Source organism: Cryphonectria parasitica, assembly GCF_011745365.1.
Source record: "Cryphonectria parasitica EP155 unplaced genomic scaffold M406scaffold_5, whole genome shotgun sequence".
In the NCBI taxonomy this organism is placed as follows: Eukaryota; Fungi; Ascomycota; class Sordariomycetes; order Diaporthales; family Cryphonectriaceae; genus Cryphonectria; species Cryphonectria parasitica.
The window spans coordinates 38,125-160,020 of NW_024468913.1; the positions used below are offsets into that span (position 1 = coordinate 38,125).

A 121,896-nucleotide genomic window follows, 5' to 3' on the forward strand; every position below is an offset into this window, starting at 1 on the left:
AATGAGCATTAGCGAGTTGTAAGCTTTGGAGCCTTTTATCTGCTACAGGGTGCTTGTTGATTCGATTGAGAGCAATCCAAGGATGAAGTTGAGGGAGATTGTATGCATAGGTTCAGAGAGAGCTTGAATCGGTTGGAGTAAATCTGCTAGCTTCTGGTTTTGCTTCTTCTGAGCGCTATACTTATAGCAGTAATTAATATATTATGAGATAAGCAGTTGCTTCTTTCTGAAGTGAAGACTATTCAACTTAGCTATCATGTAGTCTCTGCTAAAGTAATGCTTATTGTTATATGCATTGCATAGAAGTTTCTGCATCAGAGATTGTAGAATAATAAGGCGTTCTTTTCTATCATTATTGTAGTTATATAATAGTTGATTCTTCAGGCGGAATGAGTAGCTGAGCTTAGAAGCAGAGATAATATTCTTATTGTTTACTAAGATAGAAAGCTTCTTTCCAGCTGAACTGATCTTTATTAAGTCTGTAATAATATTCTTATAAACTGTATTCTTCTTGTATTCTTGCTAGAAGCGCTATTGCATATTCTCAGATATTTATGCTTTTAATAAGATAAGGAAGATTATGAGTAGATCATTAACTACTATATCGAGAATAGCTGGTTCATTGCTCCGTTGCACCTCTGCATTTTCTATTGCAGACAGCCTTAACAAAGCATCAGGAATATAATTGAGCTTTCCAGCTAGATAGTAAATGTTGAACTAATACTAGCTAAGATAGATAAAAGCATTAATAAGATATTAGTTAGCACAGTTTGTAAATAAGATATTAAGATGCGTTTAGATAATGATGCTATGCATGGCATTGTAATCTGTAAGAACAACTACAGGCTGTACTTGGTTTGATTGAATCAGCTTGTGCAAGCGTTTCGTTGCTCAGATTAGATATGCAACTTCTTGCTTAGAGAGACTGTAGTTCATTTCAGCTTTTATTAAGCAGCAGCTGAGAAATATTATTGGTTTAATAGCATATAAGAGGATTAGCTTGTTAGATTGCTAGATATAGTCTTCTGTCAGGGCTTGTATGCGCACAAAGGAAATAGGTGGCCCTTGCGACCCCTGGTGGCGGTCCAGGGCTGCTGCGAGGGCTTCGCTCCGAAGCAGCGCTCTCGTACGATGCCGCGTGGCCATCAAGCCATTGTCATCCCATCTAGTCCAGGCCAATTGTATACATAAGAGAAAGGGGAACAACAGATCCAGCAGCGAAAAAGAGGAGAAGGGAGATAGGTTCAGTAGTCCCTTTGAATGGAAGCATCAACAGAGCAGCTTGGGAGCAGCTCACACCCCTTCACCTCACTTGTATGCCCTTTTTACCCTAACAAGTCTGAACTTTCTACCCTTTCCCGGGAAGTGAGCCGTCGGAAGTGAGAATGGCTCCAGTTATACGAAGCAGCAGCGCTGCTCCAGAGCAACAACCACAACGAGCCAGCAACTCCGACCCCTTACAGATCCTAAGCCAACTCCCCTCTCAGATCCTCCTTCCAAGCTCGAATCCAGACTCAGCCTACGAGAACTCCTCGCTCGAGATACTAGCAGATATGGCTGGATTGCAATGCCAGAAATGCAAGCTCGATTATCAGTTGGAAGAAGAGGAGATACAGCAGCAGCTGAGGAGCAAGCGTGCTCGCTTAATACTACTCCAAAGCAGCAACACCAGCTCGGAGCCCCGGCCAGCTGGCCTCAGCCCTCTCAGCACCCCTCCTGTACCGATCTCTTCAGAAGCACTCTCGATAGCGCCTGCATAGCTATATTGCAGCTTGCCAGCTCTTATATACAAGAGGGGATCGTATATAGAATTGAAGATATTCCTATACAATCTGCAGTACTATTTCGATATCTGCTGCTTAATTAATGAAGCGAATAAGATGAAATATGCAGTGCGCTGCTTGAAAGACAATTCCAAGCAGGACTGGATCAACTATATTGCTCGCTAGAAGGAGGAATAACGTAAGCCTGTTCCTATCATCTTTAGAGAACTCGAATTCTTCCTAGAGAACCAATTAGCTGATCCCATCACTCGCACTGTTACTGCTGCAGCAACGCTTGCAAGCATCGCTCAAAGCAAGAGCGAATCAGTAATAAGCTTCGTACGCTAGTACCAGGAAGCAGAGCTTGAGTCTCCTCATCCTGATACCGAGCAACACTGCATAACAGCTGTTCTCACACACCTCAGACCAGAGATCCATATTGCTATCAGTATGCAGATAATGCTTCCAAGCAGCTGGAATGCTCTGATTAGCTTAGCACAACATATTGAATCCGCTTAAGAGATGATTACTAACTCTCAATCTGCTATCAAGATGCTTCTAAGCAGCAGCTCAGGAACTGCTACCCCTTCATATTGTGGCTGTTACAGCTGTAGCAAGCCAGGCCATATAACAAGGAACTGTATAGCTCCGCATAGTTCTCAAGCACTTCCCCTTACAAGCACTCAAGCTTCATCAATATGCCCTCAGATAGTTAACAACAACTTTGCTCGCTATTACAACTATCAGAAGACAAGCCATTTTGCTAACCTATGCCCGGAGCCTCGACGAAACATCTGTTACACCTGCAATAAGCTAGGCCACTATAGTTCCAGTTGCTCAGAGACAGAATATTGGATTTGCAGAAAGAAGAAGCATACAGCAAACAGCTGCAAGCAAGCCAACAAGATGGCAATAGCCACGCAACAGAGCTAAGGAGATGCCGAGCAGAAGCCTTGCCAGCTCACCATTCATGCAAGGCTATCGCTCGGAAACAAAAGGAAGCACACATATGGATTGATCAACTCAGGAGCAGAAGAGAACCTGATCAACTGCTGCTTAGCCAAAGCTCTAACGCAGAACCAACCTTTTGAAGCATGCCCCAAGCTCATCTCAATTAACCAGAAAGCTATCATTATATACAGCAGCTGCTCTATCGATATAAAGATCACAGATAGCCTAGAAACATCCAGGAAGCAGCGCCATTGCTTCATAGTAGCAGATATTAGCTAACCCAGCCTAATCCTGAGATTCCTGTAGCTTGAGATCATCAACCCGGTAATATAATAAGATATGAAGCAATGAAGATTTCCCCTTCAGCACTCCCAGATTCAGCTTTGCACTATGGCGAAAGAGCTTGAGAAAGCAAGAATTGCCTTTGCAGCATATTACTACCCAAGCCCACCAGACCTACCCCTCAAAGCTAAGCCAGAAGATGCAACGCCAGAGCTGCACCTGCTTCCTAAGTACTGCAACTTCGTTAATCTATGCATAAAGGAAGCATCAAAGTCGCTTGCACCCTATATTGATATCAACCATCGCATCGAGCTTGAAGAGGAAGCAAGACCGCCCTGAAAGCTCTTATACGCCCTCTCCGCAGCCGAACTAGAAATGCTCAGGAAATACTTGGAGGAAATGCTAACCAGGAAATGGATTCAACTCTCAACCAGCCCTGCTAGCGCATCTATACTATTCGTGCCAAAGAAAGAAGGCGAGCTGCGCCTCTGCATGAACTACAGAGCGCTGAATCGGATTACATACAAGAACTGCATCCTATTGCCTTTGATTGCTAAGATCCTCGATCAACTGAGCCATGCACAAATCTATACCAAGCTCAACCTTAAGAATGCATACCATCAGCTCCGAATCCGTAAAGGAAACAAGTGGAAGACCGCCTTTCATACGAAATACAGCTATTTCGAGTACTATATTCTGCCCTTTAGCCTCACCAACACCCCAGCCACATTTCAGGCATACATTAACAAGGCGCTAGCAAGCCTAGTAGATATAATCTGCATCATCTACCTGAATAATATCCTAATCTACAGTAATAATGCTAAGCAGTATACAAGCCACATTCAAGAGATCTTGAAGCAGCTACAGCAATGAGAGCTATATCTCAATCTGAGGAAATACAAGTTCAACATACAACAGATGGAATTCCTAAGCTTTGTAGTATTCCCAGAAGGAATCAGTATGAATAAGAAGCGCATTGCAGCTATTATGCAGTAGCTGCTTCTGCGCACTATCTGCAATATTCAGATATTTCTTGAATTTACTGAATTTTACTATCGATTTATACAGAACTACTCCAAGATTACTATATTATTAACCAATCTTTTGCAAAGCAGCAGCATAAGTATGATTGTATTCTTGAACTGCGCTTAAGTAGCTTTCAAAACTCTAATTATACTCTTTACAACAGCTCCATTGCTATACTACTATGATGCTGCATTACTAACGAGAGTTGAAACAAATGCTTCTGCTTTCGCTATAGAAGCTGTACTAGCTCAGCTATTTCAAAGCTGCTAACATCCAATTACCTTTTATTCAAAGAAGCTCTCTCCAACAGAAATATAGTATAGTATGAAGGATATCGAGCTATTAGCTATTATGAACACTATATCAAACTAGCAGCATTATTTATTATATCTGCTTAAGCCTATACTCATCCTTACAAACCATCTCAACTTGCAATACTAGGAGACTAAACAGAAGCTATCTGCTTGCTAGTTGCACTAGCTGAACAATCTCAGCATATATAATCTCATTATTCAGTACTATCCCAGCAAATCCAATCCAGCTAATGAGTTATCCAAGCAGCTAGATTATCAGAGAAGAGGAAGAGCTGAGCAGAAGCTGCAAAGCCCCAGCAATTTCATTATAATGAAGAATCTGAAAAATCAGAGAAAATCTTATATTAATTATATTCGAAGAGTAAGAGTGAAGCAAGCAGCAAACCTAAATATCTTCTGTTTTCAAGTATACACTCTTCGCTATTTGAGCAAGAGCGCAGAGTTTGAGCAGACAGCAGACCTGAGTATCTCCTGTTTTCGAGAGTATGCTCTTCGCTATTCAAGCAAGAGCGCAGAGTTGAAGCAGAATATCCGCTTAGCAATTAATATTGCTTAAGTATCGGATCGCAAACTAACTACCCTTCCATACCTAGCAGTGAAGCAAAGCGTAATAATAGCACTGGAGCAGCTTGCAAAGCTAATGAGAGCATATCTGCTACAACTGCAATAAGAAAACGTTTTTGTTTAAACAGAAGCTTAGCGCAAGAAGTAAATATGCAGCTCTATAGCTGGTATGGAGCTATAGCAAGTTATCAAGAGCTTGCTATGCTTCAGGAGATGTATATTTGTACCAAACCATTCATCAACTCGCAAGAAGCTTTTAAAAGCATATCATGATAATCCAACAGCTAGCTATCTCAGCATAGCTAAGTTCACTAAGATGATTTCTTGTTACTACTATTGGAATGTATTAGCTAAGAATATAAAGAAATATATTAACACATATGCAGTATGCTAGCGGATAAAAACGAGGAAACAACACCTATACAGCCTGCTCAGTCCCTTACTACCAGCAACTCGTTCATAAGCTGAGATATTAATGAACTTTATCATCAGTCTGCTCGGATCCATCAGTTTCTACAATAAGGCTTACAATGCTATTCTAGTAATTATCAACAGATACTCGAAATACACTCTATACATTCCAACAATAACACAGCTTATAAGCAGCAGCTTAGCAGATATTATATTATAATATATATATCAGTTCTACAGCATTCCTGAAAGCATTATATCAGACAGAGAAAGCTTCTTTATAAGCTACTTCTGAACTAACTTCTGCTTCCACCTGAGAACCAAGCAGCGCCTAAGCACTGCATTTCATCCCCAAATAGATAAACAAATCGAGCAGCAGAATCAGAATCTCGAATAATATCTCTGCACTTATTGCAGCCTTTCTCAAGCAGATTGAGCGCAGCACTTATCCCTTGCACAGATAACGTATAACAGTGCAAACTATAGCAGAACAGAATCATTACCTGCTATATTGCTCTATAGATTCCAACTAACAAAACCAACAGATATCAACACGCAGCGCCCAAGCTACATCCCTAAGATCTCAGAGCAGCTCGAAGATCTCACCAAAGCTTGTAAGAAAGCTCAGAAAAGCTTCAATCATGCAAGATAAGCATATATCAGATAGTATAACAAATGCTATACTGATAAAAGATTCTCCCTTAGCAATCCCATCCTCATCTCAGCTAAGCATTTATGCTAAAAAAGTATTAACAATAAACTAGCAAACAAATATCTTAGCCTCTTTCGAATGCTGGAGATTGTAGAAGCGCATAAACTAGCATATAAGCTTGAATTGCCAGCGAAATACAAGATCTATAATATCTTTCTAATTATAGCTCTAAAGAACTTCAATAAACAAAATGAAGAAGAGCTCGAGGCGCATCCTGATATCGATCTCAAGAAAGAAGCGCATTGAAAGATGAAAGCTATTCTAGCATACCGAGAGCTACTTAGAAACCGCTAATTCCTTATATATTGAAAGGAATATAGCAGCAATAAGGATTCATAAGAACTACAAGCATTTATTAATAACGAACCATTAATCAAAGAATACAAAGCATAGTTGAAGCAGTAACAATACAGCGCAGAAGCTGCTCAGTCTTTAATTGGAAAACTAAAAACTCTTATATAGTCCACCCACCCAGGGAGTTAGCAACGCTCCTGCATCGTGGCAATCAGTGCTAATTATTTCCTACGCTGTAAAAGCGCGCTCACCCACCCAGGGTTTTTAAAGAGATTACCCTTCCTCTTCAGAAGCTGCCTCAGAGAGCTTGCAAGCCGCCTCAGCCAGTACTTCCAAAGCGCTAACACTGCGCTGGAGCAGTAACATCAACTCCTCACTCAAAACGGGAGCAGGAAACGTACTAACTACCAGCGCAGAAGCAGCGCTTACAGAGCGCACCAGCTGGAGAATACCTTGCAAGTCCTCATCAGTCAGCTCCCGACCAAAGGCGCACGCACCATCCAGAGCTAAGCTCGCTTCGTATGAAAGCTATAGCAGCTTGTGAGCAGCGCGGAAAACAAGAGGGAGCAGGAGTAATACTACTTACAGAGTAGCAAGAATGATTGTTGCTAGCGCACTGAAAACAACAGATACCAAAACCTATAATAAGTCAGCATGAGGAACAGTAGAACAGCAATAAGGGAGCTTGCTCACCCGCCTGATCCTAGCACCGGATACCCAGCTCCTGAATGCGGCAGCGCACGCACCCCTAGCACCAGCCTGCTAGGGAGCGCACCGCACCCGGCTCTGCAGAAACCTTCTTTCTCTTAACAGCCTGACAATGTCAGTACGACGCTGTATACACGGTATATCTGGGTACTCACGGAGGCCGTGGGAGTGACGGGAGGAGGAACCCCCGGGGAGAGAGTCGCGAGGAACTCGGGCGGGAGCGAGAGAGAGGGCGAGGGCGAGAGCGAGGGAGAAGCTCTCTTGCGCTTCTTGCTGGCGGGGGCCTTGCAGCTACCACGCTAACCGCTGCAGCGGCCACGAGAAGGAGGGGACGAGGGAGCAGCAGGGGCGCCAGAGGGCAGAGAGTGGCAGAGAGGGGGCACCGCGTCAACAGCGCCGGAGGAGGCATTGCCAGCTTCCGAGGCCTCAGGGACGGTCTAACCCTCAGAGACCTCAGGAGCCAGCGCAGCCTCTCCAGACGTGTTGATAGCAGTAAAAGAAGATATCTGCAATGAATCAGCTTCCATACAATGCTTCAGAGGATAGGAATATACATACCGTGCTGTTGCTGCTGTTGTTGTTATTGTTACTGCTGCTGCTACTGTAATAGCTGAGGAAAGGGAAAACAGAAAGAGAGGGAGATTCAGGCGCAAGAGCGAAATAAGGAACAACAGTGCCCCACTAGCGCATGCACCCCAGGCAACCCTGTTGTCTGGCTCTAGAAGCTATTCCGAGATCGCAGTAGCATAGACAACCACGCCAAGCTGCGCAGTCTTTGTAACCACGCTGCATCTGCGCTGCGCTAGCGCTGGGGCAACCTTCACAACATCACATAACTTACCAGCGGAGAGAAACTTAGCTCTTTAGAGCGAGGCACCCCAACAACAAGGATCAACTGATGAGAGAACTATTGACAAGTATGAAGAGACCTGTGGATCCGTGCGAGAGCAGCTCGGGCGCATAGTTCCTGGGAACAGGAATCTGGAAGAGGGAGGATTCTGTTAGGGCTTGTATGCGCACAAAGAAAATAGGTAGCTCTTGCAACCCCTGGTAGCGGTCCAGAGCTGCTGCGAGAGCTTCGCTCCGAAGCAGCGCTCTCGTACGATGCCGCGTGGCCATCAGGCCATTGTCATCCCATCTAGTCCAGGCCAATTGTGTACATAAGGGAAAGGGGAACAACAGATCCAGCAGCGAAAAAGAGGAGGAGGGAGATAGGTTCAGTAGTCCCTTTGAATGGAAGCGTCAACAGAGCGGCTTGGGAGCAGCTCACACCCCTTCACCTCACTTGTGTGCCCTTTTTACCCTGACATCTTCTTTCAATTGAAAAACTATTATGCTAAATTCTTGTTGCAAGCATCTATCTACTTAAATAAACAGCTTCTGCAATAGTTTCATATAGTATAAGTGCATCTTTCTGCAGATAGTATTCTGTAGATCCTCGAAAGCTATCTTTTCAGCATCTGTTAGCTTATAGTATATGCGATGTATATAAGCTTGATGCTGCAACTTCTTCCCAGATATGATTTTTTCAAGCTTACAGCTTTTAGCTAGCAGCGCTGTCTTTTGCAGTTGAAGCGGTTCTATAAGCTGCATATAATACAGGATTATTGTTTGTAGGAAACTGATTGTACTAAGATAGGTTTCAAGATTCTTAAGATTTCTAGAGAAGATTATCTTCCGAAAGGCTTCAGTGCATTTCTTTGTAGTAAACAGGCTAAGTGCATTAATATAGAAGCTAAGAAGTTTGATTAAGAGAAAACTGATATAATTTTTTGTAAGAGAAATAGAGATTTCCTTTCTGTTAAAGATATTCAGAGCGATATTGAGATGCTTCAGATAGTCTTCAAACGAATCTGAGAAGATTACAATATTATCAATAAATGCCTTAATAAAGTGCCTGTGATTACGAAGTAGTCTGTTCATATATCTCTGAGCGTAAGCTAGCGAGTTGCAATAGCTTATTAGAGCTATTATTGATTGCTTAAGGCTATGATATATAACTATAGTCTAATGATTACAATACTTAGAATAAATAGAGAACTGGTAAAAGAAAGCTATAGCATTGATAATTGTGATGTACTGCTTACTGTATATAGCTTTAATTATATCTAACTGAAGAGGAAGGGGGTAATTATCAGGTACTGCTTACTTGTTGAAAGCTTTGAGATCTGCAATGATGCAGCTCTTTTCCTTTCCGTATACTGTTCGCTAGACTATGAAGATTAGCAATGCAAATGAATAAACATTGTTAGCGAACTCGAAGCAGCTAGCTTTGTATATTTCTTTGTATATCTGGTTGATGAACTTCTCGTTCTTGCGGGAAACAGGATAGCAGGAATGATTCAGTTTTGCATATTGCTATTCTTCTATTAAGGAGATCTTTATTATCTGATTCTCAAGCATATTAAGAGAGCTTTTGTTTTCTCATATAGCAGAATACTTTTCGATAATCCTCTTGAATTGTCGAGCTTTGACCGGATTCTGTGAATAGATGCAAATGCTATTATCAAGGATTATTGCTAAAGCTTCGTTTAGAGCTTTAATGCTTAGAGATCTCTTGATAATGATTGAAGGTTTCCGTATATTGAAGTTGTGATTATTGAATAGTAGTATCTCAATATTCATTAAGAGGTTGATGCTATAAGCTATTTCTATATTGCTGAGGGAGTAATAAACAGCGTTGCTGTAAGATGTAAAGAATAAGCTATTCCTTAGCAGGAAATTACTAATAGAATGTATCTCTGTTTCTGCGCTCTTAGCTGTTGCAATAATCTCTAGTATGAGATTGAATTCTTCATTTACTGCTATCTGATTAACAGGAATCTTTAATGAAGATGTGAATTGTATGCTGTATGCATCTATTGTATAAATGTTAGCTAGCTAGTAGATCGATGCTAATCCTTCCAAGATAGCTGCTACTGCTAGAGCTTTTACAGTGCTCTTGAAGATAACTTTGAATCATCTTATATTCTTACACTCGTGAATAGTTCCTATGCAGATGCTTTTGAGGATCTTGATAGCTTCTTTTGTAGCGTTGTGCAGGGTTACTATAGGAGATGAAGAAGCATTGATCTGCATATTCAGCGCAGTGCTGTAAATCGATGTGAAAGAGAATGAGCAGCTTTTAAGCAGTTTAGCATATCTTATAGCTACTTGAGCAGTCTTGCTAGAGCTGATAATATAAGCGTGAGCTATTCTTATCTTTCGCACTGTAGGTAAGAGGGCCTGATGCTGAATCTCGAAAGGCATCTGGAAGTTGCTTTGTTCTGAATATATAATAGCTTAATTCTTGTAATTGATAATAGCTTTGCAAGCTTTAAGCTATCCGTTGTTAATAAGAGCTTCAGCAGGTAGGTTATCTACAATCCATGCTTCAGCATGCTAATATAGCAGTTCAGAAGAGCTGTTGGCATGCCTGCTACAGGCGTAGAAGTCTCATTCAGCGTATTTGAATAGCATGATTGTGCTCTTTCCCACATCCCTGATCTTTTGAAGCTTGTAAACTGAGATCTCAGCAGCAGGGAACTGATTAAGGAACTGTTAGTCTACTAAGTTGTAACTAGTGCTAGTATCTTTATAGAAGATTATATCAGATTTGGTGGGAGTAGCTTGTATAGTGATTTTCATGTGAGTATAACTGCTGATAAGCTTATTTAGCTGCTTTTTGAGCGTAGCTTCTGTAAGAATGTTTTTATTATAGTATTGAACTGGTGATATGCTTGTTTCAAGCGAAGTAGTTCCAAAAGATATAATATGCTTCAGATATTTCTTAATCTCTTTAAAGATATTTGTTTTCTGATTTCGATTCTGGCAAGCGCTTATATACTGGAATATCTAGCTTCGAGAATCAAACTCTTTATTATAGAAGATATATATGCAATTAACTGAGTAATTGACTTTGCATAAGTTGTAGATGCAGCTTACAGAGCTAAGCGATTGAGAGTAGTATGATAAGGTTAGCAAGAATAATCGTTTAGAATTATCGATTCAGTATATCTATCTATTGCTAAATGAAGATAAATTATTACTGTTATTCTCAAAGAGCATATTTTCATTCTTATTCTTAGTAATATTGTAAGCTTTCTTTTTGTTGGAAATCGCTAAGCAACTCCAGTTGCATTTCTTGTAATTCTTAGACTTGCTATCCTTTCTGGATTAATCATAATTACAGTTGCAGTTGCAATCTCGAGGCTTGTTGCAATTGGAATCCCAGTTTTGATATAAATTGCAATCTCAAGGCTTGTATCTTGAGGAACGAGTTACGCTCTTATTACAATAGCTTAACTGATCTTTGTTGCAGCAGTTATAATTACAATCTCTTCTGCAATTATAATCGCAGTTATCTTAATAATCTCGGTTGTTGCAGCAGTTGCTGCTAATGTAAGAGTTGTACTTGCAAGCTAAGGAATAGTCTCAATAACTATTCTTTTCTCTGTAGTATTTAGAGTAGCATTAATTAGCAATATTGATTAAAATGCTCTTAATCTGCTCAATCTTCTTTATATACTTGTTCAGAATATTGTAGCAATAAGAAGAAGCAAGATAGTGCTGAATGCATTTATTCATCTTGCTTCAGATGTTATTCAAGACGCTTTTCTAGTTGAGATTCTCGCAGTTGAGAATGCTTATACTGTGTATGTATCGAAGATTTTTCTGAATAAACTTTTGCAGAGCAAACTTGTTCTCAGCAATGTTTCTCAAGATTAGATAGCTTTTGCAGAATTTTTGTATAGTATGCATAGATTTCATAGCGAATTGCTGAGCTAGGAGATTAGTAATAATGCTATATTCTTCTTAACAAAGCTTAGCGCACTTAGTATTGATTAATTCATTAGTTTACTAGTAAATAGCAGCATCTTATAGTAAGATGCTGAATATGTGCAATATCTCGTTCTCAATATCAGCATTATTCGTGCTATCTTTGAGAAACTCAAGATAGTTTAGAAAGGATCAGATATTAGTAAAGATGAGATTTTTGCTGATTATAATCATGCTAATATCTTTGGGATTGTTGTATTTAGAGTTGAAGATTCCAAGTTCTTCTCTTTTTATTTTAGTAATATGCTGAATGCTTGATTAGTTAGAGAATGGAGTATTATTATGCTAGTTATGAGGATTGCTTGATCTAGGTTCTAGAGGCCTGTTAGAAGGATGATAGCTTCTGTTATTGCTTCCTTAGTTGTTGGAGTTGTTATTCGAATCATCAGAGTTATCTCCTCCAGCGCTATAGTGAATAGCTTGTTAGAAAGCTGCTGAACCTTGTAAAGAGCCAGGTACAGCGGGAAGTAGATTATTATTGCTAGCTTGAAAGCGAATATCTGAAGCAGTAGCTTCAGGGCTAAGCTTGAAGTAATGTATCAGCTGAGCTAGCATATTAGTTTATTTACTAACTTAAGTATCAAGAGCTTCTTGTTTAATAGCTATTGTAGCTTGCTGGATCTTAAGATGCGCTACAGCTTCCGAAGTCTTCCTGATTTTCAGATTTGCATGAATTGCAGCTATCTTAGCATTATCAGCCTGCATTTTGATATAATGAATATACTTCTTGAAGGCAGAGTTGTTTGAGAAGTTAGCTGGTTCTTTAGGATTCTTGTATTAGAGAGTGCTAGTCTTGCGTTGCGCAGCAGGGGATTCGAATAGTGCTGAGCTGTTGCTATAGTAGTTTCCTGCCTGGAATGGGTTGTTCTGACTGGCGGTTTCTTCTTCTCGAGAGGCTATTGCATCTTTACTTGTTGAGCATCTGTAAAGAAGTTTGGGATCTTTGCTTAGCTGTGTTGCTAGACTGGTAGCTAGATTGGCTGTAGTAGCACGATAGATAGGTGATTAAGTTGGATTTTTTGAGAAACTGCTCATAGTTAGCTCAGCTTGTCTGATTATCTTGCTAGGGTTAAAATCAATAATGAATTGCTGTTAATCAAGCTAATTAGCAATAAGCAATAGATGGATATAAAAGCTAGGGAATGGTTTAAGCTTCTCAGATGAGCGTGCTGTAATCAGAGTAACTTGTGGCATCTGCGCGAGGATGTCTATAGTGCTTGCGAGGATCAGAGTATGCTTGCTGATTTCAACTGCCAGAGCTTCCATCAGCAATGGAGTAAAAGGAAAAAACAGCTTAGCTGTGAATGCTTGTGAATGCCTGTAGGCGTGTTTTTGATGGTTTTTTGTGGTGTTTTTGATGAAAACGCCTGTTTGCAAGGTTTCAGGTGAGCGTAACGCATCAGGGAAGTCCGTAGCACAGTCTCAGGTAAGCGTGGTGCTAAGAGCTTGTTGTTTTGGTACTACAATCTTCATAATAGTGGGCTTTTGGTGTTTTTGGGTTGCCAAGGCCACTGATTTCCCAGGTGGGCGTATTAGCGCAGTAGCTTCGTGGGGTGAATCCTCAAGGAATTCCTCAATGCAGTGTATGATCGTAGCTACTACTTGTAGAAGGCACTCTAGGGGCTGTACAAATGGTAGAAGGGAAGATGATTCTTCAATTAATCTATCTCAAGGCACGCTTGCTAATTGCCTTCTATATAGAAGGCAATTAGCACTAGTTCCAACTGAGCTAGCGTACCTGGCAACTCACTGCCTTTCCATTGAATGGCTCAGGCCAGTGAGTCAGGGTGGCCACCCAGGCCTCATTCACCTAAGGCCCCTATGGCCACTGCCACAATTAAACAATATCTTCAATACTATATTAATCAGAAATAGAATAACTGAATTAATCTATTGCTTCTTATATAGTTCGCTTATAATAGCATAGATATAAGCATAACAAAGAAGTTACTATTCTTCATATTCTATAAATACAATCCAACAGCTTATTACAAAGTACTGCTAGAAGCAGATATAGAAGCTGTAAATAAAAGAATTAAGAAGATTAAGAAAGTTTAGAAAGAATTCTAATCAAAACTATAATTTGTTCAGAAATGAATAGCATAATATGCAAACTCCAAAAGAATTAAGAAACTAATTCTACAGAAGGGAGATAAGATCTATCTACTTCAGAAAAACATCAAAACAATCAAATCTAGCAACAAATTTAATTATAAAAAATTAGAACTATTCAAGATCTTGCAATAAATTTTCTTAGTTAATTACAAACTAGCATTATCTTATAGAATAAGAATATACTCAGTTTTCCATATCTTATTGCTAGAATCAGCAGTATAGGAAATATTAGAGAATGATATAGTAGAAGTAGAAAATAATGAATCAGAATATAAGATAGAGAAAATCCTTAAGTATAAAAGTACAAACAATACAAGAGAATATCTTATCAAATGGAAAGATTACTTAGCAAGCGAAAATTCATGGAAACTACAGAAAAATATCAAAAATACTCAGAAAAAAGTAGCTGAATATTGGAAAAAGAGAGAAACCAGCACCTAGGACAATCGCTCCGTCCCAGACCAAGACTCGGGATAAGCCTCTTAAGCATCAGAAGAACCTTCATCACCTTCAATACTATTCATATCGCTTAAAAAGAAATAATCCAACATACTATCAGAAGATCAGAAGAGCTCTTCTAAAACCAAAGCAGAAAACTTCTTAGGAAGAGAATCAATAGGAATACAAGCCTGCTGCTCTCTCGCTAGCTTCTCCGCTTCTATACAATCAAGCTCCTCAATCGTATCCAGACTACGATGGATAGCGCATGCTATTTTCTCAGCTTACAGCTTGCGCTGTTTCCGCAGCCAGCGCACCTTAGCTGTAGCACGCTCTAGCTCCTCCTCTGCATTATCAAGAGCAGCTTCAGCAGCGGAATGCTGAGCTACAATCTTTTCCATCTATGATAGCAACAATCTGTATATATCACAATTCCCACGCTTGTACTTAATGCATTCCGTATAGCATAACGAATCTTCCTCAGAAGCAAGGCAGCAAGCTTTGCAACTGCTGCAGAAGGAATACATCAGCATTTCAATATAACAAGAAAGAGCAATAAGCCAGAGAAAGGTAGACTGTTCTGTCTTTTTGTAGCAAGTTTTATCAATTCTGCTCATTGTTCGGATTAGGAAGATAAGATCATATACAGAAGATTTGCCAGAATACTTATAAAAGATTGTTGGGAACAATAACTAATAGAAGGAAGATAATGTTATAATTTATCTAATATGCACTTTACAAAACAGATTACGAGTAATAAGAATCAGATATCATGATTCAACATCAAACAACTAACAAGAATTATATAATCTAGGATTAGAATTATAGATTACAATTAATCAGAAAGGGATTGGAGCAGTTAATAATTAGTTCTCACAATTCAAGCAGTAAACTGTAATAATCAATCACCAACCCTTACAATCCATACTGAAGAATTGGATATATAAGAATACGTTCATTATCATTAGATAGATTCAGTATATAGCTCTTCAGTTGTTAATCTAAGTATTCAGTCTTCTATACTGAGTAGCTCCAAAAGCAGTGAATACTTGCATCGCTCATCAGAACTTGTACGGTTCCGTATTCAAGAACTTGATACTTTGATACCGCTCTTGTTAGCATAAATCTCTCGTATACTTAGGAATCTTCGGATTACTGCAGTGCTCATTACAACTGCAGTAATCCGAAGATTTCAAAGTATATAATGAGTTTTATATTAACAAGAGCAGTGCTAAGTATAAGCTTTGAATATGGAAATACAACTGAGTAACTGTGCAAGTATTCACTGTTTTTGGAGCTATTAGAGTAAGAGAGTAATCTGATACTTAGATTGATAATTAAAGAGCTATATACTGAATCTATCTAATGGTAATGAATGTGTTCTTATATATTCAGCTCTTTAGTATGAATATGTTGGATAGCAACATATCCAAGTTATCCTGCTAGCTCTGGATAGCATATATCCAAAGCTATCCTTTCTGATTGGTCATGCCTATAACCCTAACTCTGGGTTATGTAATCAATGCTTTATCAGAACGTTGGATTCTTAACACCTGGTCCTTGTTACTTGTGACCTGTTTCGTGACCTGCATGTTGGATGAGTTATAACACTTCTATATAGAAGGGCAATTGGCACTAGTTCCAACTGGGCTAGCATATCTAGCAACTTACTGCTTTTCTATTGAATAGCTCAGGCCAGTGAGTCAGGGTGGCCAGCCAGGCCTCATTCACTCGAGGCCTCTATAGCCTCTGCCACAGCTCGCTTGAAAGGCCTTTCGAGCCAGAATATCAAGTCTGGATGGAATGCTTCAGGCTTATAGCCTGTTAGACCTTCCAAGCCACTTCTCAGCCCTCTTCTCCTCGAGAACACCTCTCAGTTCATCCAGATTCAGGCAAATTCAAAGTCAACAGCATCAAAAGCAGCCCAGAATACCCTGAAAGCCTCCTCAGGCTAGGCAGTTATCTTTTCAATGCCTTGCGAAGCTCAAGATATATACTATTAACTACAGCAGAATCAGCACCAGCTTTCATCTTTGCTAGTACAACGTATACTTTTCAGGAAGATATGCAAAGCATTCAGTGAGAGGGATGTCGAACTAGCTAGAGCCCTGGAAAAGAATGAGGTATTGGAAAAGCAGGCTGAGGCCAGAAAGCTAACTAAAAGAAGGAAGGTAGATACAAGCCCAAATTCGAGGTTTGCAGATATTGAGGCTATACAGAAAGCTCAAAATGCAGTCAACAGGAATGACGATAGTCTAAATGAAGAGAGCGATGCCGAATTACCTACTAATGAGGAGAACTGTATCGTAGTAGCTGATTAGGAAGAGAAATGTATATAAATCAATGTATATATATATATGCGATGTAGCTGGCCAGGGGTGTCCACAAGGGGGGGGTGTTCACAAGGGGGTGCTTCGACTTATAGTCTCTGGAGAGCCCTAAAATACTGATGCGAAATTGTTGAGCATATGGCTGCTGAGCTTATCAGAATTCTTGATTGCAGGCTGACTTAGGCAACCTTGGAGTATAATAGTGCTCCTTGGTGATAAAGTGACTGGATGGTCTTTCTGATCTCAGCTGCAAAGGATTGGAACTTTGGTCTGGATGACCTTTATCCAGATGGATTGAGATAACTGCTGTAGCGTATCGCAGAATAGATATTCAATAGGCACAAGGATTTAGTTCTTGTACGATTTGCCTGATGACAGGGCCTATGGAACTGATCTGAGCGCTTGTCTTGCTGCATTCCCTCGACTTTGTTTCGGTTTATAAATATATTGCGAGCGGCACTACCCTCCTTTTCCAGCGATACACGAGCTGAATACAAGTAAATCCAATTTTTCCGACTATTTTCGTGCTACTATGCTGCTGCCTTTTCTCGTGATGTGAATGTAAGTTTCAATGCGCCTGGATTAGCAGTGAAGGAATCCGTCATGTCGGCCCATACGTGGCTGCCATCCTCGCCTGTAGCGTAACGAATATTGAAGCTCGAGAGAAGCATGCTCAGGCAGAGGCGCACCTCCAAGAGGCCCAAGTTCTTGCCAGGACAAGAATGACGGCCTGTTGTAATCTAAGTCAGTACAGAAAGGATGAAATGAAAATCTAGGACGAGGAATGGAACTACATAAGCGTACCGTTGTTAAAGGGATTGAAGGCGCGCTTGTCTTTGACCATCTCAGGCTTGGTTGTCCACCGCTCTGGCACAAACTCTGAGGCGCGCTCAAAAGCGTTTTCAACTGTTCCTGTTAGTGACGAATGACATAGTGGGAGAATTGGTCTTACGGCGACTGATGGTGTATCGCGGCGCTACTATTGTCGTGTACGGTGGGATGACGGTATCGCCAATGGTGATGGGCTCGTCTGTCGTCATCCTGATGCCGCCTGTTGGGACAACAGGGTATAGGCGCATGACCTCGTTCAGGATTGCATTCAGGTTGGTCAGTTCCGCCAGACCCTCGATATCATCCCACGCGCGCAGCGTGTCGATCTCTGCGCGCACTGTTTCCTGCATATTTATATCATCGGCGAGCTCTTTGAGTGTGAAAATCAGGGTCGTTGCGATGGTATGGCTGCTTCTGTTAGCTACTGGCTTGCGCCGCCCACCGGGGATTACTGACCTTCCAGCGATGATCATGGCGAATGCATCTCCGTAGAGGTTATTTATACTGACTGTATCGTCTGTTCTCCGCTCCGCCTCGATCATCCAGTAGCTAGCGTCCGTCTTTGCTGAGTCCCTCTCCAATCGATCCTCCATTATGCTCTTTGCAAGTTTAACAAGAGCAGCCCAGAGCAGCTGCGATTTAGGCAAGAAGGTAAAAGCAACATGAGCAAGCCACGGAGCTGGCGTTACTGTACCCAAAATCCCCAGACCATTGCGGAGCAGTTGGACAAGGCCAGACCATTCATGCTTATCCAGCATGCCAAACGGTTTATTAAAAGCCAGCTCACCCATGGTATCAGTCGTGAAGTATGACATCCATTCGGTAACGTTGAGTGGCTGGCCTTGACGCTCCTGAAAGGCCTCGCCCATCTTGTACAAAGCGCGCAGTACAATATTCTTCTCGTCATGGACAGCTGGGAGTCTCATCAGTCATGCTTTATCGAAATTGAAATCGTGAAGACTCACCCTTGACACTGAGCGCAGTGTTCCAAACTCTCCGTCTCGGTGCGTAGCCTGCCTTTTCGCGCACCGAATTGATTGCGACCATAGGATACAGCATGTCATACCACGGTGCCTTAATGCACGTGGTCCCCGTACCTCCAATGGCCTCGAATACCTGAGGATGGAAGACCGTCAACTCACCAGGACCTTATCTTGCGTTAGCAATCCGAGCTAGAGCCTTTCCTTTCGATCGACCACTTACCTGTGCGGACAAAGGGTCCATATTCGTGGTAGAGCTTGTCAAGCAGCAGATAGTTCTGCTGACTTGGCGCAACCCTGAAGACGTGCCACAGCTTCGAGATCCTCCACATGAGCGGGCCAGGGAAGGATCGTAGCGGATGAAAGGCCAGCCGGTAAACAGTCATGCTCGCGAAGAGGGCGCTGAGGAAGGATGCTGCCGCAAGGCTCGTCTCCTTCAGCGCATGTCCCTCGCCATATCGAGCACGCAGCGCCAGGCCGACGAAAAATAGCAGACAGCCAAGCTGCACATATTTTGGTGCTCGCAGGTGGTGCTCGTCCCGGATGAAGATCAGGTTGTGCGAGAGCAAGCCGGCCAGAGCGGAGGCGATAGCGAGCTCTGTGTAGGGTGCCATATTTGCTAATGCAGATGAAAATGGTGCAGATGCTGGAATAAGAAGAGACTCGACGCACTCAATGGCAAAGGGTGTGTGAACGATAAAATAAGGTGGAAGATCTGAACGACTTGGGATAAGGTGAAGACTACGCAGCGTCGAATGTGCGCTGGGAGAGGAACTACCGAGATACGAGTATCCGCAGGGTCGGTCAATTGATATACAAACGATGACATACGTAACAACCTTTTTTATGTATAAAAAGTAATTATCTTTATAAAGATGGTTAATTGAATAATATATTAAAAGATAGAAGACGTAACGAATATTGTAATAAAAATAAAATAACAAAAAATAGTCTAACACTTTAACGAGACCGTGAAGTTTTATATTTTTAATAATCATGTAAAAATTATAAAATTATTAAGCTATTATTATCTTATTTTTTTCTTTATTTTTATTTAACTATTATTAATATTAGTATTCCTATTATTTTACTTATTTTTAATGTTATTAATATTATTATTTATATATAAGATACATACTAATTCCATGCCTTCCCAGCCTCCTTTGCTCTTTCATCCAAAGGAGGGCAAATTTATTGCATTGCTAGTAGCAATCAAGGCGGCAGGGAGGGAGAGATGGGCGCAGTGCAATCACACCCAAGGCCCCACACACACGTCTCACATGCAGACTACAGATTGAACCTAACTTTTAATTGTCACCGCATCGCACTATACCGTTCACAACCCTTTCTAAGGATTCACTGCTCGAGGATCATCATCCTCCTCTGCCCACCACATTCGCCCCCAATGTCACCAATGTCTCCATGTCAGCGGCGGCCAAAAGGGGAACTAGGGCCATGCAGGTGTCATTCCCTTGTCGCCATCCTCTTCATCTTTCTTTTTCTCTCGAGAGGTTACCTCTGCGACACTCGCTTCTCCATTCTTGCTTACACACACTCTTTTGGAGGTCTTTAGCAGTTCCGAGACTTGGCTTGGACACAGTTGTTATCCATCATTCTTCACGTTCGACTGTCAAAACTTTTTTGGAAAGACGTAGATCATGGAGAACATCGATATATACACGACACCGGCTGGTTCAGCCCCTCCAGGGTATACAGCTGGCATTTCTGAGACGCCTTCGCAGCAGCCGGGGCTTGTGGCAGCCGCTGCAGTCTGCTTGACGCTGACCGCCATCTTCGTTGCCATCCGCATATTCACAAAGGCATTCGTGATTCGCGCTGTCAAAGTTGAGGACTGTAAGACTTTCGTCCCGCAGTGTCGTTGGGCCGTTGATGTGAGAGCTTGCTGACAGACTCTACTTTGTGTAGATGCTCTCCTGTTCGCTGAAGTCGGGCTTGCAGCCTTTGTCGGGGTCATCGTCACGAGCGGCGTCCACGGCCAAGGGCGCCATATTTGGAATGTTTCCATCGCAGGTGTCATGGCCGTTGCCAACTTCTCCAATATTTCAGAGATCCTGTACGGGCCGACGATGTTTGCAGCAAAGTTTTCCGTGCTCAAGCAGACGGAGCGCATCTTCTGTGGCACCAAGCATGACTCTGTCTATTGGTGGATTCAGGCTATGATCTGGGCCAATGGCTTGTTCGACTTGAGCATTTTTATCGCCTTTCTTTGCGCCTGCATACCCCGTGAGAAGCTATGGGATACGACGCTGCCCGGCACCTGTATCTCTACCAACGGCTCCATTATCGCTACGTCGATCATCAACATCGTCTCGGACTGGTCTGCGTTGATACTGCCGCTCATCGTCATCCGCCGTCTACAAATGGACATGCGCCGCAAGATTGGTGTCATAGCCATCTTCGCCGTCGGTCTGCTTGCTTGTGTCGCTAGTATCGTGCGTCTCGTGTACTCCATACAGCTCACGCAGACAGCGGACGAGACGTGGGCAATCGACCCGGTCGGCATCTGGGCGTAAGTCTTCACTTCCTCTGTTGTACGGATCTTGGTTTGCTAATGCGCCCTTTAGCTTTGTTGAATTTACCACCGTCATCCTTTCAGGCTGCTTTCCAATCCTGCCTAGGTTCATCCAGTTCATCCGCTATGGCCGCGCTGGGGCTCCGTTGCACAGCACCGCCAAACGCTCCTATACCTTGGAAAACTCGATGGCCTCGAAGAAGAGCCGGTCGGTGCCCCTGGATTCGCTTAGCAGTAGACACGACGACAATCTTCCACGCAAGTACATGGAGATCCGCGACCAGACGTCAGCCGTCTGAGAGGCGTGTGAGATTTGATTTGGCCCCCTCGCATACGAGGAGAAAGACTTTGTATTTATAAGCATTTGGAGAACACATCTCTATATCATCTCGACCACCAGTTTATGCAGAATAAAATGTGGTTTTTTCACTCAAGGGAAGCTACATCGACACGGCTGGGAATACGGCTGGAACGAGGGTTTTGGCCAGTCGGTTATTCTTCATTTTCCTTTTCACATGGAAGTGCAAACAGATAAATGACAAGAAAGCGGGTTCGTTGCTGAACTCTGTGTATAACAACACCATGAATATTGTAGCATTCGCCCAAATATTAGCATGGATTATTAATAGCTAATCATTACATCCGGGGGCATAAACAAAATACGAAAATGCTGCAGAAAAGATTCTTGGACCTGTTTCTTTGAGGAAGAACCTTTATAAATATACGTATATACCCAGGTACGTGTCAGCCTGTGGGATACACCTATTGTTACACCGTTCCGGCCGACTTCGCCACCTTTTTCCACATCGGTAAACGCCTCCGACCCGCTACACCCACACGGAACAGACATTGGCTCATGTTGTCGCTGGTGGCGCCGGTTTGGGCTGCTTCGCATGGCTAATAGCCATGCTCGATAACAAAGCAAAACCCGAGACGGCGGCGTAAAAGATCCACATGCGCTGGAAGCCAAAGTTGACCGCTGACAACACGCTAGCCGCTTGAGCCGCGCTCAATCCCCATGTCTGACCTGTGGTAATCTCCTCTGCCACGGAGACCGTGTCTCCCCCAGACAGGTGCGAGATCAGAGCGTCGGGGATACCTGCTGCACGCAACGCGCCACTCTGGGAACCCAGCGCATTTTGCAGTATACTCTGGCCAATCACGAGACTCACGGAATTGGCAAGCATGCGCACGAACTGAAAGGCCGATGTGCCTGCTGCCACGACTGCCGGCTCCAGGTGGGCTTGCAGAGCCAGCAGTGGAGCGTAAAAATTAAGGCCGATACCGACGGCGGCGATAATCTGGAAGCAGACGATGCGCCACCAGTCTTGCACGTCGGCAAAGGTAGTGAAGAGGGCGCAGCCTAGAGTCATTGCGGCCAGTCCGATGCGGATCACGCTCACATAATGCCCCGTGCGCTTGATGAAAGCTCCCGTTCCGACGCAGAAGACGCTGAAGGGGATCGCAAGGGGCAGGAACCAAATGCCGGACTGCAGCGAGGTTGCACCGAGGATGGCTTGAAAGTAGAGTGGGATGTAGAAGGCGGTGGCGATAAAGGCAAGGCTTTGACAAAAGCAGACCAGGAGGGCAGCGGCGTTGGAGCGCTGCGTGAAGATAGAAGGCGGTACCAGAGGCCTGGCAGAGACGCGCCATTGCACGAGGCCGAAGGCGATGAGGCATAAGGTCCCCAGGACGATGAGGGTGATGGGCAAGGCAGAGGACCATGGCGTCATAGTTCCACCGGATTGTAGGCCAACAAGAAAGAGCGTGGCACCAGCGCTGATCAGAGCGATGCCAGGCCAGTCGATGGTCCGAACACCCGCGACAAAGGGAACTTTCTTGTTCTTTGTCTGGAGGCAAAGAGCGATGGATAGGAACGCTGCTGCAATACATGGCACTGAAGATGATGAGCTTTGCATCGTCTAGTTGTTGATAGATGTATATTCTCACAATTGATCCAAAATATCCACCGCCACGATAGTCTCTGGTTCAGAGCACCAGCGATCAGCGGCGCAAAAGCTACAGCAGTAGCCCATACAGCCCCCAATAGCCCGAGATACTTGGCCCTGCGCTTGAAGTCATACAAATCTGCCACGCAGATGTTCGCAAGTACGAGCGAACCGCCAGTTCCGACACCGTGCAGCGTTCTTGCAACGACCAGCATAGGAGAGTTGATGGCAAGCGCAGTAACCAGGCTGGCTACAAAAGCAAGTGCGCTGGCTGCCAGCAACAGAGGCTTGCGGCCCCAGACGTCGCTGAAGCGGCCCCAGATGGGTACGGTGACACATTGTGCGAGTAGGTACGAGGAAGGGATCCAGGCGTAGAGGGAGTTGGATCCGTGAAAGTCGTGCGTGATGCTCGGCAGTGCTACTGTCATGGCGACAGTGTCCATTGCGCCGACAAAGACAACCATAGCCAGGGAGCAGAAGACCAGAAGCAGTCTGCCCTTGGAGAAATGCTCCGATGCTGGCAAGGGGGCTCGAGGCGGTTGAACGATTGGCGATGTCAGCGTTGGCTCCTCGATTTCTGCACTGCATATTTCTGTCTTGCTCGAGAGAGACATCTTGATTAAACTCGAGGTGCAGTCCAACAGTCAATAGGGTGTTTGATAAAAGAAGAATTGCTCGCCGTAGAGCGTTCTGTCAGGAAATGTCTAGGAAACGTCTCCTCAAAAAGTCACAGCTATGCCGCCATGTAGCGTAGTTGAGGAAAATTGCTATGCATATGCGAGGAGAAGGTTTAAAATCCCGTATTTTTTTTAATCTTTTTTAATTTGCTTATAAAATATAATAAACAAGTCATATTTAACCTTATATATCTTATAAATATATACATGTATCAGTATACGCTGAACTTCATTTATTGCATAATGGAATAAATGGAAAATCAAACTTTTAGCAATTTTCGAACATTATAATCCATAACGATGCATGTATTTTACTCACAATCGAAACTTACCCGCGGTCGCCACCAGGGCTTCGCTCGGATTCAAAGGCGGCCGTATTCATGAGCGATTACTTAGTTCCACTTGGCCCATTACAGGCACGAACGGAAATCCCGCATGCTACCTCAGTATCATCCTGCAGCTTACATCTAGCACCTCATGGATAGATGACTGCAGACCGGGCGGCGAGGCTTCCGACTTGGAAGGTCCTTTTCCCCAGCCCTTGCTTTGCTGACGTCGATCATATACAAAAAAAGCTTGCAGTGCCTATTGATGACAATACGCGCAACTCATACTTGAATCCTTCTGCAGCCAACGTGATTGCCCCCTCAGAAGTGCATAAAACAAGGGGCCTTTTTCCAGCCGTTGCTACGCTGACTTTGACCACATATAGAAAAGGGTTGCAGTGCATGTGGATGATAGCCCCGTGAGAAGAGGAGGAGCCAATAGTATGTGCAATCTCCCAATGTCAACCCGCAGCTAAGGACTTTCCCCTACTGCGGTCATCGTGGGATCATGGACAAGAGTAGATATATGGAGGAAATGCCGCGATAAAGCCGATTGCATGCCTGCCTTGAGGATGGCCGTACGGAATTGCTATAGTGCATGAGACACGGCACGCGATGACGATCGCCTCAGGATCTAGGCTACCACACTTCCTCTGACCTAAGCGGAAGTTCGGACACCAGCCCTTTAATTTCTCTGTGGGGGCGAGACCTAAAATAGCGTTATCTGATAACTCCGACGGTCGAGAGAACCATGTTTACAATATTTACTTCCAATGATCTCACAACAGCTCAAATGTGCAGAGTAACGACAGCGTTATAATCGGTACCATGTTATATATGGTTAGGTTGATAAGTAATGCAGAGATCGGCTCGCAATCAGGGGTAAAAAGTACATCGCTACCATCCACAAGTTCCAGACACGAAATGTAATCTTATCCGCCATTACCGACCTGCAGCTAAGGGTCCGTACGGCTACTGTTGCTCCGAGGACAACAGGTGCGGCGTATCCTAGCCATGCCAGCCCCCAAAAGGATGGACCGAGGATGCTGAATGCCGACACGAAAAGGGCAATAGTCCATCGGCTCGGCTCGTCTCCAACGGTCAGCGGCACGCTCTTCCTGCCGCGCAGCCGGTCCCCCTCTTGATCAGCCATGTCCTGACTATGCACAGATGTCAGCACCGCAGCGCCAATCATGGCAAACCACGAGATTGCTGTCAGAGACACCGGCAGTGCTCGTCCCAAGGCCACTTCCATCGCTCCCGATGCGTAACAAACGAAGCCGCATGCGTTGATGAAATTGCGTATGAGGAAATGCGTATCTGATCCCCCAAGATCGTTGTACCAGACGCCAAGGAAGACCAGGGCGATGCACTGTCGAAGGCCCCCAGTGCAGATGCTCGTTAGAACGGCCACGGGATAGAGGGCCAACATCCACTTCTTGGCCTGCTCGCTTTCGATCCGTCGTGATGGCAGCGGCCTCCAAGGTTTGTTCGCTGCATCTTCGAGCACGGCACTTGGCTGCCTCTGGTTGTCGATTGAGAAAGGGAGAAGGTTTATCCACGTCCACCATAACACGATGGGTGTGCGAAGAAGAATACGCAGGTCGCTCGGAGTGGCGAAGTGATCAAAATTGAAAACGTCTGCAGAAAGAGCATGCACGAGTCCAAACAGTGTCTTTGGCCCGACAATCGTCTTGAGATCGCTGAAGGTGAAGAGCCATATGGACAATAGGTCGAAGGAGCACTGCTTAATGGCGCCGTCGAGATTCTTCTTCAGAGAGTATTGGGATGAAGTTCGTGCTTCGCTTTGAATAGACATGGTAATGATAATGTACGTAATGGCTGTACTTCCAATTTGAATTGAAATCTCAAAACTTGTAGAATGTATGTCTGTGAGTCCGTGAGAGTCGAGGCCGCGGCAACGGTCCTTAAGCAACCGTTGCGAGGCTTGAGTGCCTTATCATAGCATCAAGGTCCATTACAGTGCATTTCATGATCCCTGCGTTGGCCTCCGACTCTGAGTAATGAGAATTGTCATGCCAGAATGTCTACCGAAGCTCTGAGCGCTCCTTGAGCGTAGGATCAAGGAAGACACGTCGAGGCCGGGGGTTCTGCGCGAAGGAGCTGCACTACAGCGGTAAGGAACAAGTATCTCCTGCACTGCAACAAAGGGGCCATGAACGGAAGGAGGGGGTCAATCTCTTATTGGACCAGAATTTGAGCGCATTTGCACAAAAGGCCTGCGCTAGAGCGTATGAAAGTACAACTGCGCGTGGGGGTTGAAGAACAGGGGAAAAGCCTGCTTTAGAGCTAAATTCAGAGGGGGAAAAAATCCAATCATGTCCCTAAGAAAAGCAGAGCCAACATTGGTAAAGTTATATGAATATGTTATTTAACATCTTTTCTCAAACAAAAAAAAAAGGGAAAAACGTACTACCTTTATGTAAATAAATTATATTAGCTATAAATTTGAAAATATTATTAAAAAGATTAGTTTATAATTTTTAATAAATCTCATACTATACTCATTATATATGTGTTATTATTAAAAAGAACATAGTAAATTCGACGTTTAAATAATATAATTAGTTTAGAAAAATATAATTATTTATATGTACTTTATTATCACTTTAATCACACCATAATCTTTTTTGCAATAAGTAAAGGTCTAACCTTTGCTTAAAAGAGTACCCGTTGGTCTTAGTCAGAATTGCTTACCACCCTCCTGACTAAGACGCATGGGCACTGTCTTTAAATCGTGAGAGGGGAGACGTGCGGGATTCTCCTCTTAGTGTGCAAACGCCGTTTCGTGACCTACGGCTCCTTGCAGAGTAAATCGGTCCTGTCTGCTTCTCGGTTATTAAAGCGACCGGCTTTCTTCTTTTTACTCTGCGAGTGAGATAAGTTGCGCTGTCTTGAGATTCAAAACAGCCTCATGATGACTCGAGAATATCCGCCATACGCATTCGGCAACCGCCTTTTGGTTGAGACTGCACTCGATCTGGCAGACTCTGATCCGGGTCGAATCTACGCTGCTATACCCAAGACCAATAATCTCGCAGCCGACGGATTCCGAGATGTCACTTTTCAGGACGTGAAGCGCATGACCATGTGGCTGGCAGGCTGGATTGAAGAAGCCTGGGGCAAATCATCAGATCATGGAACGATTGCCTATCTGGGAGTGCCCGATCTACGCCCTCCTCTTGTCTTCTTCGCTGCGGCGATGAGCGGCTACAAGGCGAGTTGTTCTCGTGCACGATATTTGTAAGAACTAGACTAACATGATGTAGTATTTCCCTCCGTCACCTAGAAACCCAGCAGCAACAAACGCAAGCTTATTCGAGCAAACAAAATGCTCAAAGATCATCTATGGGGCAGAAGTCAAGCCCCTGGTTGACCAACTATGTCAGTTAACAGGAGCATTTGCGCTTCAGATGCCATCATTGGATGAATTGCTCGCCACAGAGCCACGAGAGTACACATACTCGAGGAAGAATTTCGAGGACGCCAAGAATGACCCGATTCTCGTCCTGCACTCTTCTGGCTCGACGGGACTGCCAAAGCCAATCGTCATGACAAATGGTACCTTTGCAGCCCTTGATAACGAGAAGACGCTGCCGGGTGTAGAAGGACGGACGAAGCGAGACTACTCCATCTGGGACTTTGAGGGAGGGGGCAAGTTCTTCACGCCAATGCCCTTTTTCCATCTATCGGGGTTCTTGACGCTCGTCATCAACCCAGTCTTCACGGAAGCATCGACCCCAGTCATCGGCCTTCCGGGTGCGCCACCCGATAGTGCCCTGCTCAAGGAGGTCTTGAAGCAGCAGAAGATCAGGGCGATGTACATCCATCCTTCTATGGCTGAGCAACTGCTGGCAGAGCCTGATGGTATCGAATACTTCAGAGGCATCGACTTTGTCTGTTACACTGGGAGCCCGTTCTCCCCAAGCGCTGGCCAACAGCTTGTCCAAGTGACCGACCTCGTCCCTCTCTACGGCTCGACAGAGGCTTTTCAAACTCCACAGCTAGTGCCAGATAAGGAAGACTGGGCGTACATGGAGTGGAACCCACACTTCAAGCACGAGATGCAACTTGCCGAGGATGGGCTGTACGAAATGGTCCTGTTCGCCGACGCGTCCACGGAGAAGCGCTCAGCCCTCAACCACAACTGCCCTGGCGTGTCAGAATGGCGCACCCGCGACCTCTTCCAGGCGCACCCGTCCAAACCGAACCTTTGGCAATACTACGGCCGACGTGACGACGTTATCGTCTTGTGGGACTCGCACAAGTTCAACCCGATACAGTCAGAATTGATTATCGGAGCTTGCAAATCGCTCAGTGGCGTTCTGATCATCGGCAAGGGCCGGCGGCAGCTTGCGTTGATTCTGGAGGCGAGAGCAGACTACGGTGGCGATGACCAAGCGCTCATTGACGAAGTGTGGCCTCTTGTGGAGCAAGTCAATGCCAAGAATCCGCAAAACAACCAAATCGATCGGTCCAAGATACTCGTCATTCCTCCGGCGACATTCGTCCGTGCTGGCAAAGGCACGGTGATCAGAAAGCTTTCGGAACAGAAGCTGCAAACGCAGATCGACGAGCTGTACGCACAGGGCAGGAAGGCATAATCCAGCCGATGTTCAACCCTCTCCCTCCCATCACCCCCCTTTGGAGCAGATCATGTGACACGTAGACTTGAGTCCGGAATGGTCAGTCACAAAGGTAACAGCATGGTTGCCTAAGGTCTGTCCCAGAAAAGAATCCGTCGGGCTATAAAGTATTATCCATGGCTTTTCTTCCTCTTCTTTGGAGATCGGCTATGTTTGCACCTTGTCATGGGCAAAGAGACTAACAAAGCCCAGAGAAACGTCTTTATCATTTCATCTCGTTCTTTCGTTCCTAGTATGTATAGAAACATTACTATGAAAAACTTGAATTGCCACCGACACCGTTTTCAGTCGTGTTATGTCAGATTTCCAATGTACTGATGTCAGATGCACCGTCGTACTCAAGCCAAAGCTCAATAAACGTTGCATTTCCCGCAAACAAGGAGAATCGTCAATCCCTTTTTGTAATTACCTCAAGGTTTCAAGCTTTAAATAAGTTAAATACGTGGGCGCTTACCAACGCACAATAACATCAAAGATATCGTCGTGCTATTTCTTTCTTTTTCTTTCTCCTTTTTTCTTCCTTTTCTTTTCATTTTGTTCTTTTGTGCACGGTTGATCCAGAAAGGACGCATCCCGCACACACATGTGACCTCGCCCGCGCAGCAAGTAACACGTTGATCCCCTGGCTTAGTTTATGACACGTAAAGCCAAAGGAGAAGACAACCAAGAGTCGAGCTCCTCTAATATAGTATTAGGGCGTGGAAGAAAGGTGCCTACCGACTTTTGTACACTCTGATCAGAGTGGTATTTGGCCTTTCTTGATAGGTTAGCAAGGCAAAAAAAAGTGATAGGGTTGCTGCTTAGGATTTAAAGGTTGAAATTGAATGTTTATTATTATGCCTTCTTATTGTCCTTTATTATTTTCGAAAAGAAGCGATCAACCATTTATACTTACAATGATACCTCTCTTCTAATCTGTCGATAGCATAACTTAAGCTCAAATTTGCTGTAGTTGATGTAATTTTTATAATCTTATTTGCTTTTTAGTGAAGAATGGTGTTTTCGTCAGTGTCTCTCCGCGCTAGGTCGGGCCGGAACTATAAAAGGACGCGCAGGGTGTCCTCGAACCCGCGAGACAGCGCCAGACCGACAACCGTCACCCCTTTCTCGTCAGCATAGTCGAGGCGCGGGCGGACAGAGGCCACGCAGTTGGCTTATACAGAGGCCCACAGAGCACCAACCACGGCTGAGCGGCTCTCCTCCTGTTTTCTGCTGCTGCTTAGCATCATGCGCAGACATTCAACCTGCCCAGTCTCTGCCGCCATCGAGAGCGGTGTGGTATTGGCCTCGTGCCTCACGGTCGGGTCCACGCCCGCGTCGAGGAGGATGCGAACGACCTTAGGCTGGTCATACTCGGCATGCAGCAGAGTCCACATTCTCTCCCCAGGGTCCGACACAGTCAGGTTGGCCCCATCGTCCTCCAGCATCTTCGCGATAGCAGGTGTGCCCCAGTAAGCGCTGTAGAGGAGCGGCGTCAGCCCTCCCAAGCCCCTCCCATCCCCTTCAACGTCAAGTTCGATAAGGGTCTTGGCGATCCAAAGCATGTGCTCCGAAGTCTAGATGGCCGCCAGGTGCAGCGCTCTTCGGCGGCGGTGCCCGTTGCCGTCCTCGGTCGCGTCCATGTCGGTGCCGCTAGCAAGCAGGAGCCAGGTGATCTCTTCAGGATGTTTCCCTGTAAGATAGAGGCTAAGTATAAGCGGTGTCGTATCTCCCGTGACCAGGAAGTGCACATCGACCTTGCGCGGCTCTTGCTCGTCGGCCGACTGTAGCAGCAGGCGGACTATGTCCGGCCGCCCGATCCTGGCCGCCTCGTAAAAAGCGTTAGTGGTGGTTCCGCGGCCCTGGCTCTCATTTATGTCGTCTCTACACTCCAAGAGGACCTTGAGTGCCCTGATGTTCCCCTTAACCGCTGCGATCGCCATGGCCGGCGGCGTGTCTGGATCTATGTACTCAGTGAAGTTCGGTGAGTGCCGGACGAGCACGCTAGCATCCACGGGGTGACGCCACTCGCAACACAGCTAGAGCGCTGTGTATCTGGAGGCTTCCCTGCTGCCCATGTCGTATCCGCCCGACAGGACAAGCTCGGCCGTGTCTCGGTCAGCCCACAAGGCCAACATCTCAGGAAGGGTACTGCTCATAATGTCGACGTCTCTAGCCGTGCTTAGCCCGCTCAGCAGCAGCCACTTGATGACACTCGTTGCCTTCTTTTGTACTACCAGCTCGAAAATCCCGAGGGATCCTGGGAAGTGCTCTTTGGGTTTCATGGTGGCGTGTAGGTCTGCACCCAGGTTGAGGAGGATGCCGACCAGCTCCTCATTACCAAGCCAGCATGCCTTGAGAAGCGACTTCGAGCGCCAGCTAGGCGTCGGGCCCGGACTAGGAGTTCCCCTTGGCATTAATTCCATGATCTCCTGTACCACCTCGGCGTTTCCTGACGACAATGCGGCGGCCACCAGCCTCTCTAGCGTAGGATCATGAACGCTGAATCCTTTCCCTGGCTTGAGCATCTGAACCGTGCTGAGGTGGCCTTGTCTAGCCGCCTTGATCAGACCCCACAAATAGTCTTCTTCATCATCGTTCTCCTCCTTGAGAGTCTCCACCAGATCGTCCAGGCCAAGATGTGCCATGATGGGCAGGGGTAGGTGGCAGATGGGTCAGGCCGTGTAAGGGGGTCCGCGAGGAAGACATAAGCACTGGCCCAGTCCGAAAAGGCCTTCTGGTCTCTCAACAGCCCTAAGACGAAATCTCTTCACAGCCTCGTTTATTGTTGGATTCCTAACGTCTTAATACTCCCGTAGTGGAAAGGCTGGTACTGGATTGCATAAGGAAGCCCATGTTCTGCAGGCGAGATGGATGGGCTAGCACTTTTCGACTGAGACATGTTGTAGGCCATGCATGTCGTAAGGACTTTCATCTGCCTCCTGCTGCAGGAATTATGCTTCCACCAGTCATGGGCCTCGGGTCCGTCGACTCAGGACTGCAACCAATCCCAGACGTCGCTGTGGCCAAAGACTACTTGATTGTGCTGCTGGACACGTGGAAGACCCCCAAAACACGAGAGGATGCCGTTTTTGTTCTCGACCTCTCCGTCGCCCGGAATGAGTCCTGCTATCACACACATCTCATCCGCCCGTATAACGCGTACAGATGACCGGGACGCACGACAAAAGCGGTCGAGCCCACTCCCGCCACTCCTTGGGTATAGCACGCAGCACAAGCGGGAACACGCAGTCTCCTTCACCCGTGGTGCTAAGACGCGAGAGGTGTTCCTCGAACCAGTGTGCCGGAAAATGTCTGCTTGTAGAAAGCCATTGTTCCTTGATGTGCCGCTGATCATCATCCTGCCCGTACGCGTTCAGCACATCCCTGACCACTTCCGCAACAGCTTGGTTGCTGGCGAGCCGTGAATTCTCATGCAGCAGCTTGGACAGCTGGAACCGAATGTCCTCATTATCCGTTGCGCTCACGAGAAAGTCGCTGTTAAGACGCTCCTCTTTGTAGACATCGCTGGGTTGTATCGTAGCAAGCTCCAAGCTAAGTTGTTCATCCGAGTCCGCTGTCGTTGTGATGATGGTCTTACTGCGGCTTTCTCTCAAGGCGAAGAGAATGCGCAGGAATGAGAGCAGCTTGCGTTTCCAGCCGTCGCACTCATCGAGGCTCGCAGTGATGTAGATGTCGTCTGTATGATGCTGGAAATGTCTCCAGTACATCAGCAGATGCTCATCGGTCCACGCCTGGAGCGCCAGCATGTAGCTCGCGATCCGACTGATTTGATCAGACCGTCTGCCCAAACCTTGGTAGGCTAACTGAGAGATACAGGTCCGAAGCGTGGCTCGCAGACTGTTAAAGCGTAAATCGTGGCTATCAAACAGGAAGTAGAAAACCTTCTTACTGCCCTTCTTGTGGGAGTTGACGTATTGCTACACAAACTCGGTCTCGCGATGGGTTTCGATCTTCCAGATCAGGTGCCGTACTCGATCGGCGACAGCAGTAAGGCAATCATCCAGTCGTAAAACGGTGTCTGAACCACGCTTGCCGATAGTGAGGGGATCAAAAGGCGATACATGGGAGAACAGTGCGTTCAGAATTCCAACCTGTGCTTCAGCAAATTTGCCGTCTGCATGCTTGAGCATTAGTGATTCTTTCAATGTCCACTGTTTACTTGATTCGTTTCTATTTCATTTCCGTCGGGCCAAACTTCACTTACAAAGCCAGTCTTCGGTAATGTCGCGACCATGTCCTGACTCAATTCAGAGTGCGACTTGTCGATCCATTCAGCATGCCCGAATTCATTGTGTCGGTTGAAGCGCTATCATTTTCCCCAGGACCTATGAAAGTAAGACAGAGGGGAGTGGTTAAAATCTACTGATCTTCAATTGCTATCCCTCAAATAGACCTTCTTTAGTCATATTACATGTGAAGACGCACATTATCGATGATGGAGCCTTAAGAGACATTAGTTCATGCACTGTGCGTGTAGAATCATATTGGTCTCGACGAAAACCACATGCACCTCATTGATACTTTCAGAAAGACTGTGAAGCAGAGGAAGCAGCTGGTTCGGATTCAAGTTGCCGTTGTCAGCCTGTAAGAGGTACTTGAGTACTTGTTGCTGCAGGGGATCAAATTCAAGCGGTTTATGACCGGGCAGGTAATTCAGAGAAGTCTATTGGGTAGCTATTGTCAGTGATCTCATTCCGAACATGATGAATAACTACTCTGATCTCTACCATAACTCTTGTGGCTGAGATGATACTGTCATATTTGGAGGAATCCTCGGGAGCAAGCACGAGGCTCTGCATGAGAGATTGAGCATTTGTTTAGCATCCCAAATAGCAGAGATCCTTCTGTAGCAGGTCGTACCATCGACTTACTGCTTTCAGAAACAAGCCTCCAAGGCCATGTGAGATGAACACAATGGATCGTTTGACCTAAGTTATTGATTGGAAATATCAAAGTCAGCTTCAATGCGACATAGGGCCGCAGTTTTGTCCATCTTCACTATACGTTGGTTTTGGAGGAACAGGAAAACGATGTAGACCTTGAGTTACACAGACATTCAAGCATTCATGGCGTATATGGCTCATTTTTCTTGTTTTTTCTCTGTTATCCTTCATGGGCGGCGTCGGTTCCACGATCATCACCACATCTCTACCAACCATCACTTATGACCTAGGCGGGAGCAGCGACTATGTATGGATTACGAACTCATACCTATTTATTTGAACCATTCCGCAGCCTTTATACGGTCAGATTGCAAACATATTCGGCCGACGCAACCCTATGATCATGGCGATCGCTCACCCTTGGGAATGGCCTTGCTGAAGGTGCTCAAAGTCCGGAATGTTGATCGCGGGCCGAGTATACGTATTGTCAGATATCATCATCTGCGATATAATCCCGCCTTGATACCGTGAGCCCTATTTGAACGCCTTCCTATCGACTGCTGCTGTTGACGCCACGATAGGTTCTATTATTGGCGACGCTCTAGCTCAGATAAATTGGCGCCGGGTTTTTATGAGTCATCTATTACCATCTGGGCCGGCAAGCTTGTTTTGAGTGATGCTGACCTTCTCCTGCTTTAGTGGATCAACCTCCCCATCTCGGGATTGGGCTTCATAGCTTTGCTTTTGGGTTTGAATGTCAAATACAAACGCAGCCCTACGTGGCTCTACGTTACATGCACGATAGCTCTCGACAAGGTGATTGAATCGGGCAGCTGAAATCTCGGGCATTTCTGCGATAAGAAACAAGACAACACCAAGCACTGGGTGCGGCGTATAATTTGTGAGGCTAGAGTAAACAAATACTCTATCTGTTGTCCTTTGACGCATCCATCCTGCTCTCCTCCTCTCTTCGTTCCATCATTACAGCCGTGGCAGCATGAGAAAGGAGCGATGCAGCAGAGGAGGCACCGGATGTAGACGGAAATGACTGAAACCAAGCCGATGATAGATCAGATATAACAGCCCGTTGGAGTTCGATATATGATTTGCATAAACTGGTGGTTTCTGGATGGTTTGCTTGAGAAGGTTGTCCTCTGCTCCTGAGGAGGAGCTGTGCGAATGCGAATGTCTGTGAGAGAAAAGGATCCTTATGGGAGGAGCATAAGATAATGCAAGGACATATTAACGGGGCTGGAAAGAAATTACGTTAGTCTTTGTACATATCTATTATCGTAGGAAGATCTCATTGAAATATAACTTGTATTAAACGCTCATTATCCGATACTTATCGTTAGCAGCATTGCTCGCTTCTTCCTTATAGTCATCATCATCTGAATTCTCGTCTTCATTCATATAATTGATCTCGTCCTCATCTATATCGTGGAAAGATATAATTCAGAGCAATGGACAGAGAGGAGAGGGACACACTGGTTTCGGATACTAAGTTGCCATCGCAAGTTGTTCTGGAAAGTAAATAAGGAAAAGGAAAGGAAACAAAGCTGAGCAATTAGGGTCACACACTCTCTCTTGCAGCCAACCCTCCCTCTCAAGACACACATCATAGGACCAAAAGCTAACATGTCTGTAAAATTAAGGATGTTTACTTTACTGATACATGTTTGCAAAGTAGCACCACTAAGAAAAAGTAAAAGAAACGAGGACTCGAAGATAAAGCTACCAGATTCAGAAAATAGGGGGGAGGGTATAGTGGGGGAAAGAGGGCAACGCAACTGAATAGTGGACTGACACTGCCGTGATTCGAATTTCGGCTGTTCTACTCACTTGGTGAGCCAAATACGAATTTCAGCAACTTTACCACTAACGCATGATATGTATTACATGCCATCATATAACCATTTCATGCCCGCGACGGCTCGTTCTCAGCAGAGCTGATGGATAGATCAGAGGCTGTCATTGAGATCGTCCGCAGCAAAGGATGTGAACAGCACTTTGATCGCCAGGTGCCGTGTGGAGACGAGGCGATATGCTCTGTTAATCTACACATGTAAATATAGTTTATGCAAATCTTGAAAAGCTAAATTGTTCGCAATTGAAGTGCTAATCAAGCCAAATTCTCCAGTATGATGTACATAAAGCTCACTCTCATTTGGGGTGCATCGACATGCCGATTCGGTTCCTGGCTACTTCATAGAGATTGATGCCAGTACTTAGCCTGTAGATATCGACAGGCAGAGTGTAAATATGACCCGGCTTGCAGCCAGAGGAGGTAAGCCATCACACACCTCACGACCGTTGGCGCCCTTTGAGCTGTCCCTGAGACCTGCTGATACTTGCGCTCAGACCGCCGAGCAGGCGTTCCGTCCAGGCCCTGAAGGCTCATGTGACATTCTCTAGAGCAGCAGGTCTGGGAGATGTTGACCGGCCGCGATATACCATTGAGCAGAACCGAGAATGGAACCAGCCCTGCTGGGCCACTTGCGGGTCAGCGTCAGCTCCTGGACGGCGAGCGCCGACATCCCTTCAGATGTGGACAAGGAAATCAGGGTAATGTTAACTCCCTGTAGACCGATGGAGCAGCTATTGGCCTGCCCGATGAGGGGAAGTGTTTCAGCTCAGACCGGATCAATCGTAATATATACCGTTATCTGAATTTGTAAAACAAGCCCAGAGATAACCTACGTTTCTCGCATACAGATAAATAAGTCTGCAAGAACTGCAGTCCCTCTGAGCATGTGAACTAGCTAGAATTTTCAATAGTTCATATCACGTTGACCCAGATACTTGCAGAGGGTGTGATGGACATGCATGGTGCCAAAATATGTCCTGCTATGTTCCACCACAATCGCTGCCCAACAGCGGCCAGGCCGCCCGCAGATAGGACATTCAGAGTGGTAAGCAGGTATGCTGGCTATGTGATGGGGCAAATGTTTCTCCAAACGCCACCAACTATAAAGTCCGCAAGTTGCCCTCACCCAGACGCCCTTTGGGGTGTTCTCCATCATCAACCCTACACACATCCCCAAAGTACCTACATTCGCAAGCGTATCCACAATCCCAGCATTGTAACCTTCAAGATGCCTGCCGCTGCCGACGGAACAACGGTCCTTCCTCAGCTGGAGCCCCGGCTCCAGCCTAGGATTGTACGCGTCGCCGCGGCTCAGTTCGAGCCCGTGCCTTTTGATCTCGAGGCCAACATCGCCAAGGCCTGCAAGTACATTACCGAGGCGGGGCATAAGGGAGCCAAACTCATCGCATTCGCGGAATGTGCGATTCCAGGTTATCCCTACTGGATCTGGTGAGAACATCCCCAGCAACAATGTCGTTCGAGACGCATGACTGCATGAGACGAATATTGACCCCGCGCCCTTCCATCCAGCTAACAATGAGTCTAGGACCCGCTCCATCGACATGGAGATGGCAGAGAAGTACATGAATAATTGTCTCAAGGTCGACTCACCCCAGTTCCAGCTGCTCTGTGCCGCTGCCAAAGAGGCCAAGGTCTCCGTCCACCTGGGCTTCTCCGAGCACTACAACCGGACCTTGTACATCGCCTCGGCCATGATCGGCGCCGACGGCGAGATCAAGATGACGCGGAGGAAGATCAAGCCAACGCACATGGAGCGGACCATCTTCGGGGACGGGAGCGGCGCGTCGCTGATGAATGTCGTCGACATTCGCGGCATTGGCAAGGTCGGCGGCCTCAACTGCTGGGAGCACACTCAGCCCTTGCTCCGTTACCATACTTACAGCCAGGGAGAGGAGATTCATGTCGCCGCATGGCCCGCGATGCTCAGCTGGGAAAGTGGCAAGAGTCCCTATCACACTGCAGCTGAGGGTAAGGAAGCCTTAGAGCAAGTGCCGCTTGACAAGTCATAAGCTGAAAAGCATTTGTGATGGCAGGGGCCAAGGTCCTCACTCAGATCCACAGCGTTGAAGGCAGCTGCTTTTCCCTCTACGTCAACAGCATCCTGCCACAGAGCACCATCGACCTTCAGAATTGCAAGGAGGGAGCTCTCTTCAACAAACCCGGCGGAGGCTTGACGCAGATCTTCGCACCCGACGGATCGCCACTTGAGACCTACGTGCAGACGCTGAAGGAGGACGAGGAGGGTCTTGTCATTGCTGATCTTGACTTGAGGGAAATCGACAGAGCGAAGCATTACCTCGACACCCACGGACATTACAGCCGACCCGACCTCCTATGGCTCGGCGTCGACAAACGTGAGAAGAAGCACGTCCGGTACGAATAATAATCCTACTTGGCAATAAGAACATGATAGGATCATGATCTGTGGTCTTTCTTCGCGGAGCAGGGGCAACGACCGTGGGTACTTCTTTCCCTTTTAAATCAGACTCATTATGTAACAACTGGCAAGACCCTGAACTAGAACTCCTCGTGTCTTTTTGTAGATCTATCGCCTTTCTTGCATCTGGACTTTTCATATGAGATCGAACTCGGAGCATCTGAGAGGAAGCTGGCTCTGTGACTGGCAGCTCAGATGATCTGGGAAGAGAACCCTCCCAGCATCGCCGCAACCACTTTACAGTAATTGTCGAGAAATCCATGCGTGTGGCTTCCTCTTCTGCTTTGGAGTAGATAGTAAGCAGACAGGGAACACAGCCTCTACACAGCCGTTGAAGCTTGTAGACAGTGCTAGGTGGCTGTACCCTCGCAACTCATGATGAAGTTAGTATGTGTAGTCAAGAGGTTAATCTGGAAGAGATTACAAGTTGAAAAAGGTGGAAAGCCCACGAAATTAAATTTCGAAGATATATAATAAGACAACTACCAAAGCAAATGCACCACCCCCTCTTCCAACTTGCGGGGACTTTAGTAGTCCAGGAAAGTGAGTCCCTGACATGGTTTGGTAACATGAATATGACCATCTATATCCTGCAATGGCTGAGCGACATTCCTTGTGTAAGGCCTTATCCTAAACGTGGCTTGATTCGAGGGACTTGATGATATTTGCTTTACAGTAGCGTGATATTCAATATTACCCATCCCAGTAAGTACTTGCGAGGTCACAAAGTGGTTTTGCATAAAGGCCAACCTGCCTTGCGATCTTCGAGCGGCACTGCATATCAACAGGCTCACGGTACTCCTTACGTCGGAAGGGGAAGAACAAAGAAGAAAAAGAAAGACAGAGAGAGAGAGACAAACAAGTCGAGCAACGCTTGCGTGGTCAGCCACTCCTATCATCAAGCCACTTGCTCTATAGTTATTCTACTACTTCTCAGTCATGGCTGCAACAAGTTGTCAGGATACTGTGTCCCAACTCCTTGTACATTTCCAACATCTCTCATCGATCCCATTCGACCTTTCAGCTCTAAATTTGAACGAGCCCACAACGGAAACAGGGTGCGACCTTTATGTTGGCTGGTATTTCAGAACTTCGCAACAATGGTTGGCATTATAGCCAAAATTAAAGGCTTGCTTATCTGATTTCTTGCAGATCAGGTGTTTGTGCCTGAGATACATTTTATTCGACCCTGCAAGGGAAGCCTACGAAAATGCCCTCGATATCCTCAAGACGATCCTTGCCTCCAAGGAGCAACAACTTGTCTAGCTGTGGAACCAGCACTCAATGCAAGATGTCCAAAAAGCCGTCGCAGAAGTGTTGGAGGAGTACATATCTTATGCGACAGCTAAAAGGCGTCACCACTCCCAGCTGACTGTAAACGGCTGTGGCCGATATAGCTGCGTAGACTGTCGGACTCACACAAATCTAGGTTCGGAGCCTCTAAACGTTAACAATGGCTTTCAAATTGTTCTACAAGAGTCGTGTACTACGGAGCCGTGTTCGATATGTTCGTCCAACACCACCTGGAGTATGTCTTGCTAGCCTGGGGAGCAATGAAATTTGTTTTCATCTCCATCTTGAATCACCATGAGCTGTTCGCGAGACATGGAAGGCGGTCTCCGACGTGGCAGATGTGCTGCCACGAACCGAGCTCCACTCGATTTTATATCCCACGACTTGCATGTAAGAAGCAGTACCACTGCTGTACGTGAAACTTGTCGAGTTCATAGTGAAGGCCATTAAGTTTTGTAGCAAGGGGAAGGCAAGACATGTCCTTGCAGCCATTGCTCATCCATTCATCATGAAGTTCAGGAGCATCATTGACGAGATAACAATTTGGTTGAGACGAGTGGATGAACTCACGAGTGCTGCATCCAAGGCTGCGATCCGACATCTCAATGTGAAGGTGCATGGGATGAACAAGACCTTGCTCCAATTGATCCAGATGGTTACCGGTAAGCCTATTTGCATGTTAATTCTACCTGTATAAGGGGCTGACGGCGGTCGACTAACGCATAAGCAGTACAGCAACAGACATGAAGGCCAATGCGACTGTGTTCAGGGTACCCTTTGGTTAAATACGTATCCACAAGTGGATTGGAAGAAGAAAATTGATCCTGATTAAGAGTCTGGCCAGGATATGGTTTACATATAGATAATCACACTGCCTTCAAGCTTAGTGGACAAGAACTGCAATATGCTATAAGTCGAGGGTGGGTTTGTTTAACGAATTATCTGGTTGGATATATGTTGGTCTAACTTACATGCATACATCACACCTCATCCTTCAAAAGGATCTAAATACTATAACCCATTTATACTATCCAAGAAATTGTTAGTTATGAAACGAGTTAAGTGGAATAATAGACACAAGAAGCTAGATATCTGGCTGAGCCCTCTATTCTATATAACTCATTTCATGACCTGCATATTCAATACATTATAATACATAGGCAGAAGAAGTGGGATTCAAGCCTATTGGTTTCCATGCTTACTCGTGCTTTGACTCCTAAGCTGGCTTGTCAAGACAATAAAAACTCCTCACCTTTGCCGCTGCTGAAGTATCCAAGAGCCACCCAAGATCCATTTTGCAACATGAAAATGTCAATGCATGAGAGTATTAGTGTTTTTAAAAGAGCTATAATCGAGCCACTGAGACATCAAAACTCCATTACAATCCATTTACTCTGCTTGCACAACAATCTCATATGCAATAATTAGCTTTGAAGCAATTAACTGATTCCATGCATAAATGGTGAATCACTGGTCCTGAGCAGTACACAGCTTCGCCAGTAAGTTAGCTGCTAGTACTCTAATTAATTTCTTCCATCTAGTTATCTATCTCTTTTCCTGTTCCATCTCCCTTTCCTACACTTGTTATCAGTCCCTTTTCTATTACTTCCTAGTCTTAATAGCACATCACCCCATATGTATTTCGACCAGCAAAGCTATGGTTTTCATGTGTTGTTGCAACATGATAACACCACTTTGTAAAACTCTATTCATTTATGCGATGAAGCCAGACCTGCTGCTCGTCGCGGGCGCTGTAGGTGCTCGCACCCAGTATAGCCTGCATCTGTTCGATCCCAACAAAGAGAATATCGCGCGCGATGAACCAGCGGATACCCTCGGAGCATGGTGGGCTGGTCAGGCTTCCCTGGTAAGTCCAGTACTCGTTAAACCAGCTGACACTATCGAGAGCGAGTGAGAGGTCAAGAGTAGCCTCCTGGACGGTGTCAGTCTCATTGAAACCGATCATAGCCGGCAGCTGAGCGAAGAAAGCGTTGTCCACGTTGCCTGGGTCGATGCGGAAGGCAAGAACAGCTTTCTCATGGCCCGAGGCATTGACGTGCACGAAGTGCATCTCGGCTTTGGAGCGCATGCCCCCCACCGTATGGTCGGCCGGCGCGTGCAAATGCCACCCCGTTAAGTAGGTAGTCTCGTTGTCGTAAGTCAAGGATGGGGCCGAGGTATAGTCCTCGCCTTCAGTATGTGATGGAGTGAAGGCAGGCCCGAAATTCCAATTGAAGAAAGTCCCTGTCACGTTGCTGTCGTACTGAAAGGTCGGTCGATGATTTGATGCTAGGCCATTGGAAAGGCTTAGAGCGATAGGCGATTGTTGTGTGCCGGTCTGACAGAGACCATAGTCTGCATTAAATATTAGTGTTGAGTAAGGAAAGCCTTGCTGACATGTGTCAAGCTCGAAGGGCTTACCTGGGTTCATGCTGCCCCAGTCAAAGGACGCTTGATAAGACCAGTCTGGCGATACTGTTGCTCTGTCTGCAAGATGTCTTGCTTTTACAGCAAGCAGCTGGTGGTTGTCATGAGTTGGGCATGCCATGTTGCTTGCCACTAAGGAGAGTACTGCTATAAAGGTAAAGAGCGTCATTTTGATAAAAAAAGGAGTCAAAAAAAGAAGTGAATATGAAAGAATGTACTGATAGCTTCTATGCTTGGTAAGGAATAATATGTTAATGATTGTGAAAGCTATAAAAAGCAGTTACCAGGCACTAAAATATCCTCTGCTGAGCATGCTCTTATATACAGTGCGTTTATATTTGAGTTTGTACAAGCCCTACTTGGCAAATGATTTCACAAATCATCATGTGGAGAGTGTGAGATTATGTGTTGATCTTGAATCAACATCCCAGAACTGCTTGAACTGACATCTCTAGAGCATTCAGTGGCCAAAATGAAGCCACATGGAAACTGTAAGTGGTCAACTCAAAAAGTAGCCAAACCCACTAGTTAGAATTTGGCCTAGTCTGCTCAGAAGAATATAGTATGTAAAGCAACGCAAAGTTTTATCATGCTAAAGCAATCGCCAGTATATTCCACAAGACGTACACCTATGTCTCATCACTCATTCCCCAGTATAGGAAGATCTACCCACATAACCTGACTCTGCTCAATGGGTCTTCCCACCTTTCTTGGCGGCCAACTCCTTATGTCTCCTTACAGTGCCATAGTAAGGATTCTTGCTATAACCCATTCAACATGCAGATCACAAAGTAGATAGCCAGCAAGGTGTTGGAACTCACCGTCCATAACGTAAGCATTTTATTACATGAGCAATGACAAGGCTGAAGTGATCAGCCATCGCTCCAATCGAGTCGAATGAATATACTTCAATCCAAGATATTAAGTCTGCAATACTAAATATATTACTAACAGCCATTTAATTAAATACATCTTTTTAGTTGTCAAACTAAGTATGTAGTTGGCATATATGGACCAGTGTTTTTGCTAGTGAAGTGTCGCAATCAAAAGGATTATTACTCAGTTGTTTCGAATTAACTTATTGACTCGTCTACACATTCTACCAAGGCAAATCCCGGGGCAAGCGCCAAGAAAGCTAATATAGCTTACAATGCAACTTTGGCTTGTTAATTGCTAGTTATCTAGGACTGACTGGCTACCCCCTTCGCTCGCTTGTCGGGAACGACCGAACGAACTTTAATAGCTGTGTGAGCTTGAGCTTGAGCGCGAGTACCACATGTCAAAAACGGGACACGAGGGCAGTCTTCACCGAATGCGACTATGTAGATTCTTTTGGCTGCGAAGAACGCTTTTCGGCACGCCCGAAGACCCGCTCATGTAAAAGGATCACCGCAGCTCGATTGATGTTGTTTGCATTACTAATTGTCAGTGTGTCGTACTATTAGTCCAGGCATCGTCGATCTGGAAGAATTGAATGCTCTCCACTGGTAGGTGGCTTGCATTTGTGATTATATAGTGAGACGGAATTCCCATCAAGGACATCTGGTCGAGAAGCCTGCGCTGGACGACAAACCAATCCAGCGAATTCAGCGTCTTGTACTCGTTGCAGGGTTGTGACGGATCCGGATCCATATTGGCTTGTCGGCATCGTAGGCGCCGACTATCCACTTGGCTCGTGATCGGAGGGGGCGGTCGATGAGGGAGTGCGCAATGGGTCCGTAATATGAGGGATCCAATGCATCGAGCAGGCGGGGCGCGGCACCACCTGGATCCTCCCTGTGTCATCAAGGCTGCACGACTCGGCGAGGATGGCTTCGAGCGGGCTGAGCATGTCGGGCTTGGACTTGTAATCGACGTTAGCTTTCATGGAGATACTTGCCGCTGTTGCCTTGCCGGATTCTAGGATCTTCTTGCGGTTGCGGAACAAGGCTATCATCAACGCCGCACCAGCCATGGCCATGGAAGGAGGGCTAGGTAGACAAGGTTAGCAGCGTGCTTGACGGAAAGGTAAAAGACGCCATGCTCAGTACCGATGTTTCGATCATAGGGGTCCCCGACTGAGACCTAAAGTCTCTCCGGTACAAGACGGTCAAGAAGACGACGGACCCCGAGAATGTCTTTATCAAGGGTGGTCTGCTCTTGATGTTGGTACTCAAAGACGCTAATCGCGCTTCGAGGGTGGTCCTCGACTAATTATGCTTTGGCAAGGATCCGCTGCCAACACTCAAGGCCGGCGAGTCCGCCAACAAGGCTGGCGACTTGAGCAGCAGTTCTGCGTGCCTTATCCCAAGAGCCAAGGCTCCATTTCGATCAGGAATATGGGTTTCGAATACGGAAGTGAAGACACCCTCTGTCAAAATGGACGCCTCGGTGGTCATTAGGCTCCCGGCCTTTGATCTACTAGGATTCAGCCTAGGGCTTGCCTTCACCAAGGGCTCTTCTCTTGGCAACCCTCCGGAGCCCAGGGCCCTTCTAGGAGCGCAGGTTATCTCGTATGAGCGCAGTCCAGGTATGTTAGGCGGTATGTTTCGCACCTTTGCGGAGGGCAATGCCAAGATATACCAGGGAGCTGTTGTCCTCAGCTACCAGCCCTAGCTATTCAGCACTGCTGGCTTCTACAGCGAGGTTGAGCAACCGGACAAGACCACACCACCTTCTCTTTCGGCCAGATCTCGGGTTCCACTGCCGACTTGGGTACAATACCACTCTGCGCTTCCTCACTGCTGCCGAGGGGCCGCGGTTTTCCTTCATCTCACGGCCCCAGGGAGTGGACGACCCAGACAAGACGTCGCTTACCCAACCCCTCAGGTATATTATCAACAGCGGCTGGGTGACTCCGAATATAGCGCTTCCGCTCTCCACTCGCAATTTGTGGCCTTCTCGGCTCTCCAAGGCGATTGGGTCCCCACTGAGTACCCAACAACCCTAAAGTTGGCCATCGCCTGGTAGTTCAGCAGCCCGATCTCGGTTCGTGACGAGGCCTACCTTGCCATCACACAAACCATATACATAGGCAACAGCCTACAGAACGCCTCCCTACGCCTATATCCTCTTCAAACTTTATACGGGGTTTATATTGACTTCCTATCAACTTCCAGCCTTTCTACTTTGTCGCTGACGAGCTGGTGGTGGCCTCAGCGTCAGTGTGCACTTCGTGCTGGATCTGCGGCAACTTCGAGCCTCGAAGGCCTGCCAGCCCGCGGCACCGTCCTCGTGTACGTCTGGGTGTTTAGGTTTGGTATTGATTTTGGTGGCGATTATGAAAGCCCACCGAATATCTCCATCTATGAACTGATCAACCCTGCTTGAGGACAGTCCCAAGGTTGCGAGAAAGCGTCTTTCGCTACCATTATAGCCTTCACGCCGCTTGACTTGGACGCAGATTTTGAGAGCTGACTGGGCGTTTGAATCGGGCCTCTTCACCCAAGACTCGGAGTTTGGACAGTGACATAGCGCAACTAGACTCATCAGCCGCAGCCGGAACTGGCCTGCATGTGCTCCCTGCAAAGTCAGTTCTCGCTCCCAGTGGCAATGCGGACTCCAATCCCAACGCCGAGCCATGGGTTGTTCACCAAGGCTTAGCTGCTTAGAATTTCAATGCGATATGTAAGTAAGCAATAGGCTTTACTTCACTAAAAAGGTGTTGATAAAGTACTTAGTCTGTGTTTTCAAGTAAGGTACGTAATATAACTTAGCTATAAGATGTTAGGTTTTTAGGAGTAAAGATTGAGCTACAGATTTCACAGAACGACAGGAGACAAATTAACAACAAGCAATAGGGAAATGTAGAATAAAAACATATTGAAACTGATAATTATATCATATAGCAGTATAATAAGCACTGTAGGAATCCGAGTATTCATAATATATGCGGGACATTTTTTATGATAAATAGTAGCATCAAGTACAAGCTTTGAAACAGAAATCAATGCTATTTGTTAAATAATCTCTTATCGATCATAGCTGTAAAGGAAAAAAGTTGATAACTAAGTAAAAGCAGGGAAAATGAGCAAAAAGTTGAACATGAAGATAGCTCATAAAAAATGATTAGCTCTCGTTCGTCATTCAGATTTCGCTCAATTAGGAAGATGATTTTGGTAGGTTTTATTTTGAAAAGATACATTTCTCAAGTTAAAATATCTTCATGAAGTAAGCAGATATTTCTTAGGGAGTGGGTAGGAGGAGGAGCTGAGCGAAGCGAAGCGAAGGGGGGGGCTGCGAAGCAGGAGCTCTTCTTATAAAGAAAGACTGAAAAGAGAGCAAGAAGAAGAGGAAAGAAGAGGAATAGATGAAGCTATTCACAGTTTATTAGTAACAAATAGCGTCTGCAATCGGAGTAAGCTTGCTTACGGAGGCTCTACGGTATTTCTGAGTAAGTCAAAGCACCCACTTCACATCACCTGATCAGCCACACCATATATATACACATATATTTGTTATATATATTCCTCATTCTATTCAGCCACCACGATGCAGTCCTCTTGTTCAGTAGGCAATTCGATATCGCTCTCTTCATCCTGACTATCTGTATGTCAATTGACTGCATTTTGAGCACTCCGTATATCGTCAATATCTGCAAATCTCGAATTTGGGCTTGTATCAACTCTTCTTCTTTTCGTTGGCCTTCTAGCCTCAGCCTGCTTTTCTAGTACCTCGATCTTCTCTAAAGCCTGAGCCAGTTAGAAGTCCCTCTGGCTAAATGCTTTTCATATCTTTCTGAAGAGTATTTGTTGTATTGGGGTTGTTGAAAGTTGATGCTGGTTCTTCTGTAGCTTGTGGTATATATCTTTAGCCTTGAGAGGAGTTGGAAAGGTGGCTAGCTGGCTTGAGGAGGCTTTCTGAGTAAGCTGAGATGCTGTTGATGCTGTTGAACTTGAATTTGCCTTGGCCTGGATATGCTGAGGAGTGTTCTCGAGAAGAAGAGGGCTGAGGGGTGGCTTAGAGGGCCTGACAAGCCATAAACCAGAAGCTTTCTACCCTGATTTGATATTCTGGCTCGAAAGGCCTTCCAAACGAGCCTCATAATAAGTCTTTAGGAATAAACGCTTGCTAAATACTGTTCAATCCCCCTACTGGCTTATATAGCTGACCTTTCGTCTGTATACCCTCTTGAGAGACGAGAAGACCCCTAGATCGAGAGGTTGAAGCACGTAAGAGGTATGAGAAGGCAATTAAACCAACAGGATGTTGTTTTGATAGCATTGCTACATAAACTCGTTAGTTGTATGGCTGCTGTGGCCATCCAGAACTGATAGTCTAGCCTCTGAGGGGTCTGCTGGCTTGCTGCCTGGGATGAAGATCTTTGCCAGTCATTCAAGTGCTATAGCATTATCAGTCCATCCGTTCTTCGTAGATATGAACTGCTAGCCTTTGAAAGAGTCTAAGAGAAGAGGAAACTACTGTTATTGAACCGTTTGCCTCTTGAAAATTACCAGAGGAAGGAGATAAGCACCTGTAGCAGAAATACACTCGAGAAAAGAAGTCCAGAACCTCAACCCAGGCTCTTTTTGATGGATTGAACATGAAGAAGAGCTACCAAGAACTAATACATTCTCTCCTTAGCTCTCAATTATCCCAGCCTTATCCATATTCCACTGATTAGCTAGCTTAATAGCTTGAATTTAAGGAAGATCGAAAAGATGAAACCAAGGCTGTATTACCTTTGTTGTAGCTCCATTAATTCGTTCAGAAGCTGGCTGTTGATTCTTTCGAACCTGTATCTCTGGATTTCTCCTCAAAAAGCCCTCAGTCCACCTCTTTCCTAGCTCTTGAGAATCTTTTTGGACCTTGAGAATCCTCCGAGCGAAATGCCTTAGTTCTGAGTGGCTAGGAGGAAGCCTTAGGCTCTTCTGAACTAGGATCCATTGAGCCAGTTCTCTCTCCTGGTCAATAGAAAGCTTTTGCTGGTTTTGATGAGCTAATCTGTGCGATTCCGTTCCTGCTAGACGATCTCGAAGAGTAGCCCTTGGAATCCCGTACTTGCGCGAGGCTTGTTTCTGTGACAAGCCTTTTTTGACAGCCTCGATAGCCTCAGCTATCTCATCTTCGGTGTATGGCTTCATGATAGTCGTATAAAGGCCCTGTGAAAAGATGAAGTTGATTGAATTAGAAATGGGTGAGAAAAGGCTATCAAAGTAAAGGGGGTGGAAATGGCGGTGTGGCTGATTAGGGGTGACGGGAACCAGGGGTGATGTGAAGTGGGTGCTTTGACTTAGCTGATACGCGAACTCACGACATCTAGGGCTATAGAACATGAACTATGACAAACTGAGATAGATAACCGAGGAGGTATACATAAGTGATTCATAAAGAATGTCAGGTTATTCCTGCCCCTATGCATGGGAATTGGTAATGACTGTTATATTTGTATCTTATAGTAATGACTGGTGCGTTTGGTTTCTCACAAAAGTTCAGAATTTGAGCAATAGAAGCCTACTGTGGCCCGCATGTGTCTTGGAATGTCATGCCCTCAAGAATTTGAGACTGCACCTCCAAAGCCATCTTAAGATGCAGCGGCACAAGCCGCTTCGCAAGCAATAGCAAGCGGTGGAAATTCCTCAAGTGGTAGGCAGGCTACTTCGCACGCCAACTCCTCGCCAGTGCTAGCGACAGCATCCTCTATATCCTGCACAGAAATCTTGTCTCAGCTTATTTCATACGTTGAATTGAGTCACAGAAATACTAGAACTTACACGCTTCACCTTCGCATCTGCAGCGGCACAAGCTGCTTCGCAAGCAAGAGCAAGCGGGGGGAATTCTTCAAGTGGTAGGCAGGCTAGCTCGCATGCTAGCTCTTCTCCAACGCTCTTTATAAAAGTCTAGATTCAGCTGGCTTATACTTTGAAGTATTGGTCATAGAAATACTAAAACTTACACGCTTCGCTTTGGCCTCTGCAGCAGCACAAGCTGCTTCGCAAGAGCTGACCAGCGGAGGAAAGTTGTCGAGCAGTTGGCAAGCCTCTTTGCATGCTAGCTCTTCGCCGGCACCCTATGAGAAATCTGATTTTAGCTTATTTTGTGCTTATATGTATTCGTAACGGGATATATAACTTACGCGCTTGCTTACGGTTGTCTGAAGTCGATCCATGCTTGTCTGAGGGAAAGCAGAAACCATTGAGGCCATGAGGCAAGTCGAGATAGCAGAGAAACGCATGTTGGCTGACGGAGTGTAATAGTGAGTGAAGAGTGAACAGGGTTTGTAATTGACTTTGGTTTGATGTTTCTGTATTGTGATTGTGCTTGAGAGTTCGAAGACTGAATGTCAGAACTCGGAGTCATTCTTGCCATATATATACTTTTCTGGCGTAACTATAAATTGCCTTTCACGAAATTTTAAGATATCGAGAACGCTTATGTTTTCCAGTTTCAATATATCATGATTCATAGCTCTTTTGCCAAGCATTAACTTCAATTCCGTTTTCAGCGATTCTGTTTCCCTATTTCACATATTCATACTATACTAGTCTTTATATCACTTCGTAGAATACCAGTAGAATACTGCTCAGGTGACTTATGTATATATATCGCTGAGAAGCTATTTTCAATCCCTTTGGCTTCTTTCGACCGAGACATGAGCCTCATTCCGTTAGCGTAGTATTCACGTGGGACTTCCCGTGTTCTTGCGAGGCTCTAAGGAAGTATTTCATTGTTGTCTTCTAATTCACTTTCCTTTATCAGGGAAGGCCGGTTGCTTCTTCGTGCCACGTGCTTCCTAGCTCAACTTGGACTCTGAATCAGTATCAACGAGTCAAACATATGACGTATACTGAGAATGATCTTGTTTACCTTGTAACCTCTAACATGCTTGAAAGGTCCTTTCCGCCGGGCCGCATGCTTTTTCGGATTGATGGAAATCGGCAACGTTTTCAATTAGAAATGTCAACCAAAGTTGCAGAGCAAATTGCGCTGCCAAGACCCAACTTTTACAAAAGCGGAAGTTGTATTCAATCCAGCCGGTGGCATATTACGTAGCGCATCTTCGAGCTCTTACGCTCAACGTCAGCATCCTGCTCGCCAGGTTGTCTTAACGCCAACGAAATAAATATTAGGAGAGACATTGATAACAAATCTGTCTCCATTCAGCGCGTGATGAAGATGTTAAAAGAAATAAAGAAAGAACAAAAGGGAGAGAGAAGCAATTGGCCTATAGTTTGACCTAATCCTTGGCCTTTGAAGCCCTATACACGCCAATCATCAGTTCTAGATTTTAGGGTTAGCCCACTGGTAGAGGAAATGTGGCAAGTCCGTCTCTTGGGGTCAATGCTTCTAGCATTTTTCTTCCTTGGAATAGCAACAGTGCCACCTTCTTCCTATTTCTTAGAGCAGACAACAACAGAGTTCTTTTTTTTCTCTTCTCATTACTCTGCCCGACCCGCCTCATCTAGTTTTCAGACAGGTTTCCTACATTGCACTCCGGGGCGAGTGGGTGCTTCAGGATGCAGTCAAGCTACTCGAGCGCGATGATGCCGAATGAGTAAATATCAGCAAGGACGCCATATGGTCGGACGGAAAAATCTATAGCGCCGCATGCTTGGCCGCAGCGAGTTTGCAGGGCGAGGCTATCTGCTGCGGACTTGACTAGTCCGAGATCGGCGATGAGGACCTGGAGGGGGTTCCGTTGGACCAGCAGCTTCTCCAGCTTGAGTTTGCGGCTCGCTAGGTTCTTCTTTCTGTGGGGAAACGCTAGGCCGTCGAGCATTTGACTGAACGCGGTGATATATATGGATACCTGAGTGAAGCCCTTGCCTAGGATGTTTTCGTGGGGGTTGTACGACATTAGGATATACTGCTGCGCCGATCAGTCCGGCCGTGTAGTCGAGATCGTTCCGGGCCACCGGAGTCGGGACCAAGAGGGAGAGACAGGGCTTAGCAGGGTGAGCTCCGCCGCCCTTGAAAGAGAAGGGCTTTCGACCCTGCCCCCCTCCCGGGCGCACCACGCTGTCTGGTCCGGTCCGCTATGCAGTTCCTGACAAGATCCAGCAGGTTCTGGGTACACGCAGTCCGCACAGTCAGTCTCATAATTCAGAAACTTTATCAAGAGCTGGGGCTGCTCGTAGAAAGTCCCAGCCAATCCAGGGCAAGATTATGCTTTCTACCAAGCTCATAAACTACGATCCACGACTCATTTACCCGTTTGAAGTTTCATGCTTCAACATCGCCCAGATGCACTATCTTATTACAAGGTCGACTAAGAAGTCCGCAGTTAATAGTTGAGGTATTTTTGCTTGCAACTATCTAAGATTGTGTATCAGGTCCAATAGAATAAGTGTCTGAGGACAAATGGTTCTATTGAAGAGTAGACGTTAATTGCAACGAGACTACTAGAAGATCTAAGGATGTAGGAGGGCTGTTGAGTCTAGGTCTTGACGTAATCCAGTCTTGATAAACGTTGGCCACTTCTCACGAGCTTACTCCGCTTTTTTCCTCCTCAATTATATCGCTGTGCATGCGTGTATTGTGCTCACCACAATAGTATTCATACCTGCAAACTTGACTCAGTCTCAGTCTCTCTCAAAATGAAGCATCAGCTTAGTTTCTGCCTGATTTGTGGCTATGATAGTGGACATACCAAATCTTGCTATACACTGTTGAAAGTGACACATTAGTCCACCGATTTCTACGAGGATACTGTACGTAAAAATGTTATTTCTTTTTCATGTCTTCCAATAGATACTAAGAAACCAGAATTTTCCTTTTCTTTTTTCTATTCTAAACTCTCTGAATAAGTCTAGGGCACGTTTCTTACCCTGCTCTTCTGCTCATGTGCCCTTCGTTTGCTATCCTTCCTTTCATTAATTTTTCATTATCTTGATCCTTGATTACGTAATTAATATTCTCCATCTGACCATTGTTGCGTGTGACTTAAATCCGTAGCCTACATCTCGGATAGATTACAGCGATTAGGTGGGGCTCAGGTGGCATCCTCTCTTTTATTTTCTTTTTGCTGATTAAAGCTAACGATGTCTCAATTAGATGCTGCTCAAAAATTGCTATCATGGTTCAAGAATACTCTCTTTTAGCTGTTCCACTATGGCATTTTAACTCCAGAGAGAACTTACAGGTACATTTGATCACGAGAGCTTACTATTCTTTTCACGTATACTGAGATCAATTTCTGCAATCTAGAGGGAGCTAGTATCTCTGTAACTTGGAAGCTTGATGCTATCAAATATAAAGATTATGACATATATTCGTTTGCTCTATGCCATATCAGGTAGGAGATTCACGGGTGTGATGATTTGACTTTGGTTGGAACCAAATCTACTCAACACAACTTAGAATGTGTGGAGATAATCACCAATGTAGCACTTGACAGTATCGGTGACGTTCGCAGCGGATCCAGCGGGTAGACCAAAGACACCACACACTTTGTCGGCAGCTCCTTCACCAGACTTGGCCAAAGTAGAAAGGACTGCAGTCTCAATGAAACGATGCTATCGAATGTCAATCTCAGTCAATATTCATAAATGAGGACGGAAAGGGTTTAAATGCTTACCTGGTATGGCTTGCGTTCCTTGTCATGGTAGATAACGAAACGGTTTTCACCCTGACCATTCTTCTGGCCGTATTGGAATCGGCCGTCAATCTTGACTTTATAGCCCTCTATACCAGATTGATCACTGTCAGTAATCGAGATGTAGCAATGCACTGTTATTGAAAGGAAAAATGAAAGATAGGAACTCACCACCAGGCTCAGTCTCTCCGATCTTGCTGATGTGGTTTGGGTTGTCTTTGGTCGCGTTCTTATACCACTCGGCGGCAATGAAGAGAGGAACAGTCTCATTGTTTGTCAGGTCGTTTGCTTCGACGCGGTAGTATTGCGCCTGGCGAGCTGAGAAGTTTTGCTGCCACTTTACAGTGAGAGCAGGACCCAAGGCTTCGCCATCGAAGAGATCGACGAAGAGCACGTGGCCGGACTCGACTGGGGCAGGCATTTTGATAAGAGAATTCAGGTTGGATAATCGATTTGGAATGCTTGGAAGCTTGGTCTGAGGTGGTCTACGAGTGAACTGAAGCCCGAGAAAGCGACGTATTTATATTCGCAGATTCACACTTCTTGATCAGTCTGTTTGCTTTTGATTCCATGTAACAGTCTTAGTAACAACTAGGATGCCAATATTCCAGACTGTTGTTCAGCTGGTTCTTTAGTGTGTCTGAAGGCAAAGTGGCTTAGCGGTATTGATCATTTGCCATTGAGCTAGTCATGATATACAGCCCAGGAAGAACCTATTGAGAGATTGACCAGGACTAATGCGTACCATTACTCAGGTTCAGCTGGCCTCAAAAGCGAGGTATGTCATAGCAATAATGCGGTGTAGTGACATGAGCCCTGGTTCAAGGCAGCACAGTCCGTCTTGACAATGTCCCAGCATTACAGTATTGGTCTAGCCAGCCATCGCGAATACCCCGGTAGACCCGTGGTGTATTGTTATTGGTGAACTAGTTTGCGCTGATCGTTTTTCAGCTGTTGAATCACTTATGTATTAGCCATTCTATGACATCTGAGGTGTATCAGTGGCGTTATGTAAAACACTCTAGGAGCATAGGCTACGAAAGCATGGCTTTGAAACTAATTGCGATCCCTTATGCTAGCGAAACTAGCGGTGTGTTATCCAGCTCATGCGGTGATCATACTATGGACTATCAATGTTGTTTCTTCAACATTGCGTCTTTCACGAATGAGGTTAATACAGTGTATGCTGCAATGAGTTTGCTACTTATTGTTAGAAATGAGCAATATCTTATCCAAAACTGCTTTCATTTTATTGTAATTGGGTTCATGTTAGCCTTAAAAAGATTTGCGTCTCGCTCTCTTTGGTAGAAAAGCTCCATATACATCTGCACTTCCCACCCCGCGCATTGCCTTCACATGTCAACCCGCCCGAAGCGCCACATAATATCACACACTGTTATAGCTGATGCAACTGTGAACGAGCTAAGCAAATCACTCTGTAGTATTAGAGGTTGAAAATTGGTAACGGTCTAGACCTCGCAGGACCCTGCATAGTGCGGGCGGCACGGATAGCGGACCGGCCCCGCAGCTAAACACCCCGGATCCCCCCTGTAACCGCCTGTTAACTACAAGAAGAAAAGCTCAACATGGGCCCCCCAGATAGAAATGTCCAGACTCGTCAAGCGTCCAAAATAAGAATAGACAAATTTATAGGAGGCGGTGTTGTTCAGAGCTGAAAATATACAGGGCTTCTAGCAGACGCTAGCTCGTGTGAGTTGCAACTAAGACTTGCTCGACTCGTTCAAAGATGTGAATATGCTCACCGCTTATTGACCGCATAAGCCAGCCATGCCCCCCGTGTCCGTCTTTTGGAGAAAGAAGAATATTGTCCACTTGGACGTCGCCATTGGTAATGCTTAGCGACTGGAAGGCGGCGAATCTGGTAGTGGTCTCCACAACTATAACGAAAAGCTCAGGGAACAACAGAGCAGGAGTTCCATCGTCCTAAGAATTTCTCATGGTACTGATAAGTGAGTATTTGAGCATAAGCATATTGGTGGCATTTTGTTGTCTTTGTCAATACATATATTCATGAACTGGAGGATAATTGGATGGTCTGGTCAGAGACTGTGGGTTAGGATTCACAGCTCAAGTGCTTGCTTGGCAAAGTATTTCTCAGATGCAACCTGCTTAGCTAGTTTACTCATCATTAAGAACTTGACAGCCTAAGCAACCTCGTTTAAATACAGAATTTCGATGGATTTGAGAGCTATAACCGAGAAGAAAATTGCAAAAGCTGACGACGGGGTTATTATTATTTACACTTCGAAGCTCCATTGAGAAGGAGCATGTTGAGTCGGCAGATAGTGCAACTGGAAATGGAATCTTCGCTGCGGATACTGGCGAACGTTTCAGAGCTGGTGAGTTGAGATCAGAAGTCCGGCAAGTTGTCACTGCGCACTAGAAGCTATGAGTAATTTTGAGGGAAATCCTGCGTGAAATTCTCAAGATGCGCTCAAATTACCTGGACAAAGCGTTTTTGAAAGGTGAATGCCTTGAGGAACGACAAAATCGCGAGACTTGAACTTGGGTGTCACATTTCAAGCGGGCAAGAGCATGGTCATGCGAAGCCATTCGTCAGACAGAAGAGTTTTCTTTTCCCAGATAACTAATGATTACGACTTGAAAAGTGACTTGGTAGGTTACTTGGACAGTGTAGAGTATTCTGGTTTAACCAGTTTGTAGGTCACAAAAGAGTCAAGCAGGATAGTAAGCTTCTATTTACCAAGATACAACTGAGACACAGTATAGTACTTATTGAAATTGAAACTATAGAACAACCAATATAAAAAGAATAGACTGGTCAAATAAGTACCTCACTGTCTAACAGCTGAATGTTGTTACTCATTGATCATATGCATACGCAAAGGGCTCTCTTATTCTCTAAAGCTAGCGTTATAGGCCATGCAATATATAGGTCACAAAGTTGATGAAATAAACCAAGCAGAATTAGAACACAGATGGTACCAAATGTATATAGTAATCAAAAACAGCTATCTATACACGTACATGAGAACAAATATGACACAGATGTTGAATCTGGCACATAGCTTGACTTGAAACACTTGAACCCCCCCCCCCCCCAAAACATTACCTAGAAGCTAAATGCTCAAGAAAGTATAGTTGCCAGCATCGATGGCATCAACATATTCTTGAGCATACTCCTGGTTGGTCTTAGCAGGACCACAAGTGCCTTGCGCTTCGTTCGTGTTGTTAGCGGTCGTATTCGTGATGCGCTTCTGGTTAAGGACAGAGCAAGCAGCATAGAAAGACCACGGCTCCTGCTTCCAGGCGTTGTGGCCTTTGGGAAAGCCAGCTAGAGCGTACTGGGCACCAGCGTGCGACATCTTGTCGAACTTCTTCTTGTTGTAGGATTTGTTGGGAACGAGAGTCCCTTTGACGTAAGGCTTCTTGCTTTTCCCCTTGGCGGGGGTGTATTGGGTCCATCCCGTAATTTGTTCGTAGTTAATACCCCGGATAGCAGCGAATTCCATCTCCTCAGGATAGCGGTAGTGTTCCTTAAGCGTCTGCTCGACGTCGATGAGATTGGTGTAGGTATGAGCTTCATAAATATAGCCGTTGTTATTCAACATACGGCTGATCCAGTTCTCACAAACAGCCTTATTTGACGAGAAGGAGACATATCCATCGTTGTCTTTCGATATAAGTCCGGCGCCAATGACGTGATTGTAAAGGGAGATGTCTGGCTTGATGTCGGTGCCAATAGTGTATCCCCGGGCCCACAAGCCCTGAGCACTTTTGATCTCATCGGGGCTGCGCCTGTCAGCGCGGTAGACGACGCAGACGCCGCTTTGACAAGGGAAAAGCGCGCGCGTCTCAGGCTCAGCAGTGCCATTAATGGGAGCAGCCAAGCCGAAGATATTGAGCGTACTGGCGGCGAGAAGAAAAGAAAGGACGGTGTCTTTGTTGACAAACATATTGAAACAGGATGGTTTGATCGCAAGTCAGCAAAGTGTGTAAAGATCGAGGAAGGAAAGGCAAGCAATGATGACTGGGTGTGTGCGTGATGAGATTGATGATCTAGCAACATATCATGAAAGCTATGTAGACATGCTTTATATATTCTGGCACGAGTCTGTATTTTCTGCTGAAACTGCTTAGTGAAATCTTTCCAATGGCCCACTAGTCTGTGCTGTTCTCTGTCTGCCTTGCAAAGAGAATGACATTAAAAATTCCCCCATTATAGAAACCTTATTCTATCATCCATTCATGCTAGAATCAAGCCAAAAAGAAATTCCATAATACTGGGAAGCTCATTCTGTTCGTTCATGCCAGAATGAAACCACAATAAGGTCATCTTTAAAAGCCCATCTTGTATATTCGTTTTTTTGCTCTTGGCTTAAGCAAGCCAAGTCTTAGCTATGTTTGCCTTGAATCAGTTGCACTGCCAATCTCAATAAGCACATAGCGCAAAGATACAATCTGGTGAATAAACAAATGCTAAGCATTAATATGATGCGCTGTTCAATATGCAGGTCTGGACAGAGTGGTGCTTTCAAACCTCAGTGTTAGAGTTAATCTGGCAGGGAATCTAAGAACTGGATATATGTTCTTACATTCATTACCATTAGCTAGATCATTGTACATAACTCTTCTGTGTTCATTCTTGGTATTATTTCTTTTACAGTGATAGTTTTACTGCCAGTGAGTACAAGTCTTGATTAGCTGTCTAACTATCATCAATTGTTAGAAAGCTCTATTAACTCAGATGAAGTTATGTAATTCATCAATTATGATTCATTATTTTTGCTTTGTAGGAAGGGCTTTGCATGAAAACTTACGGGCTTTCAACCCAGTCTTGTATTCATTCTCAACGCGGCTGTGTTAGTTGAAACGCCTTGGCTGGTCTGCGCCACAGACATAATCTTGCCCAGCTTCTTTTTGAGTCAGTCGAATATACAAAAACGCCTTGCCAATACAGCTTCTAGTATTTTCTAAAGTTTGCCAAGCAAGCGAACAAATGTGCGTAATGTTCCTATTTCTGGTTCAGATTTTGTCTTAAGCATCCAAAGATTGCCAACATTAGTGATGTTCAGTACTTAAGTACTCATAAGACAGGCTTACTGATGTCATAAGTGGTTTTGTGCATCTGACTCTCTTGTGTTAGGAACATCGTCTTGGTCGACATATCCAGTCTATTCAATAGTCCAAAAACCCTGCTATACTCATAAGAAATGACGAATCATCCTTCCCCTCTCTTTGGCCTTGCCTCTCAGCTCGCCATTTCCTGTATTTGCTGTCCTGGAAATCATTTCAAATTGCCCCTCCTTCCTTCACTCAAGTATACAGTAAAAGATAATATAGTTGAGATTATGAACCCTTCGAGCCCTAAGCGTATCCTCTTGGACAACCCTGTTACAACGACATGAGGAGTACCCCATCCCCAATAACGACCACAACAAACTTCTGAATAGCCTTTTGCCCCATAATACGGACTATCAGTGGTATTTGCATGCCGATAGCCCAGATTAGCAAAGCAGAGCTGTTTTGCATATATACAGGAGCTGGACGAGATATGAGCAGATTGCTCTGCCTACACAGAAGACAAGGGCTTTGCGAATACAGCGGAAAAAGCAAGATAATCTTCTGAAGAAAGTTACAAAAGATCTCACGAAGACCTCTGCCACTGTTTTCTTGGTTGCAATTTGATAGCTCTATAGTGAATCGGGTAATATGTTAATAGGTGAGAGTCATTTCATTGTATAGATAATCGACCGAGTTTTGATTGGCTAGATTTGACTCAGTCTTCGCTCAGTACCAAAAATTTCAAATTGGCTTGATTCTGTGGTAAGGCTGATGTGTCATCCATACCAGACTTTAGATAGTGAGCTTGTGTGTAGACTAAGACGGGGTTTAGAACTGCGATCTGTCGACCATTGATAGAAGAATGTAATGCTCGGCATGAAACTTGTTGGAAAGATCTGAACAGCAGAAATTGAGGATTTTGAACTAATTAATTCACAGTTTGCTTCGAATGACTTCGCTTTGTCGCAGCTCAATTATAAATCGAGGTTCGGACAAAGCCCATTGCCTGCCATATTGGAAATAGCAGAGAATATGACAAGCCAAGTCGCACAGTGAAATAAATAACTCCACGTCCTATCATCCAAAACTGACATAAAAGCTGAAGCATTGTAGCATACAAGTCCAAGATTGCCGATTACCAAGACATTTTTGAAAAATTCTAATGCAAAATTATTATTATTATTTCTTTTATATGTACTCTGAGCGTCCTGTGTATTATGTATATGTTTTGCTTCAAGCATACATTCAGATTGTGGAAAGCAGTGTGGTAATTTTCGGAAGTCCGAACCGATTCTGGCTACTACTACAAAGCAGGTATCAATCTTGAACACCCTTTTACCCCTGGAGAGGATTGAAACATTTCATTCTTAGTCTGTTCTATAGTATGCTTCCTTTGGGTTGTTTTTGAGAAGGAGACATTATAATCACTTGACGCGAATTGGCTTCTCAAGGAGGCATGGGAATGGGGGGAGCTTTAACCTATCTGCTAGCACTGGAACTCCCCAAATAGTGCCAATGTAGAGCCAATAAAGAATATTGGGTTTCAGCTCTGTGTTATAAAGAACACGTCAGAAAGTTCCTTGCAATGAAGCACGCTGTTATAACTAGCGGTTGCTACGTGAATTTCGCCGTTCTGAAAGGCTGCAGTAAGTCGGCAATCGTGAGCTCTCTACGTATGATAATAAGCGAGAGCAAAACTTTGCTAATGGTAATGAATTACACTTAATCTACATCATATTGGGCATGTTCAGCACTTAATTCCTGGCTGAGTTGCTTTTTCAAACATCGATACCTGCAACATTGTCATAAAGTTCACACTTTTTATCATAGCCGGCCAAAGCTACTTCCGCCGAAGTGATCTTTGCTGGAAAGATATCATAGCTGAGCTCAGAAACGTACTCATACTTCTCGTCGTTGACCTGTATAGATACTTGGTCTAATAACTGTTATCCTACTTGATACCTACTATGCCGGGGCATGCTCTGAAGCGGAGGAAACATGTATCTCGTGCGTAAGATTCAAATATATATATTCAACCTCGAGTCTGTCAAGAGAATATTGAACTAGACTGCTCAATATCTGACTGCACCATGATTCCCTTGCCATGATGACTTTGATATGCCCCCCCTTGAATATTCATCAGTTGATACTCGTCCTCATTCATACGAACAAAGTATGTTCCATCATTGTCCTTCCGTCGCGTCGACCACGCGGTCGAGGTGACTGGCTTTGTTGAGTTATTGTGTGCGTAACCGTTAGAGTCCGTTGTTGCCTTTCGCCGAGGCCAACGGACAAGGGTTGGGAAAGTTAGCATGCAGGCGCTCAAGATCCCGATTGAGGGTTCCGCAGATGACCAAATGAATACCGGGCCCTTCATAGACATTGAGTCAGCATCCTGAGTTCCTGTTCCAAAACATTGAACGTTGGCATCCTCCTCATCCTGTCCTTTCCTCCAGGCACGGTAACACACAAGGGAAAGTGGGCTTTGAAAGTACGAACCATAACGTATGTGACATCAGTGGCATTCATGAAGACGGTCAGGTAATTAATCCGGACTGTGCTCGCGACGCACACGCTGTTCATGTTGATCCTTGTCAGCAGCCGAGTTATACCACTTTTTCTCGTGAGCCACACCACTGCTGATATTCAAAAGTGCCTTACAAACTCCTTAAAGTCAGAACTCAATAACTCCTAGCTTTTTGATGACTAAGCGATATGCGGCTATAAAGCGGCTTTCTAGCCACATCAGCACTGCTGAGCAGAACTTAGTTCCTTAGGCCTCAATGTCATTCTTGGTTGTATGCCTTGAAAGAGAGGAAAGACCTCATCACATTGCCTTTGCACTATCCCACCTGACAGATAGCTTACGAAAAGTGATTAGCTCTCGTTTATCATTCAGATTTCGCTCGATTAGGAAGGTGATTTTGGTATATTTTTTTCAAAAAAGATATACTTTTCAAGTTAAGATATCTTCATGAGGAAAGCAGATATTTTCTAGGGGGTAAGTAGGGAGGAGAGCTGAGCGAAGTAAAGCGAGAGGGGGGGCTGCGAAGCAGGAGCTCTCCTTATAAAGAAAAGCTGAAAAGAGAGCAAGAAGAAGAGGAAAGAAGAAGAGAAAAGAAGAGGAATATATAAAGCTATTCACAGTCTATTATTAGTAACAAATAGCGCTCGCAACCGGAGTAAGCTTGCTTACGGAGGCTCTACGGTATTTAGTTTCCAAATCCGTGGGATTGGGATGAGTAGGACGAGAATATCGTTGATCATGTTGATGACCCCAAGGGCGAGGAAGAAGTTGCTGATGTCGACCGGGCAGATCCCATCTGCACCAGTGAATTGTTCCCAGAAAAAGGATGTAGGCTGGCAAGCCTTGGACATGGTTGTCCAGACTATAATGGGGTAAGCAGCGGCCAGGAAGCCACCTAGTCCGAGACAAACAGAGAAGATAAGGCTACTGTTCTTTTGGAACAGCCTGTAATAGAAGAACAGAATCGAGATCTTTGTAGATGATACAGCTGCCGCATAAACGAAGGTGTACCCGAAAAGAATCTACTGATGTCAGCCTGCGTTTTCCCACAAATGGTAACCCATATCTGATTACCGACCTTGTAAATCATCAAAACTTTCGGAATCGTCAATGTCCACACGTGTGTTCCTGCACCATAGGCAGTCCCTAAAAAGCATCTTGTCAAATTTCGAACCCTTCCCCAACAGTGAACGATTGAAAGATAGTGACCTTACCTGCAAAGGTAAGTCCTGCGGTGCCATAGACGAAAATCTATCCCTCAGTCAATATTGAACAAACAAGGTGGTGGCAGAATGACGAAGGGCAGAGAAGAGAACTTACTAGAGCAAAGACCATGATCAAGTTATCGCTTCGTATTCCCGCACTTGCAATGAACCGGGACGTCATGCGCAAGATGACAGAGACGGTCGCTATAACTAGGAGCATCGCAACAGCAGCATCGTTGCCATGTCTCGTATCTGCAGTGAGGTGAATTCCAGACGGAACCGGGCCGAAGACAGTCTCGATCTCAGCATTTACCATGACTGTTCTCTCTGTGGTGAACCGGAAATGGCGAGGACGATCTTGAAATGGTAAATATGACCCGATAGTCGAGAGAAGTTAAGGGGCCATCGACGAGTGATATTTGAGACAGGTCAACCAGACGTACTTTTATTTGCATCGAGCATCAGCATCTTTCCTTATAATAAGATCATCTCAGACAGGATATATGAATGAACGCGCCTCAATGGCTAGACTATCCCACGTTCACGCTGCGCAGATCATGTTCGAGAACCCTGCTCAGGACACGCAATCCTCTCTGGTTGTTGCCTTCTGGAGACAATACGATACCACTGCCCCTGAACGAACCTCTCCAACTGTATAGCCTGACTATTTTGGACCTTGATCCAACTACCTCCTAATCCTGGTGCGATCTACATGGTCAGTTCCAGCACATAATACGATTGTACCGCATAGTACACACCACACCAAACCCGCAATTTTCACTCAAGTGCGAATGTTAGATTTTGAATCCGAGTTGAACATGGTATTGTGATAGGTACGGAAAAGATTGTATTTCACATTCATTCCATGTCTCACTCAGCCGTCAGAGACCGTTCTGTCTTTCTGTCAGATCTGACAAACAACGTCTGCCCACAAATACGCAAGCCCCCCAGCTGGGGTCAGAAGTCCTGAGTTATGCCTGACCAAGGTCATTGGGATTCTGTTGGACCTCCTGCAGACGACACTACATATCTGTGAGTTACATTGAACTGGGCTCAAGCGTGGGTCTGCTGAATCCTCATGTCCACGTTTCCACATATTTGTGAGGTGATCGCTTAGACGGAAAGAATGTAGGACGTGAGACTCGGACAAACCGACAAAGTGTGATGATATTTAAGCAGCTTCAGTCCGAGCATCGAGAGAGAGAAGGATTACTGGCTTAATTTGAACATAGCTCTGTTGTGCTCTTCAAAACATGCAACCATGGATGACCCGACACACCTAGAGCGCATTGGTCCAAAGGGCTGGCTTCGCTACGTCTTTCCGTTCCAGCTTCCAGAAAACTATGATATCGACGAGGTATCTAGGATCTACAGAACCGGCTTCGATGCTGCCAAACAACGACTCCCGGCAATGGGCAGCGAAGTTGTGCCAGCCCCCGAGATCAAACGTGGGTAAAAGCCTCTCTAGTCTCACTCCAACACTTGAGTTACAAATGATGTTGAATTGCCTTGAAGAACTCGGCTGGCAGGTAGTGTAATGCAGATACCGGCGTGCTTAAGTTGCAGATAATCCCTGAGGGCGATATCGAGCCGATCACCGTCAAAGATCTACGAGCAGAGGGGGCATTCCCATTGACTTTCGCTGAGCTCAAGGCAAAGAGGTTTCCTGTGTCGGCTTTCGAGGCCAGCAAGATCTGTCCACGCTCGGTATGGCCTACATCAGGGGACAGACTTCCCATATCGCTGGTTCAGCTCAATTTCATCCAAGGCGGCATGATTATGGGGTGGAATCTCTTCCACCAGTTCGGAGACAGCGTGACAGGTTATACCTGGAGTCAAGTATGGGCAGAAGAGTGCAGGCGAGCTCAAGGTGAAGAGATCTCGAGCCCTTTGTGTCTTCCTGATCAGAGTTTCGCTCATAGAGCTCAGATCAAGCAGCCTTCTGGACATAATACTGGGCAGGTTGAGAAACATCCTGAATATCTTGTTCTGCCTTGTGAGCCTTTCTTCGAACCCCGATTTTAACCTTGATGCTGCTCAGAGCTAATCGTAACATTTCAAGTCACTCCACAGAGTACACCACCAAAGATGTTTCCAATATGCACCGCGGTTAGGTTTTCTATTTCTCCAAGGAAGCCCTTAATGCGTTGAAGGCCGAGGCTACACCAACTAATGCTACCAATCCTTGTCTGACCGATTCGGAGTACATTTCTACCAACGATGCTCTCTCTGCTCTTCTCTGGCGGACCATTATGGCAGTCCAGAACCCTGCCGACTCACTTGGTGATGCTGACCCCGTCTCGGCTTTCGCCTTGGCTATCGATGGACGCCTGAGGACGAATCCACCAGTGCATCCACAAACTCAGGGATGTTTCTTAGAATATTTGGGTGTGGAGTTGCCTATTCGCAAGATGCTGGCGGGCAAGCTGGCGGATATTGCTATTGAGATTCGAAGATCTGTTGCTATCGCCGATAAGGAGTGGACAGACGACGTGGTTACTCTGATCGACAGCCTGGAGGATGTGAACCGAATCATCCTCAAGGCCTTCACAGACGTGCCAGGCTTCAACTGTGTTCAAACATCGGTGAGTGCATTTCTTTGGTAAATTGAACGAGAAGAGAGAAGATGAGTCCGTGTGTGATTGCACATCTTCTACTTTTGCTCCCTGGCAGTCAAGTGTTCCAAATCATAATCCAAGGCCCCAATGATTGCTAGCATTTCATATGCACTTGGCTAACTAAAGTTCGAAGTGGGTTGAATTTCGTATTTATAATGTGAGCTGGGGTAAAGCTCTGGGTTCAACAGTTCAGGCTGTGAGATCACCCGACGTTGGCGTGATCAACGGCTGCCAGGTCATATTCCCTGCTCCGCCAGAGGGTGGACTTGAGGTTCTCATTGGCGTGGAAGAGGGTTGTCTTGACAAGCTGCTGCACGATCCACTATGGAACAAGTTTGCTGTAGTTATATAGGTAATCTCGGGCCCCCTGAATGTTAGCTTTTTTTACTTCTAAGATCGCAATGGCTTTGCGGCCAAGTTGAGGTCCAAATAGTATTCTTGAATCGACATGCGAGGCGATGTACCTGCCAACCTCTCTTTACTTCAAAGCCTACTTTTATACATATAGAGAGAAACGGACTCATTCTTTTCGAAGAGTTGCATATACCTGGATTTGCGACATCTACCCTCGGGATGGGCTCTTCATGATGCAGAGTAAGTACATATTAACCGCTAAGTGGGCCACCTTCCAGGGCATAGGTGTATTTGGAGTAGGAACCGCGCTCGACAACTCACTCTCAGCACGTTAAACTCCTGTGGCCGGGGTCGACCAAACGGTCGCCACCGCAACTTGGGGCTTTACACGAACGTTCAGAAATGTTTAGGGCGTGGCATTTCTTGCAATCATTTTCAACAATCGGCTTCACCAGCTTCCCTCGACTGTGTCTAATTCGGAGGCGTGCCAATCGCTGCTTGGTGGCAGTGTATGCCAACAAGCCTCTATGGTATTTTCAACTTGCTTGCTGAATTTGTCCGTAATGAAATTCGAGCCGTGTACACTCAAGAGCTACCACTAGGTTCCGGGGCACCCATACCCTGCCTCCCTTTTCTACTTAGTTCAGCTCCTCCGTGCGACTACGTATGGTTGAGAGACATAATCATCTCAAATACCATACTTTCTTTTTTTCCAGGCTTCACCCACCATCTCAACAATTTCTATCCAACATAAGCCAAGCAGAAGATGCTGCTTAGCAACATCTATATCATGCACGAAAAGCCTCGTCTCTCATTTGGGAGTACTTCACACTATTGGGTAGATTTATTCAGATTGGTACGACTGGTAGAGTAGTATTGCGACGGATAGTGTGCTTGTCGTTGGCTGAGAAGACGAGCTTAATTGTAGATGACATCTGCATGTTCGTCAAAACGATCAAGATATGTCAATTCTCCATACTTTTTCCATTAATTCTTTACCTCATGGACCCTATAGGAACGTAACAGCCGAGACATTGAAGTTATATTTGCTACTGGGGAATCTCGCAATGCTGCCACAGTGTCGCAGGCACGGGCTTCTTACTAAAGATTGTGCAACGTGCCAGAAGCTGTTGCAGTGGATCATGGAGCCAGTGTAATAGCGAGTGGAATCAAACACGTGGTCAACGCATTCGAGTTTTTGCCCATACTGACTGTCACAATCTACTTAGCAGTGAGACTTACTAGAGACTTTTAAATCACTCTCAAAACACTGGCCGTCGAGCCAGTACGAACGGACAAATGTGCGCTTGGTTGTTAGCGCTGATATCCTTCGAAATACTATGCGTATACCACGTGCGTATGCAAGCGGTACCACAGTACAAATATCGACCTTCCGTCGGGGGCTACGGTGCCCTCGCGACATGCAGCACCTACGTTGTGAGCAATGTCCTGAGTAAACAAGAAGGCAGGGTGCTGACTTGCTATTCGGGTCCAACATGAATTCTCTCACACAAAATGGTCTCAATCACGCACGCAAAGTACACCTGGCAGCACACATCAAAATCCTGGCTGACCAGGCTCCAATCTTCAAGTTTGACCTTTGTATCTACAAAATTGACTACATCTCCTCTGCGGAATTCACGAAATACGTGACCGAGACCTACCCTTCCAAGGCTACGTCCGTAGTAAGAAGAAACGGCATCCTTCAGTGTGCTATTGTATGTAGTACTCCTTTTTCTGAAATAGGCACAACTCGCCTCTTCCCAGCGAAACCGCCTTTTAGCCATGAGTACACAGAAGGATTATGTTGACTTGTCAGGCAGACGGTCACACCGCCAGCATACCGCCAGCGACTCGCGACTTTATCAAGAACCAGCTGCAGCAATCCGAATGGATTGTTCCTGATTACGATGCTGTTGTGTCGTACTGGATTCGCGATCCAGCTGATGAGCGTAAACTGATATGCATTTGCATTCTTTCTTTGAACAGAAAAGAGGAGAAGAAAAAGAAGAAAAGAAAACTCAGAACATAGCAGAGCTCTAACATTTGAAATAAACAAAGTTCTAAAGTAAAAAGAATTGACACCAGGTTCTAGCTCGTGATATAAGAAAGCTGATCTTGTAAAGTACTGAGTTTCTCGAAAGTTTAACTACGTAAAATTCAAATGTATAGTTGCTGTGCCTTATTGTAATCATGGCTTTGATGGTTAGAATGGAAAGCCAGATGTACAACTATGCAATACTTTTCAAAATGTCGTCGACTGGGGACAGTATCAAATTCTTCACCCAAGTACGTACGATTAACATTTCCCATAATCCTCGATCACACTTCGTGGCGGTGCATACTCTCCAACACCAATAAACGGTATCGTCAGTCCGAAACCAGCAGGTCCACCAACCACCAGTCCTTGTTCTGTCTTCCACAATGGATGAGCCGGCATTGCAATAACACTAACGTGAAGGCCATACCGCAGGTCCTGCGATCCAATGGCCTCGCCATCCTGGCCTAGGATCGAAATCAGATCTGGCACGGTGCACAAGATCTCGTTGGTCTCGTTGCCGGCTTCGTCCGCGTACGCTGCATATAAAAATTCGTTCTGGAAAGGAATGATCATGCGGCGTGTTGACTCGCCGGATGTCGTTGATGGGATAGCATCGGGATTTTCTTCTGCAAGTAGCACGCTGCCCATAGTGTAGCCCTTGCCGATCTCCCTGCGGACGTCGATGATTTTACCTGTGAACAATAGTTTTCCGGTTGTCGTTGCAAGCTAGAGAGTGAACATAACATTAGCTGATGGGAATGTAGGATCGTAACAAAGGAGACTCACGATGGCATCGACATAGCTAATCTTGCTCCTCCGCGCGCGATGCACAGCCTGTCCTAGATACCAGGCTTGCGACATGGTGTTAGGCACAGCGAGGGACTTGATAATATCAGCGCTCAAGGGGCGGGCGCAAACAGCACATCCGAGCCCCAGCTCAACGGCCGTTGTACGCAAGAGCCCTTCTACACGTAGCGGGCTCTCTGCTTGCTATGACGCGTGTCAGGCTGAGTGAGTAACTCGTAATCAATGGAATCACTCACCATGATGACGGCCGAGTTGCCTTTGGCGTCACTTAGCGAGCACGGCGTGATAGGGTTGCCGTAGACATATAGAGTCGCTGTTTTTGGTCAACAAAGGTTGAACACATGCCATGGGACTGGTCTCCAAGCTTACCGTGGTACATTGTTGGATACGCTCTGCCCATTGCGTCGCCGTCAATAACGGGGATGTCGTAGTGGACGCCCGTGGCGAATGGGCTCATACCATTACCACCTCCTCTAAAGAGGCCGTCAGCGGCTTTCAGTGTACCAGGGAGAGTGTACAGCATACTGACATTTCATCGGCCAAAATGGCATCAACCTTACCAATACCTAGTATCTTCTTCACCGTCTCAATTCCTGTGATGATCTCCGAGCCGCTTCCGATCCGCTCATTGATGACACTGGGAGCACCATACCAAGACCCGAAACCCACAAGGTCCGAGTCTTTGAGAGACGTTGGAGGCACTACACGCATCTTCCCAGCTCCACCCTTATTGCGCAGGATATTCAACCCATGCAGCAGCTCTAGGTAGGACGGACCGCCGCCGCCTGTACCAAGGATGCCGGTGCCGGTGGCAATCAACTCCAAATCAACTTCCGAAATGTACCAAACTCCATCCCGGACCTGTGGCCGATACTCATCCAGGTTGACCTCGGATGCAGGCTTGGTCGTCGGCTCAGCAGCGTCGGGTACGCGAACCTTGATGCCTTCCTCTTGTGTCTCCTCGCGGCGCACATGTGAGAACTCTGCAGGCAGGCTGGCCACAGTTGCAGCCTCAGGAGTCGCCAGAGCTCCTACAGCTTTAATGACCAATCTCATAGCCTTGTTGGCCGTATATTGTAATGGGATCTTGTCGATCGTTACCACCTTGACGTCGCTTGGATCGGCTCCTTTCTGAACCGCGGCGTGGATGGCCTGCTGACAAGCAGCCTTTATGACTGCCTTTTCATCCTTGCCCTGCATGATTTCAATAATATCAACCTCGCCAGCGACTTTTGCGATTGCGGCCCCAACAGCATTTGCTGCATCGTGGTGAACTGGCTTTTCGCACTTGGCCACATTACTGAGCTTCTCAGTCACGAGTAAAGATCCACCACCGACGAGCAGGATATGAACCGGCGCTGCGGACATCTTCATTTTCTCGATAACGGACTCGAGCATCTGCCTCATTTGCTTCTGGGCTGCCTCGATAGTGGAAGCAGGAATGTGGGCGACCTTGGAAGCATCACCAAGCTGGGCCATCCCGGAAGCAACCACGATGTCACTGGAAGTCAAAGTCGGGCCACCAAACACCAGAGCTTGCTCGGTCAGAAAATGGCCTACCGAATCTGGCCCAACCGACACCACGTCGGTCTCGCTGGACACCTGAACCTTGCTCCCGCCACCGAGGCCTATAGAAACCACCTCAGGCATAGAAAAGGCAGTGCGGACTCCGCCCAGCTCGACAAAATTCGGAGCTTGCCGCGGGAAGCCTGAGGGAAGCAGAGCGCAGACATCGGTGGTCGTGCCGCCGATGTCAACGACCAAGACCTGGTGGTCTGGCCCCTCGGAAGTTGTTTCCCCGTCGACATGCAAAGCACGTGGCTTGCCCAATCCCGCGAGAAACGCCGCTCCCGTCATGCTATTGGTAGGGCCGCTACCAAATGTTTTGATAGGGAGCTCTGCTGCGGCCTCAGCGTCGATGAGGGTGCCGTCGTTCTGGGAGAGGTACAGAGGGCATTGCAGCTGCAGGCGCCTCATGGCCATCTTAAAACTGCGAATGGTCTTCTGGGCGGTGTCTAGAATTGCGGCGTTGAGGATGGTGGCGTTCTCCCGTTCCAAATAGCCTGGTGGGCCAATGTCGCGGCTGCACACGATTCTGAGGGAGGGATCGATGGCGAGCATCTGTCTTCGACACTCCTCTTCGTGGATACCCTCGTGGTCGAGGGGCGAGAAGACCTGTAAGATGTCAGTGTCTGGGCACGTGAACGGGGCAATGGGGCCGAGATGCGCTTACTCCCACGATAGCGACCGTCCTAAGCGACTTGGACTGGATCTGCTCTACGCAGTCCTTGATCTGCATCGGATCCAGGGGTGCAATTTCACGGCCATCAATCTCAAGGCCACCGTCCAGAAACCAAGCACCTCCCTCCATCACTCGACGCAAACCAACAGGAAAGTCTGTGAACGGCGGTATTTGTCGTGTGAAGGGCCCGCAGAGCCGCACAACGGCGACTCTGCTCAAGCGGCGCGCATCGGCCTCGATCAAGGCGTTGATAAAGTGTGTTGTGCCAATGGTGACGCTTAGCACCGATGTCTTAGGCGCGCCGGATTTGATCAGCACTGTCTCGATGGCCGTCGTTATACCTGACGTGACATCAGCTGTGGTGGGGGATTTGCATGATGCTAGAACACCGCGGCCGGGCGTGTTGAATGCTGTCACATCCAGCAGGGCGGCATCCGTATTGGTGCCGCCGACATCAACTCCAATGCGATACATATCAGGGCTGTCAAGGATCTGTATTGACTAGACTGTATGCTGGGGGTTGACACAAATTCCAGTCGGTGGTAGCTTCAAGGGATGAAAATTGTGCACCGCGTCCTCCGTGGTACGAACTGCGGCATTATTGGTCCCACTAATAAGTGCTAAGAGTCCGTGTAATCATCACGTAGCAGCGATTGCCCGAGTTGTTTTTTGCTGGTGGCGTTCATCTAGACTGCACTATTTGAAAAGAAGGGGAAAAAAAAGATGACAATCGAAAGTTGTCGACTGGGTCCTGGCAAGGCGCCCAATCGTAAGAGACACCGTTATCAAGACTAAGTCGCAATTTGGATCTTACATAGCTGCCGGGAGTTCCACAAGAAGAGACAAAACTATTGCCGCTCTTTAACGCCTGTATCGCCACGGTCTTCCCAACTTGTGTCATTGCTTTGTTCAGTCGATCAGCACAATGTCGTGGGCGGCAAAGTTGAGAGTTCCTCAGGTGACTGAAACGTCACGTTGGATTGTAAGTGTTCCGGGACACGCGCCGATTTGGAGTTGATACTCAAGTACTGACAAGAATAGAATAATGATATTCGCCCCATCGAATCGGCACGCCGCACCTGGGGTTTCCTCACATTCAACAATTACTGGCTCCTCATTAACACTAACATCTCGACGTATCTGACGGGAAGCGCTCTCATCCCGTTGGGCTTGACATGGTGGCAGGCATTTATTTGCATCATTGTCGGTAATCTGCTGGCGGCTGGAGCCACGGTTCTCAACTCGCTGCCAGGAGCTTACTACCATGGTAGGGCTGCCTACTTCTTCCCAGTGCCGCAAGGGCTGAGGGCTGCAGCTAATGAGATCCAGTCGGATACCCTGTCATCAACCGTGCTGTCTGGGGCATGTGGGCGTCGCAGTTCGCTGTGTGGAATCGCATCTTCCTGTCTCTTGGTAAGCATTTGCAACTACCGTCATTTCGTGCTTCCGACTGACATATCTCCAGTCTGGTACGGCTATACGGCCTGGATTGGCGGGGAGTGTGTATACGTGATCTTGCAATCCTGGGACCCTAACCTAGAAGCACACGTCCCCAACCATATGCCAGAAGACACTGGTATGACCACTGCTGCATTCATGGCCTATGTTATCTTCATGGTCATCAGCGCTCCCGTGGGCTGGATCCGCCCGCACAAGCTCGAAAAGTTCTTTTACAGCTCTAGCTCCATCACCATGGTCTTTTTCCTCGTCTTCCTGATCTGGTCGCTTGCCACCATGGGCGCTGATGGATTCGGCGATACGATTAGCAGCGCTGAGGACCTGCCCAGCAACGGCAGCCCTGACAGTCTGCCCTGGCTGATGGTCTACGGCATCATGTCCACTATCGGCTCGATTGCTGCGGGCATCCTGAATCAGAATGATTATGCACGTTTCGCAGCTGCTCCCAGACACGCTATCCTTGGCCAGGCCATTCCATTCCCCGTGTACGGTATCCTCTGCTCCATGATCGGCATCTTGGTCACCGCCGCGACCCAGCATCGTTTCGGTGGCGAGGCCATCTGGAACCCTCCGACGTTGCTGTCGCGTCTCATCGCCAACAATCCGACGGCCGGGACACGTGCAGCCTGTTTCTTTGCTGGCTTAGCACTGGTCATTTCCCAAATTGGCGTCAATGTGCCGGGCAATGCGCTAGGTGGTGGCTTTGATCTTGCGGCTACTTTTCCTCAGTACATCAACATCCGCCGTGGCACGTTTGTAAGTATTCCTATAGGTTTGTGCTGTGATAACATTGTCTCATTAAACCTTTCAGATCACTATGCTCTTCAGCCCTCTTGTGAATCCATGGCGCCTGGTCAACACCGCCACCACCTTTCTCACGGTCCTGTCCTCATATTCGGTGTTTCTGGGTCCCATGACTGGCATGATGGTCGCCAGCTACTTGGTAGTCAACCGGAAGAAGATCAATGTTGACGACCTGTACAACGGGTCCTCGAGTAGTATCTACTGGTACAAGGCGGGCATCAACTGGCGCGCTCCTGTGGCGGTAAGCACCCTCCTTCTTTCAGCAAGTCAGATCTTTCGCTAACCATGTGATATAGTGGACGGTCGGCGTAGCTCCATGTCTGCCTGGTTTCATCGCTGCCGTCAATGCCTCGGTGAGCGTTCCTGCTGGACTCACGAAGCTGTACTACATGAACTACCTGTACGGATTCCTCTCTAGCGGTTTAGTGTATATTGTACTGCACAGAGTATTTCCATCCTCCAAGCTCAGTGCCTTCGTCAAGGACAGCACCACCGCGGAGCAGACTATGGCGTACTACAGACAGAAATGGGAGATGGAAGACAGCGACCGACATGCTGTGATTGATGACATCAACAAAGGCAACGATCGTCAGTCGGTTCTTGCTTTCTGAGGAAGAGACCTTGATGCGCAGCTGATATCAACATATGTTTAGTAGCATTCGAATTTCTCCGTCCAACCTTAACTTGAAGGACCAAGAAAGTGCGTGCTAGCAGATATAGTGCTGAACACAATATTCCTAATTACAGACACATATTTGTTCTAACATTCTATCGTACTATTCTCATGAGTTCCCTTCCAGTCCCACTACAGTCGTTTCCGCATGACTAAATGTTCGGATCCCGGTCCGGATGATCTTCAGTTGGGATTTGCAGTTTGGGTCTGGACATGCAATCAAAGCGTCGGTGCTCATCCAATCCTTGGCGTCGGTCATCCTCTGCTTCGCGGCAAGAAGTGGCAAAACTGCAGCTGTTTCTGTCAGCCTTGAGATGTCGGTGAGATTTACTCTCCCTAATCGACCAACTTACCAAGACTGTAGATGCTTATCCCCTGATGAGGAGGTAGGTATAGCATCTCGCCCTCAAGAGTGAAATGATCTCCAACTTTGGCGCCACAAAGAACGCGTTCACCATCAGGGCAGATAACTTCAACGCGGAGGTCATAAAGCTTGAAAGTGTCATCTTGTATCGCACTGCGATCTGGTTGAGCCATGATCTCTAAGTGAAAGTCAGTTGATTTTCTGGAATTCTCATCAGATGAAGAGAGCGCTATCTACCGGTTGCTATTGTAGCTTTCAATGGACAAAAACTGCTAATCTTTCATCAAATTGGCAAAAGGGTCGGTATTATGGCAACTCGACATTGGTGGCAGCTACAACCTCGCAGTCTCGAACAAGACCTGACAGCTCGGCTTAGTTGGCGACCTCTCATGCCCGGATATCGGATGTTCGATGTGAAGACTCGGAGACGGAGAATGGGAAGCCTGAAGGAGTAACGTTGGTGCTTCCGGGTAATCTTTCGGTAAGGGATGCGATAGGTTAAATAGAGTAGATAAGAGTATGTGTATTACGCTGGTCATTCCGCATATCTTTCGGTTATAAAGCACAGGAAAATTGGGGCGAGATAATCCCGCTCGCGATCTCATGACCTGATCCTAGTAGTTCCGCAAGCGGAGGCATATTTCATGTTCTGGGGTGAAAGGGCAGTGCGTGGGGAAACAGCGGATGATAGGTGCAATGTATGCTGAGGAGCATCCTGGGGAGCCCCGAAGATTACTCTCCATTCTTAGCTGTCGAGTGAAATATTGCATTGATGAATGTCTGAAGTTTCAGAGGCAATTTATTTAAAAAGGGTAATGGGTTGCGAACGAGAAATGCGCATTTATCAGTATCCTGTGGGGTCCATCTACACGTATTCTAGTACAGTGTACTCCTTAATATGTTCTGCGATCCCAACTCTAATTTTCAGGCACTGCAGAGATCGTTTCATCCAATACACTCTTGGGTGGCGGTGGGTGTGAGAAGAGGAGAATGATAACCGCGACAAGGGCAACGGACTTCCTACATGTGAGCACAAGAACTGGCTGGGAAAGGGGGTGGGGCGGGGGTGGTGTGGCATGTAATTCAAACTCACAGCATTGCAGTAGAAGGTCAAATATGCCTTTCCGATATCTGAGAAGACAGAAAATATGAACCCGAACAGACCAAGTGTTGACAGCATGGCCACGTTCTCCGCAAGAGTCATGGCTTGCAATGCATTCGCACGCTCGGAGGGCGGGCACATTTCAGTGATGACTCCTTTGCTTGCCGGGGCAGAACCTGATGCCAAAGGCAGTAGAAAGCCGGCTGTCAAAGTTAGTGAACATGTTTGTTTTATGAAAGGGGGGTGAAGTACCGATATAGATATGCCATCCGGCCGTAGCAGATGCGGTATAAGCAGTGACAAGTCCATCTGCAACCAAACTCCAGCGGAGGAAGAATAAATCAAAGGCCCGGCCGTCTTCATCCTCAACAGGCTCTGGTGGCATTATTGGCTCTTGCTCGGCCATGAGACCTCCAGGGGCAGGATCAAAGTCGCTGGGCTCTGTGGGCAATGGCTGGCTGGGATTCGTTGACGTGTCCACCACTCTGCCTGAAGTATACCACTTCCGCCCTGATGAAATGATTGTCGGGAAGACAAAAATCAAGAAAACACCACGGATTAGAGAGTTCGTAGCCATCAGATAGCCATTATCCGTAGGGTGGAAGCCAAATGCTGCTGTGGCATACATCTGGATCAGGACTGGGGCGAAACCAGTGGCCAGGACCCCCATGAATACTCCAAGGACCAGGAAAGTAACTCCATAGTATCTGAAGGGTCGTCCGTCGGGCAATCGTAACTTTTGTGGGACGAGGACTTTCAATGGGCGGAAGACAGACTTGATACCCTTGGACCTGGTATCTCCATCGGCGAGGGTCTTGGGGTCAATGTATGGTACGAAGAGTGCTCCATATATGCTGCTCGCCAGAAAGAGGACCATGGAAATCTCGAAGGGTCGTCGAATTCCAAATTCATCAGCAATGAGACCGCCAAGCAGGTAACCGATGGCAGTCCCGAGCATGACGCTCCCTTGCAGCCTGCCAAATGTCGCTGTTCGGTCAGAGGGCGCAACGACCTCCCCAGCTGCTGTATTTAGTACCAGTAAGTACCCGGATACTCCACCAACCAGCCCAACAAGCTGGCTGGATTGTGTGATAATGATGCCACTTCGGGCACCAACTGTGACGCCAATAATTTGAACGACTTGTCGAATAGCCGGAAAGAATGTCTGCAGTACCAAAGCAGTCCGTGGCCCCCATCTTTTGATTTGCCAGCCAGCGACGAACAAGTTCAAGGTACCGAAGACGGTCGTTAGAATACCTAATAGCGATACCTGCGCCGCAGTTCCAGCATCAATTTCGGTGCGACTGCATCGGTCTCCGGGGCCGTTGAATGGTGGGTTGTTACGATAAAACTCATCACATTCCATTAAGCGGAAGACGTAGAGAATTCTGATGCAGTTAGCCACGCGTTTAGAGGGAGATAACGGTGTCATTTGCGGCTCTTACGGGACCTGGGTGAAACTCAGGGCAATGGATATAACAAAACCTGCCACCAACACCCTGTTTGCTGGTGAGAAGAGGCTCTGGGACGCCTGCGCTGGGCGCTTGCCATTGTTGAGTAAGGGCGTCGTCTCAGCCATTTGCACAATAGGAAGTTCACTGCTCCAAAGCGGGAAGGCCTGGTGTTGGAGTTGAGAGGGCTGAGCTTGGTGCTGAGAAGACTTGCGTCGACTACCTGGCTGGGGGAAAGTGGCGAGCAACGGAAGTAAGAAATGGGAAAGCAAGATACACCTGCTTCCGTCGGTAATCTCTACCAGAACGAGACCAAATTGTATCGGCCCAGTCACAAATTCATGTGAGACGGGAAATAAGCCGTATTGACATGCCTGAATAAGGACAAGTTTGAATTTATTTGGCTTGCAATGCAAAGAGATTCACCAAGGCTCAATCCAATAACACAGCTGTGGCTCAAGCGGATCGAAAATGAATAGTTCTGGCCAACGAAATACTGGTACTTGCCGATTCATGCCGGTTTCGTAGCGGCTTCTCGGCATGTGAGCAAGGACAGTGAGGATCCCACAAGTCCGGATGCTGAAAGTTACGGGGGCAAATTCTGCCCGTGAGCCGTCAATTGCTATACAGCCTGCTTATCTTTCGTTCCTATCACTGATATGCTAGCTCGCTCCAGTATCAACACAGGCTCCACACGACCCTCATGTCACTTCAGGGTAAAGCAGCCGAGTATGAGTCTGGGATTTTGATATGTGTCGAGTGACCTTATAATCCCGTTGCAACTCTCGGATTTCCATTGTCAATCTGTTGGAATGTTGTCACCATTCAACCCCGTTCATTGTCCCGACAAGAGAAGCTAAAGCAAGATGGACTCGGAAAAACAGTCAATCGGCCGCAGATTGATAGGTAACTCCTCCCTCTCTTAAATCTGATTGTTTGTTTGACTCGCTCGACCTAACCAAAGCTACGGTAATCACAGTCTTGATTTTCGGAGATGAAGCCAAGAGCAAGGAAGAGCGCTGGCTTGTCCAGAAACTCGGTATGTTGCAAGAATTCCAAACTCTCACACAGAGGCGAATGGACACTAACAAACCCCAAGACTTCTTTATTCTAGTAAGAGACGAAGCATCCCGCACGAATTGATCGCCTGCTCACCGTTCCACAAGACATATTGTTGCTTCAGCTTTTTCTTCAACTATCTGGGTGAGTAGGCACCTGCTCCACAATGTTTCCCAGTTGTCTGCTAATTCTGATCCCGGCAGATCGTTCGGCATTCGCCAACGCCTATGTAAGTATCTTTCGCCGACCTCTTCATCGTTGTTTGACCAACTAATAATCGGAAATCAAGGTTGCTGGTCTTCAAGAGGCACTTGATCTTGCCGGAACGGACTACAATGTGCTTCTATCCATGACAACTGCTGGGTATGTTCTGATATGAGAGAGACGGATAAAGCACTTAGTTCTGATTATTTGGCAGTTATACCATCGGCCAGATTCCTCATAGCATTGCTATCCAAGCCATTGCTCCTCGGATTTATTTTCCCACCATGGTCATCATCTGGGCTGGACTTACCATGTGCAGCGCCGCCTGCAAAACTTATGGACAGCTGTGCGCAGTGCGTTTCCTGATGGGCCTCATCGAAGCCAGCACGTACTGCGGCACTCTTTACGTTATTGGTTCCTGGTAGTGAGTGATCTTTCAACGTCTCCATCACTTTATTGTGTTGACCACGTTGATAGTAAACCCAGGGAAATCGCAAAACGTACCGCTATTTTTACTGCATCGGGCCAAGCTGGGTCTATGTTTGCGGGTGTCATGATGACCGCCATCTACAAGGGGATGAATGGATACGTGCGTTGGCTCTTTGCTGCTTTTTTTTCTCCAGAGCGGTTAGACTAATCATCTTAATTGCAGGCTCATTTGGCCGGCTGGCAATGGTAAGTACTGGAATGTGACCTCTCTGAAAATATTCCCGGTCCCTCAGAGCAATGCTAACTATTCGAAAAAGGGTCTTCCTCATCGACGGCATCATCACCCTTCCTATCGCTATCATGGGCTACCTATACTTCCCAGACATTCCAGAAAACACCAAAGCATCATTCCTTAGCGAATCTGAGAAAAGGCTAGCTCTAGCAAGGCTCCCGCCGAAGCGAGAAGACGGACACAATATCAACCCGTGGTCTCTCATGAAGCGAACCTTTACGTCTCCGACCATGTGAGTGGCAAATACTGCTAAGCCCATCAGAGTTCTCACTTACGGTAAACCAGATACATTTTGTGCTCCTTCTCCGTGGTCTGTGGAGCTCTCGAGGCATTCTGTGTCCAAGGCTGTTTCTTGCTCTGGATGAAGTACCAAAGCAAGTACTTCACACAGGCCCAGATCAACACATACCCTCTTGGTATTCAAGCAGTGGGCATTGTTTCAAATCTCATGGCTGCCGTCTACATTGACAACACTGGCCGCCGCGTGCCAATGGGAATACTTGCCTGTGGCTTGCAGCTTATCACATCAATTATTCTGCTTGTGCCAAACGTTTCGTTTGCTGCCACCTTCTTTGCATTCTACAACGCTGGAACATCTTACATCATTAATCCCCTCCTTTTCGGCTGGGCGAACATCATCTGCCAACGTGGCGGTGATGACGCGCTTCGTGCTGTCAACCTTGCCGCCATGAATGCAGCCAGCCAGATTCTCTACACGTTCTGGGGAATTGTGCTGTACCCTGCCTCAGATGTACCGTACTGGCGAAAGGGTGCTATTGCAATGATTTGCATTATCGTTGCGTTACTGAGCATGCTCTGGGCCATGCATTGGGTAAGTTGTCCTCCGCCCTAGTTCTCGAGGATGAAGATACTGATTAATTGGATAAACAGCTCGACAAGCACACCGCAGCCAAGCATCCTGATGTTATTGACTCTTCAGTGTCTTTAAGTGAGATCAAGGATGACATTACAGTCAAGGAGAAGGAGAAGGATCTCATCAAGAGCGGTGCTGCGGCGGACGCCATGGGCATTTCCCTTCCTGCTTGATAATTGCGACCTCCCATAATACCTGATGTTTCCGCAGGTCGCCTCCGAAGCGTGCCAAGAATGAACTGGTTTATCTGGTTATGAAAATAATAGCAATTCAATACTCTGGACTTCATTTGTTCATATCATGATATGCTGACTATTGATTCTCGAAGCTTGTAACCTACTCTCGTGAGTCCCACTGTAGGGAAGCTAAATAGAGACGTGCAAGCTGCCAATTAGCTGTACTTCCATAAATAACTACTGTTATTTATTCTGTTCTGTTTGTTAGCCACAATCCGATCCTCCTGACTCACTTCGTTAGCTTCTTTGATTTTGTGCCTTTTTGGCCGCTGCCTAGAATTTCCTGTGCTAAGATTTAATTAATAGAGTTTGTGAAGTTCATTGATGCCGTCTGGAAGTCTGAACGCACTTCTTAGTGGCATTTATCCACGATTCAAGCATCCATGATTTCAATGATGTGGCATGCACTATACTTTCTAACATGTCCCGGTTGTGCTGTTGACTTCACCTCTGAAGCATTTGGTGCTCGAGTGGGCCGTAGACTTGTGCTCGATAATCTCAAATCTGAAAGTGCGAAGCGCACCGGAGGAATTTCAACCCGACATGTTTTCTTGTCTATGTGTATGGTAAAATACCAATTCTAGTGCATTCCCCGGTACTCGTGGCCACAGTCTCCCAATTTTTCGAACAACGCCAAGGACCTTTGGCCATTTTCGCCCAGGGCTACATGATTGATCACGGCCAAGTCAGTCTCGCTTAGCTTAAAACCGAACACGGCCAAGTTCTCATCACCGTGGAATGAGACCCCAAGCCGGGTTCCCACAATGACCGCTCCCACTGAGGGTTGATCCAGGACCCATCGAGTTGCCACATTGGTCAGGCTCACATTGTATTTCTCGGCTACGGATGAGAGCACAGAGAGGAGATTCTGAAAGTCTACCCATGCGCCCCAGTTGTTGATCATGTCAAAATACTATTGACATAGTTAGCCGACGCACTGGGCAAGCTGAAGAGGTCTCATACCTTTCGTTGTGAGGGAGTCAGTGGCGTTGCTTCCGAGTAAATATTTGGAACTGGTTGACCGAGCCACTTCTGGGATAGGAATCCGCCGCACTTTGCATAGATCAGCGTGATCCCGCGAATAATACTGGCGGGTGACTTACAAAAGAGCCATAAGTTAGCAGTTTCAGGTTGTACCTTTCACATACGGCGCACATCTTTTGGAGGGGCCTTGAGTCAAACAAGGAGAACTTAAGAAAAGGAAATGCTTTGTCAGTTGATGCCCTTAAACTGATGAATTGGGCGGATCTCACCTGAACTTGGTTCGAGACGATGCCGACTGAGCCAGTCTTACTCAAAAGATACTCACAGGCCTCCTGTGTGTACTCGGAGTCGAAATTGCATAATCCAATAGCCGAGACCAGTTCAGGGTGAGACTTTGTGATTCCAACCAGCTCGACTAGGATATCCAGGTACTCCTTGTGCGTGTACTGGGAAGAGAGAGTCAGTCAGGGATTGAACATTTTATGAGGACATGGCTGGATTCATACGTCGTACCAGTGGAACTGCAAAAGTTCCACTCTTCCGCCCAGTCTCCGGCAACGCTCTCTGACAGCATTGAGGACCCATTCGGTTGTGGGAGGGCTCTTGAGTGGTGTGAAAACGCACCATTTGGTAGCTGCGAAGACTTGGGACTGGATTTCCGTAGCCAGCTTGTTGCGGAAATCGCCATATACTAGCTCAGCATCGCCCTATCCTTAGAGTAAGTGAAAAGCGTTCACAAAGTCACAAAAGGAGAGTACGGCAACATACGTAGTGATCTGCCATATCGGCTGCAGTCAGACCGTTCTCAACAAGGTGAGCAAGTGCTTTTTCTTGCTTCTGAGTGGTCGCTGAGCCCCAAGCCGGTGACGAGAGCTGCCAGAGCCCGTTGAAGAGTCGCGGCATCTGATGCGGTCCAACTGCGAATGTTTCTATGCTTGTAGATTTGGACATGTTGATGGTGATAACCCTCCCGTCGTTGAAAGAAGACGGGTGAAGTCTTCCAGGGTAGAGAAGCCCCACGACATCTGCGACCTGCCGCTCTGCGCGTGCAAATGGGTTCACCAATGGGTGCGGTGTCGCAGCGTCACAGTAAGACTTGCAATCTTTCAAGGATGACAGTAGGTCCAGCAGCAACGTCAACAGAGTTTCACTGGGCTCTGGGTTCGCCTCCTTGAGAGCCTGCACTGCCTGCACAACGTCACCCCCGAATTTCTCCACCACAGGTTCCAGCTCAGACCCAGGAGGAAATCGGGCCTCTGCCAGTCGAATAGAGTTGGAAAAGTGCGTCAAACTTGATTTGATGTTAGTCTCTTAAGCCATAGCCACTCGTAGAGCAATACTTACTAAGGGAGGGATTCCTGCGGAAGCTCAGATGAGAATATGCACCTCGTAAGGGCAAGATAGTCTTTGCAAGCCAACACAGACCCATCTGTAGCTGGGAACAGGATTTTCGGGTCCACAAAGTCCGGAGTTGATTCAAGAAGTCTTTGGCGAACATGTCTAGTAAACGGCTTTTGATTGCTGGAGCCTTGGGAAACCAGAACCCGCAGGGCGGATCGCAAGAGATCCGGAGGCACTTGTTGATCGTAATGTCAGCCTTATGATGCATTTGTCTCTACGTATATCTCTCTAGACAAACAATTTGATATCAGGACATCGTCCATCATGTTCCTAGGACAGTATAAGTAAAACAGTTGCCACAGGGGCCGCAAGGGAGAAGTCTGCATAAGGACAAGGAAGACTCACACGTGTCCACCCATGACAAATTTATCTTTTGTGGGAAGTAAAGGATTCTCTTTGGTAATTAGGATTGGTCTTCACTCGCGTTGCTGGTGGTCTAGTTTCGAGAGTTCATTGCACATCATCACAGTGGAGGCTATCTTGGTATACCTTAGTATTGTTTGGGTGTTGGCGATGTTGGAGACATTGCGTGCTTGCCGCGTTGTTCCGACGTCGGGGCCATGTAGACGGTGCGTGGTCCAAGTGCGGGCCTTCGGAAGGAAAAGCAGCGAGGATGCCCCAGAAGACCCGTTCTTAGCGCATCCGACGACAAGCCGCCATAGCTTTGGCTTATCTCCAACTACTGGGGAGGGTCTATAGTAGGAAAGCAGTAAGCACGGTAAGCACGGCAGAGTGACGAGATTAGCAATTTTGTTGGGAGAAGAAAAAGCCGAGGAATGCATGTTTGGGTCGAAACAAACTGTGATTCGCGTAATTGCCGTGTACACAATATGAAGCTGCTGGTATCGTAAACATGAGGATCTACAAAGAGCCCTAAAACAGTGAACAAGAAACTGAGTACAAATATGAATATACATCGATACGCTTTATACATATAGAGCTCCTGAATCGAAGATGGAGTAACGAAAGCGCATCCCAAGTCCACTAGAGCTGAAATTCCACCTTGATATGCCGTATTTCAGATACAGAAACTCATCCTGATTTGTATACAGATAGATGGATAGTTATACAGTGTCCCCCCCCCCCTCCCTCCAACCAATCCAGGCAGAACAGCCATAGAGTCCGGCACTTTTGAAGGGCATGGCACATTACCCACAGCTTCAATTCCACTCGCAATTCCTTTCTGGTCTCAATCCTTCGATGCGGCTCTTCACTATTCTCCCATCTTTCACGATTAGCAATTGGTTCTCGTTGATCCGGTCCAGGCTCGCCACGTTCTCGAGAGGATTTTCCTTGAGGAACAATAGGTCGGCAAAAGCACCCTCGACCAGCTCGCCCAGCTTTCCTTCCATGCCCAGCTGCTTGGCACCGTTGATGGTAGCCTGCCGCAAGACGACAGGGCTGGGAAGCAGCTTGGAGCGCACAACAAACTCGTAGGTCTGCATGACCAGGGTCGGCCCGGTGGTGTCGGTGCCATAGCAAACACAGACGCCAGCATCCTCGGCATAGCGGATACCACGAACCCCCGCGTCTCCCACGATGGCGTTCTTGCGCAGGCCCTCGGGAGTCTCAAACTTGTCATATGGAGGCATGGTTACAAAGGTGTGCAGGGCCAGGGTCGGGGTCAAAAAGACATTCTTTTCAGCCATGAGCCTGGCCGTATCCGGATCGATCATGTTGCCATGCTCGATGCCCCTGACACCGCCCTCGATGGCATGACGGACGCCCTCGGCAGTGTAGCAGTGGGCCGTGACCAGAGTACCGCCCATATTCTTGGTGACGGTGCTGATTGCTTGGAGTTCCTCGATCGTGAACTGTAGGGACTCAAGCTTGTCCGTCTCGGAAGCGATGCCACCCGAAGTGCACACCTTGATGTGATTGGCTCCCTTGCGGATGTTATCCCTGGCAGCTTTGAGGCAGTCTGGGACCCCGTCACACAACCTGCCCAGTGCCGAGGAGGCGATCCCGTTGCTATTGCAGCAATGGCTGTCGGTCCAGACTTCGGTGTCGTCGCCGTGCCCACCTGTCTGTGACAACATGCGTCCGCCTTGGAACACGCGCGGCCCGGGGATGAGGAACTCGGCTGTGGCCTGGGCGTGTGCGATGGTAGCGCCACCCGTGTCGCGCACCGTTGTGAACCCATTGGACAGGATACCGCGGAGGGTTCCAGCTGATCTGAAAATGGCTGTCTCATGAGGGAAAGTGAAGGCACCATGAAGCGTCTAGATAAATCAGAGTCAGCTATAGGCACACGGAGAATGAGAGAAGAGAAGGGGGGAGAGGGGCTTACTGCACTGCCGTGCACAGCCATGAGATGGACGTGGCCTGAAAGACTCGAGTCAGTTGGGAAATGTCTGGGACTTGACTACATTTTTCTCTATACATGTATATATATACATACAGGTCTTGTATCGATTTACAAATAAGGGGAAGAGGGGGGAAAGGCGACCAAGAAACTGACAGTCAATAAGCCCAGGGCAGACAAAGTATTTGCTAGCATCAATCTTCTCGACCTTTTGCCCCGCACAGAAGAAATCTCCCTTCACATCGGCGGGCGTCGTTGGGCTGACCCTGAGGATCTTGCCGCCAGCTAGCTGTAGGGTCATGTTCTTGTGGACGACACCCGCGCGCGGGTCGACCAGGTTGGCGTTCAGGATCAAATACGGCTTCTGAGGCCCTGGAAGCCATGGCTTCTCCGAGATATCGTACTCTGGGTCGGGCGGGTAGACGTTCGCCTTGAGCTCGGCAAATGTACTGACAAAGCGCTCGCTGCCGCCGCGTGGCGGCGTCCTGTGTGGTAAGGCAATCTCATCCTCACCAGCCGGGTCGTGGCTCACCAATTCGAAGCTGGAGGCGATGCTGTCTGCTCGAGACCAGGGGGCAGCCATGTCGGGCGTGTAGGACATCATGATGCAGTTGCAGTTCCGTGGTAGGGTCTCTTCCTCTCAGCCAAGTCAGGTCTTGGGAAGACGTGCCCCAAAAGCTACTCTCTTGATATTATTTTACCACCACTCCGCTCTTGAATGCATGGTTTACTTATCGCTGGTGGCCAGCGTCAGCCTTTCGGCCTGGCATCCGGAACCGGCTATCGCTGTGCGGAGTGACGGAGCCGGCAATTACGTACTTATGCGGAGAGACGGAACGAGGAAATTGTGGGTGCTTTCTAGGGTCAATTGTGTAATTAAGTAAATGGGTATTATAGCGGTCTTATCATCGGCAAAGTGTATATCTATGCTACCAAAGTCAACAACATTAGGTTCAAAAAGGTACTACTCTGAATACGACCCCCCCCCACCTCCCCACTGTATCAATGTGGAGTCGAAGAAAGGAAGGGAGGGCGACGGAAAAGAAGAAAAAAAGACAGAACGAAAGAGGAGAGAGAGACAAGGGCGAGAAAGGAAGAAGAGAAGCAGAAAAAGAAGAAACGACTGGCCTTGACCGCGGCTGGTCGAGTCGGGACGATGGGGGTCATACATCATCCGGAAGGTTTTGTGGTCCAGACACAATCATCACCATCACTATCGCCATCACTGCTCGGCACAAGATCTAGAACCCGGCAGTTCAACCAACTTGTCCTTCATGGCCTCGCTGTTGTCGGGTGTGCGCATGTCGCACTGCAAGCATGGTCGATTGTGCATTTTCTCATTCGCAGTCCCCCCTCCTTGTCTACTGCAAGTTTAGGCCACGTCGGGGAGGACGACATCTATCCAGACACCGACTACCCACTCCGGCCAGCGGTTGAACCGTGGGACATTGCTACATCCTACCCATATCCCAGGACCTTTTCAAAGACGGTTAACGAGGGGACATGGCTCCGTATCGCTACACATCCGACCAGGAACGAGATCGTCTTTGACATGCTCGGGGACCTGTACTGCATGTCGACAGAGGAGGGTCAGTCGCCGGTCGTTCAGGCACACGCTTTCCTGCCGGGCATTCCATTTGACAAGGAGGCCGAATTCTCGAGCGATGGCTCGCAGCTGGTCTTTATCTCGGACGCTGGATTCGGCGTCGACAACATCTGGACCTTGCCGTATACCAGCTGTGCTGACATGGCGCGCCTCAGCGCCCAGGAGGTCAGAGATATGACAGTCCAGCAGACAAACGCGACCTTCAGATTCTTCTCCAGCCCAGCTATTCACCCTACTGAGCCCAAGATCCTCGCGACCAAGTGGTATCTGACAGGCCGTCCCAACGGTGCCGGGGAGATCTGGGAATTCCCCCTGCGGACGACACAAGAGCTGAGAGGCTCACTGCCTGAGAGAGACGGGAGGCGCATTGTGGGACGGAAACTTCCAGGAACATGGCCACCAAAACGCTACCCTGAGAGCCAACTCGGCGCCGAACAGGCGAGGTACAGCCCGTCCGGAGACGGCATCATCTTTACTCGGAACGTCAAAGATGACGACGAGGGGAAGTTCTCGTACAACAAAGACGTCCATGCCGGCATCAACGCAGTGTTCCTCTTCAATACGAGCACGGCCGAGAGCACACAGCTCGTCGCAGCCGCCGCCAGTGCCGCCAACAAACCAGCGAGCCCGGGCGGCGCCAACATGCCACGCCTCTCGCGTGATGGGCGCACGCTCGCCTTTGTGCGCCGTGTTGACGACAAGAGCGTCCTGGCTCTCAAGGATATGCAGTCAGGAACAGTACACTACCTCTGGGACGGCTTGACATATGACCTGAGCACTATTCCTGCCTTCATGGGCGCCTATCCCAATTACGGCTGGGCAGCCAATGACACCTCACTTGTCATCTGGTCTCAAGGTCACATCTGGCAGATTCCCGTCGCGCAGAATGCCCGAGGCGAAAGGATCAGAGGAGGACCCCCTCCCAAGATGATTCCTTTCCGGGCAGATATTGTCATGGCCCTGGGGACCACGAGGTACAATGAGAATAATCAGATTCGTGCAGCTGCTCTCAGTAGCTCGCTTCAGGTGAGGTCACTACGGGGCCTTCGAAGTGACCATCTTGGACAGAGTTTAGTCTTTGAGGCTGCTGGCGATAACTTTGTCGTTAATGTTTCCTCCGCGAAGGAGGATCTGGTTCTTCTGCCGAAGCCCGAAGCCTCGAGATCGTGCTATGGGCCCTCATTTATTCAAGGCTCTTCTTTCATTCTACAAGCATGCTGGGATACTCGCAATCTCACCACATTTTTCTTGACAGACCCAATGTCGGCCGTCATCCAGCCAATCAGTGGCATACCAAGGGGCCGCTACTTGTCGCCCGTCAGCAATGGCGATTGGATCTTCTACGTGCGGACGGGCAAGGACTACATGTTTGGCGACGTGGAAGAGACCTTTGGCGAGGGTATCTGGATGGGCAAGCTGTCGCTCTCTTCAGCTCATGTCTCCAGGCTCACTCATCTTAGGTCCCTGCGGTCCAGCCAAGAGACCAAGCTAGAGCTCAGGAATGTTCACGGACGGCCTATGCTCCTCGTGCAGGACCCAAACTCGGTGGTCGAGTACGACATCGAGACAGGTGCGCTGAGAACAATCACCACGGGAAAGACTTCCGTCGAGATGACTGCTGCATCGAACCTGACCAATACAATCTTGGCATTTCGTGATTTCCAACACATATGGCTCTGTGCGAGCATGCAGCAGAAGCTTCTCGGAATATGGAGCAAGCCAGGCGATGCGCAAACTCCCAAGGACCTTGTAAGGCTGTCAGAGCACGGCGGGCATGATGTGGTCATCAGCGGTGACGCAAGAACTGTTTTCTGGCTGTTTGGGCCACGCCTGTACTCTGCAGACATCCAGAGGGTGATCTCTGCCTGCGAGCACGCCAATCTGCAGGCTCAAGACACGGGCGAGTGTGCTCTGCCATATGTGTTCAGCAGATACCTAAATGCCACTTTTGACACTGCTCTTTCTGAGCAGTTCAGAATCTCTGGCGGCTCAACGTTTGCCATCACAAATGCTTCCCTCATTAGCATGGACCCGTCGGCCCCGAGGATAGTACCGAATGCCACCATTGTGCTCGACAAGGGGGCGATTATCAAGGTCGGTACCGGGTCTGAAATCGACATCCACCCAGGGGCTCACGTTCTCGATGTTGAGGGCGGAGCTGTGCTGCCCGGCTTTGTTGATATCCACGGCCACTGGGGCGGCTTCATCAACCCCTACCCCCAGCCATCTTGGGAGATGGAGACATTTTTGGGCTACGGCGTAACCACCATCCACAACCCAGCGTCCAAGAATGTGCATGGCATGGTCGAGCGCAGTTTGATTGAAAAGGGTCGCATGTACGGCCCTCGCGTCTTCCACACCGGCGATGTTCTCTATGGGTCCACACAGGCGCCCGTATATACTGAGATCAATTCGCGGGCAGAAGCAAGGTCAGCACTCCTGCGCATCAAAACCGAAGGGGGCGACTCATCCTTCTCCGCCAAGAACTACCAGCTTTCCGCACGTTCTGCCCGCCAACGCCTGCTCCTAGAGGCTACTGAACTCGGTATGTTGATCGTTCCCGAGGGGGGCTGGTCGCTGGACTGGGACCTGACGTACTTTATCGACGGATACACGAGCCTTGAACACCCCGTTCCAGTGCCCGAGCTTTACGATGACGTCCTCTCGCTCATCTCTGCGAGTGGCAGTTCGTATACGCCGCTTGCCGTCATGAACTACGGAGGCATCTTCGGACAGCACTGGATCCACCAGACCGTCGATATCCCCGGTGACAAGAAGCTTCGCAACTATGTGAAGCACGACATCCTTGAGAGCCTGACAGAGGTCAAGCAGGCACCCAAGAGCTCGTATCAATTCTTCAACACCACAAAATCTACAGCCAAGCTCGCGAGCCGAGGTGTCCGTACCAATGTTGGTGCCCACGGCGAGCAGCCCATCGGCCTACTATACCACTCCGAGATGCTCATCATGTCCCTGGGAGGCCAGGAGCCGTATGAAGTCCTGCGTCATGCCACCATCGGTAGTGCTACTTCTCTGGGCCTGGGTCAGGTCGTCGGATCCGTCGAAGGTGGAAAGCTAGCCGATCTGGTCATATACCCGCCAGAGGCTGACAGCATTGAGAACCTGTGGAAGAACAGCATGCATATGAAATACGTCATGCGTGGAGGCACGTTGTTCTCTGTCGAGGACGGCTTGGTCGAAGTATGGCCGAGAGCCGGGCGCAGACAGGAACGAGCCCGCCTCAACCCTGAAGACGAGATTCCCTTGTGAAAGAGGTTGACAGGTATTTGAATCTAGCTGTAGAATGTAGCCATCGAATCAAATGACTCAGACGTTTTCGCGCTCCATGAAGTTTTCACTGTAACAAGAGCTTATGTTTCATAGTAAACTTCACATTGCGCGAGGGCCAGTGACTCGACCCCGCCAGCCAGCTGACGGCCAGAGCCATCTATAGCCTCAAATAGGTCGGTCTCGTGGCCTTTCTCTTTTCTCTTTTCTTCAGCGCATTGGAATACGAGCTTTCTTTTCCTCGAATCGAAAGTTTGGCCACACCATGGTTTGCGCAACTAATCTAGTAGGTTTGTTCTTCTACACTTTTATATTCCTGGAATGTCACGGAAAATGATTCCAAAGCCCCAGATGAACTGCTACGATATGAGCCTTTCGTTAAGCTAGTAAGCTTTCAAACATCAATTCAAAAGTGTCATAGTTTTATTCAGGGTTTGGAAATGTCAGTATCGCGAACAATGATTAAGAATGTGCAGCGTATAGGAGGTCAAGCTGAGAGGTCAAGCTGAGGAAATAAGGCCCAAATAGAGCCTTTGCAGCCCCCAAGTGACTGTCTGGAAGGTCTGAGACCCCAGTGCGGTAAGTTGATGTTGCCAACTCTGTCTTGAACTTACTGAACCAGAGTAAAAGTAGCAGAATTCAAGCACATCTTACGTAATTTACGCTGGTCTTATACCCAACAGAAATAAAATTTCAATAAGCTTACGGTTTTGAAAGCGTTAATAACTCCCGAGAGTAAAAATTGACGCTACTTTACGATAAAAAAGATGCACCTCCATAATATAAATTGCGGTTCACGTTACGAGTTATACTATGAGTTCATGGATATATGTACGAGGGGGGGCCAAAACTTCTGTTGCAATGCGCGAGGAAAGAAGACAAAAGAATGAAGTCACGAGGCGGGATTAATATCTGATTCTAACACAGGCCTGGCCGTTGGCTGGCTGGCGGGGCGCACGAGGCCCTGGGCCAGAGTCACTGGCCCTCGCACAATTTCTGTTTTACCGTGCGAAGCGTGTCTTAGGGGATGGAAAGCCGCCGCTTACTTGGGCGAGATATCAACCTTCGCCGGTAAATGCCTAGAAAAGAGATTCCTTGCTCGTATACAATAGTTCGGATAGTACAGAATTGAAAAGCACATATATAAACCTCGTGAGCTGCGCATAGAAGACGAGCAGCTCAAATCCAGAACACAAGGACTATAATTACTTTCTCACGAGAATCTGTTTTTCGCCACCACAACTAAATTGCATGACTCAGTAGCCTACTATGTACGCATCTTACAGAGAGTTTGGTATTGCTACTGCTATGGCTATTCTAGCCTATGCACGCTTTTCCTCCGCCGTCGCTGCTACTTTTCCCGACTCCTCGACAGCCACGCTTGTCGAACGAGCTGCCTCGACTTCAACTGAATGGAACACAACACTTGAAATTGGAAAAAGCAAGGTATGTAAGATAGTTAATCCTGACCGTTGTTATCGTTCCTCGGATCTCTAAGCACCTTTCATCGACAGTGGCATATCGGCGACGCTATTGCATCAGACTTCAAAAAGATGTTCATGGAGCCAGCATGTGACGCTACGGGATGTGATGCAGGTAGCCCTGGAACTTTCAAATACTTAACCAAGTCAGGCGGCATTGCGGCGTTAGGGACGGCTACGATAACCTTAGAGGGCAACGCTGATGAAGATGTTGCCGTTATTGACAACCTCCTCGACGCCATATCGACCGCTCTGAATGCAAGCAGCCAGTGCACTACGGAAAAGGCTGTTGATGAGTGCGAGGATAACGCCAGTATAGATAAGGTGGTTTCTCAGTGGAAACGCATAGGGGTTCCTGCAACTACATGTGGCACGAGAACTTTGTGAGTTATACCTAGAACTTGGCTCTCAATCCCAGTTCTAATCTTGTATATAGCAACGACTGCTATGTCGTGAACTACATCCAGGCGACAATGTACGATCAGGACAAAAACCAAAAGGCTCAAGTCACTATGTCAGGCGAATCCAAAGACCCGCAAGAAGGTTTCGATTGCAGCTCGTTCCTCGGCATTATCTCGGATGCTCTTGGTCTTCTTGGGCCGTTGGAACTTACTGGAGTCTCAATAGCCTCGGGAATCACGAGCGGTCTTTCGGCTTTTTGTGGTTGAACCCAGCTTGGATGTCTTCTTTGTCCTTTCACGCCCCAAACTAATCAAGGTCTTATCCTTCGCTGGTCTGTAAACGGATTGATACGTGGTGCACGTGGTCCTGTACGAAGTTGATGACATAGCCTGTTTTATTATGCCCAAGAAAAAAAGCGCCGGATTTCAGAAACATGCTTGGTGAGGGCTGTCTGAGTCATGAAATCTGTGATTTTGTACTCAGATGCATGAGTGTAATAGCATATTGCAAGATCGAGCTGCGTTTTATATATGGAGAGAAACAATTAATGAGGAACGAATTCCATATCTGTCAAAAAAGGGGCTGAATTCGTTAATATAAAGGGACATAGTATCACCTTGTTTACACGTGCCACAAGTTTCAGGTGAGGATCTCTTCCTCTATATATATATATATATATATGAATACCACACGGTCAAAGCTGTTTCGTATTATTTGAAGAATTTTACTCGCGTTCTGCATCGAAGATGCTCCGAACACTCGAGATCCAGACTAATTGAATGCTTGGTTTGGGTGGGGGCAAATATGGTAGCTTCATAGTCTCCTCTCCTAGCCTCGCTTCCTTTGTATTGTTTGCCTGGTTCTAGAAGATTGCCGTTGTTGATTGACAAGGTCAGTCATCTCACAAGCACAAGAATGTGGCTGATACCGCGTCGTTGCGAGTATCGGCATCTATTCATGAGTGCCTCCCCCTTGAGCAGTCCATTCTTAATCCAGTTAGTTGCAAACAATAGTGCATATGATTGGTTTTCTTTCTGTAAATGGTGTACTGTGGTAGGGGTTGATAGCGTCGTGACCGGGCCGGGGAGAGCAACAATCTGGGAAGATGCGGGGTCGGTCAGCACTGCCAAACTCTCAACTACCAAGCTGGCAACTTTAGTCAATACTCACATGCCCTTACAGGTGAAGCTCTGGATGTGGTTATAGCAGCTTTGCTGTCCAGCATTGTCAACAATGTGGTCTACCCAGGGGCAAGATGATCAGGTTCAGCAGAAGTCTATCATTGCATGTCACCCTTGTCGACGGTAAGTACCATGATGCTGCCGTGTCGTTGTCCAGTCTGGGAAACGCTAACACATCCTAATTTTACAGGCGTAAGGTGAAATGGTTGGTGCTCTCTACCATCTGCGTATGTTTCAGGCCTTCGTTGATCTGGCTCAAACAGTGATCGCGAAATCCCGCGCTGTCAGAACTGCCTCAGTACGGCGCAGTCCTGCAACTACCCTGCAGGTCCGAGGAAACCAGGGCCGAAGATTGGTAAGGCAGGATGCCCAATCCCGGCTTCTGGTGGAGACTGACAGGAAGAAACCCAGGGTCCCTTCAACGGCAAAGAAGGGGGCATACAGGCCGACCTGGTCCTAAAACGACTGGGAAGCAGTCAAACGACGGAAGAGTCTCGCAGCCCCCAAGCGACGCTAATACTGTATACAAGCCTCGCACACACACTGAGCCTGATCTTGACCGTGTGCTTGAATCAGACTGCCGCTCAGAATCTCGTTCTCTCCGAAATAAGCCGAGTACATTCACCGCGAACAAGAGCAGTGATCAAGTTCCGCAGACCTCAGGGTTGAATATCGACGATCTGTCTTTCAACATCTACCCCTGTCATCAATCTTGCACTCCCGGGCAGGGTAAAGCAGACACCAGTACCAGCGATGTTTGCTTCGCAGACAACGAGAACAAGTTTCAAGATGGATGCTCCGCTCTGGGAATCTCCGAGCACGCTATGAAGAGGATGTACGTGCGCCCTTCCAAGGCAAAACTTCAAAACCCTGACAAGTCGATCTCAACAGAATATGTGTATACTTTGATAATATGGTCGCCATAAATATCTTCCACGAGCCCTCATTTCATGAGAAGTTGAAGAAGTCTCCGTCTCTGGCTCAGACATCCGCGCTCTTAGCTGCAATTGCTGGATACGCGATCAGATTCTTGCCCCTCGAGAACGACAGCGAAGTCGAGAAGGATATGCAACAGGTGAAACCAGAAATGAGGACACCGGAATTCTTCGTAAATATGGCGCTTCAACTCATTGACCAAGCTCTCTCCGATTGCGGCGACGAACCCCCTGATCTCTGTGTGCTCCAGGCCTTGATCCTGGCAACTCACTGTCAGTTAACGCAGGGAGTCCTCGGCAGAGCCTGGAGATCCTTAGGGTTGTGTGTACGGTTGGCGTACGAGCTCAACCTCCATCTGCTGGACTCAACGAGCACGTTCAGTCAAAGCCCAGAAAACACTGAATTGTGGTCCGAAGATGAAGAGAAGCGCCGCGCTTGGTGGGCTATCTGGGAGATGGATGTGTTCGCGAGCAGCATCCGACGCACCCCGACTGCTATTGACTGGATGCAGATGGAAGTACTCCTTCCAGTGCCTGATATATATTGGCATTCCAATAGCCCTACCAGGAGTTGCTTCTTTGAGCAAGACCCCACTCGACGTTGGAAGACCCTGCATGAGAGTGGAAATCAGTCCCCCAAGGCATGGTTCATCGTCATTAACTCTTTCATGAAAGATGGCCAAAGCATATCCTGTCCTCGTGGCGTGCCTTCAATCAACAACCCTCACTCGCGTCGGGAAAGTGCTCGAGGCTACCATTGCGACGATGTCGAGAAATCACAGCAGAAGCTAGAAACGCTAGCAAATGCGGTTCATTGTTTCATTCGTGTTCTGCCAGACCATTTGCGTTATCGACAACAATATCTTAGTTTTGAGGCTCGGCTACCCGGTGAGATCGAGTCCTGTCGGCAATTACATTGCTCCATCTACAATATCTACGCTATGACACAATTAGCCCGGCTCATGATCTATCGATATGACGTATTTGGCAGTCAAACGCAAGCGCCCCCATCCATGCTCTTGGGGGCTCTGGGTACCCGCTACTTTACCGCACTTCAGGACGAAGGAGCTTCTGAATTAAGTCAGTATTTTGAAGCCGCCGACAATGTCCTCACCATTGTCAACCGGAGTTGCGAGAACCATGTTCAATATATCAATCCCTTCTTGTCGAGCACAATTTGGCTTGCGGCTGCGGTGCAGCTGGTCCGAAAGCAGCTTGAGGGACCGGGGACGAAGACCGCGCTTATCAAAACACGCTTCGACCTGCTCTACCTGACCTACACGCAATTCGCCAGCTTCTGGGGCGCTAAAACCTCGATGCAACAAGATCTCGAGTCTTTGGAAGTGCAGCTGGAGAGTTGCAACCCCGAAGACGCACTGCTGCCAGCCAGTCAGAATCGATGGTCACACCATCGACTCAACCAACAATACAATCCAGATCTATCTAACCTTGAACATTCGATTAGCCAAACGGGCTTGTATTCTAGTCCATGCGAACATCGGGGTGAGTGGTGTCTTGTGTTTGGTTTAGCATCCACGTTGCCTCTTAAGCAGCTATTGACATGATGGCAGAAAGTACGGAGGCAATCACAACAACGGAACCAACTGGAATTTTGACGCAGTGTCCTGCGCAAATCGCTCTCTCATCTAGCATGCTCCCCCAAGCCCTTTTTCCATGCGTTCTCGGGGATAAGGCAGCTACGGGAGTGGTTTCAGACCAGTCACCACCCAAGATCGCCGCAAGTGTCGTTGAGGGACGTACGCACTCAAGATCACCGAGACAGCAGCCGAAGGATAAGTCATCAAATGAAGAACCTCAGTCGTCCTTGGTGAATCTATCGATGCTGGAGATCGTGGAGATGTCGAGTAACATCCACCAAGACATGACTAGTGTGGAATCCATGAATGAGATATGGCAGAACCTTGACTTACCTAGCGATGGCCATGATGTTCCATCCGGGTTCTCAACGTCATAATCAAGCTTTGTTCCATGGAGAGCTGATTTCATTATTCGCGATCGATCAATCCATGGATCCTCTTTAAACATGCTGTGTCAATCCTAGGGTAGACTGAGTAATACAAGATCAAATGAGTTCTTCATGTCCATCTCGATTAATGACTGCATTTCCTTTTTCTATATCCTATGTCGCTCGTTTCCGTTTGATCAGACCTTTCTCATCCGTGAAAGAAGAAAACAGAAGAAGAAACCCAGCCAGCTCGCAACAATACAACTTATCATTCAAGAACAAGTATCAAGTAGACTTTTGCAGGCAACCTATTTTTTCCAACATCCTTTGGACATAGTATGCCGCATGAATGTTCCCTAGTAGTAACCAACCAACTCGGATTCCCACTTCAATAAACCTCTCACTGATAAGCGCAGTTATTTGTTTGCATTATATGCACCGAATGCCATTCCTTTTGGAACTTCCTTCCATTGCATCTGTGGGTCGAGTAGTGGCAGGCATTCACTCCACGCTTCGCGGATCCTTCGAACATGGTGCTCGCTTCGAGGTGTAATCCGCGCCCGGAAAGGTTTTGGAAGAACCAATAGTCCTTCGGTCAGCTGGTCAATGTCTGGTGTGATTTCGTTGCCGTTCTGGTCGACGGCCTTGTTCAGATTGAAGGCCCAAAGCATCCTGGAAATACCCAAGAACAGCGATCTCTCTGCGATGTGCATGCCTTGGCAAATACGGCGACCTGCACCAAAGACGAACTGGTCACGTTTGGATGAATCGGGATTCGTAGCTGCCTCGCTTGCAGTTTGAAAGTCATCGGCGTAACGGGATGGATCAAAGGCTCGGGGATTGGGATAGCGCTTTGGATCTGTGTGAATAGCCCTATTGAGGTGTCCGTGTCAGTATATTATTCAAATTCTGGCACAGCCTCTGGAGAGAAATACCAGACGTTCCACACCACACCAGCGCCCTTTGGTATCTTGTAGCCCATGTATTCATCGTCAGTGATCACAGCATGTGGCACTCCAAGAATAGCAGTGGGCATCCATCTTAAGCTTTCCTTAACGCAACCACGGATAAACTGGAGGCTTGGCTCATCTTCCATCGTTGGCAAGCGATCTCCACAAACTCGGTCAAGCTCTTCCTGTGCCCTCTTCTGTACATCGGGGAAGACAACCATAGCTTGAACAAACGCAATCAGGGTGGAAGCGGTGGTGTCAGAACCAGCTTCTAGAAGACTACCACTTATGTATCCGGCGAGGTCATCTGAGAACCCATAGTGGTCTTGGGCTTTGACTAGGTCAACACAAAAACTCGGCTACATATCATTAGCAATTAGCTTTCTCGAAGGGCACATTCGAGTCACCTTTGCGGTGCCATTTTTAATGGCCTTTTTGACATCCATCCAGTGCCCAACATAAAGTTCCTTCTCACGCCGGTGCAATTCCTGTGCATAACGCCGTAGAGGGAGAATAGCATCTGGCAGGAGCTGCAACACTGGAAAAAGGTCGAGAAGTGCTGCGGTGGCTGTCCCTGTGACCTCGGAGAAATTTTCAAATCCCTACAAAGACATTAGAGTAAATAGTAATTGCCACATGCAGAAGGGGAACTTACCTCGAAGAGCTGCTTCAGCTTTGGATCATTAATATTGATAGTGCGAAACCCGAAGACCATTTGTGTAGTAAGTGAATTTGTATATCGTTTGATGTGATCGATGAAAGCCTCGGGCTCGTCGAGCATGCCGCAAAGCATTTGCTTATTTTCCAAGTCCTGGTACGGTACGTATGACTTAGCTGCTTTGATGTTGAGAATATTGTGGATGCTTTTCCTGATCATGCGCCAGGTGTCGCCATATGCCTGGGAAACTGTTATTCAGAACAGTGAAGACCACAATGGTGGAAGATCTAGATGTGAATGGTTACCATCAAGAGAACTCGGAGGCGACCGCTCACGATCTGTCCCAGGTACATCTCTGGGCGGGAAGAGTAGATGTTGCTGCGTTTATCTAACAAATCTTTGATTGCCGTGTCGGAAGAGAGAACAATCATAACTTTGGTGCCAAGGATCAGTGAATAGATTGGGCTTAAAAGCATTGTTAGCGCATCTCAGTCGATCATTTGTATGGCTGTCGGGTCCGAACCCATATTCCTGTGCCCATTTTTGAAACTGGAGATGCCCATTCTTGGTAGGCATTTGGTGAAGATTTCCAATCAGAGGCAGCGTTGGAGGACCAGGAGGATACGACGATGGCCGACGTCCAATGGTGCAAAGGCCAATGATTAGCGCGATGACGAGGCCAAATAGTATGACATCCATGTTGTCTTCAGTGCTCCTTAATTGCAGTCGAATGCAAATGATGACGAGTCAGTAGCTACTGTATGAAGGGAACTGCTGATGGTCTTTTTAAGAATAGTATCTCAGTTTATGACAGCTTTGAAAGGAAAATTGCAAACTCGACAGTTTAGTTGCGTTCGGTTTTGAGGAGGAGGAGGAAGAAGGATGTCTCAATTGTTGCTTCCGGCTCTTGATAAAGAAATCAGAAAAATTATACCGAAAATACTCCCTTCCCCTTCAAGTGGTGAACTGGAAGAAGCCAATTGTCCAAGTTAGGCCGAAGACCTACCGTTAGACCGAAGACCTACCGAGTTAATGACGAATTGACACATGCTTTCTTGTAGCATGCGTTGCTTCAATGCTTGTAAGAAATTAGGTCAGGATGATCTGCTCAAATGTCCGCATTCGCGCCGATATACACAAGCTGACGTACCCGCTACCAATACCCGCCGCAGCCGCAAGCCAGCCAGAGGGAGCCAAGGTAAGCTAGAGAACAACAACCCTCGTCAGCGCTGCCTGGTAGACGTCACTTGTTGCCGCTGAAGGTGGGAGACATGATCGTGGAAGAAGACATGCAAGAAAACAGGGAGGGTGTGTCGGAGGAGCAAGGCGTGGCCGGGGTGCGCACAAAAACAGCCGCCAAGTGCAAGCGCCTGGTATTCCCAAAACTCGGTACCCTCTCCAAGCCACGCGCCACTCGTGATTTGGCGGGATTCATCAACGTAGATCTCTGAATCAACACTTACGAAACATCTGTTACGCATCATCAGCACCAAAGAACTTCTCTGAGCATGTCACGTGTGTCTTACGCTATCCTTTTGTCGTGCTCACGATCAAACCCAGTTAACCAGATAATCTTCATGATCTGGCTATGTTCCTGGGACAAAATATATGCATGTATTACGAGATGAACTCCGTGCCTGTCACGGAGCTTCAACCTGGCTGATGATGCGAACGCAAGGCGACGGCATCGAGAACCTGCGGCTATTGGAGACAAACAGAGACGACACATGGTTTCGGTGCAAGACTTATCGGGAACGGGAGGAGATGAAGTCGTTTTACCCCGTAAAGCTAGACAACAGATTGGAGCGGATCTGGGTGGCGAGATGGCTGATCGTCAGATTCAATCACACTTATGTATGAAAGCTATCCGGAGAACACGAGAGTAAGAAAGAAAGTTCGAGCCGAGAATCTTCTTGGAGGCACCCCAGGCGACCCGACATTTGGAAGACGAGGATTTGAGGTGTGAACATTGAAGGCTATGGAATCTCGGCTGTCGTCAGATGAACAGAGACGTATTGTATGATGTATGGTCCCATTGTGGAATCTGGAGCTTGAGCGGAGAATACGGTACAATTTACGTAGCCATGAAGCCTCAACTATTTGGAGATGCTGATATATCAGTCTCGAGATGAGGTTCCGGTCTAGCCACCACTGCCAATAAGATTAATACTAGGTTTCTCGCCTCTACATCATGATGACATGTGGTAAGGGGAGGAACCATCCGACGGCACTTACCCTCTACTCTCGTTCGTTAGATCTTTCCTACGCACCTTCCTTTCACTCCACCTCAACTACTCGTACTCTTTCCCTTCTCCCACTTTTTATTCTCAAAACTCTGTCAGCCTCAACTTTACAACAACTCTCGTCATCTTCTCAAAAGTCTACGACGACCAATCGGGCCTTCACCGCCGCCACGAGGAAAATCAAGGCCCAGCTATCATCATGGGCCGCTGGGGTTTCCGTAAGTCTTCTGGCGTGTAGGTATGGGAAATGTGTATGGTGTTGTTACAAAGCTGACGGGCATTGATAACAGGCCTGTTCCAGGGCGACTCCGGCCTCGACACGCGCAGCGACATCGAAGCTACTATCGTGGTCATGGTAGAGGACGAAAAGATGGCTGCTATGATCCTGGATACGGCTGAGAAGCGCGAAATCGCCAAGAAGATTCTGCAGGTGGACGGGGAGTCCGATCAGCTCTATCTAACCAATCATATTGACGACCCTGGCGTGCGCAAGATCCTCGACTCCTGCGTCTGCGAAGCTCTCTTCAAAACTTACCGCGGCGACAAGTGGTCCGAGATTATCTTTGGGGCCATGATGATGCAGGCCGGCGCCAGGATCAAGAAAGGGGACCTGAAGCGGCTGCGCAAGATCGTCTCATATTTCCCATATGGTGATACTGAACTTCCCGAGAATGGCTTTGAAAACGTGGGCCAGGCTCAATTCGCTGCAGCTGTGGACAACTATCAGGCCGGGGTTCCGCGCAACTTTGACACTGCCAGGTTCGCGGTCACATACACTGTGCTTTTTATTTTTCCAAGACTGATGTTTGGGAATCAGCTGTGACCAGTGCGGAATGATTGAGGATGACATCAGCCACAAACTGCTGGAGTGCCCCAACTGCACTCTCTCGTGGTGGTGCGACGAGGCACGTCATTCCCTTACATCCTTCCTTTTCAGTCAAATGTTGTCATGTGAATATTCTAACATTCTACAGGAGTGCAAGGCAGCTAACGCCGATAAGCATGGCGAGGAGTGTTTCGGCTTTGCGGAGAAGCATGGTTCACGGCGCCCTCATGAGCCTGGTGAGGGAGGTCTGAGCCTGATGCACGCTTTCTTGCGTGGTTAACAGAACAGCGAAATTTCTTGGGGCATGCTAGGTTGTCACTTGAGCAGACGCTGCAACCTTTCTATGCCTGAACTGCAAGACTTGACTGTCATGCATTGCGTTGTCAAGCGTCAGCCGAGCAAAGCCAATTATGTATTTTGAGACCAATCAATCGACACATGTATCTGCCTGCTTCACACTATCTGTAGCTTCAGGATAGACTGGCCGACCGAGAGTACCCTTCGTGTAATTGACCCAATAGACCTGGCCGTCGCGTGCCTTCTCTTGTACTACGCAGTCGGCGTCCTGTATCCCCTCATACATCTCATCCTCCAACTTGCCCTGTCTCTCGAACTTCTCCAGCTTGACTGGATTGAGCCAGGAGGTTGTCTCAGCCTCGTGGTCGAGGTAATAAGCACGGCCCTTGTCATCAAAGCGCCTCTCCCATGGCCACGGGAGTCCTTCCGTATATATCTTCTTCGTTGGGTGGATCCAGGAGGTTGTTTTGGTAGTATGGTTAACCCAGTACGTTCTACCATTGGTAGGATGCTGCGCAGTGGTAATATGCTCATCGTGAGGCTGAGGGGAGGACCCGCTCGCTTCCGTGTATGCTGGAGTGGTGGAGGCTGAAGACGTTTTAGATAGAGAAGACATGTTGGACTGTTATATTCGGAAGAATTGGACTGCCTTCTGAAGCCTAAGTTCGGGAGGGTAATCATGTATGAAGATATGGCTGGCAAGAGAGCTCGCGAGTAGGTAAAATTAAATACTTCGCGACGAGCCCGGATGGATAAGAAGACAGGTGATGGGACGAATGTGAGGACTTGGGCTTTCGTTGCATTCTCGTCTAGTTATAGACAGCGTAGAGTTCAAGTGGGGTTGATCTCAAGGCAGCCAAACAACCAGAGGATCCAAACATTGGCGTATGTGCTGACCCTGATCATACCCCGCTTCCATTCTTCACGCGTCAGCCTCCGCCCGAATCCGCTGGCCCCTACTTACCCGCCCGGCGGCATCCTGCACAAGTAATAGAATAATTATCAGCTGTGCGAGCTCAGACGAGTGACTCACGAAATTGTTCCTCTGCCTTGCGTTACGAAGTCTTTTTAAGAGCAAGGAATCGCATTTTGACACATATTCGAACCCTTACGAAAGATGGATGGGTATGGATCCAGCCAAGGGCTGGAGTTAGAAACACCAAATTGAATATGTATAGGACCCAACAAGTAATCAAAAGAGACAGATCATGCTCGAGGTCAGCAGCATGGTCTCGAGCTTCCAGTGCCAAGAGTCTCGATTCCTGGTCGTTCGTCGCGTAACCAAGTAGCCCTTCTCACCATGAATCGGTTACTAAGCTCGGGCGCATTCACACGAAAGGGACTGACACCTGGGCAAATGGTCCTGTCAGCCCAAGCACATATGTGTAGAGGCAACGACAAGAAAAGAAAGTCAAGAAATAAGTAATTACTCCTCCTTCCAAGATCCTTCATGTGCCATTCCGCCGTCCCCCTTCTCCCCTTTCAGATTCCGGCCAATGACCCATGTACGTTGAGTAAAAACCTGCGACATACCCAAGCCAGCAGCCTTTCATCACAGAAACCCACACATAGCCAACACTACAGCGTTCGACTCGGCCTCAGCATTGACATCCCCAAGGTACCCCAACCTCCCTTCCCCAACATTCGCCAGAGCAACAGCTGCCTGGCCTGGTGTGTGGGCGTTATCGGGCGCAAACACGGCCGACTCAATGACCGAGTCTGGGCTAGAAGCGTACCATACATGCTCTGGTGCGACGTTCTTCACGGCGAGGGCCTTTTGGCTATAGCTCTGCGGCAGTTTGCCCACTGCCGTCAGCATTTCCGCCACAACAGTCCGGTTCAGCGATGTCGTCGTGCGGTGGTAAACACCCGCCTCCCAGGGCAGCCCAGCTTGCTCAAAGAAGGGCTTGACGTTGAGCGGCTTCACGAACGAGGAGAAATGGCCCATAACGACTGCGGTGCCACCGCGTCGCACGTAGGCAAGCACCGCATCCCAGACACGCTTTCCTGTGTTTTTCTTGTTGGCGAGCACAGCGTCGGTGATGAGCACGGCGACAAGGGGTGCGGACTCGTCCTCACTGAGCTTGCGGATGGCTGGGTCGGCAGTCTTGGCACGCTGGATGGTGGCTCTGTTGCAGAGGGCGTCGATGAGGGCCGAGTATTGATCGTCAAAAAATGGCTGAAGGTCCAGTGAGATGAGGAGGACCCGAGGTTTGGTCGCCATGATGGGAATTGCACGTAGGAGGGAGGAGACCGTTTGGCCCGTTAGGAGGCAAACAATCGATTATCGAAGCAGAAATGATTCGACGTAAGTCTATGCAAAGCAGGGACATCACGTAACTGACAATTACGTAATCCTTTTGCGTGATTTCTCTTCCCAACTTTAAAGTTCGAGGTCTCACCTCATCGTCCTGACCCAAACTACTGCGTTCTACCATATCTTATGGAACAGCTAAAAGGAGTGACCACTCCCAGCTGACTGGAAATGATGGTGGTCTATATAGACAACAACTAGACAGGACTCGCACATATCTCACACTAAAGCTGGTTACTTTCGACGTTATGTGGCGGACAACAGATTGGAAGGCTGTTTGGGCAATTAGTTGAGACTCATTCGTCATTTTGACGACTTGTATTTAAACGTATCTTATCTCATCAACTATGAACATCAATTTATCAAAAAGGAACGCGTCTGCGTGGCACACTCTTGTTCCACCTCGAATGCTGGCGGGTGAGTTCTCTGCCGCTCTCCCGTTACACGCTTAATAATTTTTGGGATGTGATTCACATCGAACCACTGACTTCTGATTCGTCCTATTGTCCTAGTTCCTATTTGTGTTCTTCCACCCGGGTAAATAGTATGCAAGAGCTAGCAATTAAATGGTACCAATCCAAACCATCACCAATATTCTTTTTGCTCCCCCTCTTTACAACTCTCCACCATCATCACGATACGAACCGAACTTAATTTGTCCACCGCGATCATGGAATCATTCGAGTATGTTGCCCATCCAGCACGGGTGATTTTCGGCAGCGGCACGATCAAGAAGCTGCCAGAGGAGCTGGCAAAGCTCAAACTCACTCGCCCAGTTGTTCTCTCTACGCCAGAGCAAACTGGACATGCCGAGCAGGTCAAGGAGGTTCTTCAGGGCCAGGTGGCCGGGCTCTTCGGCGAGGCAACGATGCACACTCCTACCGATGTGACGGAGCGTGCGGTGCAGTTTGCGACTGGAGCCAAAGCCGACTCGATTGTTTCTATCGGAGGGGGCAGCACCATTGGCCTAGGAAAGGCCATCAGCATTCGCACCGGCTTATACCATATTGCCATCCCTACGACATATGCTGGCAGCGAGGTCACGCCTATTCTGGGCGAGACGGCGGATGGTCGCAAGGAGACCCGATCCGATCCCAAGATTCGGCCCGGAACCGTTATTTACGATGTCGATTACACCTTGACCTTGCCAGTCGGCCTCAGTGCCACCAGCGGCGTGAATGCCATCGCGCACGCAGTTGAGGCTCTCTATGCCCGCAACAGCAATCCTGTCGTCAACCTGATTGCCCAGGAAGGCACCAAAGCACTCGCAAGCGCGCTTCCCGAGATTATCAACGACCCTGGCTCGCAGGCCGCCCGATCCACTGCTCTCTATGGCGCATGGCTCTGCGGCACATGTCTCGGCAATGTGGGCATGTCTCTACACCACAAGCTCTGCCACACCCTTGGTGGCAGCTTCAACCTACCTCATGCGCAGACACACACCATCGTCCTGCCACACGCCCTCGCCTACAATGCCCCAAAGATTCCCCAAGCATTAAAGAGACTCGCTGAGGCGCTTCCCGATGGTGACGGCGATGCAGTCAAGGGCTTCAACATCCTGCTCTCGAAGCTCAAGGTGGAACGAGGGCTCAAGGCGTACGGCATGAAAGAGAGTGACATTGACAAGGCCGCCGACATTGCGGTGGCCAATCCTTACTGGAACCCGCGAGATATTGAGCGGACTGCGGTGCGGGAGCTTATCCGACGGGCATGGGCCGGCGAGGAAGCCCGAAGTGACTTGTAAACTGTATCAAGGTCTAGCTAAATAAATAATTTCTCAGCCCTTCATTGTATTGTCCATTTGGCCCATTATTGTAGATACTACTTTCCAAACAAGCCCTCGTGCATTGCAACCGACGCAGACATGCAGTACCCGCGAGCCAGTCCCGAAGTATAGTAGCAAGTATCTTTACTCCGAGCCATGCAGCAGCCCTTCCTTGCTTTGCCTGTGGCAGAACTGCAACTGCTAGATAATTCCAGTCACCCAACCACTCCACACCCCGCACCCCGCACTCTACACCCTACAACTCCAAAGAGGGGAGCACCGGCAAAGATAAAGTCCGCGCAATATGGAGACTTGAACCACGACTAGCTAGCATTGATCAGCCCCATTTGACATTCAGTTGTCTACTCAGATATATTGTCCCGGTCCAGATGATGTTGTCCAGCACCTGGGGTAACGGCCAATAATTACAACCACAACCGGCCTCTCCTTGTTTCAAATCTCTCTCATTGCGAATTACTACCCAGGTCTCCCTCTTTCAGTAACACTCTCCTGCCCATTCTCCACAAATAAAAATCATAAAAAGAAAAAGAAGAGTAAACTCGAAGGACGCCCGAAGAAAAAAAACACTTCACCTGGTCGGCTTTGGTGTTGGTCACTCCATTGCACCAGGCATGCACAACCACATTGCCAAATCAACCAAACTAGTCGGGGTCCGCCGACCAGAAGAAGAAGCCAGTGCAAACGGAGCCTGTGCTTGGGAAGCTGGCGGCTGCATCGTACCTACGTACAATTTGGGCCAATACGGTGGATTTTAACTGATCAGTTCCTTTTCAGGGCATCATAGGTCCGCAGGGGCATTGTGAAGATTGCCAAGCTTTTGACTACTGCTTTAAGTGCTCCCGGTATTTTGTGTATAACTTTTCTCCGAGTGCCTATCAGGGATGCACATTGAGTCATCATGAGGACTACAGGACTGACACTATTCAAGGGCTGCGGACGAGACACACCCAGGTCCTGCCTTCAGATTATTACCGGGGTAGAACATCATCCCTGCACAAAAGCCGGAAGGACGATCTGGTAGAGATAGCAGTGGACTCCATGGGCCTCGATGGGTCAGATCTCGAATGAGCCTGATCTTTTCGCAGGTGTTCCGCAATCATGCTGAACCGTCGATTGCTTGAAAATCAGGAGCAGTGCTGTAGGTTATCTTTTTCTAGGTCCTGAAATATAGAGCCCAAGCTCAACCATCATATTCCATTTCGACATGTATCATCATACTGAATTAGGACTTGGGCGTAGTTGTATGAGAGCACTGACGCGAACGTGCAATAGTCAATGTCCCGGTGAACTCGAGCGTGCTCTTGCAGATGAGCGACCTCAATAGAAAGGTCGAGTAGAAAGATGACCGGACCTAACTCGGACATTGTCTTAGGATAGCCTTCAGGACCTAAGATCGAAAACGAGAAACCGCTGTATTTGTTCTAAGTCCAACCCTGGAGGAAAGGATCCAAAAAGACAGGAATTTGGATCTTAGTCTGGCTAACTGCTGGCTTTTTAGTAACCAACATTTCAAGTTACTAGTAAAGATGCGTCGAATCTGCGTCGCGCAATAATTCACGATCGGAATTCTATTCAATTATGTATGCTCATGCTTTGACGTTTTTTCTTTGACACCGATCGAGGATACCCGGTACCATCTTGTTCAACCAGATCGTCAAGCGATTGTCTTTCTCGCTGCATACTACATTGATCAAATCTACCGTGCTTTCTGAATTGCGCAGTCGCCTAATCTAATAAGTTCCATGATGAAGTCTTCCACCAGTTTCATGTGTATAAACTCTTTGAGCGTCAACCTTCGTGTACGCATCTTCTTGATAAGCTCAGGCGCCGTCTTGAGGAGGTCGAGGTCATCCTGGGCTTGAGGATCCCGTGGCTTGAGGAGAATATTGCAGAAAATGGTCAGGATCGCCGTCATCGGATAGAAGAGCACCATCCTGAAAGCGGGTCAGCATGATCAAAGGTTTACCGACGAGTAGGCTGGTATTGCATTGACAAGAAATGACATCTACGACTTACCAGAAAGATTGCCCCAGTAAGGAGTGGACTGCGGCTCGCAAATAAAACAGGGTTGACCGACTGGCCTGGACAGTCAACTCCAGGCTCGATCCGACGCCGTCCATGTCACCGCCTTCAACATCTGCCCATGCCTTACATCTACTCGTCGCTCGATGTATTGTAGCCATCAGGTAGTAGTACTCGAAGTGGCTGAGGATGGCATCCATCGTCTTGGACTGGGTCATGTCGGAAGGAGTTGTTGTTGCGCCGCCAGACTGTATCAGGCTGGGTCGCCAGTCCTTGTTGACGGATATGCGCCAGTTCTCGAGCTCATCGTCCAGCTCACGGACGTCTCGCAGCAGCTCGGCGTCTGACTTTTGAAGGGACCTTGCTGAGTATAACAACTTGCCAGCTTTGGCCTTGATTAGACTAAGCTTGAGGTTTCCTGGTACAAATAGTGCAGAGATCTCGGAGTCATCGATAGACATGGGGTCAGCGTCCCAACGGGCTGTAATAATATCATCGTAATTGTCGGGCAGGGATATGTCGCAGTAGTCGTCTTCCAAACAAGGAGGCTGTCCCGTACGTAATGATATGTCCTTGTCAAAGGTATAGCACAGCCAGAACAGCCTGCGCAGATGGTTTTGTGCTCGGTAATTGTCACGGCCTCTCCCGTCGGTGCGGATAGGACGTAACACATGCGCCCCCAGCATATAGACGAGACGGCAGGCACAGGAAATATGTATAGATGCCAGCTGCGTGTGGCCGGAGAGCATCTGGTAGATCCCCTACTTACTCTATTAGCACGAGAAGAGGACCAAGTTGCTCTAGGACCAGGGAGGGAGACCTACTAGCATCAAAGCGACCTGAAGACTGGTGACGGTGGACTGCAGGAGAATCCGCGGCAGCAGCTGTTGCGCCTTTGCGACACACAACTCGGGGTCGACGGGCGCGTCTTCTATGCTTCCCTCGAAGAAATGGATGACACTAATGAAGGAGAATACACAAGCCTGTGCATCTAGTACTTCAATAGACTCCGTGGGTTGGGGTTGTGAATAGGCGAGATCGATAGTCTCTTGAAAGGACGCAATATGGACGACCGGAAACACAAGGTTCAACGTCGTCGATTTGAATAGTTGGAAGTAGGCGTCAACAACCTTGCGAGCTGGCAGCGCCAAACCAGATATAGGTGCAATGGCAACCTGATTCGCAATATGCTGCTCATTCTGCCACAGTGGTGCGACTAGAGATGGGAAAGCAGGCTTGCTTCCAGTCCTCTCTTGAATCCATCTACGGCCATCGGATGAGAAGAGAGGAATGCCTTGAAAGGAGTTTATATCGCCAAGCTGGTAGCCGGCGAAATGAAGTTTGCCAAATGAAGCTGCAGCGGATGGATCCGGCGACGAGGCCGAGGATGATGGAGGGTCAATGTGTGAGGATGTCGAGCCAGCGAAGGATCCGCCATGGGCTGACTGGTTTCGGGATGATCTTGAAGTGGAAGATTCAGGGTCGGCGGATTTAACAGACCGCCTGTCGCCAACAGCATGGGACACGAGCTCTTCCAGTCGTTCTAGCCTTTGGGTCAGCTCGTTCTTGCTATTATTGGCCCTGGCATGGTAGAACTTATTAGCTCCTTAGCCTTGGGTTGGGATTTTTGATTAGGGGAATTCCAGGTGGATCAACCCAACTCCCCCCGGGGGGGGGGGTGTTGACCAATAATCAGTAGATGATGGCAAGCAGCCAGGAGACAAATATTGTCTTTCGGAGGCTCACCTTTTTCTGTTGGATGCCCTAGGCTTCCTCAGCTTCAATGGTCGTGCATAGGTGCAAGCTATTCCGTGGTGCGAGCACCAGTTGCAGTGGGGATTGGCGCCATCGCAATGGATCTAACCAACGTGCAGAGTCTTGTTAGTATTCTTTTGGCGAACATTGATTCATTTGCCTCTGTTGGCTTCAGAGAAGAATGAATTATTATACCTTTCGCCTGTAGCAAGAATCACATGCTCGCTTCTTTAGTGCAGGTGCCCTTGCAGACACATCTTGAGGCGACGCGGTCATGGGAACATTAAGCTTCCCGCTCACATAAACATATAATTCAAGCCTAAACGCACGCAGCCAAGATCGTATCTCCTCAGCAGCCGATACCAGAATTTATCCAGAAGTTGGACGTTGAAAGGTTAAAACAAAAGTGGAACTGTCGGACCTGGACACGGTTGAGACATGACGTCTCAGCAGGGCCAGACATCACTTTGATAATGCTGTGTAGGCTCCGCTGAGTCAGCGGGAGAATATGTCTTTCATGACAGCCGCCTCCGCTTACTAAGCGGAACTTCGATACAAATCCGGTCAAAATGTTTTTTTCTATGGGGCTGAGACCCGCAAGGTCATCGACCATGTGCGGATTTATGAACCAGAGGGGATAAATCCGTGACGAGGTCAAAGTGAAGTGGACATCTGCATACTGTATGCAGTAGTTGGTACATGCAATCTCAGAGCCATGCACAACTTGCTTGACTGGCCATGCAGCCAGCCAGGGATTCAGCCTAGGCAAGTAACCGGGTGAACGAGTGCCCGGACGCAAGACCCAATAATGATAATCATGGCTTATCATGGTACACAACAGTACCTATCATCTCAGCTTCTACAGCCTCGTTGACCTTTTTGCCAGGCTGTTTTAGCTCCATATACACATGTCCGGAGACATGCGGCTCATATCTAGCACCTGGCACTCCGAGCCTCCCGGCTTTCGAGCTAGTCTTGCATCTCAGACGTTCCCATTATTCATCGTAGCAGGCAGCTTACAAAACCTGGCGGGATGTTGGTGCAGCGTCGAGCTACTGGATCGCGACGAGGCCCTCGGGGCACTTGTTCATCCGAACAGCGCCGGTTTTACGTGGCATCTGTCCCGAAACGATTGTCAAGTTTTGATAGTTCACTTTGGTGACACTTCCTCAGCCTTATCTCCATTTTTCCCGTTCTTTGTGTTCTTTTTTGTGGGTATCCCTCGCGCCAGCTTGTGTTAGATCTACTCGGCTCAGCCGTTCACGAAATTTGCGCATAGTTGGTGTGGTCCGGCCTCCGTACCTCGATGTACAAATTTATATTTCAACATAATCGTCCGGCGTCTTGAAAACATTCTTTTACTCTTCCATCCAGTCGTCTCTTTCTTTCTCAGTCCTTCCCTTACCAGGTCGTTTCCGTCCCATCTCTCTCATCCAATTCCGATACAGAGTATTAGGCTCTTCCAATTTGCGTCTTACCTGCGCCGCGCCCACGCAGTCCAGACGGGGTGGTTGAAGATGGACAGCCGAACCCTGACACCTGGCGCCAGTGAGACGCAGTCCGTGGCGGAGCAACAGCTCGAGGCTCAAGGGGCACGTTTGGGTCACGACGAAGACTGGGAGCTGAGGCCGGAGGTGGTGGCTTTCCAGGAGCGTGACCAGCGCTCAGGAGCACCAGGGCGAGGACTTGGAGTAACATGGAAAAATCTCAGTGTTCAGGTTGTCAGCGCCGATGCCGCCATCCATGAGAATGTCGGGTCTCAGTTCAACATCCCAAAGCTTGTGCAGCAGTCTCGCCACAAGCCGCCGCTAAAAACCATCCTCGACGACAGCCATGGCTGTGTTAAGCCTGGAGAGATGTTGTTAGTTTTGGGTAGGCCGGGGTCTGGCTGCACGACACTTCTGAATATACTTTCTAACCGCAGGGCTGGATTTGCGTCCGTCACTGGGGACGTCCACTACGGCTCGATGACCTCAGAAGAAGCGAAGAGTTTCCGAGGTCAGATCGTCATGAACAGCGAGGAGGAGTTGTTTTTTCCTACCCTGACGGTCGGCCAGACGCTAGACTTTGCTACGCGCCTGAAAATTCCAGCCAAGTTACCTGAGGGCGTCACCTCCCCCGAGGACTACCGAAAAGAACAACGGGATTTTCTTCTTCGATCGATGCGCATTGACCATACCCAGGATACCATGGTGGGCAACGAGTTTGTTCGTGGGGTGTCTGGCGGCGAAAGGAAAAGGGTGTCTATCATCGAGACCTTGGCCACGCGCGGCTCCGTGTTCTGCTGGGACAACAGCACTCGAGGTCTTGATGCAAGCACGTGAGTTCATCCACTATTGCTATTATGCGCGAGTATCTCTCTTGCGGAACCCCTCTCTAACATGGCGTCCTGTACTTAGTGCTTTGGAGTATGCCAAGTCCATCCGAGCCATGACAGACGTGCTAGGCCTCTCATCCATCGTAACGCTGTATCAGGCCGGCAACGGCATCTACAATCTCTTCGATAAGGTTCTCGTCTTGGACTCTGGCAAAGAAGTCTTCTACGGCCCTCTGCAGGAAGCCAAGCCTTTCATGCAGGACCTAGGATTCATCTGTGCCGAGGGTGCCAATGTGGCAGACTACCTCACGGGCGTTACTGTTCCTACAGAACGTAAGGTAAGGCCGGAAAAAATGGACATGTTTCCGCGCACTGCCGCCGCGCTCAGGTCTGCATATCAGAAATCACCCATCTATACTCGCATGATCGCAGAGTACGACTACCCGGACAGCCAGGCGGCCAAGGACAACACAGAAAAGTTGCATCAGGGCGTGGCCATGGAGAAGAACCATCGACTCCCTTCCAGCAGCCCCTTGACTGTCGGTTTCGTGGACCAGGTGGTAGCCTGTGTCAAGCGACAATACCAGATCGTCTGGGGCGACAAGGCTACCTTTCTCATCAAGCAAATATCGACTCTTGCCCAGGCGCTGATCACCGGATCCCTGTTCTACAACGCCCCCGACACCTCTGCTGGGCTGTTCATCAAGTCTGGGGCCCTCTTCTTCTCCCTCCTCTTCAACTCGCTGCTCGCCATGGCTGAGGTCACTGAGTCCTTCAGCGGTCGCCCTGTTCTCCTCAAGCACAAGAACTTTGCCTTCTTCCACCCTGCCGCTTTCTGCATCGCACAAATTGCCGCCGATATCCCGCTCCTTCTGTTCCAGGTCTCCATTTTCTCTCTTGTGCTGTACTTTATGGTTGGTCTGACCATGACTGCTGGCGCTTTCTTCACCTACTGGATCCTTGTATTCTCTGTAACCATGGCAAGTCTTCGACAGCTCTTCCATTTCTTCCTTGTAAGCTTACCGGAGCCCTTGCTAATGGCAAACGTGACAGTGTATGACAGCTTTGTTCCGAGCCATCGGTGCGGCCTTTTCCACTTTTGACGGAGCCTCCAAGGTTTCTGGTCTTCTTGTCATGTGCAGCGTGATGGTAGGTCTCTCTCATCTCTCTCTCACACCCATTTGGGATGCACAATTGCATACCAAGTATACACGAAATAATTGCTAACTAACTATAATCACAGTACACGGGATACATGATCCAGAAGCCCGCAATGCATCCATGGTTTGTTTGGATCTTCTGGATCGATCCTCTTGCATACGGATTCGATGCTCTTCTCTCGAATGAATTTCACGGAAAGCACATCGATTGTGTCAGCAATAACCTTGTCCCCTCCGGCGTAGGGTATGACAACACCTACGCCTCTTGTGCAGGCATTGGTGGTGCTATCCAGGGCGAGACGTTCGTCACCGGAGACAACTATTTGGCGTCGCTCTCGTATAGTCACGCTCACCTATGGAGGAACTTTGGTATTGTCTGGGCCTGGTGGGTCCTGTTTGTTGCCATCACTGTCTTCTCCACCTCGCGCTGGAAGTCTTCCTCCGAGAGTGGTCCGTCTCTGCTCATCCCAAGGGAGAAGGCCAAGGTTGCTAGGGCGCTTCAGGTCGACACCGAGGCCCAAAGCACTGAGAAGGATGGCGCCACCACCACTGGGTACCGCAGTGGCGATGAGACGGCCGTGGAAACCAGTGGTGAGAGCAGCATCGATAAGCACCTCGTCCGCAACACATCCGTTTTCACATGGAAGCATCTCTCATATACCGTCAAGACACCACACGGTGATCGTCAGCTGCTCGATAATGTTCAGGGCTGGGTGAAGCCAGGGATGCTAGGGGCCCTGATGGGTTCAAGTGGTGCTGGAAAGACGACTTTGTTGGACGTCCTCGCGCAGCGGAAGACCGAAGGCACAATTCGTGGGTCCATTCTTGTGGATGGACGTGAGCTTCCGGTCTCTTTCCAACGGTCTGCGGGGTACTGCGAGCAACTCGATGTGCACGAGCCCTTTGCAACAGTCCGAGAGGCCCTCGAGTTCTCTGCCTTGCTGCGGCAGCCTCGCCACGTTCCTCGTGAGGAGAAGCTCAAATACGTTGACACAATCATCGAGCTCCTCGAACTCCATGACCTCGCAGACACTCTGATCGGGCATGTTGGCGCAGGATTGAGTGTCGAGCAGAGAAAGCGTGTGACAATCGGGGTGGAGCTCGTCTCCAAGCCGAGTATCCTGATCTTCCTGGACGAACCCACCTCGGGTCTGGACGGGCAGTCGGCCTACAACACTGTTCGCTTCCTTCGCAAGCTGGCCGATGTTGGCCAGGCAGTGCTCGTTACAATCCATCAACCGTCTGCGCAGCTCTTTGCTCAGTTCGACACTCTACTCCTGCTCGCCAAGGGTGGCAAGACGGTCTACTTTGGCGACATTGGCGAGAACGGTGCAGTTGTTAAGAGTTACTTTTCTCGATATGGCGCTTCGTGTCCGGAAGAGGCCAACCCTGCTGAGCATATGATCGACGTCGTCTCGGGCCATCTCTCTCAGGGTCGTGACTGGAACCAGGTCTGGCTAGAGTCGCCTGAGCATGCAGCAGTCACCAAGGAACTGGACCAGATCGTTGCCGACGCTCAGGCGCGCCCACCAGGGACCCTCGATGATGGTCACGAGTTCGCTATGCCCCTCTGGGATCAGGTCAAGATTGTAACACACCGGATGAACAGCGCTCTGTGGCGCAACACCGACTACATCAACAATAAATTCGCTCTCCACGTCACTAATGCGCTATTCAATGGCTTCTCCTTCTGGATGATCGGCGACTCCATCACTGATCTGCAGCTGCGCCTCTTCACAATCTTCAATTTTATCTTTGTGGCTCCCGGTGTCATAAATCAACTGCAACCGCTGTTCATCGAGCGCCGCGATATATTTGAGGCGCGCGAGAAGAAATCCAAGATGTATTCGTGGTCTGCCTTTGTCACTGGCTTGGTCTTCTCCGAATTTCCCTACCTCTGCATCTGCGCTGTGCTCTATTTTGTCTGTTGGTACTACACCGTGGGCTTCCCGTCCGAGTCCACCCGGGCTGGCGGCACCTTTTTCGTCATGCTTATGTACGAATTCGTGTACACAGGCATTGGTCAATTCATTGCAGCATACGCCCCCAATGCCATTTTCGCTTCGCTAGCAAACCCAGTCATCATCGGCACCCTGGTCTCTTTCTGCGGCGTTCTGGTCCCGTACGCTTCCATCAACGTCTTTTGGCGGTACTGGATATACTGGATGAACCCTTTCAACTACCTCATGGGCAGCATGCTCGTCTTTGATGTTTGGGGCACCGACGTCACTTGCAAGAAAGATGAGCTTGCTATCTTCGACCCGCCCAACGGGACTACCTGCGAGGTGTACTTGGCCGATTACATGAAGGGCAGTGGAATCCTGAGTAACCTTCTGAACCCGAGCGCCACGAGCGGGTGCGAGGTATGTCAGTACCGAGACGGAAGTGGCTACCTGGAGACCTTGAACTTGAAGTCTTACTCCTACGGCTGGCGGGATGCGGGAATTGTGGTCTTGTTTGCATGCTCCAGCTATGCCTTGGTCTACGTGCTGATGAAGTTGAGGACGAAGATGAGCAAGAAAGCCGAGGAGTAAAGAATGGGAAAGTTGGGAAAGTAAGCTTTTTTAGATGTAAATAACCTTTTTAATATTCTTATTTTCTTCTACGCGACAGGCATACTTTGCATGCGCTCGGCATCTCGAGGCGGTCATGTGCCTTTGTTCCAGTTTGAATATCGCGATCCATTCATAATTCATCAGATGGCGAGGACCTCCTGGTCAAAGAACTCAAAGACAAACTTCAACGAGACGACATAATGCCTTGAACATCATTTCGGTCAGTGACATCAGTTTCAACAGCGTGACGAGAGCGGCGGCAGCAAATGGCATAGATCGACTAAATACAGCGAGGTAAGTTTTACTTTACCTGTTCTTGATATCATCTTCCTGAATATCGTTTCATCCACGGCTTTCATTGAGCTCCCGCTAGTGTGATAATGCATTTGACTATTTCATTGCACTTTGTTTTACACTGGTCAAGAATCGCTGCAAAGAAAGCGATGACAAGAGATAGAAGAAGGGCGGGGCCCTACAACAGTCCGAGAGCCGTAGACTAGGAAAAGGGATCAGGGCCCTCATGCAGATGTTACAACCGAAACTCCCCACCCCCGTGATCAACCCTGCAATACGCCCCATGGGGCCCATAAGAAGTTTCGGGTAAACATCACCCCAAGTCGGCGGCCCGCGCCGATAGTCATTGAGCTCGAGCTAATATAGTAGCTTTATCCAAATACGGCTGCCAACTATGATAATGCGCTTATCATGCAACATGGGGCGACGCTTGTGTCTAAAGAGAGATATCGTGTTATAGGGGAAGACGACTTTGAGTGGCACATTATCTACCACTTGCATATTGCCCAAAACCTGCTCCAAGGCGTTTCACAGGCTGCAGCACGGCAAGGAACCACGCTGGTGGTAGGCCGATACTATCTGCATCAATCAGGGTGACTCGGAGCTAGCAGGTCAAACAAATGGGAGAGGTGTCGTTCTGCTATAGTGTATGCTTTGTTGACAAAGATGTTCCCAGGGACATTCAGTTGGATAGAGAAGAGGTTGTTAGAGGTTTTAGTTCGCGGGCTTGATGACAGATCGTGGAGCAGTACGAGTGGGCTCACTTCAACTGACCCTGCTTGTCTCGTCAAACTCGTGTGCCGATCATGGCTCACGCACTTTTGGAGCGAATCTGGCATGAGGTCTTCCGATCTGTGACGAGCTTAAATTAGCGTTCTATCTACTTAACTTTGTCGTTTGAGATCGCTGTGTCAAATGAGATCGATATGAACAGACACCGACAACATATAAAGGAGAAACGCTCGCTTACTATGCCATGAATTCCATACGTTCTTGTGACAACATTGCACACAGTGCTTGACACCGTCTATTGGTGGGGTTTCAGGCAATGCATCGTTCTTGCTGCTAAGGCACGAACCGTCAGCCTCAAAGGTCAAATGCCGAGTGTCCCCAATTAATCTGGGAGGGGTTGACAAAAGGATCTGCACAAGACGAATCGCGCAAAGTTTAAACAAGACACGCAACGGAAATATCAAACAATCCGTTCCTCCTTTTGGTCTGGGTCCAAGGAATATTCGGATTCCAGTGCAGCACCGAGTGATACCCGGTGCCAATATATGTGCTGAGCATCATTGGTTGCATGTGAGAGAAAGAGGGGGCTTCAGGCCGTGGACGTTATATATCCGTCGACTGTGGTATCGCTAAGAACGGCTTCACTTCGACTCGTCAAATTCCAACCCCTTCTTTCAATCAAAATTCCTGGCAAATATGCTTGAGCTACTGTTGACACATACGGCCATAGGCTTGATATTCCTCATCGCTATAGTATTGTACGCAGTGTCTTTACTTCGACAATGGATGAAATACCCAGATGCACCTGGTCCGCTACTTGCGCGATTCACAAACATGTGGCAGACGTACAAGATGGCAAAAGGCAATTTTCATCACGACAATATTAAAATGCATGATGAATATGGTACGCATCTCATGTTCATTGATACTACTTGCATTTTTTTGTCCAAGCTGAATTTCCTCAATCTTCATTCTTCTAGGCAAAATCGTTCGAACCGGTCCCGACTCTTACAGCATCAACGACCTAGCGGCAGCCAAGATCATCTATGGCCATGGCACACGTTTCACAAAGTCTGATTGGTATCGGGTGTGGGATGTTCCTTTTGACATTCATGATGTCAATCTCTTCGCACAACAGAATATCGAGCAACACGCTACCGCACGTCGACGCTACGCCAATCTCTATGCCATGTCTACCCTGGTCGGCTACGAGCCTCATGTGAACGACTGCATCCAAGTGCTATGTACAGAGCTGGCCGACTGCTGCAAGACTGGAGAGAACCTTGATATGGGAAGGTGGTTTCAGTATTATGCATTTGATGTGATCGGGTCCATAACGGTGAGGTCAAAATTTCCCCGCAGAATGCCTCGTGTCTTATTCTGCTGACGCGTAGTCTCCCAGTTCTCACGGCCCTTTGGTTTCATGAAATCCAAGACAGATGTCCACGGCCTCATAGCAGCCCTTGGCAACACCCTCGAAGTTTTTCAACTAGTGGGAATGTTCCCTGCTATTATACCCATCCACACCTGGCTGATGTCGGCGATGAGCAAAAGCAGCAACAAATTGCTGGTATTCGCCAACACATGCATTAACGAGGCCAAGAAGAATCTGCTACATGGGATTGACGACGAATCCGAGATTCTGAAGCAGGTGCAGACGCCGCCGGACTTTTGTTCCAAGCTACTGGCAATGGCGGATAACCCAGACAGCAAGATACGTGGAGGCCTCGCCCCCGACCAGCTTGTAATAGGCTCATGCCTGGCGAACATCTTTGCAGGAAGCGACACGACTTCAATAACGCTCACTGCGACATTGTTTGAAATATTAGCACGACCAGAGGTGCTTGTCAAGCTGCGCGCAGAGCTCGATGAGGCATCTACCCATGGTCAGCTGAGCGATCCCCCAACATTTCAAGAGACACAGCGGCTCGCCTACCTACAAGCCACCTTGAAGGAGGCTCTTCGTATACATCCTGCCACGGGGTTACCTCTCTGGAGGCAGGTCCCCTCAGGCGGTGTGACGCTATGCGGAACATATTTCCCCCCCGGCACAAACGTCGGAGTGAATTCGTGGGTGGCGCATCAGAATCAGGAGATCTGGGGCTCCGATGCCCACACATTTCGTCCAGAGAGGTACGTGTCACCGCTGTGGTGACTTGAAGCTGGTTCGGACCAGGATATACAAAGCATGATCAAGTAGGTATCCGCATTGTTTGACGGGTGCTAACTCTCAATCTATAGATGGATCGACGCTCCAGAAGAGAAATTGCGTGAAATGAACGCATTCTTTATGCCATTCGGGCTGGGATCACGCACTTGTATTGGCAAGAACATCAGTCTGCTGGAAATCTCCAAAGTCATCCCTCACCTGATCAGGAAATTTGATTTGAGCTTGGAAAATCATACGCTCCCTGCAAGGTGTGCTTGGTTTGTTAAACCGCACAATTGTATGGTATCAATTCGCATGAGAGGGCAGTGAAGCGACTTTCCCAATCCCCTGGCCTGGGCAGAGATTTTATACAGCAAGGACCTAGACCTCCCGATGTACGGGCTTGACATCACCTGCCCTGTACGATTTATCGTAGTCATCATAATGCGGCGCATCACCACTTTCATCTGAGCGGAAACCGAATGCTTTTTCGCTTGTGCACATCGTTCTCATAGTTTAGCATTTTGGGTGCTCGGATTGCTGATCCTTGCCACCGAGAGTGATGTTGAAGTCAGGTAGTGGATCCCGAGATTGGAAGGGTCAAATTCATTCGTGTACTCAAACTCGAGGATAGGTTGTCTATGGCACCCACAAATGTGGTCATGCCATGATCACAATATTTGGTGGCGGGGTGACCATTGAAGACCGGACATTAGCGTCATTGATGAAATTATGTGAATTAAGTAGAGTGTAATGCTGGTTCTATGTAAACGATGTGTCAATCAAGCGTCCAACTTGGTTAAAACCGGTCCATGTCTTGAGGCTGAGCAGACAACCAAGCGGTCAATGGTCATTTAAAGCTAGAGTTCAACTCAACAAAGTGGCCGCAACAAAACCAAAGTCCTAAAGTATCTGTTTCACGCTATCAAAATTGTTTACAATTAAATTGCAACAGAGAGACAGTGTTCTATCGTGCCGGACTATTGTAATAATTCAGTGACACCAGGTCAAAGCTAGCAGCTCTTTTGCGCATGCGTCCAGGCTTCTCACATTGGATTCCAGACCGATTTACTGTTGTCACAGCATGTTCCCATATTGATGTACTGGGAGCCTGCTTCTCTTCCGAACCAATACGTACAATCGCTTCGTCCTCTATCGGACTCTGTGCGCCAGAGCTCTTACGATCAAGACTCGTCTTCCTTTCTGAAGGCCTGGTTTCTGACAAATTTGAATTGGTCAAATTTGCGGGCTCGGAGTTCGAAGACGGCCGTTGAGCAGGGAGCCCCTTATCTGTTGCTTCGCCTGTTGCGTTGTCTTGTGTGGAGTCTCGACCTTTGTCCGGATTATCTGCCGGTGCTAGTTGGACTTTCGCCATCGCTGGGCGCACATCAATGAACGACGACCTCCTGTCCTGAGGCATCTTGAATCGTTCCGCTAACTTTGATCGATCCAATCTGGGTCTATCAAAAGAATGATCTCTCACTTGGGCCGGGCTTTTGCTGCTGTACTCTCTTGGACGGCTTGCTTCTCTTGGTTGCGTTCGGAGTCGCTCGTGAGATCCTTTTTTACGGAGCTTTGACTGCACATGACGTCTGGCAGTCCTGTACTCAGGCTCGTACTCATATCGGCCGCGACCGACTTCGACAATATCGAACCTTCGGTCTGGATAATTTTCTGGATTTATGTTCGATCTTCCCTTGACGTGATAGTTGATCTTCTGCCGCACTGATCCAGGAAGCCAATCGGAGAAACGTAGCGCGGCGTGGATGGATGTGTCAAAGGCCGCCATCTCCTCGTCCGATAGCGCCATGAGTAGGACATCTCGCGCAGCCAAACTCAGAACATGATTGGTTGGTAAATACTCAAAATTCTCCCAAAAGCCGAAAGCAGAGATCTTTGCCCGGAGAAGCCTCTTTGATTCCTCAGTCTCGCAGAGCAAATATTGCGAGAGACAGGTCCCGAGGTGACCATACAGGTCACCTTGTTTCTGGTCCTGGATTTTGGACAGTTCATCGAACAACAATGCTGGACTCTTCGACCAATCAATGAGCTCTTGAAGACAGGCGACTTGTAATGAATAGTCTCCCAGAAATCTGGCAGCACCCAATGCCATTTCCACCGCTCTCTTTGCATTATTTGGCATCTCAAGCGCTTTCCAACCAGGGTTATCGGACTTGATCGGCATATAGTAGGGAATGCCACAGCCTAATCTCTTCGGAACTATCCATAGACCAGGGCCAGGGCTTTCAGGCCGAGAGAGGGAAAGCTGAGCTTCAGATTGGACGAGCAATTCTTCGGTACTTGTTGCCAGTAGCCAGTACAAAATTGGTCTCGTAATTGCTTGGGCCGGATACATTTCTAGTACCGTCTCGCTGATAGGCCTGGCGATGAGAATTGCAGCGGCAGAGAACCTTGTGGAGCGATCATAAGTCGTAGCGCTGAGAGCCAGCAAAGAGAATATTTCCAAGAGGGTGAGATGAGTAGATTCATCGGCCTCTGTTGTCATCCAATCGTCATGTATGCGTTGAAAAAAGGTCGTCGGGCTGTCGCACTCAAAGAAAATGCGCTCAAAGGACCCCCACAGGGGACGTGTCCAGATACAAAAGGCCGCGAGGATGTCTCTCAAGTCCCAGATTCTATTTTCTTTGAGGAGCTGCTGATATGTCGCTCTCCAGTCAATCCAAGAAGCAGGGTCCGGCGGCAAGAAGAGGGGCTCGACTAACCTCCGATGAGTCGATATCAGACGGATTAGGAGGCAGAAGATTCGTATCTTTCGCATTTGAGCGTCAGCATGATCGCAAAATCCGCGACACAAAATGAAAGTCATTGAGACAGGAGGAAAAAAGAATGATAATACAAGAGGGAATACTAAAGAAGAAGGAGAAGAAAACAAGCGAGGACAAAAGAACGGAAACCAAATTATGGAGAACGTAACGTGGTGACTCGCTTTCAAGGAATAATGACTGTCCGAGTTTTGAGACGAGCCATTCAACATACCTGCGTAGAGTCGAACTCGCCATCTGGATCCACTGGTAGCCATGCATCTCGCATCTCGGCAAAGATCTTTCGCATATCATGCTGATTTGAACTGAAAGCGATCCAGTACATGATTTTCCAGTTGAGATAAGGTCTTTGTGTCCGGCTAATGTCCGAGGGGAACACATTCTGAGCGTGAGCTTCCAACTGAACAATCGATCTGAAGTCGCCTGCTTCCAACAGCATTTCTGCATAGTGAATGAAGACAAAAGCATCGCCTATGTGGTCTTTTAGATGGTTGGTGAAATAGACCTTTGCTCTTCGAAAGTCTCCCATTCGCGTCAGTCGGCTGAACTCTTCAAGCTCGTCTTCAATATCCGGAACCAGCTCAAATTCTCTCTGCACCTCGTAGACAAAATCGTCTCCGTCGACAGCTGCAGACCTGTATGACACGACAGATTCCTCCTGAGAGTTTCCCAGGGTTGGCACGTCGTACAATACTGGGCGAAAGGGGTCTCTACTACGGCGGCGCTGGGGATATGTAATTTCTCCTGCTTCATCGAAGGCAGAATTTGAGTTGAGTCCATTGGATGCGTACTTCCTTTCGATTATACGGCTATTACGCTTAGCGGAAGCCGCCAAACGATCGCGTCGTGATGTAGGCATCATCTTCCCTCATCAAGCAGGCGTATGTTTCTCCTGTGATCCAACCACCGGCTACCACCGTCGTTGTTCTGGGGCCCGTACGGTCGTCCCATTTGAAACCCAGTAGCCAGTATTGACTCGGGTTCGGAAGTGCCCCTATATAACGGGACGAGTATCGGGTGGATGTATCGGGTTATTGTATCGGGTTTCGTCCGAGAATGGATGTCATCGCTCGCTTGACAGCATGTGTGTAAGAAGAGTATGTAGGGATCCGTGATATTTAGGAAGAGGTCAGACACAGGAGAAGCGATGGAATCAACCAGCACTTAGTAATCTTACATAGTGCTTCCTCACCAGCTGACGAAATGTGGTGCTGAGATCAGGCTCCGACTTGTCTTACTGCATATCAGCACAGAACTAAATGAGCACAGCCGAGATCAGCATGTATCATAAGCAGCCACCCCCGCTCATGATTTCCAGAAAAGGCTCTTTTTGTCATTGGCGCGTACACATGGAGTTTCAAATGGCGCTCAGAAGACAATATAATTGGTAAGCTCTTCCTCGTTGATCAGCGCTATTTGATGCAATCCCGCAGCACAGCCTCTTTTATGCTTGGTTGCCAAAGAGGTCACACAGGATGAGCCGGCCATGCCGGTCTTTGACGCAAGAAGATCTCGGTGAGTCCCTCCCACATTTTCTTCTACTTTGATCTTCCATACATTGACTGAACCTCTGGTCTTCATCTGGCACCCTCCGTCCAGCTCTCCTTTGGATTGGTTCCTCAAGAAAAAAAAAAGAAAAAAGAAAAAAACCCGCCCTTCACGATTAGCAACATGAATTATGAGACCCCACGACCTCGACTATCCAGTGCACTCAGAAACAGGTATGGAAGATACGGGGAGTTCCGCGAGTTCGGGAACATGTCTTCGAACCATGCCAGTATAGGGTCTAGGACTCTTGGGAAAATGGTCATCGACTGCGAGTTCTTATTCAAGAAATCTCTCTGGGGAGTCCTCGGTGACAAAGAGTATCCTGCTGGAATCATATATCTCAACCTCAACTTTGGCCCACCGAAAGGATGCAGGGTTAAAAGCGCAACTATCACTATCACTTTGGATGATACCGACCCTTCTGTTAGCCATCTCAAATATGGGCGGAACTTACACAGGACTGGATGTCCCGTTCAGATTACATCTTGGTATGGCCCCAGAGAGCTTGGAGGACAGATGAAGACAGTCGACACTCAAGCAACAAAAGAATTTGTCCCTGAGATAAACGTTCTGGGCAGTGGAGGGGGAGGAGTAGGCTTTAAGTCGAAAAAATATTTCCAGCATCAAGCGCGTTGGTCCTTCAACGGCCAGCTACTGCCCGGCAAGGATACGTGGGTCTACAAAACCCTGCGGTGGGATCTGAGCGAGAACGAACTCGAGAGGCAGTCATTCCGCAGCAACACAATCCGGACAGCCTTCGCCTTTGAACACTCCGGGCAGCCATTCTTTATGAAGGTCGACATAGATGGCAAATTGGAGGGTTGGAATCAACAGGTACGGTCGAAGTTCAAATTTGGCGCCAGCAATACCAAAAGTTCCAGCATTACAACACTTTTGGATTTTGAGGATTACACGCGCTATAAGAAAAGCCTGGACACGCTGGCCCGAAGTCTTCCCCGGGATATGGAGATGGCAAATCTGGAAGAGATTCCCGTCGAGGTACCAGACGTGATATCCGGGACCACCATGCGCCCTGTGGTACAGGCCTCGGCCCGAACCCACTCGGGGGTATCCAGCCAAGAGACATGCACGAATGTGCCGATGGACAGCCCTCAAATTCTTCCAGGCAGCGGACATCCATTACTGGGTGCTAATGGACCTCCGATACCATTGTCGTCCATCCCAGACATGACTGGTGTTCCAACGATCGAAGATTTGAGAAGGGTGTTAAGTGCGTTTCCGCAACGGCCACGTCCCTTCTTGGAAGTCATTCCTGGCCTCGAATCTGAGCCAGTACCGAGTACAGCAAGTACTCTTGTGGACTCTGAGCAAGAAGGATCATTGGCTAGCGAGAGTGAGATCAAGGAGACGGGAGTACAAAGTTTTCAAACCCAGTTTGATGTCTTGAGGCTGCTAAGGATACCAGCCATCCTGACGTTCTTACAGCTAATTTCAAACTTGATAAGGTTTCTAGGATATGGATCTAAAAATTACTTAATGACAAAAGAGACGGATGGGGAAAAGGAGGAGCATGTTAGAGAGGACAAGGTTAAGCATGTAATTAATCCATGATTAGAATGCGCAGAAACAGGGCGGTACGAGAAAGAACACCTTAAGTTACTATCGGTAACTCTTAAAAAAAAATTAAAAAACTCCTCACCACCTTTACCTTGGTTATGAGTAAATTCGGTCGATTATATCAATATCCAACTGTCTGCGTTCGCAAAGAAGGCCTTGAGCACAGAAGTGCCAGTGAGCCGAACCTAGAGTTGTATCTTTCACAAGGTTCCCTCCCAAGCTGTTCTTTGCTAGTTTTCCTCGCTTTCCTTTAAACTTCAATTGCGTTCCATAAGATTGCTCAAGCCAGGCGTCCATTCGACCTTCTTATCTTTCCGCATCTCTCTTCATTACTTATACTTACAGCTATTATTAAGAACTTCCTACTCTTGAGTAGATGCCTCGAAAGCATTTCTGGACTGTTCGCCGTCAAATCTACTCTTCAATCTGGAGGTCTTGGACATAAATCAACCTAGCCCCGT

General features: G+C 47.8%; 39 protein-coding genes across 39 annotated transcripts; 17 read left to right on the forward strand and 22 right to left on the reverse strand.

Annotated features, from left to right (window-relative positions):
- Window positions 1-8,657: 8,657 nt before the first annotated feature.
- On the reverse strand, window positions 8,658-8,915 carry M406DRAFT_224929 (uncharacterized protein; the record flags this gene model as incomplete). The annotated part of the gene is made up of 1 exon (XM_040915710.1): window positions 8,658-8,915. A coding segment is annotated over one exon (258 nt), but the record flags the coding sequence as incomplete, so codon positions are not given.
- Window positions 8,916-17,022: 8,107 nt separating this feature from the next.
- On the reverse strand, window positions 17,023-18,265 carry M406DRAFT_356409 (cytochrome P450). Its single transcript, XM_040923440.1, has 4 exons — window positions 18,014-18,265; window positions 17,679-17,965; window positions 17,531-17,632; window positions 17,023-17,456 (listed from the first exon to the last, which is right to left on the reverse strand). Exons 1-4 carry the CDS (start codon window positions 18,148-18,150, stop codon window positions 17,257-17,259), a joined length of 726 nt encoding a protein of 241 aa, XP_040775018.1. The 5' UTR covers window positions 18,151-18,265; the 3' UTR covers window positions 17,023-17,256.
- A 24-nt stretch (window positions 18,266-18,289) lies between these two features.
- Window positions 18,290-19,253, reverse strand: M406DRAFT_356411 (cytochrome P450; the record flags this gene model as incomplete). The annotated part of the gene is made up of 3 exons (XM_040923441.1): window positions 18,761-19,253; window positions 18,523-18,705; window positions 18,290-18,470 (listed from the first exon to the last, which is right to left on the reverse strand). Coding segments are annotated over exons 1-3 (753 nt in total), but the record flags the coding sequence as incomplete, so codon positions are not given.
- Window positions 19,254-20,171: 918 nt separating this feature from the next.
- M406DRAFT_356412 (uncharacterized protein) lies at window positions 20,172-20,922 on the forward strand (the record flags this gene model as incomplete). The annotated part of the gene is made up of 2 exons (XM_040923442.1): window positions 20,172-20,391; window positions 20,464-20,922. Coding segments are annotated over exons 1-2 (654 nt in total), but the record flags the coding sequence as incomplete, so codon positions are not given.
- Window positions 20,904-21,646, forward strand: M406DRAFT_356413 (uncharacterized protein). The gene is made up of 2 exons (XM_040923443.1): window positions 20,904-21,067; window positions 21,123-21,646. Exons 1-2 carry the CDS (start codon window positions 20,919-20,921, stop codon window positions 21,367-21,369), a joined length of 396 nt encoding a protein of 131 aa, XP_040775021.1. The 5' UTR covers window positions 20,904-20,918; the 3' UTR covers window positions 21,370-21,646.
- Window positions 21,647-21,771: 125 nt separating this feature from the next.
- Window positions 21,772-23,555, reverse strand: M406DRAFT_277540 (MFS general substrate transporter). The gene is made up of 2 exons (XM_040918318.1): window positions 23,021-23,555; window positions 21,772-22,967 (listed from the first exon to the last, which is right to left on the reverse strand). Exons 1-2 carry the CDS (start codon window positions 23,481-23,483, stop codon window positions 21,925-21,927), a joined length of 1,506 nt encoding a protein of 501 aa, XP_040775022.1. The 5' UTR covers window positions 23,484-23,555; the 3' UTR covers window positions 21,772-21,924.
- Window positions 23,556-24,863: 1,308 nt separating this feature from the next.
- M406DRAFT_339778 (uncharacterized protein) lies at window positions 24,864-25,841 on the reverse strand (the record flags this gene model as incomplete). Its single annotated transcript, XM_040921486.1, has 1 exon — window positions 24,864-25,841. The coding sequence occupies one exon, from the start codon at window positions 25,839-25,841 to the stop codon at window positions 24,864-24,866; it is 978 nt and encodes a 325-aa protein (XP_040775023.1).
- Window positions 25,842-26,960: 1,119 nt separating this feature from the next.
- On the forward strand, window positions 26,961-28,964 carry M406DRAFT_107415 (uncharacterized protein; the record flags this gene model as incomplete). Its single annotated transcript, XM_040915239.1, has 2 exons — window positions 26,961-27,286; window positions 27,333-28,964. The coding sequence occupies 2 exons, from the start codon at window positions 26,961-26,963 to the stop codon at window positions 28,645-28,647; spliced, it is 1,641 nt and encodes a 546-aa protein (XP_040775024.1). The 3' UTR covers window positions 28,648-28,964.
- An 879-nt stretch (window positions 28,965-29,843) lies between these two features.
- On the reverse strand, window positions 29,844-31,316 carry M406DRAFT_330420 (ankyrin; the record flags this gene model as incomplete). Its single annotated transcript, XM_040920517.1, has 3 exons — window positions 29,844-30,245; window positions 30,408-30,631; window positions 30,821-31,316. The coding sequence occupies 3 exons, from the start codon at window positions 31,314-31,316 to the stop codon at window positions 29,844-29,846; spliced, it is 1,122 nt and encodes a 373-aa protein (XP_040775025.1).
- A 495-nt stretch (window positions 31,317-31,811) lies between these two features.
- M406DRAFT_330421 (uncharacterized protein) lies at window positions 31,812-32,926 on the reverse strand (the record flags this gene model as incomplete). Its single annotated transcript, XM_040920518.1, has 2 exons — window positions 31,812-32,609; window positions 32,897-32,926. The coding sequence occupies 2 exons, from the start codon at window positions 32,924-32,926 to the stop codon at window positions 31,812-31,814; spliced, it is 828 nt and encodes a 275-aa protein (XP_040775026.1).
- Window positions 32,927-36,670: 3,744 nt separating this feature from the next.
- M406DRAFT_260167 (carbon-nitrogen hydrolase) lies at window positions 36,671-37,846 on the forward strand (the record flags this gene model as incomplete). Its single annotated transcript, XM_040917347.1, has 3 exons — window positions 36,671-36,891; window positions 36,989-37,451; window positions 37,517-37,846. The coding sequence occupies 3 exons, from the start codon at window positions 36,671-36,673 to the stop codon at window positions 37,844-37,846; spliced, it is 1,014 nt and encodes a 337-aa protein (XP_040775027.1).
- Window positions 37,847-40,898: 3,052 nt separating this feature from the next.
- On the reverse strand, window positions 40,899-41,789 carry M406DRAFT_259569 (carbonic anhydrase; the record flags this gene model as incomplete). Its single annotated transcript, XM_040917304.1, has 2 exons — window positions 40,899-41,548; window positions 41,615-41,789. The coding sequence occupies 2 exons, from the start codon at window positions 41,787-41,789 to the stop codon at window positions 40,899-40,901; spliced, it is 825 nt and encodes a 274-aa protein (XP_040775028.1).
- A 2,189-nt stretch (window positions 41,790-43,978) lies between these two features.
- Window positions 43,979-45,399, forward strand: M406DRAFT_330424 (uncharacterized protein; the record flags this gene model as incomplete). The annotated part of the gene is made up of 7 exons (XM_040920519.1): window positions 43,979-44,129; window positions 44,290-44,428; window positions 44,467-44,565; window positions 44,759-44,835; window positions 45,098-45,128; window positions 45,294-45,297; window positions 45,358-45,399. 7 exons carry the CDS (start codon window positions 43,979-43,981, stop codon window positions 45,397-45,399), a joined length of 543 nt encoding a protein of 180 aa, XP_040775029.1.
- Window positions 45,400-47,969: 2,570 nt separating this feature from the next.
- Window positions 47,970-48,827, reverse strand: M406DRAFT_56075 (uncharacterized protein). Its single transcript, XM_040924564.1, has 4 exons — window positions 48,675-48,827; window positions 48,495-48,608; window positions 48,313-48,426; window positions 47,970-48,245 (listed from the first exon to the last, which is right to left on the reverse strand). Exons 1-4 carry the CDS (start codon window positions 48,771-48,773, stop codon window positions 48,123-48,125), a joined length of 450 nt encoding a protein of 149 aa, XP_040775030.1. The 5' UTR covers window positions 48,774-48,827; the 3' UTR covers window positions 47,970-48,122.
- Window positions 48,828-51,715: 2,888 nt separating this feature from the next.
- On the reverse strand, window positions 51,716-52,604 carry M406DRAFT_356417 (uncharacterized protein). Its single transcript, XM_040923444.1, has 3 exons — window positions 52,305-52,604; window positions 52,116-52,222; window positions 51,716-52,053 (listed from the first exon to the last, which is right to left on the reverse strand). The coding sequence occupies exons 1-3, from the start codon at window positions 52,552-52,554 to the stop codon at window positions 51,895-51,897; spliced, it is 516 nt and encodes a 171-aa protein (XP_040775031.1). The 5' UTR covers window positions 52,555-52,604; the 3' UTR covers window positions 51,716-51,894.
- A 2,630-nt stretch (window positions 52,605-55,234) lies between these two features.
- M406DRAFT_71365 (uncharacterized protein) lies at window positions 55,235-56,071 on the reverse strand (the record flags this gene model as incomplete). The annotated part of the gene is made up of 2 exons (XM_040925415.1): window positions 55,235-55,695; window positions 55,729-56,071. 2 exons carry the CDS (start codon window positions 56,069-56,071, stop codon window positions 55,235-55,237), a joined length of 804 nt encoding a protein of 267 aa, XP_040775032.1.
- Window positions 56,072-59,442: 3,371 nt separating this feature from the next.
- Window positions 59,443-61,212, reverse strand: M406DRAFT_220421 (uncharacterized protein; the record flags this gene model as incomplete). The annotated part of the gene is made up of 5 exons (XM_040915564.1): window positions 59,443-59,550; window positions 59,679-59,793; window positions 60,376-60,728; window positions 60,785-60,881; window positions 61,004-61,212. Coding segments are annotated over 5 exons (882 nt in total), but the record flags the coding sequence as incomplete, so codon positions are not given.
- A 960-nt stretch (window positions 61,213-62,172) lies between these two features.
- M406DRAFT_62611 (uncharacterized protein) lies at window positions 62,173-63,881 on the forward strand (the record flags this gene model as incomplete). Its single annotated transcript, XM_040924791.1, has 5 exons — window positions 62,173-62,359; window positions 62,455-62,907; window positions 62,974-63,020; window positions 63,065-63,496; window positions 63,663-63,881. 5 exons carry the CDS (start codon window positions 62,173-62,175, stop codon window positions 63,879-63,881), a joined length of 1,338 nt encoding a protein of 445 aa, XP_040775034.1.
- Window positions 63,882-65,466: 1,585 nt separating this feature from the next.
- Window positions 65,467-65,825, forward strand: M406DRAFT_243809 (uncharacterized protein; the record flags this gene model as incomplete). The annotated part of the gene is made up of 2 exons (XM_040916230.1): window positions 65,467-65,593; window positions 65,707-65,825. Coding segments are annotated over 2 exons (246 nt in total), but the record flags the coding sequence as incomplete, so codon positions are not given.
- A 315-nt stretch (window positions 65,826-66,140) lies between these two features.
- Window positions 66,141-69,453, reverse strand: M406DRAFT_277548 (putative hydantoinase/oxoprolinase). The gene is made up of 6 exons (XM_040918319.1): window positions 68,965-69,453; window positions 67,261-68,906; window positions 67,101-67,204; window positions 66,968-67,044; window positions 66,711-66,914; window positions 66,141-66,650 (listed from the first exon to the last, which is right to left on the reverse strand). Exons 1-6 carry the CDS (start codon window positions 69,445-69,447, stop codon window positions 66,183-66,185), a joined length of 2,982 nt encoding a protein of 993 aa, XP_040775036.1. The 5' UTR covers window positions 69,448-69,453; the 3' UTR covers window positions 66,141-66,182.
- Window positions 69,454-69,898: 445 nt separating this feature from the next.
- On the forward strand, window positions 69,899-71,846 carry M406DRAFT_339784 (NCS1 nucleoside transporter family protein; the record flags this gene model as incomplete). The annotated part of the gene is made up of 6 exons (XM_040921487.1): window positions 69,899-69,955; window positions 70,015-70,240; window positions 70,303-70,386; window positions 70,439-71,187; window positions 71,243-71,476; window positions 71,532-71,846. 6 exons carry the CDS (start codon window positions 69,899-69,901, stop codon window positions 71,844-71,846), a joined length of 1,665 nt encoding a protein of 554 aa, XP_040775037.1.
- A 171-nt stretch (window positions 71,847-72,017) lies between these two features.
- On the reverse strand, window positions 72,018-72,445 carry M406DRAFT_258571 (uncharacterized protein; the record flags this gene model as incomplete). The annotated part of the gene is made up of 2 exons (XM_040917242.1): window positions 72,018-72,202; window positions 72,262-72,445. 2 exons carry the CDS (start codon window positions 72,443-72,445, stop codon window positions 72,018-72,020), a joined length of 369 nt encoding a protein of 122 aa, XP_040775038.1.
- Window positions 72,446-73,189: 744 nt separating this feature from the next.
- On the reverse strand, window positions 73,190-74,953 carry M406DRAFT_259543 (uncharacterized protein; the record flags this gene model as incomplete). The annotated part of the gene is made up of 4 exons (XM_040917303.1): window positions 73,190-73,288; window positions 73,366-73,577; window positions 73,627-74,762; window positions 74,820-74,953. The coding sequence occupies 4 exons, from the start codon at window positions 74,951-74,953 to the stop codon at window positions 73,190-73,192; spliced, it is 1,581 nt and encodes a 526-aa protein (XP_040775039.1).
- A 701-nt stretch (window positions 74,954-75,654) lies between these two features.
- Window positions 75,655-77,965, forward strand: M406DRAFT_277550 (MFS general substrate transporter). Its single transcript, XM_040918320.1, has 12 exons — window positions 75,655-75,731; window positions 75,805-75,864; window positions 75,925-75,938; window positions 75,992-76,028; window positions 76,088-76,113; window positions 76,174-76,247; window positions 76,303-76,512; window positions 76,566-76,677; window positions 76,741-76,763; window positions 76,835-77,041; window positions 77,095-77,641; window positions 77,701-77,965. The coding sequence occupies exons 1-12, from the start codon at window positions 75,692-75,694 to the stop codon at window positions 77,854-77,856; spliced, it is 1,506 nt and encodes a 501-aa protein (XP_040775040.1). The 5' UTR covers window positions 75,655-75,691; the 3' UTR covers window positions 77,857-77,965.
- Window positions 77,966-78,499: 534 nt separating this feature from the next.
- On the reverse strand, window positions 78,500-79,806 carry M406DRAFT_260415 (oxidoreductase; the record flags this gene model as incomplete). Its single annotated transcript, XM_040917362.1, has 6 exons — window positions 78,500-78,832; window positions 78,883-78,972; window positions 79,023-79,109; window positions 79,173-79,349; window positions 79,410-79,610; window positions 79,672-79,806. 6 exons carry the CDS (start codon window positions 79,804-79,806, stop codon window positions 78,500-78,502), a joined length of 1,023 nt encoding a protein of 340 aa, XP_040775041.1.
- Window positions 79,807-81,464: 1,658 nt separating this feature from the next.
- Window positions 81,465-83,192, reverse strand: M406DRAFT_258812 (uncharacterized protein; the record flags this gene model as incomplete). Its single annotated transcript, XM_040917255.1, has 4 exons — window positions 81,465-82,526; window positions 82,595-82,629; window positions 82,766-82,817; window positions 82,851-83,192. 4 exons carry the CDS (start codon window positions 83,190-83,192, stop codon window positions 81,465-81,467), a joined length of 1,491 nt encoding a protein of 496 aa, XP_040775042.1.
- A 691-nt stretch (window positions 83,193-83,883) lies between these two features.
- Window positions 83,884-87,560, forward strand: M406DRAFT_351573 (uncharacterized protein; the record flags this gene model as incomplete). The annotated part of the gene is made up of 2 exons (XM_040922635.1): window positions 83,884-83,929; window positions 83,986-87,560. 2 exons carry the CDS (start codon window positions 83,884-83,886, stop codon window positions 87,483-87,485), a joined length of 3,546 nt encoding a protein of 1,181 aa, XP_040775043.1. The 3' UTR covers window positions 87,486-87,560.
- Window positions 87,561-88,772: 1,212 nt separating this feature from the next.
- On the forward strand, window positions 88,773-89,652 carry M406DRAFT_71353 (uncharacterized protein; the record flags this gene model as incomplete). The annotated part of the gene is made up of 3 exons (XM_040925414.1): window positions 88,773-88,949; window positions 89,018-89,367; window positions 89,421-89,652. 3 exons carry the CDS (start codon window positions 88,773-88,775, stop codon window positions 89,650-89,652), a joined length of 759 nt encoding a protein of 252 aa, XP_040775044.1.
- Window positions 89,653-91,480: 1,828 nt separating this feature from the next.
- M406DRAFT_259842 (uncharacterized protein) lies at window positions 91,481-93,067 on the forward strand (the record flags this gene model as incomplete). The annotated part of the gene is made up of 1 exon (XM_040917324.1): window positions 91,481-93,067. The coding sequence occupies one exon, from the start codon at window positions 91,481-91,483 to the stop codon at window positions 93,065-93,067; it is 1,587 nt and encodes a 528-aa protein (XP_040775045.1).
- Window positions 93,068-93,590: 523 nt separating this feature from the next.
- On the reverse strand, window positions 93,591-95,924 carry M406DRAFT_356434 (uncharacterized protein). Its single transcript, XM_040923445.1, has 5 exons — window positions 95,600-95,924; window positions 95,074-95,541; window positions 94,826-95,020; window positions 94,404-94,777; window positions 93,591-94,341 (listed from the first exon to the last, which is right to left on the reverse strand). Exons 2-5 carry the CDS (start codon window positions 95,293-95,295, stop codon window positions 93,885-93,887), a joined length of 1,248 nt encoding a protein of 415 aa, XP_040775046.1. The 5' UTR covers window positions 95,296-95,541; window positions 95,600-95,924; the 3' UTR covers window positions 93,591-93,884.
- Window positions 95,925-97,518: 1,594 nt separating this feature from the next.
- On the forward strand, window positions 97,519-98,425 carry M406DRAFT_330436 (uncharacterized protein; the record flags this gene model as incomplete). The annotated part of the gene is made up of 4 exons (XM_040920520.1): window positions 97,519-97,537; window positions 97,610-98,078; window positions 98,137-98,228; window positions 98,307-98,425. 4 exons carry the CDS (start codon window positions 97,519-97,521, stop codon window positions 98,423-98,425), a joined length of 699 nt encoding a protein of 232 aa, XP_040775047.1.
- Window positions 98,426-98,773: 348 nt separating this feature from the next.
- Window positions 98,774-98,950, reverse strand: M406DRAFT_235236 (uncharacterized protein; the record flags this gene model as incomplete). The annotated part of the gene is made up of 1 exon (XM_040916015.1): window positions 98,774-98,950. A coding segment is annotated over one exon (177 nt), but the record flags the coding sequence as incomplete, so codon positions are not given.
- A 1,044-nt stretch (window positions 98,951-99,994) lies between these two features.
- On the reverse strand, window positions 99,995-100,666 carry M406DRAFT_339791 (uncharacterized protein; the record flags this gene model as incomplete). Its single annotated transcript, XM_040921488.1, has 1 exon — window positions 99,995-100,666. One exon carries the CDS (start codon window positions 100,664-100,666, stop codon window positions 99,995-99,997), a length of 672 nt encoding a protein of 223 aa, XP_040775049.1.
- A 663-nt stretch (window positions 100,667-101,329) lies between these two features.
- Window positions 101,330-102,543, forward strand: M406DRAFT_291124 (Dehydroquinate synthase-like protein). The gene has a single exon (XM_040918942.1). It carries the CDS (start codon window positions 101,427-101,429, stop codon window positions 102,498-102,500), a length of 1,074 nt encoding a protein of 357 aa, XP_040775050.1. The 5' UTR covers window positions 101,330-101,426; the 3' UTR covers window positions 102,501-102,543.
- Window positions 102,544-104,087: 1,544 nt separating this feature from the next.
- On the reverse strand, window positions 104,088-106,705 carry M406DRAFT_346418 (uncharacterized protein). The gene is made up of 5 exons (XM_040922185.1): window positions 106,515-106,705; window positions 106,311-106,423; window positions 105,389-106,025; window positions 104,559-105,325; window positions 104,088-104,476 (listed from the first exon to the last, which is right to left on the reverse strand). Exons 1-5 carry the CDS (start codon window positions 106,593-106,595, stop codon window positions 104,239-104,241), a joined length of 1,836 nt encoding a protein of 611 aa, XP_040775051.1. The 5' UTR covers window positions 106,596-106,705; the 3' UTR covers window positions 104,088-104,238.
- A 1,131-nt stretch (window positions 106,706-107,836) lies between these two features.
- Window positions 107,837-112,330, forward strand: M406DRAFT_62602 (uncharacterized protein; the record flags this gene model as incomplete). Its single annotated transcript, XM_040924790.1, has 5 exons — window positions 107,837-107,867; window positions 107,934-108,639; window positions 108,719-109,607; window positions 109,690-109,785; window positions 109,880-112,330. The coding sequence occupies 5 exons, from the start codon at window positions 107,837-107,839 to the stop codon at window positions 112,328-112,330; spliced, it is 4,173 nt and encodes a 1,390-aa protein (XP_040775052.1).
- A 1,833-nt stretch (window positions 112,331-114,163) lies between these two features.
- M406DRAFT_259749 (putative cytochrome P450 pisatin demethylase) lies at window positions 114,164-115,856 on the forward strand (the record flags this gene model as incomplete). The annotated part of the gene is made up of 4 exons (XM_040917314.1): window positions 114,164-114,281; window positions 114,358-114,716; window positions 114,780-115,510; window positions 115,619-115,856. The coding sequence occupies 4 exons, from the start codon at window positions 114,164-114,166 to the stop codon at window positions 115,854-115,856; spliced, it is 1,446 nt and encodes a 481-aa protein (XP_040775053.1).
- A 550-nt stretch (window positions 115,857-116,406) lies between these two features.
- On the reverse strand, window positions 116,407-119,260 carry M406DRAFT_351577 (uncharacterized protein; the record flags this gene model as incomplete). The annotated part of the gene is made up of 4 exons (XM_040922636.1): window positions 116,407-116,882; window positions 117,010-118,296; window positions 118,524-119,002; window positions 119,224-119,260. 4 exons carry the CDS (start codon window positions 119,258-119,260, stop codon window positions 116,763-116,765), a joined length of 1,923 nt encoding a protein of 640 aa, XP_040775054.1. The 3' UTR covers window positions 116,407-116,762.
- An 807-nt stretch (window positions 119,261-120,067) lies between these two features.
- On the forward strand, window positions 120,068-120,871 carry M406DRAFT_259002 (uncharacterized protein; the record flags this gene model as incomplete). The annotated part of the gene is made up of 1 exon (XM_040917269.1): window positions 120,068-120,871. A coding segment is annotated over one exon (804 nt), but the record flags the coding sequence as incomplete, so codon positions are not given.
- Window positions 120,872-121,896: the final 1,025 nt, after the last annotated feature.

Excerpts from the sequence above, each read along its gene's own strand:
- M406DRAFT_356409 (XM_040923440.1), bottom strand. The coding sequence starts at position 18,150 with ATGGAGGATCGATTGGAGAGGGACTCAGCAAAGACGGACGCTAGCTAC. Across the intron at positions 17,966-18,013 it reads GCCATGATCATCGCTGGAAG|CCATACCATCGCAACGACCC; the intron begins GTCAGTAATCCC and ends TAACAGAAGCAG. Across the intron at positions 17,633-17,678 it reads GCGATACACCATCAGTCGCC|TTGAAAACGCTTTTGAGCGC; the intron begins GTAAGACCAATT and ends TAACAGGAACAG.
- M406DRAFT_356413 (XM_040923443.1), top strand. The coding sequence starts at position 20,919 with ATGGACATGCGCCGCAAGATTGGTGTCATAGCCATCTTCGCCGTCGGT. Across the intron at positions 21,068-21,122 it reads GACCCGGTCGGCATCTGGGC|CTTTGTTGAATTTACCACCG; the intron begins GTAAGTCTTCAC and ends TGCGCCCTTTAG.
- M406DRAFT_277540 (XM_040918318.1), bottom strand. The coding sequence starts at position 23,483 with ATGGTTGTCTTTGTCGGCGCAATGGACACTGTCGCCATGACAGTAGCA. Across the intron at positions 22,968-23,020 it reads GTGGATATTTTGGATCAATT|TGCCATGTATTGCAGCAGCG; the intron begins GTGAGAATATAC and ends CATCATCTTCAG.
- M406DRAFT_56075 (XM_040924564.1), bottom strand. The coding sequence starts at position 48,773 with ATGCGTTTCTCTGCTATCTCGACTTGCCTCATGGCCTCAATGGTTTCT. Across the intron at positions 48,609-48,674 it reads AGACAACCGTAAGCAAGCGC|GGTGCCGGCGAAGAGCTAGC; the intron begins GTAAGTTATATA and ends GATTTCTCATAG. Across the intron at positions 48,246-48,312 it reads CAGATGCGAAGGTGAAGCGT|GATATAGAGGATGCTGTCGC; the intron begins GTAAGTTCTAGT and ends ATTTCTGTGCAG.
- M406DRAFT_356417 (XM_040923444.1), bottom strand. The coding sequence starts at position 52,554 with ATGCCTGCCCCAGTCGAGTCCGGCCACGTGCTCTTCGTCGATCTCTTC. Across the intron at positions 52,223-52,304 it reads CGGAGAGACTGAGCCTGGTG|AGGGCTATAAAGTCAAGATT; the intron begins GTGAGTTCCTAT and ends AATCTGGTATAG. Across the intron at positions 52,054-52,115 it reads AGGAACGCAAGCCATACCAG|CATCGTTTCATTGAGACTGC; the intron begins GTAAGCATTTAA and ends GACATTCGATAG.
- M406DRAFT_277548 (XM_040918319.1), bottom strand. The coding sequence starts at position 69,447 with ATGTATCGCATTGGAGTTGATGTCGGCGGCACCAATACGGATGCCGCC. Across the intron at positions 68,907-68,964 it reads GGACGGTCGCTATCGTGGGA|GTCTTCTCGCCCCTCGACCA; the intron begins GTAAGCGCATCT and ends GACATCTTACAG. Across the intron at positions 66,915-66,967 it reads GCAACTCGGCCGTCATCATG|CAAGCAGAGAGCCCGCTACG; the intron begins GTGAGTGATTCC and ends CACGCGTCATAG.
- M406DRAFT_277550 (XM_040918320.1), top strand. The coding sequence starts at position 75,692 with ATGGACTCGGAAAAACAGTCAATCGGCCGCAGATTGATAG. Across the intron at positions 75,732-75,804 it reads AATCGGCCGCAGATTGATAG|TCTTGATTTTCGGAGATGAA; the intron begins GTAACTCCTCCC and ends CGGTAATCACAG. Across the intron at positions 76,248-76,302 it reads CTATCCATGACAACTGCTGG|TTATACCATCGGCCAGATTC; the intron begins GTATGTTCTGAT and ends ATTATTTGGCAG.
- M406DRAFT_356434 (XM_040923445.1), bottom strand. The coding sequence starts at position 95,295 with ATGATCAGGAAAAGCATCCACAATATTCTCAACATCAAAGCAGCTAAG. Across the intron at positions 95,021-95,073 it reads AGCTGAAGCAGCTCTTCGAG|GGATTTGAAAATTTCTCCGA; the intron begins GTAAGTTCCCCT and ends ATGTCTTTGTAG. Across the intron at positions 94,778-94,825 it reads TTAAAAATGGCACCGCAAAG|CCGAGTTTTTGTGTTGACCT; the intron begins GTGACTCGAATG and ends AATGATATGTAG.
- M406DRAFT_291124 (XM_040918942.1), top strand. The coding sequence starts at position 101,427 with ATGGAATCATTCGAGTATGTTGCCCATCCAGCACGGGTGATTTTCGGC.
- M406DRAFT_346418 (XM_040922185.1), bottom strand. The coding sequence starts at position 106,595 with ATGACCGCGTCGCCTCAAGATGTGTCTGCAAGGGCACCTGCACTAAAG. Across the intron at positions 106,424-106,514 it reads ATTCTTGCTACAGGCGAAAG|ATCCATTGCGATGGCGCCAA; the intron begins GTATAATAATTC and ends CACGTTGGTTAG. Across the intron at positions 104,477-104,558 it reads TTACTGGGGCAATCTTTCTG|GATGGTGCTCTTCTATCCGA; the intron begins GTAAGTCGTAGA and ends ACCCGCTTTCAG.